Source organism: Eschrichtius robustus, chromosome 13 (assembly GCF_028021215.1).
Source record: "Eschrichtius robustus isolate mEscRob2 chromosome 13, mEscRob2.pri, whole genome shotgun sequence".
NCBI classification, from domain to species: domain Eukaryota; kingdom Metazoa; phylum Chordata; class Mammalia; order Artiodactyla; family Eschrichtiidae; genus Eschrichtius; species Eschrichtius robustus.
Genome location: NC_090836.1, coordinates 9,157,723 through 9,301,901, shown reverse-complemented (window position 1 = coordinate 9,301,901; position 144,179 = coordinate 9,157,723). Strand labels below are relative to the sequence as shown.

At 39.7% G+C, this 144,179-nt stretch overlaps 4 protein-coding genes and 1 long non-coding RNA gene across 9 annotated transcripts in view; 4 read left to right on the top strand and 1 right to left on the bottom strand.

Moving 5' to 3' along the window:
- The first annotated feature begins 44,716 nt into the window (after window positions 1-44,716).
- Window positions 44,717-67,782, top strand: YBX3 (Y-box binding protein 3). Of its 2 annotated transcripts, XM_068560138.1 has the most exons (10): window positions 44,717-45,155; window positions 48,863-48,926; window positions 49,916-49,949; window positions 52,336-52,425; window positions 54,318-54,440; window positions 57,436-57,645; window positions 62,139-62,236; window positions 64,372-64,543; window positions 65,139-65,238; window positions 67,210-67,782. In XM_068560138.1, the coding sequence occupies exons 1-9, from the start codon at window positions 44,894-44,896 to the stop codon at window positions 65,202-65,204; spliced, it is 1,119 nt and encodes a 372-aa protein (XP_068416239.1). In that variant the 5' UTR covers window positions 44,717-44,893; the 3' UTR covers window positions 65,205-65,238; window positions 67,210-67,782. The 2 variants fall into 2 exon arrangements, with proteins under 2 accessions (XP_068416239.1, XP_068416238.1); XM_068560137.1 differs by lacking the exon at window positions 57,436-57,645 and having other exon boundaries at window positions 44,803-45,155.
- Window positions 67,783-76,394: 8,612 nt separating this feature from the next.
- Window positions 76,395-125,509, top strand: STYK1 (serine/threonine/tyrosine kinase 1). 2 transcript variants are annotated; one of them, XM_068561031.1, is made up of 10 exons: window positions 76,395-76,413; window positions 106,738-106,884; window positions 107,295-107,429; window positions 110,172-110,438; window positions 111,157-111,338; window positions 113,096-113,179; window positions 117,459-117,667; window positions 119,768-119,808; window positions 120,491-120,587; window positions 122,783-125,509. In XM_068561031.1, the coding sequence occupies exons 2-10, from the start codon at window positions 106,821-106,823 to the stop codon at window positions 122,985-122,987; spliced, it is 1,284 nt and encodes a 427-aa protein (XP_068417132.1). In that variant the 5' UTR covers window positions 76,395-76,413; window positions 106,738-106,820; the 3' UTR covers window positions 122,988-125,509. The 2 variants fall into 2 exon arrangements, with proteins under 2 accessions (XP_068417132.1, XP_068417131.1); XM_068561030.1 differs by lacking the exon at window positions 76,395-76,413 and adding an exon at window positions 80,025-80,129.
- LOC137775297 (uncharacterized) lies at window positions 113,393-130,403 on the bottom strand. Of its 2 annotated transcripts, none has more exons than XR_011075999.1 (3): window positions 130,151-130,397; window positions 115,603-115,793; window positions 113,393-113,770 (listed from the first exon to the last, which is right to left on the bottom strand). It is a non-coding gene; the product is annotated as an uncharacterized lncRNA (long non-coding RNA). The 2 variants fall into 2 exon arrangements; XR_011075998.1 differs by having other exon boundaries at window positions 113,394-113,770; window positions 130,372-130,403.
- Window positions 130,229-137,761, top strand: MAGOHB (mago homolog B, exon junction complex subunit). The gene is made up of 5 exons (XM_068561032.1): window positions 130,229-130,610; window positions 132,781-132,839; window positions 133,522-133,632; window positions 135,911-135,993; window positions 137,433-137,761. The coding sequence occupies exons 1-5, from the start codon at window positions 130,517-130,519 to the stop codon at window positions 137,530-137,532; spliced, it is 447 nt and encodes a 148-aa protein (XP_068417133.1). The 5' UTR covers window positions 130,229-130,516; the 3' UTR covers window positions 137,533-137,761.
- A 5,616-nt stretch (window positions 137,762-143,377) lies between these two features.
- LOC137775031 (killer cell lectin-like receptor 2) overlaps window positions 143,378-144,179 on the top strand; it is a 15,421-nt gene continuing 14,619 nt past the window's right edge. For both annotated transcript variants that reach the window (XM_068560646.1, XM_068560645.1), the window contains exon 1: window positions 143,378-144,179. This exon is cut by the window's right edge and continues 3 nt beyond it. The gene's annotated coding sequence lies outside the window, so the exon portion shown is untranslated.

The window sequence follows — 144,179 nt, the reverse complement described above, 5'->3', positions numbered from 1 at the left end:
ATGAATGATATAAATATTCTTTTATGTTATTTATTTCTCATTGTTCATAAAGAATATTATTTCATGCATGTATAATATGGCAGAATGGATTTTTCCTCTCCACCATCCCAATGTTACACTTCTGAGTCTGAGGAAATAGAACAGCATTTTTAAAAAACTTTTAATTTTGGACTAATTTTAGATTTCAGAATAGTTGCGAAGATAGTACAGAATGTGTCTGTATGCCCTTCGTCCAGCTTCCCTTTATGTTTACATCTTACATAAGCATAGTACAATGATCAAAACTAAGAAATTCACGTTGGTATAATGCTCCTAACTAAACTACAGACTTTATTCAGATTTCGCTAGTTGCTTCACTAGTGTTCATTTTCTGTTCCAGGATCTAATGCAAGGTCACACGTTGCATTTAATTGTCCTTTCTTGGCCTCCTCTAATCTGTGAGAGTTCCTCAGGCTCTCCCTACCTTTCATGATCTAGATTCTTTAGAGGAATATGGGTCTGGTATTTTACAGACAGCCCCTCATTTTGTATTCATCTGATATTTTCTTATGATTAGACTGGAGGTCCCAGATATTTGGAAAGAATACCGCAGAGGTGAAGTGCTCTTCTGCTTGCATCACGCTGGGGGGACCTGATAGCGCTGTGTCTTGCTACTGGTGATGTTAACCTGATCATTTGGTTAAGGTGGTGTCTGCCAGGTTTATCCTCTGTAGCGCTGCTACTTTTTGTTTTCCATGCTTGAACGGAGTCTTTTTACTGTGAGTCAATATTTAGACAAAGATACTTGTCTAGCCCCAGCATATTAGCAAGGGGTATCTTTGTGTTGAAAAAGTATGACAGAGTCTCAGACCCTCCATCTGAAGGCAATAGGCAGCGAATGTCCGGGGTGCCCTGCCCTGATCCCCTTTACTGCCCAGTGTTCCCCAATACCCACTTGTTGTGAGTATTGGCTGCCAGCACCCAGAGCTGACCCTTCTCCCGATAACTGCTCTCAGCAGTGACTTTCTGACATGAGGGGACAAGAGGCTAGCCTCCCGGCCTCAGGGAGGACCCTCTGTGGAGCAATTGGTGCTCCAGAGCTTTCTCTGTGGGGTCCGACTAAGCTAGTCTCCATGTAAGACCACGTTCTTGCTTAGCTTAATTCCCTGCCCTCCCCTGCTTCCCTCACCCACCCCACCCCCAGGAGAATAAACATTTTGAAAACATTCCCATTTCAGACCTGACTTCTAAAGAATCTGACCTAAGGTAATACATCACTTTGGGTTTTTTTTCTCTTTATAGTCCCTCCCCACCTCCACATGAAGGTTCCAAGACCCTTCCTTCCCCCATCCCCCTCCCTGCCCAACAACAGAATCTAAAAGAGCAGAAAATGACTGTCCACTCACAGAGATCAGACACAAGAAGGGACAAGTGGGGGCCAGTGAGGGAGTTAAAAAGACAGAGGGCTCTGATGGGCCTGAGAAAGAAGATTCAGAGGGGGATGCCCCCTGCCATCTGTATCTTGTGCTCTCATGGATGAAAACCTTAAATCTTGGGTGGAACTTGGAGACCAAGTATTCATTCCCCAAACCCCATTATCTGATAAAAGTCAATATTGGCTGGATTGCGTTCCTTGAACTTGAGGTAAAAGATTGATAAAAACACATTCTCTGGGCTTCTGTATATAAGACTTACTAGCTGACAGAACTTTTGGTGGCGAAATTCTGAAGGCTGCAACTATGTAAGGAAGGGGCTGAGGATAAACTAGTAAAATAGATTAAATAGAAACAACCTAACAGTAAGAATAAATACAGAAGACAGTAACATCACCAAACCAGAATAGTTTCCAAAAGAAGAGAATGAACAGTAGTGTCAAATACGAACTCATTTTGAGTTTGCTCGGTGAAAGCAAGTTTGATGAGTAGTTACAAAGTGGGTTCTACAAATGAAGGATATTTGTGCATGAAACTAAGTAATGAGCTGGTGATATGTAGCTAGTTTGAGGAATAGGCAGGATTAGATTTTCTTTTTAGAAGAGGGAAGGTTTGACCAGGGGCAAAGGGCAGTTGCCAAGGGAAGGGTAAAACTAGCTATGAGTCAAGAAAAATCAAACATATACACAAAAAAGCATGATGTTTAAAGTCTGGCTTCTCTTGACAACTTTCTTGGAGGGAAGAACCTACAATAATTTGAGCTAGTTTTCGTTGTATTCTGATAACATGTCTAGAGCGAGTATTATTGTCATGCATGATGCTAGGGTGCCACCCTGTGGTCATTATAAGTATAGCTTCTATAATATCATACATCGTTATGTTTCTAGATTTCAATTGCAACAATTTTCATGGCTCTTTTATTTTAGTTTTTTCTTAGCATGGCTTCCTATCTTAAGTTTCTTTTTGAGTAATACATAACATTAAAAGAAAATATAAGGCCAAACGAACAATTCCGCACACAAAAATTTATAAAAATCAAAAAGTGGGTTACCACACCTAAATACACAATTTTAGAATTTCGTTGAAAACCTTATAATGATATCTGAGGTTAACTTGTAAAGTAGGTTAACTTGGAAATTATGTTACATTGTTTCTTTGTTAAAAAAATGATACGATTTTTTAGAATAATGGAACTCATAAGGTTAGAGAGAGGTTCAAATAATATATTACAATAGTTATTTTCAATCTTATTTCAAGCACTACTTTTTTCATATTCATCCTGATAGCACACATACTATAATAACTGCAAACCCAGCTGTGGAGGAGTCATCCAATCAAGTATACTCCATTGTTGTTCATTTCATCTAGCTCTTTTTAATCTCTTTTTATTTGATTCCCATCAACTTACTAATTGTCTTTGTACTCCAGGTCCATGGGAATGTGCATCACTTGTTTGTATCACATAGTCTAGCAGTAAAATGTTGAATTTAGTACATATTTATTTACTACCTTCCTAAGGGTATGCAAGCCTTACTCTCCCATGAAGATTGTTCCTTGAGGACAATAAACCATATCACATATTTCTTTTTTATCCTCTATATAGACACACCTTTAATTTAAAGTTAATAGGTTGAAGAAGGCTGTATTTCTAAAATTATATTTAAAAAAACTATTCGATCAAATTAATTATTTAAGATTGGAAAAATTGGTTTTTATTGGCCAAAGTGACAAGTAAATCAACAAGAAATTGTCTTTGATTGATTGATTCAGTCAACTATTGGAAATACTACTCAAAATAAACCAAATCTCTCCCTAAAATTTCAATATCATTTAACAGAAGTAGTAGGGCATGACTCTGGGGAAGGAATAAGAGAAACTTAAGAAATGTTCATCTGTATTCGTTCTTAATCTGTACTAATGATTAGAATAATTGACATTCTAACTAATTAATGGAAGGATCAATAGACTTAAAGAACAAACATGAAATGCAATCATTACTTAAAAAAATTATCTGCTGAGTAAATTGTTCCTGGTGAGTTGCTCTTTTGGAATTGGGGTTGAAATATTAATCTAATCATAAGATCTTAGATGACAAACATGATACTCTGATTAGATGAACCCCGTGATGGTCTTGGGAGGAAGAGTATATTTTGAATGTGGAGATTATTTGAATAATTGTGATCAGGGAGAGGAATACCGTATATTATTCTCCTCTCTGTACCTAAGCCCTTTGCTCTCTGTTTGCTCTAAAGAAAAGGAAAGCAAAAAAAAAAAAAAAAAAATGACTGAGAATAGACAGTCTTTTTTTTTTTTTAAGGTAAATGGAACCCACTATGCATTTATTTTGAACACTCAGCTCTCAGAACCCAGTAAGATTATTGTGTAAAATGGTTGCACAACTATTCATTCAGGTCCGTTCATTCAACAGACATTTGTCGAGTGCCTCGCACGTGGCAGGCCCGATCTAGTACTGGGAAGGAACAAACAAACAGCAGAAGAAAACACAGCACGGACCTTGGCCCTGGGGGAGCGTGCATTTTAGTGACATTTGTTTTGAGCACACCATGAGCCTTCAAGTTTTGGAGGAGATGTCAGCCACTTTTAAATGCTAGGAACATGAAGCTGACAAGGAACATTGGGGGTTCAGTTTTAAACAGGGAGGTCAGGAAGGCCTCAGAGAAGGACAGTGGAACAGAGATCAAATTTTAGGGGAGGCCTAACTTTTCCTCTGCCCTCTTAGGGTCTCCAGCTGGGCGTGAGAATTAAATCGATCTAAGGCAGATTAACAGGAGAAACCCACACAGATTGTTCCATGGACATGGGCGCCCCCAAGGAAACAAAGACCCAGTGAAGGGGCCAGGTCTGGGTGTTTAGAGGATAGTCTTAATGCTCACATGCCTGCTCATCAAAACCTTATCACACTTGTCGTCATATCGGACTTACCACTCTGGGTCTTTATCTATTTGCTGGGCTTTTTTCAGAGGCAGCAGGGTAGCTAAAGGAAGAAGGAAAGCATCTTTAAATCACAGTTATTCTTCCCTTTCTTCTAGAGAAATTTGGGATTTCTCACTTGCGTAGTTTACAAAGAACAATAAAAGCTATGCTGCTACACAAGAAGGACCTCCAGTCTTTTCTCTTGTGAGGTTGCTTGAACCAGAATATTTCTTCCATGATTTATCACTGATCTCATTGTGTCCTATGTTATTAAAGTTGTCACACGATAGTACAGCTTCTGCTGTCTTCCTCAACTGTTATGAGAATGACAAATAGAAGAAGGAATGATTAAGAAAGCACAAATGTAATTGCTTGATGACACAGGAACTACTTGGGAGAGGGTTTAGAAAGAACTTTCTGATTTGTTGGCAGAACCAGAGGAATTGCTAGGTAGTGCCAGGGGAAAGTCTACAAAGAAGAGACCCACTTTAATATACGATACCTGCTTTAGGGTTGATTTAGTTCACAGAAAATTGACAAGAAGTGAAGATAAAATTTACAACATCAGATTCCCTTAGCAGAAATACTGCAAGTGAGGAGCTAGAAGCTGTGGGAAGGATTTGGAGAGTGATTTGGTGGGAACGGCACTTGCCGCTGCAACTTGGAAGGGAATTTAAGACAAACTGGCCTCAGTGGAGGGGAATCAGGGAGTTAAGAAAGAGTTGGCTTTCTTGTACAAACATGAAAGGTCAAGTCAAATGATTTCCGGGAACTCAGGACTTGACTCTTCCTTTTATTATCTCTTTGACCTTGAACATTAAAACTGAAACAGCTGAACTAAATGTTCTCTAAAGCCATGCTTGTCTTCATGCAGGGAGTCTGAACAGAGTTTTAAGGATAGAAACTGCTATTTTATCAATTCTCTGAAAAATTACCAAAAGAAAGGCCATTTTATAGGCAGTAGGAAAATGCCTGCTTGAAAGAGTACACCTAAAAACGAAAACTTTCCGTTGGTTCTAAGCAATAAACTATAGAAGTTAAGTGTTTGTGTCCTGAAGTCAGATGTGGTTTCAAAATCTGTCTTTATCACTTATTGGTTGTGTAATTTGGGCAAACCAACCTCTCTAAGCCTCTTTATCTATAAAAGAGAAATAGTAGTAACTAACGTAACATTTTGTGGGAACTAAGTAAAATTACAAATATAAAATGCTTATCCTGCCGGGATTTCCGTGATGGCACAGTGGTTGGGAATCCACCTGACAATGCAGGGGACACGGGTTCGAACCCTGGTCCGGGAAGAGCCCACATGCCACGGAGCAACTAAGCCCGTGCGCCACAACTACTGAGCCTGCGCTCTAGAGCCCGTGAGCCACAACTACTGGGCCCACGTGCCACAACTACTGAAGCCCGTGTGCCAAAAGCCCGTGCTCTGCAACAAGAGAAGCCACGACAATGAGAAGCCCGCGCACCGCACTGAAGAGTAGCCCCTGCTCACCGCAACTAGAGAAAGCCCGCGCACAGCAACGAAGACCCAAGCAGCCAAAAATAAATAAATAAAATAAATAAATTTATTAAAAAAAAAAACCTTTGCTCTGTCTTTCATTTAAAAATGTTGTCTCCATCACAGGCCTTACGGAATTTGTGGGTACACAGAAATAATCCGTGAACTATTACCTATTTCTGGACACTGAATTGAGTCCAGCAAAGTGTCTCAAAACACGAGAAGGCTGAGATGAAGGCAAAGAGTAATCATCCTTGTACTTTTGCTGTCGTGGATCAATTATGCTAGATGGTCTCATTCTCAATGATGTGTGATGCCTCCTCATTATGAAAGTTTTCCAACTCAGGATTTAGAAAGGGTTCCTCATTCAGATTTCCTGAATGGTTGTTGAGATTGGCAGGAAAGATAAATATGTCAGGAAAGAATAAAGTACAAGAGTCAATAACACCAGGTGGAACAGAAAGACAGCCACTAACAGCCACTCTAGGCAGTCTGATATTCCTAGTTGAGAGAGGAATGTTCTAAAGAGCATAATATCTGTCAGCCTTCACTTAGTTGATGATCTGTGTTAGGCTTCTGTCCCTGCATACATGAGGTAGCTATCCAAGTTCATCTTGTATTTTCATCACTTTGTGCTTAGACCACACAGAGCTTCTGTGAGTTTCTTCAGAGCTAACCATCATATTCCTCCAACAAGCAAATAGAAAATAAAGGGACTATGGTGGAGGGGGAAGATTGGGAGTTGGGATTAGCAGATGCAAACTATTATATATAGGATGGATAAACAACAAGGTCTTACTGCATAGCACAGGGAACTATATTCAATATCCTGTGATAAACCATAATGGAAAAGAATATGAAAAAGAATATATATATGTATAACTGAATCACTTTGCTGTGCAGCAGAAATTAACACAACATTGTAAATCAACTACACTTCAATAACATTTTTTAAAAAAGAAAGTAAAGGGACTGTGATTATTTTTGCTGATTAACAAAATTTGTTGTTTAAAGGGATTAGAATTTTAAGAGCAAATGCAATTCTTTTACTGAGGCCAATATCCATTTAAATTAGATATGTATGTCTTCCCAGTTTTGTTGCTGTTGTTGTTTCAACAACTTCTTAATCTAAAGGTCTCAAGTCTTATTTCTAGGGAGTTATAGTTCCTCTTTGAATGAAGACACTTAGCATCAAAGATATAAAGGAACAATGCAATAGCTTCTTGTGGTCTGTTCCCTTGCCTTAAAATCATTATACTCCTTCATGCTGACTCAGATATATTTATTCTTATTTATGACATACAAACACATAGATTCTTCACCCTTTTGTATTCTAGAATGAACAACCTTCATTATGGCACAATTGTCAGATTCTTTTATTTATCATTAATTCTTCATGATGCCACTATGACATTTCATTTTAAAAATTATGTGCAGTGTTCCTATATTACATTTTAAGTAGAACTTTGCTTACTTTGATAGCAGAGGGATCTTGTCTCAGCTTTATTTGGTTTTGTTTCTTGTTATTTTTCACTGAGAGAACCGAATCAGCTTATCTGACATAGTAGCAGTGACCATTTACATATGTTGAGAAAGAGGGAGAGCCTGGTGTTGGAGTGAAGTCCTGGCTATTTAACAGAATGATTCAAAAATGAAGGCCAGCAAAGAAATTTAAAAGACTTTTATTTGGAACACCTTGTCTCTAAGAATCAGGTTTGTTCAAACTTTAAAAAGTAAGAAATGAGAAGAAGGAGGCAGTCTTGCTCTGACGGAGATAATGCTGTGAGTTCACCAAATCCCTTCTAGTGCTTGTCCTCCCTTGGAACAAGGAAAACTACTTCCCAGTCCCCCAAGTAGTTGGCTGGAGCCATGTGACCAATCCTGGGCAATGAATATGAGAACAAGTGACATGTGTCATTTCTGGTTTGAGGCAGCGAAAAGCCTTTTGTGAGTCTCCAGGCAAATGTGCAGGCCTCAGGGTCAGTTGGTGGGACCATAAGACCAAAGCAGCCAGGATCACTGAGCAGCTGCATGCAGAGCAGAGAAGCTTTCAGACCCACAATGAGCTTTAGGTGAGGAGGGAAAAAACAAACCAAAAAAAAAAAGAAGAAGAAAACCTATTCTCTTAAGATTTGAGGCTTGCTGCAGAATAAACCCAAGAAAACTTACTTGCAAGAAAAATTCGAGAACTTAGAAGCAAGTTGAAACAGATATACAACAGAAAAGGAGCTTTATACCTGTACCTATGGCTTTTAAAGGCTGGGCTAAAAAGGAGAGAGAGAGACTCAAGACTGACTTAACGGAGAATGAAAAGCAAGAGCCTACATAACAAAGGGGAATCATTTTCCCAGTAGTAGCTGGTTTCAGAAATTATTCAAAGTATGACAGGAAATCATAAAGCCAGCAATTGACACCAAAAGTATTAACCAAGAAACAAAAAATAAAGATATTTGCAACTCAAGTCTTTGATAAAGGCTTGTATCCAGAAGTTAGAAAAAACTCCTGCAAATCAATACAAAAAAATGAGAAAACCCATACAATAATAGGTAGAATTTGAACAGACTCTGTATGAAATAGTAAATGGCCAAAAACATAAGAAAGGATGCTCAACTTCATTAGTCATCATGGAAATGCAATGGAAACTATTACGTTAGAGAAAAAATAGAAGCACATGTGAAAAAAAAAAACAACACTAGACACCTGTCAACTGAAAAAAGGGCACAACCTAAAAGCTGAGAATTATGTTTTACTTGGCGGACAAAATCAAGGACTTAAGCCTGGGACACAGCATCTCAGATAGCTCTGAGAGGTAAGGGAGAAGCCAGGATACATAGGAGTTTTTGCAACAAAGACCAGGTAGTCGGAACATCAAAAGTTTACTGTTAATTAAAGAAAGTCAGATATCTCAAGGAATTTAGTGCTTTTTTATATATGGGAAGATACAGAAGTCTGGGCTCACTGAAATCGTTCCTTTGATATGGATCTCAGTTTTCTGGGGCTAGTATCTGATGCTTTCTCATCCTGAGTCTCCTCAGGGTGCGCTGTTGGGGGAGGGCGCCGCAGTTGACTGCTAGGTGGCGGGCATCCTGTTTCTATCCTGAGTTCCCTCAGAGCTCACAGTCAGGGCAGCTGTAACGTGATGGCTTGATGGCTGCAACATCCTTTGTTTACTGACATGGCAGGCAACATGTTTTTCATTGAGACACCTAGTCCACTTCTTCAGGATAGGATTTGGAATAGAGAGATATTTTTGCTGCTCTTGAAATAGTGCAGTTTACTTATGGCCTGAAAAATTCAGAAGCTGAAAAAAAAGGATGCTTGTGGAAAAGAGCAAGTTGATGAAAAGGGGTACACTGTTCCTTACCAGGACCTAAGGGCAGTTGCTCCCAAAACATCAAGAGCCCAACTCAAGAACAAGTTAACTGAAATGTTCTTTATCTCAATCTGGGAAGTAGATTTGTATGTACATACATACAAATATACATACAATTATATTTCTACGTAAAATTTCATTAAGCTATAGAATTAAGATCTGTGCACTATACAGTATGTATAGTTAGGCTCGAAAAAAACCCTTAATTTGTTAAAAGCATAAGGTAAGAGTAATTCTCCAGGTGAAATGATCTTGGGAGCAAGAAAGAAACCTCCTCTAGGAGACAAGATTCATAGGCATCAAGAATGTCACTACAGGAGGTCACAGTGACAGACTTTAATGTAAGGATAAAAGGTCTGAGGCTCCTGCTGGGGAAGAAAACATATATCTTCCAGAGCAGAAGACTTGAGTGAAGGTCAAGGTGTCTAGAATTGCCTATTACAAATAATGGTACCCTGCTTAAAAAGTGTTGTAGAAGAAAGACTCCATTTATTTGTGATGCTAGGAACATGGGGTTCAAAAAAAGAAAAGGAAATTTAGAGGTTTCTCATCAACCAATGGGAAGAATTCCTTAAGTAAACTTTAGACAATGTTTATAACACTTCAGACAGAGAGTTTCACGTTCCACCCTATGACAGAGAATATTTACATAAGGCATAAAATCACTATTAACTTCTTAAAGGAGATATTTCTTCTAGTTGAGTTTTTAGCTCACAATTCGTGGACTATAGACATCTGGTAGAAGTTCACTGATAGTCTAAGTTGAAAACAATAATTTTCCCCTTGTTTTTGTTTTTCTTTTTCCATTTCCCTACCTCGGTGGCTTGCAATAGTAATGCAGGCACATTGCTTTTGCTCTTTAAATGTTATTGCTCCGGGCAAATTTTCTAAACTTATGTATAGAGATATTTTTGTAATATTCTTTTATATGCAATTATCCTTTTCATTCTTTGGAGAATGGGACATATAAGACACTGTGGGTGGAAAGCAAGGGGATATTTTTTCGACTTTGGAGAGTCAAGGACCTATAATTACTCAAGTGAAAAATGGCTTAAGCTCTGTTACAGCTAAAGGCAAATAGAATCTAACGAGGTATCTGAATGGCTTAAGTAAGGTGAACAGAAGATGAAATTGGAGAGCAGAGTATTTTGGAATTTAGTTTTTTTAGGATTTTAATTTGTAAAGGATAGGAATATTTCTTTGAAAAATTAATAATAGGAGGCATTTCCTTTGGTGGTGTTTTTCATTGTAACTTTTGGGTTCATTTTGTAACTATAGGACAGTGGATTTGCAATGGGGGACTTATGGGGAGAGAGGCATCTTTACCCTTCTCCATACACTTTTGACCTCCTTCCCATGTTTCCAGTCCTTTTCCCCATCCTTTCTCCTTTCTTCCCACCTTCCTTTCTGCTTCCTCTCAGGAGAGGAGAATTTGCTAATCTGCTTGTTCAGAACCAAGGATATGAGGCTATTAACTGTGCTCTATTTTAGGGCAGGTTTGCTGTGTCAGAATCCAGGAGAGGACGCTCTTGCCCATCCGCCTCCTGGAGTAAACCCTAGCCGGGCTCGCTCTCTTGAGGCAGCTGACTGCCCCTTCTCTCCCCACCATTTGGCTAGGACACTAAGTCACTTGGTTAAGTCAGTAAGTAGGTAAGGGTCCCCTCTGTGCTCAGCCTTCTTGAGAGAGAAACAGAGAGTCAGAGGCCCCACTTCTGTACTTCCAATCCAGTTTATACCAAATAGTGCTACATAACCCTGTGCCTACCCAGATAATTTCAAATATTACAATGAAAGCTTTCCATCCATTTAACTTACTGAAATATTGTGTATACATTGGTCATCACTTATACTAAGTTTGGTTAAGCTGAAAAGAGTTGACGTGTGTAAGCAAACCTGAGGAAATAATACACAACGGATTCAAAGGATTTTTGAGATAGAAAGAAAGAGAAAAAGAAATGCACAGGGACTTCCCTGGTAGTAGTTAAGAATCCGCCTGCCAATGCAGGGGACATGGGTTCGAGCCCTGGGCCGGGAAGATCCCGCATGCCACGGTGCGCAAGCCACAACTACTGAGCCTGTGTGTCACAACTACTGAAGCCCGTGCTCCTAGAGCCCGTGCTCCATAACAAGAGAAGCCACTGCAGTGAGAAGCCCGCCCACTGCAATGAAGAGCAGCCCCTGCTCGCTGCAACTAGAGAAATCCTGTGCACAACAAAGAAGACCCAATGCAGTCAAAAATAAATAAATAAATTAAAAAAAAAAAAAAGAAATGCACAGTTCATGTGGCCAGACACGTGACTAGTGATGGATGTGTCAGCATTTTTGAAGGAGAGATGGAAGAATTAACTAAGGGCATAAAAAAGCATAGACTAACAAAGGGTTATAGGACCTGATATCTAGTTATAAAAACAAAAACAGGGGCCAAGCACTTTAACTTGGGCTGATTAGGGGATTTCCATGGGTAATTCCGGCAATACATGATTTTTCACCTTGTGTTCCGACTTTGGTTCTTAACTTGGTGTCAGATGCCACTCCACTGCAGTGTGTTTTTCTTTTTTCCACTGTTCCTTTCATGTAAACTCCTTAGTCAGGAACCCTGAGGCAAAAATCTGAGTGGCAGGATCCAGGATAACTGTTGAAGGACATCCAAAGCCACCAAATCTCACTCTGCCTTCTAAGAAGACTTCCTTTTTGTTCTGTTTTTTTTAAATTAATTTTTATTGGAGTATAGTTGATTTACAATGTTGTGTTAGTTTCTACTGCACAGCAAAATGAATCAGTTATACATATACATATATCCACTCTTTTTTACATTCTTTTCCTATATAGATCATTACAGAGTATTGAGTAGAGTTCCTTGTGCTGTACACTAGGTTCTTATCAGTTATCTATTTTATATATAATAGAGTGTATATGTCAATCCCAATCTTCCAATTTATCTTCCCCCTTTCCCCCTTGGTAACCATGTTTGTTTTCTACATCTGACTCTATTTCTGTTTTGTAAATAAGTTCATTTGTACCTTTTTTTAGATTCCACATATAAACAATATCATATGATATTTGTCTTTCTCTGTCTGACTGACTTCACTCAGTATGACAGTCTCTAGGTCCATCCATGTTGCTGCAAATAGCATTATTTAAGAAGACTTCCTTAACAATCTTTCCCTTTTCAATCTATTGTACTGGCTTCGACTCCCATTACTCTACAACATTACTCTGGATCCATCCTCTCTGCATGCCATGAATATTCCGCCTGGAAATAAAGATGACCTGTGATGCTTGGGATAGATACTGACTGCCTGAGCAAAACACCTAGCTGCAAATGAGCCCACAGCTGTAGTTGCTTGTGAGGGGTAAACTGTGAAGATACCTGGGGTCATCAAACATCATGAAGACAAGCAAGAGGAGCATCTCAGCTGTCTCTCTCCTTGACTGGAACTCAGTTAGTTTTAGTTTGCCCTCAATTCTATTGTCAGAAGAAGGGTCCTGTCCTCCTTGTCTCCTCCCACAAAGACAGGGTAGGTGGATACTTTCTATTGAATTATTTAAAGGACCCCAAGGTCAGAGATCTCTACCTGTTTTGCTCACTAATATGCCCCAAATGCCTAGAAATGTTCCTGGGACACAGTGAGCAGTCAGTATGTATCTGATAGTTTTATGTAATGTTAATCATTAGAACTTGAAGGCTATTTCTTACTGGTTCGACTGGGAATAAAACATAGATTAACGGCAAAAATAATGAAAGAATTTTTTTATTCAGTGATCTCTGATCAGTACAGAGGCAGTTTTTACTTTGGATTATTTATTTTGTCTTAGTTTGTTCAGGCTGCTCTAACAAAAAATCACAGACTGGGTAACTTACAGGCAACAGAAATTTGTTTTTCACAGTTCCGGAGGGTGGTGCCAGCATGGTTGGGCAAAGGCCCTCTTCCAGATTGCAGACTGCCAGTATCTCACTGTGTGCTCACGGGATGGAAGGGTCGAGGGATCTCTGATGGGTCTCTTTTATAACAATCCCATTCCTGAAGGCTCTACCCTCATGGCCCAAGCACCTCCCAAAGGCTCCACCTCCTAATACCATCCTCTTTGGGGTTAGAATTTTAACATATGAAATTTGGGGGAACACAAACATTCAGACCGTAGCAATTTCCTAACGTACTACTTACAATTCAATGAACCCATTGATGCTTTTTTTTTCTGTTTTAGCCACCTCCCCTGAGAACCTTGTAACAACAGAAGATCTGTCCTTCTCTTCATAATAGAGTACATGTCTCCAAAGAACTGAATTATTCTGCCTGTCAGATTCTTTGTTTCCTGCACTTGAATAGTAAAAGATGAAAATGATTAAAGTTTTGTTTTCAATTCTTTTAATAAAAGTCATGGATATTCTGCCACAACATTTTTTCAACAATTTAAAAAACAGTTATTTTTCATTCATGTCTTCAGGGAGATAAAATTCCAGTCATTGTAGTTGAACTTGAGTATTTCTAAGTCTTTTGAGCTATAGGTTGCCAAGTGATTTCTTGCTTTAAAGCCCTTAGTACAGTTGAAATGACTTTGTTTTAGTATAATCACTCCTTTAACATCTGTCTCCTCTTCTGGTTTGTAAGCTCCACGAGAGAGGATTGTATCTGTTTTGTTCAACACTATTTCCTGACACATTTTGTGTTCTCTAGAACCTAGAAAGCATCATGTGGAGTTACCACTGCAAATGGTTAGACAGTACTTATATATATGTGTGAGCATGTGTGTGTGTGTGTGTGTGTGTGTGTGTGTGTTTGCATTTTTGGAGAGTTCTCTTCTTTTTTTCTGAGCTTATCCCTAAATTCAGTAGGACTTTAAAAATTGGTCTTACATATAATGATATACTGTAGTAAAAGATGCTGGACACGAGTTCAAAATAGTAGCAATAATAATAATAACAACAACAATTACTATTTATTGAGTGCATATTATGTGACTGGAACAGTTCTAAGCTCTTTAAATGTAATCCTCACTATAATATTTTGAGAGCAGTACTGTAATTGATAACATTTGCAGATGAGAAACTAAAAGATGGGAAAATTAAAACTTTTTCAAACGTGACACAACTAGTTGGTAATTGAGGTGAAATTTGCACCCAGTGTAGATTTTGTACCTTTAACAGCTATCCCTCCCTGGGCGTTGAATCTTTCTCTGCTTCACGCTAATGGTGTGAATCTCAGTTAATCCTTGGACATAGTTTTCTCAACTTGAAATTATAATGATTATCTCAGACTTGTGGAGAGAATTTGGTGATATAATTTATAAACTTTTTGGAGATTGCAAAATGATGTCAGTTTATACAGGGTAGCCTATGATAATTATTCATGTTTACTCAGTTCAGTGCTTCACTGATCTATCTGTTGATCAGAAGTTGCTGAATACAAATATTCTTCCATTACTGGTATTGTTAATACGTGTTTTACTATCAGTCGAGCCAATAAGAAATAGCTTGAAATAACGAAAACAATTAATTAGTGGGCATTACTAACAGAATGGGCGAATGCAACAAACCTGACCTCCCAACAAATTTTTGAAAATGAATTTAGAAATAAGGAATAAATCCTTAGCCATACTGGAAAAAAAGATGTCATTAGGAAAACAGAAATGTTTACATACATCTAAAAGATAGAAATCTGACAGGATTGAATTGAGGAAGGAAAATTGGCTGAAAGGTAGACACTAGATATAATGGCTGATATGGTGAGATTAGTTCTGGAGACTCTTCTATCTCATAATCAATGAAAATAACAAGGAATAAGGAGCCAAGGATTAGGGTGACTGCTTAGAGATGGAATGTAAAACAGTCAAGCAGGTTGGTCCTGCTTCCACCCCTTCTACACAAACAAACACAAACATTCACACACCCACACACCCACACACACACAGGGCCAAGCAGTAAACAGTTCGGCATCTGCTTTCAGACTGAAGAAGTCAGTATGAATAACTGGGTCACAGAGGCAATACAGCCTTCCAGGTGGCTGGCAACACCCAAAAGGAATGGAAAAATCCTAATAGAGACAGCTGGAAGATTCTGTGCTGGCAGATTCCAACCCTCTCCACTGCAACAGTGGAAGCACTCAGGAATAAATTTAAAAAGCGTCCACAGTCAGGGAAAGAGGAATTCGCAAATGGGAAGATAAGCCTGCAACCAAGACTAGCAAAACACACAGGGAAAAAACAATTTTGTTACAGAGAGGGTCCAAATAGGACAGCAATAAGGAAAAACGAACAAATAAAAAGCACAGATATTGAAAAGAAAGCAAGGAAAGGATCATTAACTATAGGTGATATGATTGCTTTTATTGAAAATTCAAGAGCAGTTAAGCGACAGACCAGTCGAGTTAATAAACAAGTTCACCAGATAAAAGATTACTAAAGGATTTAAAATAACACCCTGTACATGGTAAGTACTATGTAAATCTTACCCTTTTATACAGCAGTGACCAATAGAAAATGCAAGTTAAAAAAACTGTTTACAAAACCTCAGTGTAAGATCTTTAAAAGAAAAGCATAAGTGTTACCGAAGGACATAATGAAGATGTAATAAATGGAATGATAAACCATGTTTAAGAATGAGAAGAATAAATATTGTAAAGATATTGTCTTCCTGAATTCTTCTATAAATTCGGTGAAATCTCAATCCAAAATCATACCAGAATTGTTTCTTGAAATTTACAAATTAATCCCAAAATGTATCTAAGAGATTAAGTGAGTGGTCATGGGGCCCATCAAGAACAGCCACCCCAGTTCAAAGAACTAAGAATTCTAGATAGGACATGAAAAAATCTATTTCAGTGCATTGCTGAGCTAGCAAAAAATCAAAGGATATGCTCAGAGATTTAACCAAATAAAGTGAAAGCAATACTCCATGGAGAGAAGTAAAGCCTGAAATTGGTGTCTGCCCTAAGGGGATCTGTCCAACCAGGAGAAACTTGAGCTTCCATTTTATAGCCCATGAGAGAAAAGGACCGACACAAAAGCAAGTACTCACTTAAATTCACTAGTGAAGAATCAGGAGTCAAGTTGGAGATGAGTTAATGGAAACCAACCCCTCCACACATACATGCATCTGAAATACAAGAAGGCTACACTCTCATTATGAGGGTGAACTGCAAAAAACAAACAAATTAAAAAACAAGCAAACAAAACAAAAACAAAAAAACCCCTCCTCAGAAAAAGAATGACTTATTATAGGAAATGAGGGGAGAGAGGGAAAATAATCTCCACTGAGAATTCATAACCATAAACCAGCTTTCAAACACATTTGCTACATTTAGTCCTCAAAACCTCAAACCGAGAATTTGTTTTAAAGCGATAACATCAGTTGCCTCTAATAAACAAAAAAGAGAACCTCTGTGGAAGAAAGTAACTTGAACACAGATGCCAGAGAAGACCCATAGATGAATTGCTCGGCACTGGAAGTCATGGGAGAAATCACATACACACACACACACACACACACACACACACACACCATGCACGCACAAATGAGGAACCTGGTTGCCACAAGTAAAACCCAGTGGAAACAAAAGGCAATAATCTGCTAGTATGTAGTGTTTTTGTTTTGTTTTTGTTTTCCTGTGCTTGGAAATATGGAAACATGATAGAAAAGGGAAATGGAAGCAGGGACACCTAGGATGGATCAAGAAATATGTATTAATTACATATCCGTTGGGAATTCAGGTGCCCTGAGTAATACAATGAAGACATCTTTGCTTTCAAAGAGATTATAGTCGAGCTAAAGAAATAATAATGCACATGTTAAAATAACATATAAGTCAGAGATATGAGCCCCAAAAAGATGTAGCATGGACCACTGTGGCCTGCAAGGCTCAGAAGAAGCAGGTTGAAGAACTTCAGTTGTGCCCAGAAGAAATAGGATTTGCATAGTATCAGAGAAGTGGAGGGATTTTTCAGGAAGTAGGAGGAAACACAAAGATGGAAATTCTACAGCGAATACAGATAGGCTCTTAAACTATCACCAGATACTTCCACAGAAAAGAATGGCAAGAAAATGCTTCTAAAGGAAGAAAATCGGCAGCACCCAGGAAACAGACTAGAAGAGAGGAAAAACACATGTATATACAGTGCTATAAAGCAAACTAATTAATTGATCAATTAAAGCCTGCTTATAAAATAAGTAAATAATGAAAAAATGACCACCAGCTCATTGTAAAAACAAGGCTCTGTTATCCAACTGTGTAAGTGGGAAGAACGGTCAGTTGGAAGTGAAGACCCAAAATTCTCTTCCTAGCTTTACCACTGCCCAGCCTTGAAATTCAAATTATTTGGGATTCAGCTTTAATATTTGAAAATTGGGGGAGGGGGTGTGTCCATGGAGGAGGGCAGGTTAATGCATGATCTTATTCATGCTGCAGCACTACCTTCAATTCTGCAAACCTACAAACGCCACAACTCTACAAATGGAATGATGAGTGTGGTATTTCCTTCAATGCCCAGAAGAGGGCACTCACACTGACAACTGAAATTTACTAAAGTAACTGTAATCCCCCTCTTTCGCTGGCTCAGACTGAGCTTCATTACCCAAGAAATCCACGGGGTGGCAATAACACTGAGTGAAAAGTAAATTCACAGTTGAATTCTAACAGGCTTCTTCAGTGGCTAATGTTGACACATTTCTCTTCCCCCGCCTTTATGATGTCACCAAGGCCAGAGAAGCTGGGAGAACAAAGGCTGTCCCAGTCCTGCGAAGGAGACTTTACCGTCCTCATCCTCATTTTACATAAGAAACTAGGAAGAGAGAAATATTATCTAAGGTAGCAGAAATAGTAAGTGACCCAGCCAGAATTCAAAATTCAAAATTTGACCATGGTCAAAGTCCATGGTGCCTTCGCCACACTTGCTGGGGGAGCTGAAGAAAACCGATTTGATTGACAAAGGGACCTTCCTTCCTAACCACTCTTCACTGATACAGAAATGAGATGTTTGCTCTTTTCTTTATAACTAAGGGGCACTTAAAATATTTGATTCCGTCTGAGCACAGGACAATACATATAACTTTCCCAGACACTATTAAATAGTGTAGTGATTGCTATAGCAATTTTCAACTTTAGGGTTTATTTGAATCACTCATATTTCTTTCCTGCCACTTAGATGGAGCAGGAATACTTTTTTTCATTGGCCGTAAATTTAATCAAGGCACTGTGAGTTACACATAACAGAATTTCATTCAAACTTGGCTAAAGGGGAAAAAAAGGATAATTTTTCAGCGGAATAAAGGTGCATTTCAAAGAATCCAAAGACGAGAAGTTTCTTTAGGTGATACAGAAGGTTTAGAGTCAAGAACCAGAAAACCATTAGGAATTATGGCAATTGCCGTCATACTCATTCTCTCTTTCTCTCCAGGTTCTCTAGCCCATGGATTTCTTGGCATGTCTGGGCTACTGCCTCTTTCTAATGACTGGCTTTGTCTTCTTCTCTAGACGCCACAGCTCCTGGGTTCACACACCCTCAGCTCCAGTGGCTAGCAGAGACTGGCCCACATCTTTCAATCCAGATTCCTAACCTCTGAGAGAAAGAATCCAACTTGGTTGGGCTATGGCTATGGCGTAAGTAATTAAGCGCAAACAAGGGTGATGATTATCTAAGAGGGATGTTCTGAGCCAAGCAGCCACCCTAGAAAATGTATGTTACCAGTGGCTAAGTAACTTTCTGGGGAATTTGAAAGAATATCAGGATGAAATTCTAAGCCATTTGGCATTTCCACACGTCCCCGTATGCTAATGGTGATAACTCTCAAACCATAATTTGGGATACAGATTTTGATAATTTTTCAGGATATTTAAAGTTAGATCAAAATTAGAAAATTTGAAAATTTTCACTTACAATATCTATACCTCAGCCTACCCATTTAAAAATGGATTGTAAAAATTAAGATGTACTTTGATGATAGATCAAGTAGCAATACACTTAAAATGACAAAAGAGTAATTTAAATTTGACATACAGAAAGACTTCTGTCTAAGGGTGGGTCACTGAAATAGGTTGTCATTTACAGCAAACACATCTTTCCTGGAGAATGACCCTCAAATAATAAAGTGGATCTAGCAAGGATATTTAATATCCTGATTAGAACCAAGTCAGTGAAAAAAAATTTTTAAGTGACACCCTTAAGTTTTAACAACCAACATTTAGTCTATTTAGCAAAAGAGAATGTAAAAGTTAATCAATACGTTACAAATGTGCGCTGTTATCAAAAGCTAAATTAAATGCTGTTTATACTCTACATCAGTGATTTTCAAAGTGTAGTGCACTTCAGAATTGCCTGGAAGTCTTGTTAAAACAAGAATTGCTGCCTGTCCCTCCTCCTCCAGTTTCCGATTGTCTAGGTCTGTCTAGGGTCTGATAATTTATAATTTGCATTTCTAAAAGTTCCCAGATGGCATTGATGCTGCTGGTTTAGGGATTGCGCTTTGAAACTTCCTGCTCTAAACTCAGGACAGAAGAACCATTTCTTCTTCCTTCCTTCCTCCCTTCTTTTCTTTCTGTTTCTTTCTTTCTTTCCTTCTTTTCTTTCCTTCTCCTTTCCTTCCTTCCTCCCTCCCTCCCTTCTTCCCTCCCTGCCTCCTTCCTTCTTTCCTTCCTTCCTTCCTTCCTTCCTTCCTTCCTTCCTTCCTTCCTTCCTTCCTTTCCTTCTCACATATTTTTTGGTGTATGTGAGAACATGTAAGTTTTCCTCCCTTAGCAAATTTCAACCATCCGATACAGGTGTTGTCACTATAGTCACCATGTTATACATTAGATCCTCAGACCTTATTCAGTTAGAGCTGAAAGCTTGCACCCTTTTACCAACCTCTCCCTATTTCCCCCATGCCCAGCCCCTGTCAACCACTTTTCTACTCTGTTTTCTCTTCCATAGGTTGCCTTTTCATTTTGATGGTTTCCTTTGCTGTGCAGAAGCTTTTTAGTTCAGTGTAGTCCCACTGATTTATTTTTGCCTTTGCTTTTGGTGTCAAATCCAAAAATTTATTGCCAAGACTGATGTCAAGAAGCTTTGAGAACTTTAAGAACTCTTGTTCTAAGCTCAGAACAGAAGACCCATCTCTAACTAATATTTTTCTGGGTTCATGCAGAGTTATACCAAACACAACCAAAGGCACCAAAAACTGTAAGCAAACAAAAAAAACCAGGAAAATATTTTACTGGCTTACTTCTCAGGGTCCTGGTTTATCCCAATTGCAGATGTAGATAACGGTGGTTGGGAGAGTTAAATCTATAGACACGTTCACAAATGACATCTCATAAGCTCTCAAAGATGAATGAAAGCTCAAAAGCTGTAGTCAAGGCTAGTGCTAGACAAAATGAAAGACAAAGAAATATGTGTTCAGATTGTCACATGTTTGTGAAGGATCATGGTATAATGGAATCATTGCAGATTTTGTTGTCAGGCTATCCAGAGTTTAAGACCTAGATCTGCCATTTACCAAGTATGCAATCTGGTATACTGGTTTTCATAATACCTATTAAAAGTGATGTTGAGAACACTATCAGGTAACATATATTAAAATGTCTAGCACATAGTAGGCATTCAAAAATAACAGCCACCATATATTAGAGTCCTATTATGTGCAAGGCACTCAACTAGGTGCATTAGCTTGTCTAATCCTCATAAGAGCCCCTTGAGTTGTCATCATCATCATCACCATCATCATTCCCACTTCGCAAACAAGAAAACAGAATCCCAAGTCACTTAGGCAAAAAGTCAAAGCAAACCCCCAACAGCTTGAGACCAAATGCTTACCTTTTTTTTTTTTAAGCTTTTTTTTTTTTTTAATATCTCCACCTTTATTTCCCAAAGATGTCTTAAACTTTTTAAATTTTATTTTATTTTTTGGCTACGTGACATGCGGGATCTTCCCTGACCAGGGATCGAACCCGGGCCCCCTGCAGTGGAAGCGTGGAGTCTTAACCATTGGACCACCAGGGAAGTCCCCAATGCTTGCCTTTCTACAAAGATGAGTTGTCTAATCCCCCTTATCATTCTCTTCCCAAGTTCCCTGGCTGCAGTTATGAACCAGATGTTCTTATGCGAGAACAATTTCCTCATTTAGTTGCTTTCCCATACCTTGCCTTTAACTTTCCTCTCTCTAAGTAATGTTCACTACTCTCATATCTTAATTCATCAAGATCTTGTTGGCAGACCTAATTAGGGAAAACTAAGATGTGAGGAAATTTTATTTTTCATAATCTAGTCTCCAGCTTCTTCCTACATTGCTTGAGTAACTCTTTAGTCTATCTGCTATTAGAGTCTGCTACCAGTCGGGAAAAATCTGACCCTGTACTTCTACACCATATAGTTGCTCATCCTCTCTGACTATGCGGTACAAAGGAGTCTGTTTTATGGCATAAACTAGTTTGTATGGTACTGTCAGTGATATAAATGATAACAACCTTTCTGGTCTATTTGATCACCTGCCTTTGAATAGCTGTTTTGATTTTTTTGTTGCATTATTCATTTGATTCTGCTTAGATACATTGTACAGTTGCTCCAGCAATTATGTCCCTAAATAATAACAGTAACTTACATCTTTACTGTCACAATGTTCACATACAATATTGCATAAAGCTCTTTATTGTCTCTGGTAGGTGGGTCTTCAGAACACCCCTTTACTCCACACTTGACATTCAGAGACTACTGTGCTGTGTGGAGCAGAGACACCCTGTCATTATTAACTTAGTTTTATGAGGTACTCCTAAGTTATTCAAGTCTTTTACACTCGTTTACAAGCTGCTCTTGGAGCAATACTGAGAAATGGGTCAGCATTGTCATGGATTTTACAGATTGAAAGAAGAGGTCTCAGTTTACAGGTTATTTTCTGAAGGACTGACAATCAATGCAAAGTCTTTCTTATAAACAGAATCTAGAATCTCTTTTGCCTTTTGGTCATGAACATTGTAATTGGCCAGCAGGCGTTAATAAAATAATGTTATTTTCTTAGTGATCTTGGAATTGCTTGGACTTTTATTAAATCTCCACAATATGTGAGTTGTTACACAGATTACAACTCTGACACATAGTAAGATGGATAAGTGACACAATATGTCAAATGTATAATGGCCCATGTATATTGTCTATAGTGTGTTGTAGATTTTAATTTGGGTGCTTAGGTGTGGTAAGATATTCACATCAGGCTCTTCTCTTCATCAATGTCATTTTGATCCCTTCCCCGCCCTGCCCCGTGACGATAATAATCATAATCAATTACAAAGATGCCACAGGGTCTGCTTCTAGGCCTTCTCCTTCTGCTCCAAGTCCACTTCAGCGGTGCCTATCTCTGTGATTTTCTTCCATAGCAGTTGATAGTTGAATAAATTTTAAAACCTGTATTTGATTTGTAATGACAGAAAAGTGTATTTGAGTGTATGGTATACATATACATATACAAACATTGTAAATGTATATAAAAAGCCAGAAAGGATAAAAAGCATGTCTTAAAAATTATTCTAACTTTTTTTAAGTAGATAATTTCAAACATTCAGAAAGGCTGCAACTATAAGAATAATGCAAAAAAAATCCACATACCTTTACTCAGGTTTGCTTAATAACATTTTACCCCATTTGCTTTGTCACTCTCTCTCTTTTTGCCTGAACCGTTTGAGGGTAAGTTACAGCCATCATGGCCTTTTACCCCTAAACTTTTCAGTGTGTCTTTCCTAAGAATCACAACACTCTCTTACATAACGACAACTCAATTATCAACTTCAGGACATCTAACACTGACACAGTACTTATCTAATCTACTGTCCGAATTCCAATGTCGTGAATTAAACCAACAGTGTGTTTTACAGCATTTTTTGCCCCCCTAGCACACATAACCAGTCTAGTGCTGTATTTCATGTCTCTTTAGACTCCTTTTTTTTTTTTTAATTAGTTTATTTATTTATTTATTTTTGGCTGTGTTGGGTCTTCATTGCTGTGCACGGGCTTTCTCTAGTTGCAACAAGCAGGGGCTACTCTTTGTTGTGGTGCACGGGCTTCTCATTATGGTGGCTTCTTTTGTTGCAGAGCACAGGCTCTAGGAGCTCGGGCTTCAGTAGTTGTGGCACGCAGGCTCAGTAGCTGTGGCTCACGGGCTCTAGAGCACTGGCTCAGTAGTTGTGGCGCATGGGCTTAGTTGCTCCACAGCACATGGGATCTTCCCGGACCAGTGCTCAAACCCATGTCCCCTGCAGGTGGATTCTTAACCACTGTGCCACCAGGGAAGTCACCAAAAGACTTTTAAAATGGCTGTGGTTCAAGATCTGATAAGAGTTCATTTGATAAGAAATTCAGTTATTTTTGTGGCATACAACAATTTAAGACAATAATTGGATAATGAGGATATTGATAAATTTCTCTGAACTTCAATTTCTGGAATACCTATATCAGAAAACTTATATCCATATATATATAACCTAAGAAGGTTTATTATCACTTCTTATTTGACAATGTTTCCCATGTAATTTAACATGCCAAATAAACTTAATTAGTTTAACATCTCCTTTATAAGGTGAGAGACAAATCTTTTGGGAATTTCCAGGGGCCCTCTGGGAAATCTCAAAGTTAGTTTGAGGTCAAAAAGACTCCATTTAGATTTGATCTGGGAAGTTGTAAAAAATGTCAAAAGGTTTGAACATTTGACTAAATAGGATCACAAGTCATTATGAAATAATGCTTATTTAGCAGGAGTGACAATAGAAGATATTAAAAGCAAATACGGAAGGTTACATTGTTGTGAACAAAATTTAGCTCTTTTAGTATTGAGAAGACTCAGTTCTCCAAGGTAATCAAAGATCTAATAAATAAAACATGAAGCACAGGAAATTATTTTGGTAAGACACAAAATCTTTGCTTTCCTGGCAGATTACCCAAAAGGCAACAAAACAAAAACAAAAACAAAAAGCTTTCCCCATCTCCTATCAAGAGCAGACTAATAGTCCAATAAAACTGTCTTTTTAACAGAAACAAAAACATATTCTAATTCTGCACCAGTGTACTTTTGATATTAAGGCTCATTCTTTAAAACTATAATTCCGATCATAGCCAGCTTGACCACACATAAAATTCATTTCCAGGATTCCTTTTCCACAAACCTTCTACAAGGTTTTTTTGTATCCCCTCAGGTTTTGTCTTATATTTGTCCTTACTCATTCTTCATCAGCCAGTCATTCCACTTCTGGACAAAATTACTTTCTTTTCCTCTTAACAGAAGTATGTTCTTTATACCTTTCCTTATCCTAAAAACATATTCTTAGAACTACCATACGACTCAGCAATCCCACTACTGGGCATATACCCTGAGAGAACCATAATTCAAAAAGAGTCATGTACCACAATGTTCATTGCAGCTCTATTTACAATAGCCAGGACATGGAAGCAACCTAAGTGTCCATTGACAGATGACTGGATAAAGAAGATGTGGCACATATATACAATGGAATATTACTCAGCCATAAAAAGAAACGAAATTGAGTTATTTGTAGTGAGGTGGATGGACCTAGAGTCTGTCCTACAGAGTGAAGTAAGTCAGAAAGAGAAAAACAAATACCGTATGCTAACACATATATATGGAATCTAAAAATAAAAAATAAAAATGGTTCTGAAGAACCTAGGGGCAGGACAGGAATAAAGATGCAGACATAGAGAATGGACTTGAGGACACGGGGAGGGGGAAGGGTAAGCTGGGACGAAGTGAGAGAGTGGCATGGACATATATACACTACCAAACATAAAATAGATAGCTAGTGGGAAGCAGCCGCATAGCACAGGGAGATCAGCTCAGTGCTTTGTGGCCACCTAGAAGGGTGGGATAGGGAGGGTGGGAGGGAGACACAAGAGGGAGGAGATATGAGATATATGTATACGTATAGCTGACTCACGCTGTTATACAGCAGAAACTAACACACCATTGTAAAGCAATTATTTTCCAATAAAGATGTTAAAAAAATAAATAATAATTAATGACAGTAATGCAATATAACTCCTTGAATAAAATAAGAATCTATAAAAAAAATTCTACTTTCCTTACCTACTTTTTATACACAGTTGTTTTCTTTCACTCTTATTACTTCTAGAGTTTTTAATTAAATGTATTGATTAGAATTCTTAACCCTTAGAAACCTTAGCTTCTAGTGAAAACCGAGAGGTAAGCAATTATGGGCTGGTTGTTACACCAGCATTCTGTGCACCGGCAAATTTATAAATGCTCAGTAATTTCTAGAAGTACACTCTTTCTCAGTCAACTTTTTAATGTGGCAGAAGACATGTTTACTATTAGACCCAAACATCTTTAATTCCTCTGTAATAAGAATCCAAAAGTAGATGAACTTATATTCAGTTATTAACACTTCAGTGTTATATTTTATTTGGAAATGATCTAGATATTCAATGACTATCCATCATTTAACTTAACTTTAAGGTTTCAAGCTAACAAAAAGATTTTGGAAACTATTTTTAAACAATTATGTTTAGATTACTCATGAAAATTTCACAAGACATTAAACAGCTAGCCATCTTCTTAAGTTATTTTTCTTGCTGACAGATTCAGGAACAGTGATAACATGGGCTTATTTGACTTTTAGTAAACCTAGGTAGAATAAAAGTTGTATGTTTGCATTATATTTAATGTGAATAGTTCTGAAGACATGTTCATTTTAACTAAACCAACAAAACTTCAAGTAGCTTTTATTTATTGAAGATTATCCTGTATCACTTGAACTTGAAACACTTTTGGGTTAGTTTCTATATTTCTGAGAGAATACTTGATTTGTATAAACACTTATTTTTCATCAAGCTAATTAAATAGAGCTCTTTTACAAATTAATTTTGGCAATACCCTCTACGGTAGAAAAATCACACATCTATCCATATGTATATAAATATACATAAACATACAGACAGGTACAGAGATCTTATAGTTTTTTTAATTAATTAATTTTATTTTATTATTTATTTTTTTCTGTATTGGGTCTTCATTGCTGCGCGCAGGCTTTCTATCATTGCGGCGAACAGTGGCTACTCTTCGTTGCGGTGCATGGGCTTCTAATTGCGGTGGCTTCTCTTGTTGCGGATCATGGGCTCTAGGCGCACGGCTTCAGTAGTTGTGGCACATGGGCTCAGTAGTTATGGCTCACGGGCTCTAGAGCGCAGGCTCAGTAGTTGTGGCACACAGGCTTAGTTGCTCCACAGCATGTGGGATCTTCCCGGACCAGGGCTCAAACCCATGTCCTCTGCACTAGCAGGTGGATTCTTAACCACTGTGCCACCAGGGAAGTCCCAGAGATCGTATAGTTTTAATTTTTAAATTACAGCCATGAGAGAGGATTGGTTCAAGATGGCAGAGTAGAAGGACGTGCGCTCACTCCCTTTTGTGAGAGCACCAGAATCACAACTGCTGAACGATCATCAACATTAAGACTCTGGAACTCACCAAAAAAAGATACCCCACATCCAAAGACAAAGGAGAAGCCGCAATGAGATGGTAGGAGAGGTGCAATCACAATAAAATCAAGTCCCATAACTGCTGGGTAGGTGACTCACAAACTGGAGAACACTTATACCACAGAAGTCCATCCACTGGAGTGAAGGTTCTGAGCCCCACATCAGGCTTCCCAACCTGGGGGTCCGGCAATGGGAGGAGGAATTCCTAGAGTATCAGACTTTGAAGGCTAGTGGGATTTGACTGCAGGACTTCGACGGGACTTGGGGAAACAGGGACTCCACTCTTGGACGGCACACACAGGGTAGTGTGCGCATCAGGACCCAGGGGAGGGAGCAGTGACCCCATAGGAGACTGAACAGGACCTACCTGCTAGTGTTGGAGGGTCTCCTGCAGGGGTGGGCGGTGGCTGTGGCTCACCATGGTGACAAGGACCATGGCAGCAGAAGTTCTGGGAAGTACTCCTTGGCGTGAGCCCTCCCAGAGACCGCCATTAGCCCCACCAAAGAGCTGGAAAGGCTCAGTGCTGGGTCACCTCAGACCAAAAAACCAACAGGGTGGTTACCCAGCCCGACCCATCAGCAGACAAGCAGATTAAAGTTTTACTGAGCTCTGCCCACCAGAGCAACACCCAGCTCTACCCACCACCAGTCCCTCCCATCAGGAAGCTTGCACAAGCCTCTTAGATAGCCTCATCCACCAGAGGGCAGACAGCAGAAGCAAGAAAAACTACAATCCTGCAGCCTGTAGAAGGAAAACCACATTCACAGAAAGACAGACAAAATGAAAAGGCAGAGGACTTTGTACCAGATGAAAGAACAACATAAAACCCCAGAAAAACAACTAAATGAAGTGGAGATAGGCAACCTTCCAGAAAAAGAATTCAGAATAATGATAATGAAGATGATCCAGGACCTCGGAAAAAGAATGGAGGCAAAGATCAAGAAGATGCAAGAAATGTTTAACAAAGACCTAGAAGAATTAAAGAACAAACAAACAGAGATGAACAATACAATAACTGAAATGAAAAATACACTAGAAGGAATCAATAGCAGAATAACTGAGGCAGAAGAATGGATAAATGACCTGGAAGACATAATGGTGGAATTCACTGCCATGGAACAGAATAAAGAAAAAAGAATGAAAAGAAATGAAGACAGCCTAAGAGACCTCTGGGACAACATTAAATACATCAACATTCGCCTTATAGGGGTCCCAGAAGGAGAAGAGAGAGAGAAAGGACCTGAGAAAATATTTGAAGAGATTATAGTCAAAAACTTTCCTAACATGGCCAAGTAAATAGCCACCCAAGTCCAGGAAGCACAGAGAATTCCAGGCAGGATAAATCCACGGAGAAACATGCTGAGACACATAGTAATCAAATTGACAAAAATTAAAGACAAAGAAAAATTATTGAAAGCAACAAGGGAAAAATGACAAATGACATAAAAGGAAACTCCCATAAGGTTAACCGCTGATTTCTCAGCAGAAACTCTACAAGCCAGAAGGGAGTGGCATGATATATTTAAAGTGATGAAAGGGAAGAAACTACAACCAAGATTACTCTACCCGGCAAGGATCTCATTCAGATTCGATGGAGAAATCAAAAGCTTTACAGACAAGCAAAAGCTAAGAGAATTCAGCACCACCAAACCAACTCTACAGTAAATGCTAAAGGAACTTCTCTAAGTGGGAGACACAAGAGAAGAAAAGGACCTAAAAAACAAACCCATAACAATTAAGAAAATGTTAATAGGAACATACATAGCAATAATTACTGTAAATGTGAATGGATTAAATGCTCCAACCAAAAGACACAGGCTTGCTGAATGGATATAAAAACAAGACCCATATATATGCTGTCTACAAGAGACCCACTTCAGACCTAGGGACACATACAGACTGAAAGTGAGGGGATGGAAAAAGATACTCCATGCAAATCAAAAGAAAGCCGGAGTAGCAATACTCATATCAGATAAAAGAATTTAAAATAAAGAATGTTATAAGAGACAAGGAAGGACACTACATAATAATCAAGGTATAATCTGAGAAGAAGATATAGTAATTATAAATATATATGCCCCAAACTTAGGAGCACCTCAATACATAAGGCAACTGCTAACAGCTATAAAAGAGGAAATCGACAGTAACACCATAATAGTGGGGGACTTTAACACCTCACTTACACTAATGGACAGATCATCCAGACAGAAAATTAATAAGGAAACACAAGTTTTAAATGACACAATAGACCAGATAGATTTAATTGATATTTATAGGACATTCCATCCAAAACAGCAGATTACACTTTCTTCTCAAGTGCACACGGAACATTCTCCAGGATTGATCACATCTTGGATCACAAATCAACCCTCGGTAAATTTAAGAAAGTTGAAATCATGTCAAGCATCTTTTCCGACCACATTGCTATGAGATTAGAAATCAATTACAAGGAAAAAAAATGTAAAAAACACAAACACATGGATGCTAAACAATATGTTACTAAGTAACCAAGAGATCACTGAAGAAATCAAAGAGGAAATCAAAAAATACCTAGAGGGACTTCCCTGCTGGCACAGTGGTTAAGAATCCGACTGCCAATGCAGGGGACACGGGTTCAAGCCCTGGTCTGGGAAGATCCCACATGCTATGGAGCAGCTAAGCCCATGCGCCACAGCTACTGAGCCCACGTGCCACAACTACTGAAGCCCACGCACCTAGAGCCCATGCTCCACGGCAGTAGAAGCCACCGCAATGAGAAACCCACGCACTGCAATGAAGAGTAGCCCCTGCTCGCTGCAAATAGAGAAAGCCCGTGCGCAGCAGCGAAGACCCAATGCAGCCAAAAATAAATAAATAAATAAATTTATATATATATATAAAAAATACCTAAAGATAGATGACAATGAAAACATGACAATCCAAAACCTATAGGATGCAGCAAAAGCAGTTCTAAGAGGGAAGTTTATAGCAATACAAGCCTACCTCAGTAAACAAGAAAAATCTCAAATAAACAATCTAACCTTACATCTAAAGGAACTAGAGAAAGAAGAACAAACAAAACCCAAAGTTAGTAGAAGGAAAGAAATCATAAAGATCAGAGTAGAAATAAATGAAATAGAAACAAAGAAAACAATAGCAAAGATCAATAAAACTAAAAGCTGCTTCTTTGAGAAGATAAACAAAATTGATAAACCTTTAGCCAGACTCATCAAGAAAAAGAGGGAGAGGACTCAAATCAATAAAATTAGAATTGAAAAAGGAGATGTTACAATGGACATCGCAGAAATACAAAGCGTCCTAAGAGACTACTACAAGCAACTCTATGCCAATAAAATGGACAACCTGGAAGAAATGGACAAACTCTTAGAAAGGTATAACCTTCCAAGACTGAATGAAGAAATAGAAAACATGATCAGACCAATCACAAGTAATGAAATTGAAACTGTGATTAAAAATCTTCCAACAAACAAAAGTCCAGGACCAGATAGCTTCACAGGTGAATTCATCAAACATTTAGAGAAGAGCTAACACCCATCCTTCTCAAACTCTTCCAAAAAATTGCAGAGGAGGGAACACTCCCAAACTCATTCTATGAAGCCACCTGATACCAAAACCAGATTGAGATACTACAAAATAAAAGAAAATTACAGACCAATATCACTGATGAACCTAGATGCAAAAATCCTCAACAAAATACTAGCAAACAGAATCCAATAACACATTAAAAGGATCATACACCATGATCAAGTGAGACTTATCCCAGGGATGCAAGGATTCTTCAATATATGCAAATCAATCAACATGATACACCATATTAACAAATTGAAGATGAAAAACCATGTGATCATCTCAATAGATGCAGAAAAAGCTTTTGACAAAATTCAACACCCATTTATGACAAAAACTTTCCAGAAAGTGGGCATAAAGGGATGCTACCTCAACATAATAAAGGCCATATATGACAAACCCACAGCAAACGTCATTCTCAATGGTGAAAAACTGAAAGCATTTCCTCTAAGATCAGGAACAAGAAAAGGATGTCCACTCTCACCACTATTATTCAACATAGTATTGGAAGTCCTAGCCACGGCAATCAGAGAAGAAAAAGAAATAAAAGGAATACAAATTGGAAAAGAAGAAGTAAAACTGTCACTGTTTGCAGATGACATGATACTATGTATAGAAATCCTAAAGATGCCACCAGAAAACTACGAGAGCTAATCAATGAATTTGATAAAGTTGCAGGGTACAAAATTAATGCACAGAAATCTCTTGCATTCTTTCATGTTTGGTAATTACAATCATTGTTGCTTCTGTTGTGGTCATCCATTTACAATGTTTGGTGTCAGTTTATTTATCTCTCGTAAAAATAAAATACAGTGTGTGTGTGTGGGAAAAAAAAATGAAATCTCTTGCATTCCTATACACTAACAACAAAAGATCAGAGAAATTAAGGAAACATTCCCATTCACCACTGCAACAAAAAGAATAAAATACCTAGGAATAAACCTACCTAAGGAGGTAAGAGACCTGTACTCAGAAAACTATAAGACACTGATGAAATAAATCAAAGATGACACAAACAGATGTAGAGATATACAATGTTCTTGGATTGGAAGAATCAATATTGTGAAAATGGCTATATACCCAAAGCAATCTACAGATTCAATGCAATCCCTATCAAATTACCAGTGGCATTTTTTACAGAACTAGAACAAAAAAATCTTAAAATTTGTGTGGAGACAAAAAAGACCCTGAATAGCCAAAGCAGTCTTGAGGGAAAAAAACGGAGCTGGAGTAATCAGACTCCCTGACTTCAGACTACACTACAAAGCTACAGTAATCAAGACAATATGGTACTGGCACAAAAACAGAAATATAGATCAGTGGAACAGGATAGAAAGCCCAGAGACAAACCCAATCACCTATGGTCAACTAATCTATGACAAAGGAGGCAAGGATATACAATGGAGAAAAGACAGTCTCTTCAGTAAATGGTGCTGGGAAAACTGGACAGCTACATGTGAAAGAGTGAAATTAGAACACTCCCTAACACCATACACAAAAATAAACTCAAAATGGATTAGAGACCTAAATGTAAGACCAGACACTATAAAACTCTTAGAGGAAAACATAGGAGGAACACTCTTTGACATAAATCACACCAAGATCCTTTTTGACCCACCTCCCAGAGAAATGGAAATAAAAACAAAAATAAACAAATGGGATCTAATGAAACTTCAAAGCTTTTGCAAAGCAGACTACAAACAAGACGAAAAGACAACCCTCAGAATGGGAGAAAATATTTGCAAACGAATCAACGGACAAAGGATTGATCTCCAAAATATATAAACAGCTCATGCTGCTCAATATTAAAAAACAAACAACCCAATCAAAAAATGGACAGAAGACCTAAATAGACATTTCTCCAAAGAAGACATACAGATGGCCAAGAGGCACGTGAAAAGCTGCTCAACATCTCTAATTATTAGAGAAATGTAAATCAAAACTACAACGAGGTATCACCTCACACCAGGTAGAATGGGCATCACCAGAAAATCTACAAACAACAAATGCTGGAGAGGGTGTGGAGCAAAGGGTACCCTCTTGCACTGTTGGTGGGAATGTAAATTGATATAACCACTATGGAGAACAGTAGTAGGTTCCTTAAAAAACAAAAAATAGAATTACTGTATGACCCAGCAATCCTGCTACTGGGCATATACCCAGAGAAAACCATAATTCAAAAATACACATGCGGCCCAATGTTCACTGCAGCACTATTTACAATAGCCAGGTCATGGAAGCACCCTAAATGCCCATCGACAGACGAATGGATAAAGAAGATGTGGTACATATATACAATGGAATATTACTCAGCCATAAAAAGGAACAAAATCGGGTCATTTGTAGAGACGTGGATGGACCTAGAGACTGTCATACAGAGTGAAGTAAGTCAGAAAGAGAAAAACAGATATCGTATATTAACGCATATATGTGGAATCTAGAAAAGTTGTACACATGCACTGGTTTGCAGGGCAGCAATAGAGATACAGATGTAGAGAACAAATGTATGGACACCAAGGGGGGAAAGTGGCAGTGGAGGTGGTGGTGGTGGGATGAATTGGGAGATTGGGATTGACATGTATACACTAATATGTATAAAATAAATAAATAATAAGAACCTGCTGTATAAAAAAATAAATAAAATTCAAAAAAATTAAAATTAAAATTAAAAAATTTCAGCCATGAGATAGGTACTTTTATTTTTCTTCTGGAAAGGATTATCTCCCTGAAGTTTGTATTTCAAAAAGATGGCCCTGGGTTCCTAGAGAAGAGAGGGTCAAAAATTTATACCTCAAAGGCACAGAGAATAGATGTTAAGTTTTTCTCCAAGAAGGAGTTTTGTTTCCAATGTCCTGATCTTTTACAATGTCTGTAAGCCTTTTGAGATGAATGTGAAAGGTTTGAGGATTGTTAAAAAGGATTGGTGGACTTTGAATGGCTTCTAGTGCTGCATTTCTATTATTGTAAAACAAAATACAGTTGTTTCTAATTCCTCAAAGAATTGAGTTGCAACCTGAAAGATATAAAGGGGCTGATGCAGCCTTTTAACTTGTTGCTTTATATTAGGGAGAAGATTTCCAATAAAGATGGAAATCAAAAGAATCCTGTGTTCTAGATGTGGAGCTGTGTGTCTTTGGACTGTTTTACTAAATCCTTCCACAATAGCTTCAGGATGTTTTCTTTCCTTCTGAGTACATTGTTCCACTTTAGCTTAGAAAAGAAGGCCTTAAGAAAAGTTTCTATCAAGCTCTGAATATCAGCTTCCATCATCTTATCATAGAGCTCATTTAAAAAAGTCTGTCAATTTATTTTTCACATTACCTTTTCATTTTTTGATGTTCAGTGTTAATAATACATATAACATCTACCATGTTTTGTGTCAGATAAGACAATACTGATATAGGTGCTGACAGATGATTCATCTTGTAAACAGATGATGTAAACTTATGGTATCAATAAATACAGTACAGTACTGTAGAAAATATAAAAAATTAAAAATGCTTTCAAATATCTTATTATCTGGTTTAACCAGGACAAACAGTAAATATTTCTGGCTGTATTGAACACCTTAAAATTTTTTTTCCTTTTTCCTTTTAAACCAAAGGCATACCTATAAAGTGACTCAGAACCAAAACCAATAAGCCTTTTATGGCTTAACCATGGACACAAGATGTGTCCCCAAAGAGGGTTTGAAAGATACCCCTCCCAAGATCCAGAACCACTCCCAAAGATAACCAAAAGGAAGAAAGGTTTAGACAATTCTCATGAGACCTGGCAACAGTCAGTAGGATGCTACTGCAAATGGAGTGCAACCCACATTCCTATCCAGCCATATTGGGGTCCCAAACCTGATGGTTGAGCTGCCTGCACACACAAGAACTGACCACCTGCATGCCCTAAAGGGAGGAAAGCCGGGACACAAAACAAGACAAATGAAAGCAATAGCGGTCCTTGGGAGGGAAAGAATTGATAATCAATAGGTACTCCAAAACTAAATTCACAAGAGTCTGAATTTGGAAAGGAAGGAACAATATGAGATTTTACGTCTCTTTCTCGACCAAGCACTACAGACAGAGATCCAGAAAGCTGACTTTGGTAAGAATTCTTGCCCTTTGTCAGCTTCCACCAGTTTTCCCAGGATCCCATCTGCAGGCTCCAGAGTGAGAAGGGTGTCCCAGCAGGTCCCATCTGGATGATCAGAAACTGTAGGGGAAGAAAAATAATTTTCCCTCTGCCCTTTTGAGTTCTTGGCCGAGACTCCTTTTCCTCTAGGGCACCTCATAAATGGGTAAGCTTATCTAGGTTAAAAGTTTTCCACTCTGGCCACTGTAATTCAAGATTATGTTTCATAAGATTAACCTACTTGTTCAAAGAAACGCAACTTCTGGGCCCGTAATTTTCATACATATAGTTAGCCAGAGTCCCAGATGGAGGAGTCCCAGATTCTCTGGACTTGAAGGAACGCTTTTTCTCCTTTTTTCCCCTTTAAATTTTTCTTATTAACCTGAGACCTAAAACTGGACCCAGTCTGGTTTAAACTAGATCCAGTTCGACCCCAGACCCAGTCTGATTTAGGAGGGATGCAGTCCAACTCTGGACCCAGTCCGGTAAAAGAAATACTCTAAGTCTGAGAGCTCATAATGCAAAAGTTGCAGAGCTCATGTATCTGAGGGACCTGCCCACAACCTCCAGATACAGCGAGAAAGGATCTGCTGTCTTCAGTAAAGGGACCCAGTCAACCCATAGGGAAAGATCTTTGGAAATAAATGTCCCAATTTATTCTCCTCCCTTTCTCTGATCTCCTGCCAGTGCCTCTCAATGGCTGGACACAATTGGAATCCAGAGGTCAAAGAAGTCTGTAGAAACCATCCAGAAATTTAACCCCCCTAGGCACAGAGCAGGGAAGAGAAAGGTGGAGACTAGCTGTAAGAGACAAACAAAAATATTCAGCCTACGTACATATTACATAGAGCAAAGTGTATTCATGCTTGCTGCTGAGATGGGCATTGTCCAAGCTTGTGAGAACGTCCAAGTCTGGTGGTCCCTTGGCTCTATGCCACAGTGTCCATGGGAATCTTTAGCAGAGTCGAAGATGCCAGGGAACATGATGCAACCCCAATGTGCCCACCATGCAGACATCCCCACATGATGAAGTCCCTACGGGGGCACCAGAGGGAGCAGGTCACGGTCCCAGTCACCCACAGTAACCTAACGTCCCTCTCCCAGGCTTCAGAATCTTCTTGTCTTGGCTTCTGCTTTTGCATATCTCCTGACAAAGACACTAGCTCTTCTGCCCTTACCATTCAGAACACTCTAGAACATTATCTTTAGTCAGTTTGGATATTCATGATAGAAAGAGAGGTCTTGGGTCAGCTTCTGCCTTCGGTCCTATAGACCTAACAGCCAAAATCTTGGCTTTCTTTTTGGAATAAGGCAAAAGAAAATCCCAGAAACAAACCCAGTTGTTCAGAATTCTTCCTAATTCTTTTATTGCGACGTAAATAAATGCAACTTAATTTGCATAAATCAAACTGGAAATTTAAACTATGTTGGGGTACTATAGAAAAGGGGAAATTGAGATTAATTCTAGCCTGTAAGAAACAAGAAAAAATATACTAAAAAAAAGAAAACTAGTGTATAAAGAGACAGAAAACAGCCATAGCCTCACCATTTATTTTACTCGTATCTCTCCTTTCCTCTTCCTCACTTTGCTTCCATGCGTCTAAGCCTTTGAGTTTGATAGAAATGGAGGGACTTGGGAGGATAAAGGTAAGCAAATAGTGATGACTTCCTCTATAATTTTCAAGCAAACTTAACTCTCTGAATGAACGGTAGATAACTTTATAGAGCTGGTAGCCTCACGTACTGTGTATGGATAAGGGTGGGAGGAAGCATCAGGGTAGAGTTGAGGAGATGTTCCTGACTTTAGACCTTGAAAGACCTGAGTTTGAATCTCTGTTCTGTGATCTACCGGCTCTATGACCTTAGACAAGTCACATAACCACTCTAAGTTTTGGTTTCTTCATCTGTAAAATTAGGGTCATGATACTAATCTTGCAGAGCTGGGGTAAGGGTTAGAAATAATAACTGTGAGGCCCCTGTTTAGTACCTAGACCATGAGAGATACCAGATAAATGATGCCTCTATTAGTATTCAGGTAGCTGTGCCACCCTCAGTACTATAGAAAACAGCAAATGAGAGAAAGATCTTAGAATCTGATGGATTCAAATGTGAACTGGACTAGAGTTAAGGACAAATGAAATTGTAACAATGGCAACTGGAAAGGGTCAAGTGAAGAGAATAAGAAGTCTTTACCTAGGAGATATTTTTGTCTCTTTTTTCCTGTTTTTATTTGAGGAATCAGGGAATCCTCTGATTACAGAACTTGCTCTCAATATGAGTTTGGTCCCCATCTGGAGGAAAAGGCATCAGTAATCCCAATCCAGCACTTTCTTGACAGACTTCTATTTCAAACACCACTATGGCCTATTTCTGTAGGTATGTACAGCTTGATTAAGAGTTTCAGCCATAAAAGAGGTCAAGAAAGTATCAACTAGTCTTGAGGGACCAGAATACATTGAGATCAGAAACTAAGGCTAAAGTGTGCCCAGTTATACCTGTTGAACAGCCATAGTAAATCTTCCTAAGCTATAAAGAAGAGTTGAGTGATGAACTGAAGTGAGTATCACCCTCCAGAGCAGACTCCTGCTCCTGTCAAATCCAGGTACTAAAATACCAATTAAGACCATCTCTCTGGTGTGGAGAAAAGGGAATTGTCCTACACTGTTGGTGGGAATGTACAATTGTACAACCATTATGGAGAATAGTATGGAAGTTCCTTAAAAAACTAAATTTAGAACTACCATATGATCCAGCAATCCCACTCTGGGCATATATCTGCAGAAAACCATAATTTGAAAAGATACATGCACCCCAATGTTCATTGCAGCACTATTTACAATAGCCAAGACTTGGAAGCAACCTAAATGTCCATCGACAGAGGAGTGGATAAAGAAGATGTTGTGCATATATACCATGGAATATTACTCAGCCATAAAAAAGAACGAAATAATGCCATTTGCAGCAACATGGATGGACCCAGAGATTGTCATACTGAGTGAAGTAAGTCAGACAGAGAAAGACGAATATCATATGATGTCGTTTATATGTGGAATCTAAAAAAAATGGTACAAATGAACTTATTTACAAAACAGGAATGGAGTCACAGATATAGAAAACAAATTTATGGTTACCAGGTGGGAAGGGGGGGAGGGATAAATTGGAAGATTGGGATTGACATATACACACTACTATATATAGATAACTAATAAGGACCTACTGTATAGCACAGGGAACTCTACTCAATACTCTATAACGACCTATAATGGGAAAAGAATCTAAAAAAGAGTGGATATATGTACATGTATAACTGATTCACTTTTCTCCACACCTGAAACTAACACAACATTGTAAATCAACTATACTCCAATAAAAATTATTAAAAAAATAAAAAGCCATCCCTCTGGGCTTTTCACAGTAAGTCAAGACTACATCCAGACACCAAACAACCTCCTGCCCGCAAAGATTGACTCTAGAACCTTTCCAGTCAGGGCTGCCTCAAAGTCATTTTTCACATGACTGAATTTCTCACCACCTCACTGTCAGATGTTATTAAACTGACATCCTTCTTGGTACAACTTAATGTGGATTCTTTTAGTTTACTCTTGTTAAAGATAAAGAAATAGCTGGCTAGCATTATTATACATTAGTGAAATTCAAAGAAAATGGCATTCTTCTATTTTCTTAGACCCTGACACACCTTTCAGGTCTTTTTAAATGTCAGGCTCCATACTTTAGCTTTAGGACAATATTTCATTTTATTATAGTTATAGATTATGGACCTTGAATCTGTATAGAAACTCATGAAATTGAGATACAGGAGAATAGGAGTAGCCACAGTGAAACAGTGTAATATATGTCTTTACTGTAAAATACTTCTTTATATGGTCCATCATCCTGAAAACAGGATTTTAGCTTAGTTGGTTTTTTTTTTACAGTGGCAAAATAATAATAATAGTAACACATACACACAAAAAAATCATCACACCTAACCACCACCAAAATAAAGTAACCTTCTCAAAAAACAAACAAAACCACTCCACTTGATTCTTGCAATCTTGTTTTTAAAAATTAGCCTATCCAAATTTAAATTTCCCTGTTGATATTTTACAACTCCTAGATTTTTTCATTTTCCATCCATGTAAGTTCTCACTGTAGGGACTCCTACTGTGGTATAGCTTAAACTCTAAAAGTTCTGCTTTCATCTTTAAAAGCTCTAAAATTGCTCCATCTTTATCAATGAAACCATTTTATTTATTACTCCTTTTCACCTGAAATGGCATAATAAGCCAAAGAGAAGAAAAAACTGGCTTGAGAGTCATGATGTTGAAAATTACTCTAAATTGCCTAAGCAAGAATACAAATAAAGGAAAGATTATTTTACTAAAACTATTTTTGAAAATGTATTTCATGGCTTAATCCAAAACAGTACTAGGTGGATGTGTTTCTGGAAATTTGCAACAAGCTTATCTGTAATTACAAATTGCAGTACAATACAACTTAGTAAGGACACAGGTGTCCTACTATTATACTTCTTTTTGCTCACACTCTGCTCTCCAGCATCCTATATGTATTAGAAGATCAAGGCCAATAGTGATGGATGCAAGGGATTCAGCAAAGGCAGAATAAAAGAAAGAGGACTAGAAAAATTTGCTCAGAGTGCAGTAAGATTTCTAGAGATCTAAGTACTTGGAAGAGGTAGATATTACTCTCCTTGTTTATATTTAGTTCGTAATATCAAAATAGGTACATACTCAGAACTACACTAGCAAATATTGCTAGTTTATGGTACTTTTTTTGCATATATATATATATATATATATATATATATATATATATATATATATATATATATATATATATATATACACACATGCTTTTTTCCCTTCAATATTATGCCCTTGTCATACAGAAGTCAAAACTCTGATGGGACTTGACTTATCCTTCTCTCTTGCAGTCTTATTAGGAGCTAGTTTCTTCCTTACCCTTCCAAATTTTCTCATTCTCAATTTCTACCCTAAAGTTCCCATGTTGGGGGGAGTATCAAAATCAAACCAAACAGATGTCTCCAAAAAATGAGTACTAAATGGATCATTATAGTGAGCAGTTAGGGATGCTAATAGAGGTAAAATGGAAGTCTGACTAAGAGGAAGATTTCAGATTAAAGAGGAGAGGAGAAAGAATTTTGAAGAGCAAAAATTGAAAAAGAGATCTTTTGGCAGCTTTTCCTTTTTCCCTTTGCTGGTTGAAGACTTATTTCCCAGAATTATCATATCCACCAAGAAACATAAGGCATTAGATTTTATAGACAAGAATTTAGATTAGATATCCCTTGAGATTTAATTCCTAAACAAGTGAGGACATATAGGGAAGTAATGAAGAAGATGAAAACAAATAGAGAAAGCAGATTAAAACAGGAAAAAAAAAAAGAGAGAGAAGTAACCTGCAGAAAGAGACAGAAGGAAGCTTTTTCAGGAAGAGGAGAATATATTTTATTCATTGTTTCAGAGAGTTAGCTCCAAAATGCTATAAAATAAAATTGCACACAGCTGCTTGTTTTCCTATCCAGGGCTCCTAATTGGGAAGATATGAATTATAGTTCGTGTAAATTCTTTGGGTATTATACATCATGAGGAAGCTCAAGTGTGTTATAGGTAGCATTACCCTGATGGGTTACCACAGACTGATGCATGGTCCAGATTGAAGGGCCAGGACGTTTTCCATGATGGGCTTCTGGAGAATTATTCATGCTAAAACTTCTAGTTGTCTAGAAGACTTGTATAACTCTTCTAGTGGCAATACGGTAGCCACTAGCCACATTGAGCACTTTAAATATGGCAAGTCCAAATTGAGACATGCTATAAGTTTAAAATACACACCAGAGTTTAAAGGTGGTACCAAAAGAAAAAAAATGAATGAAATATATTGTTAATAATTTTTATATTGATTAAATGTTGAAATGATAATATGTATTTTGGATATATTGGGTTAAGTAAAATGTATTAAAATTAATTTCATCTGTTTATTTTTATGTGTTGTGGCTGCCAGAAATTTTAAAATTACACATGTGGATCATATTTGGGGCTCAAGTTATATTTCATTTGGACAGTGCTTGTCTAGACCGTAAGCTCCTTGAATACAGGGCCAGTCTGGTCTTGATTCGTATATCCTTGGCACCTCATGTGACTAATCAATAAATGCATTGAATGCATTATTAGTGAATGACAGAGACTTGTCAGGGTACCTTCTCCCATGAACATTGCTCGAGACCATGACAAACCTTTGATCTCTTATTCCTCTACTTTTTTTATTCCAAATTCTGTGTTGTTTTAGAATCAACCAGGTGTAGATTAATATTTCGCTGTTTTCCAGTTTTAGATATGCTCATATAGCAATGCTTCCATACTTAAGCTTTAGTCTCTTGAATGGTTTAAACTCTCCTTAATCTCTTTAGTCAATTAATTGCACTGTCTTCCTTAGGGTGATATGCTGGGTAGTCTCTTGTCAACTCAGCATCATCCTTAAGCCCCCTCAAAGGCAGGCACTACATTTCCCAGAATCTCCTTTCCTGTATGGAACATGGTTCCAGGTTGGAAACTCAATGGGAGTCAACAGTTCAAGATTTAGAAGGCAGAAGAGGACAGCATTTTTTTTCCAGTCAGTTACAGGAAGATGCATGGGCAGATGGAGGTTCAAAGCTGCTTCCAGACTAAACTTATTGAGGAACTCCAGCATCTTCATTGCCGACTTGGATAGCTGGTGCGGGTGGACTCAAGGTGAAGCTAATGAAGTTTAAACTTTGGGGCTCCTTTCTTGCGTGGGCTCTTTCTAAGAGTCTGGAAGTGGCTAGCAATTTTGTTTTCACACTTTTATTTATTCTCAAAGTCAGCTCTCTAAATCGTGTAAACTTTAAGTCTCACGAAACCTGGCTCTAGCCCTGAATAGTTGGGAGACTGCCAGGGACCCTGTGACTCCGGTGGTTTCAGGAAAGCTCTTGAGAAGTACCGCCCTGATGGGGCTGGACTCTGAGATCCTCAGTGGTGCTCTCTGACTTGCTCTCCCACAGCCCTTCCAACAGTTGCGGAAGCTCTAACTTCTTTCATACTAGGAACAGAGTGCCTTTTGTTTTCATGACCAAACCAGTCGTAGCTTAAAAATGATAGCTGTCAACAATTAGATTATGATTCTTTTTCATTGTTGTTCCACCTAATCTCAAATTTAAGACATGATGCTTTCCTTCGGTGTAAATGATGTGAAAAAAGTGATTTCACAGGAAAAAAACCTTAGCGGAAGTTTCATTTTGATCAACATCGGATACTCATAATGTAGCACTTGGACACACATAGTGTGTAGTTTAGTAAATATGTGCTAATGAGTGAGCAAAGGGAAGGAAGACTTCGTGTGCATCTGTATCAAAGTTGCTCTTTGATTATGATTATTGAAACAACATAGATCATGTTTGGTCTAGTTAATTCTCTCTAGATTTATTTAGCACAGTACCAAGAACTCCCAGCTGCTCACTGCTTTTTTTTTTTGGATGAAAATGATGACTAGTTTTGGGAGCCATTCCAGCACAAAATTCTAGGAAATCCCAGGATGCATCTGTAATTATTTTAGGGTCTTCCAGAGGTTGGAGACCACACCTGTTACTTATGAATTATTTTCCAAGGGTGGATATATATATTATAACAAAGTGAATCAGCTATACATATACATATATCCCCATATCTCCTCCCTCTTGCCTCTGCCTCCCACCCTCCCTATCCCACCCCTCTAGGTGGTCACAAAGCACCGAGCTGATCTCCCTGTGCTATGTGGCTGCTTCCCACTAGCTATCTATCTTACATTTGGTAGTGTATATATGTCCATGCCACTCTCTCACTTCGTCCCAGCTTAACCTTCCCTCTCCCCGTGTCCTCTGCGTCTGCGTCTTTATTCCTGTCCTGCCCCTAGGTTCTTCAGAACCATTTTAATTTTTTTTTTAGATTCCATATATATGTGTTAGCATACGGTATTTGTTTTTCTCTTTCTGACTTACTTCACTCTGTAGGACAGACTCTAGGTCCATCCACCTCACTACAAATAACTCAATTTCATTTCTTTTTATGGCTGAGGAATATTCCATTGTATATATGTGCCACATCTTCTTTATCCAGTCATCTGTCGATGGACACTTAGGTTGCTTCCATGTTCTGGCTATTGTAAATAGAGCTGCAATGAACATTGTGGTACATGACTCCTTTGAATTATGGTTTTCTCAGGGTATATGCCCAGTAGTGGGATTTATACATATATTTTTTAAGGGCTTGGCTATTAGATTGGAGTTTGAAGAATTCAAGCCCTCTCATTTTTTCCCCTTGCAATCCAGTTCTGCATAGCAATGATAACCATTTTGTTAGGTAAGAAAGTCAGTCAATGGCCAGTCCTCACCAGAATAAATCATGCATATTATTTAATCGTAATTAAGACTACACTCTTTAAAATTAAGAAATAATTTAATCACACTTAGAACTGGACCAGCATTTTTAAATTTAAAAAAAATTTTTTTACACACCTACGTAATTTTCACTGTATGGTCCATATTGAAGTCAAACTAAAATATGAATCTAACATTTACCTCTTTGTAATTTTAAAAATATAGATGAGTTACATGGAAAAGTCAGATATTCCATATTTTGCTATTTTTTTCCTAAGAATTTTTTTTAGGTTTTATTTTTCATGGATGGAGTAAGAAAGTAATAAGTCAGGATAGTTTTTTTTTTTTTTTTAAAGAAATTCACGTTCTTTTTTGTTTATTTATTTATTTATTTATGACTGTGTTGAGTCTTCGTTTCTGTGCGAGGGCTTTCTCTAGTTGCGGCAAGCGGGGACCACTCTTCATCGCGGTGCGCGGGCCTCTCACCATCGCGGCCTCTCTTGTTGCGGAGCACAGGCTCCAGACGCGCAGGCTCAATTGTGGCTCGCGGGCCCAGTTGCTCCGGGGCATGTGGGATCTTCCCAGACCAGGGCTCGAACCCTTGTCCCCTGCATTGGCAGGCAGATTCTCAACCACTGCGCCACCAGGGAAGCCCGTTATTGATAATGAATTGTTGACAAGTAATTGAGTTTGGAAAGTGTTGGAAACATTTACTGTGTTCTAGCTCTGTGATGGATACAGTGGTAACCAGTGTAGATACAGTGAGGAAATACACTTGGTAGATAGCCTCCTGATGTAGCCACATAACACATAATTCCAGGGGGGAAAAAAAAGGGTAAATGGTTTAGGAGAATAGGGAATGAAAACAAGGAGCTTTTGTTGGATCAGACATTGGAGTTACATATGATAATCCCGTCTACTTTCCGTCGTACCTTGGAGAAACTCTCATAAAGGAGGAAACTGACGTTGGGACGTTGAACACCAAGTTGACTCCGTTAACTAAGAGCAGCGCTAGAGTGTATACCTAGGTCTGTCTGGACCCTGGCAGTGAAGAACACTTAACAGCCCTGTATCACAGTAGTTGTTGAGTGCAGGGCACAGTCCCTCTGGCCGGTGTTTAGCATAATCCAGTCCATTCTCTAAAGGCCATGTGGGCGCTTCAGACTCAGGATACCGTTTATTGGGTAATCTGTTTCTCGGTAGCTCTCCTCCCTGAGGCTCAGAGAGCTCAATTGCTTAAGTTTTCACCAGCTGGCAGAGGTAATTAGAGCAGAAGGTGGGATGTGGATTTATTCATTTTTTCCCCTAGTATTCTTATATGCATATTAACAGCTCGTTACTTGCTGCCGGTTACATTGCCGTAAACTGATATTGACATTAATTCTCGGAGGTTTGAACTTCAGTTTCCTCACCTGTGGCTCATAGACGAAATCATCCGTAACTTATCTTTCGGGAGGAAGTAGCCAAATAGCCTTAAGATTGTAGTATTCCAGCTCCTCATTGCTGTATCAGAAACGGTTTCTGGTGCTTCATAACGTTGAATGGGTAACTAGAAAGGATTTAAGAACGGGCGTTTGGGAGAGACAAGCGCCCCGTCATTTGGATGCCCTAGTTTGCCCCTCCTGGAAGATGTGGCGAGGAGGGAGAGCCCCGCTGCCTCGCTCCAACAAAGGGACGGCAGCGCGTGCTCCGCAGAAGACTCCAGAGCAGCCTGCCAAAGCTCAGATCCACCCTTGCCTTCCTTTCCCCGGCCCCTCGGCCCCGGCGCTCCCTCCCGCGCCGCTAGGCGGGCGGAAAGGGCAGCGGGCGCCTTTAAATGCTAATGAAGTCGATGCCCAACTCCGGAGCCAACTCTCCCCACCCTCTTCCCTCCCTGGCCCGTGCGCCGCCTAGAAAAACTTGAGCGGGGCCATTTTTGGGGCAGTAAGATCCAACGAGGAGCCCGAGAGCGAGCGCGCAGCCCGAGAGCTCGAGCCGCCTCCGCCGCCAGCGCCTCGAGATCCGCACCGGCCTCCCGAAGAGCGAGCCCCGGCCGCCGCGACCTCCAGCCGCGCTAACCGCCGACCAACCGCCACCGAGGCGCCCGAGGGAGAGCGGAGGAGGCGGCATGAGCGAGGCGGGCGAGGCCACCACCACCACTACCACCCTCCCGCAGGCTCCGGCGGAGGCGGCCGCCGCGGCCCCCCAGGACCCCGCGCCCAAGAGCCCGGCGGGCGGCGGCGGCGGCGCGCCCCAGGCCCCGGCCCCGGCGCCCGCCGCCCTGGTCGCGGGCAACCCCGGCGGGGACGCAGCCCCCGCGGCCCCGGGCACCGCGGCCCCCGCCTCTTCGGCCGCCGCGGGCAGTGAAGACGCGGAGAAGAAAGTTCTCGGTGAGTCAGGCCCGGGAGGGTGGGGGCTGCCCGGGGCGGGGGCGGGATCACTGACAGCACGAAGTCCCCGGGGACGTCGGGTCCCCGCCGCCGGTGGCCGCGGTCCCGCAGGCGCTGCTGAGCGAGCGCGCGGCGCCCTGCGCTCCCGGCCGCCCGAGCATGTTCCTCCTGGTCCTGGGCCCGGAGATTGGGTTCTTAACTCGGGCCCCTTAGGCGGGCCCTGTCGCATCCCGCGGCGAAGCATCCGTCGGTGTGACGGGGAGAGGAGCGGCAGTCGAGAGAGAGGACACGGGGTTGGGATGGATGTGGATGTAGGGATGGGACAGGCACCCACGTGGGACGGGGACATTGGAGTCTTCACGTAGTATCTGGGTGAGGAGAGCATTTCCTTCGGGGAGAGGAAGGCGCTCAGAGGAGACGGGGGAGGGAAAAGTGGAAAGGCTTCTTGCTGGGAAGGCTCAGGTGTCTGTCCCTGACGCCCTTCCCACGGGGGCGCGGGAACGAGGCCATGCTTCTGTCGGCCACTTGCCGGCGGAGAGGTGTTGCAATCCTCTCCGGGAAACTTGGGTCTTAGTCCTGCGTCCTCCTCCCTCTCTGTGCCCGCTGCTGCAGTGAACCACTGAAGTGTTTACCAATCACTCTCTTCTTCCTGGATTGTGGGAAAGCCTTTGGTGCAGCAGCTGAAAAAACTTCGTCGGAAGCGCGGGTATGACGTTAGTTCACAACAGCGTTATCTTGGGACTCGTAACTTAGGGAGGGAGCTCGGAAGTTGAGGTGTTCAGGTCGGGTGGGGGGCGCAGAGCATCGCAAAGGATGGCTGTGGTCGTTGTTGGTTTTGTCGAGTATTTCAGCCTTCTCTCCTTAAGTAACGCCCTGTGTGAGGCCTTAAAACAGGCTCACAGAGGGCGTGTGCTCTATCACTCCCTCTTTTTATTAAACGGGGAAGGTCAGAGATGGTGTAGGATGCTTCCGAGAAATTTTCAGTATTTTGGATGGGGCGTGTTTGATCTCTCTGAGTCTTGCCTGCCCAATTTTCTAGGAAGAAAATTGGGGGAATAACGTGAAGAAAGTTTAATACGATTCCATGTTTCCTGCCTTGAGAGGCCTGTTTTCATGGGTTTTTTTTTTTCCTCCTCCCCACAGGGCTGAATTTTACTCAGTTACTGTCAAACAACGTGCTAAATGTAACATGTGCAGGTTAAGAAACAAAATAAGCCTCATTTCCCTGGGCTAAAAGTTGCTTCAGTCCAGTCCGTGTCCCATTGTGATATTGTTTGCAACAAGTGTGTCTTGGAACACTTCCATGCAAAATGTCAGAGAGACAACCTTGGCTTATCCAAAGCAGTGTTAGGATATATTCTTAATTTGACTGATTTTCGCATAAAGGAAATTTTGCAGTTTTTCGCTTGATCCTTGTACCTTTCTGGATCTAACTAAACTCCTGAATTTTAAACTGAAGAAGATATCTTTAAAGATGAAAGAAACAGATCAATCAATTTCCTGAACCACCAACTGCTCTTAAGGCACATCCCTGGTGATGATGAGTCTGGAGGTCTTGGATCTTTCCACTGTCATTCCAACTCTCAAAAGCAAGGACAGCCTTCTGCATGACATTTCAATACTATCTCTGTCCAGTGTGTTCTGCCATCTCCTTTCCTTAGCCAAGCAAGCACATGGTGCCTAAAATGTGCCAGGCGCAGTGCTGACTGAAATGGAATTCTGGTTTGGGATTCTCACATTCTAGTTTTTACAAATGGTTCTAAACTTCAGTGCATAGCCACAGGCCAGGGAAAGTAGTTGACAGGACTGAAGGAAAACTTCCCTCCTAATGAAGCCTGATGGTCTTCCTCCGTCCCCACTTCCCGTTCTGTGTATATAAAGTGAGTTTATGGTTTTAAAGCAAGAAGAGTGCATGGATGTGTTTGGCCTTATGAAGTCATTAGCAATATTTGTGGAATTAGGAAATTTTTAAAAACTACAGTGGGAGTAGAAATAACCTTTAGCCTGGATTGAAGTTATACTTCAAAATCACTTTCATCTTTCTCGCTCTTAGTGTTGCTTTTTAAATCAAGATTATGCCTTTGACAGTGCCTATAGACATTAACTATATGAAAATGAATCAAAAAGAGTTCCTAACTTTATATTTTCCTTATATTTTTCTAGGTCATTAATTTTGGGGCAAATGAAGGGAGACACAAAAAGCATATCATTTGAAATAATGTGCGATTTAAAAGCATATGATTTATCAAAACCAGTCTTCTGTGTACATTTGGATCCAAAGCATAGAATGTTTTTTTCCTCTTTGCCCTGCTGCTCTAATTTAAATGACCTAAAACTGAAGATTTTAATAGTTTAATCTCTTCATTGGAGAGATCTTCCTTACTTAGCCTAAGAGCCGTAGATTCCTCAGTAAATGGTGGACTGAATGACTTTGAAGGCATAAAGAGTTTTTTGTTTTTCTTTTTTTTACAAAGAGCTAAAATACTTCCCCAAGCATATCAATCTAGCAAAACTCAGAACTAACCCTGCCCACAGCAAAGTAAGTCCTAATTACTGTTTTAGTCTTGAATTTAAAAGCCAAATCTTTATTGTTTATCCTTGGAAATTAAACACTCTATATCGCATAGAAAGGTAGCATGGATTAATGTTAATTGTTACTTTTATTTTCTACTAAGCTTTTTTCTTCTTTAAAGGTACTCTATTGTCACATTTCATGTTGCACTGAGTCTTGATAATTGCTTTATGCCTTTCCTAAATTTAGGCATAGGCATTTCTAGAGGTACTGGATTTGGTATTCACAGTTGATTCAGGGGAGTCATCTAAAATAATAAATGGCTGAAACAAATATGAATCTACGAAGTATAAACTCTATGACCATACTGTTTGTTTAGATTCCTTCTCTTGAGTTCTATTAAGATCTGGCATTCTACAGAAATGGTCCTACTCATGAGGGAAAGTAGAGACAATAATCAAGTTAAAGGGGAGGAGGTGATAAGAAAATGCTGAGGGTTTGATTCCCACCAAATGGAGAGAGTAGGGTAAACAATGAAACGGAATCCCAAATTCATCACTGGTTTGAAGAGGCCTGTTACATCATGTCTCAGGGTGGTAAGTACAGAACTGGGCTGAGCCGGCCTCAGTTCTATTATTACTCTCCACTTCTTTGATAGGCCCCCATCTGGCACCCAGACAAGTTTCTTCAGGTCCCTGTAGATGAGCTATTAACAAGGAGCTACTATTTCACTATGTAGTTTGCCGGCTATTTCAAAGTGTGATGAAAGTGATGTGTTAGGTGGTCGGTACTTACCTTGTTCATGTGTCTACAGTTGTTTTCGTTGTGACCCTTCTTTTGCACTTAGAACATTTTTCTGTTGTAAAGCTTTAAAGAGTGTGTTTTGCTTCGTTTTTCTTTAAGCAGTGTTTTTCAGTTTTAATTATGGCAGAATTGTATAGACTTACGACCACTCCTTATCTTAGGACTTTATTGAAAAGTTTCATGAGGAAGAAAGGTTTATTCTTTCTGCAAAGTATTTCCCTGTGATAGCTTCACTTGCTCCATTTTCTTCTCCCAGTATACTTTGGAGTTAAGCTTTTAATGGTTTCCTCGGGTATGTTTAGGCTTTAAATAATGCTATCAAGACCTTAGTGGTATGAGCTTTATCTTTTTGTAGGTCAGATACTAATTTATCTGTTTAATCCTATTTTAGCCACCAAAGTCCTTGGCACTGTCAAATGGTTCAACGTCAGAAATGGATATGGATTTATAAATCGGTAGGTGTGTGTACCTCTACATGTTTTAAATACCTACTCGTGCTGTGGCACCTGCTGTTGGTGTCTTTTCCCATACTTTATGAATGGCTTGTGTAAGTTTTCAGATTTCTGAGCACCGTAAATATTCTCATTTCTAAGCTACTGATCATTAAACATTAATTAAAATACCTTTCTAAAACATTGTTAAGTACTTATTTTATACAATCTAGTCATTAAAAGAAAAAAAAGGTGGCGGTGGGGAGGATGAATGGGAAATGGGAAGGGCCTCAGGATAATTGAGTTGGTATCCACAATTTCACAGATGGAGAAGTGGAGTCTTAGACTGGGTAAGCAACTTTCCTAAGGTCGCACAACTAGTGAGTAACCGAGCTGGATCTGTAACCCAGGTCTGGTCCAAGTCCTGTAGAAACCGTAGTGTTTTCTTTAAACCATGGTAACTTCTAACCATATAGGAATGAGAACACAGCTGTAAGCTATGGGGGTATTCTGATGTTTTTATATGATACCATCCTTTTCTCTATTCCCCCTCCCAGGCCCCCCTTTTTAAAAAAATTCCTCCAGTTTCTTCCTTGTATGTTTTGGTGGGTGGTGGCAGTTTGGGGGGGGGGTGTTTTAGGTTTCAGTGTAAGGAGAGCCTAGTTCACAGCTGTGCCCTGTCCTTTTAGCTGTCTTGCTTTGCTTTCGCTGGGAGGGAAATCTAGGGCTCTGGTTACACACCATGTGATTTAGAGAGAGATGAGAAGAAAGGGATGTTTCTGTAGGTTGAATCTGTATGCTTGGGTCCAAGCACTGTGGTCGTATGGAGGAGTGAGATGGATAGCTTTTGGGTTTAGAAGTTTTTAAGGAGGATTGATCTGAGGCATCTGAATTGAGTTTAGAGGAGAAACAAACATTTATGCTGTGTTTTGAGGTCTTAGGATCTAAACTGTTCTTTTAAGTTTTTCCACATACCTAGTCCCTTTAATTGTGAGCTTTTTGTCTTCCAACAGAAATGATACCAAAGAAGATGTATTCGTACATCAGGTAAGAGTGATGATAAGTGTGACATTTGCTCTGTGAGGAGAGGGGCGTCTGTAATGTGCTATTATCCCTTTCCCAAAGTGAAGTCCTACACATTATATTGTTCTACTCAAAACTCTTTCTGGGACTTTATTTTGGCAAGAGAGCCCAGTTCTACATTTTAAGATTTGCACATAAGCTCTTCTGTCCCAACATATTAACTGTTTCCAGACAGTTTTTATTTTTGCAGTCTCATGAAGTAATAATCAGACCACTTTCTAATTTTTAATGCCTTTGAGTCTTTAGCTAAAGCCCTTCTGTTTCCATGTTAGCATCCTATGCTCCCTGACTGTGGTTCTTCCTTGTGTTGGGCTGGACCCCATCTTCCTTGCGCCTGGCTGTGTATTGGTTAAAGCTCCTCCATCAGAGCAGCTTGAACTTGAAGTAAATAGCACAGTGAAGCAGATGGTTAGGGTGTGTGTATCTAAGACATTAGGAAACTCCCAACTCCCAGGATAGTCCTCTCTCCTGCGAGAATGAGACACGCTTAGCTCATGTCCAGGTGAGGAAGGCCCGCAGCCCCCTAGATTCAAAGGAAATGTAGAAAATGGGTAAAATATGGAAAACATGGGCTTCTCTGTACAGGAAGCTCAGTCTTTCTTTACATTCTTAGCCTAGGATGTTATTCTGTTGTTCTGTATCCTGGACTTGCTTGGAAAAATAGGTTAAAAGAAGCATTATGTGCGCTTACTGTTCTTTTTGTATATTTAGTGTTCAGTGAATTGTCTCGCGTACGTGTGCAGTTCTCAGTGTATAACAACAAAGAAGTGCAGAGGCAGGTACCAATACCAGCATGTTCACCTCCAGGGCTCTGTCAAGCGTCTGGTTTTCTGTGTTTTTGTTTCCTTCTTTTCAGGATCGTGTGCATAATGGGGTGGAGTTTGGTGACTGGCGAGAGTGATAGCTAAGAAAAAGCTCTCTGGTTGTGGTTTCTATCAGTTATATTTCAGTTGCTCCTGGGTAACTGGAGTAGATTGGTTCAGACACAAGGACTTTTAAAGTCATAACAGACCTAAGGGGAGTGTTGCTTATAACACCTAGGGGTTAATAGACCTTTTGGGGTAAGAACGCTGCCTTTTGGTGACTGCTGGAGTAAAAGGACCTCACAAGTTTCTGTGCCCGCGGCCAGCTTCACTGACCTGATTCCAGCCCCCTGTGAAGCTGGGCGGTGAGTCACCTCAGTGTGTTGAGGCTTGCCCAGTTTAACAGGAAAAAGGGAAGAGCCGGCAGGGAGGGGCTGTTTTTGGACCGGCTGAGGGTTCAAGGCCTGCGAGTATATCCTGTCCTGAGCTGCCTTTTTCCTCTCTGGGTGAGGTCTCTGCCCAATTGGCTCATTTCTTTTTTTTTTTTTTTTTCCCCTCCCTCCTACTCAGAGTAAGGGAAGGGCTGGATTACACATGCCTAATCGCTTTATAAAATAAGGTTGACCTAGTTCCATAGAAACTCAGAGCCCCTTTAACTATTTAGAGATACCAGCTAAAGAAATGGGGAATTCGTTGCAGGAATTATTGTCTTCCCTCCACTGACTGAAGAAGAGAGGCCTAGTCATAAGAAAATATTTAGGTGCAGATGTTCAATGCAGGATAACATCTTCATTAACTTTTAATGTATTATCAGGGAGTGTGTAGGGATAAGTTGACATACTAATGGTGTGATGAGAAAAATTTGAACAAATATCATAGAGTTACAGTACAAGGGGTATAAATGTCCCCCATCTCCCCTCCTCTTCCCCTGGGCTGTATTTTTATAACCTCAGATAAATCCCTTATCAGCCTCCAGTTGGTTTCCTCATCCGTAAAATGGGAGGGGAGAAGGCGATCAGCAATGTTTTGTTCTTGAGGTAATTTCGTATATTCTGACGGAAATATTTATCCCCTTGGCATTTTTAAAATTTCTTCGAGGTTAGCAGTTTCTCTTGTGTACAGAAATCTGTGTCCCCGTATTTTTGTGTTTATGTGTGTACGTAAGATTTCATGAAGGCATCCCCCCACCAGCCCCCTGCACTGATGGAGATATAGTCTGAATCTAAGACACTCAACAGAGTGAGGGAGCTCATCTATCCAGTATCACGACTAGTTCATCAGGCTGCAAATGCACATTCTGTTTAACCCAACTACCAAGATGAATTTTGAAGGCTAACATGAATCAAGACAGTAATGTGGAACATAGTTTTATACTGTTTTTTGTTTCGTTTTTGTTGTTTTGGAGATCCAGGTTAGTTGGGAGAGTAATTTTTAAAAGTAATGTTAGATCAACAATTTCTTCGGTATAGCCAGTGAACTTGAGAGCAATGAAATCTGTGGCCAGTTTTGACACATACTTCATTTAAAATTTTCTGTTCTCTTGACAGACTGCCATCAAGAAGAATAACCCACGGAAATATCTGCGCAGCGTAGGAGATGGAGAAACTGTGGAGTTTGATGTGGTTGAAGGAGAGAAGGTGAGAGGAATTGTGGCTGGGTATCCAGGGTGCTGGCACAACTCTCTTGCATAGTAAATGGTCTCTCAGCCCTTTATGAATTTGTCATTATGTACATTGTTTGATGTAGTACAAAAGAACATCTTAATTTCTATTTTAATAAACGATGAACCCTATTTAATCATGGAAGGAAAAGCTAATTTCTCAAGGTATAAGATGACATTTTATTTTGGTACCAAATGTGTATTCAAGTGTAGTTTAAAATTAAACTGTTTTATAGTATTACAAATAGATAAAAGCTGCTTTGGGGCAAAAGATATCTCTTTTTAGGGTTTTTAAAATAACAGTTATTTCTTAAAAGTTAACATGTGCATAATAGGAAACCAAAAAACACAAGAAGCAAAAAACAAGGATATCTTTTTCTAAGAGTAAAGTTTTTAGGCTGTGATTTATAAGCACTTCTGCACAAATAATACACAGTAAAGACTGTTTTAACCTCCATAAAAGAAGATTCAAATCAAATATAATCATTGTGTTTTCTCTTTGGCTTGGGTTTTGGAAAGCCAGAGGCATCTTGAGAGACTGTATAACAACCACCTTCCGACGAAGAACAGGCCAAGAAGCTAATGGATCATCTTGATGCGCATCTACAGATTTTTTTTTTTATACTGTTATGTACTTAATTCCAATGTTAGTAATGTCCTTTATGCTTTGTTTTTAATCAACAGCATATTCTAGGTATCAGTAAAACAATATAGGATAAGAATGAAAACATTTTAAAGCCATATGTGGTACTGCTGCCATGGAGGCTGATTGTGGCAGCTGAATTACAAGCTGAGTGAATGACTAGTTCACTCCCAAATGAGTGCTGTTTTCACATACACACCATTCATTCCATAGTCCGTATTCTTCGCAGCTCTCAAACTGTTTTCTGCTTTGAAAGAACAACAACTTGATTCCACCTAATGTAGAAATTTAAATGATTTCTTTACCAATGTGATCCCCAGGTTATCTTGCAAACCTCTTGGAGTTTCAAATTATCTACCTGCAGATGCTGGCCTGTAATGATCTCTAATGTCTCACCCAACTCTTAAAATTTTGTTTTGCCAGGTTAATTTTACCTCTGTATATTTTCAGAATTTGAGGTTATACAAATTGATGTAGAGTGGGAAATGCGCTCTTTTGAATCTCCTTTGTCCGAACTTTTTATACTTTTGAAGCATTACTTTATCCATTTGTCCATATGAGAATCCGAACGCTAAGTCTGTTTCAAGGGTAAGAAGAAGGTTTAGAGAGGGACTACATTTGTGGACACTGTGTATATATGCGGACGCTAAGTCAAGGACCGTTCATTCCTGCTGCTGCCAAGCTGGGAGAAGTTTCCCTCTCAGTAGCTCAGTGCTGGACAGAGCCATGTGAGCCCACGAGTGGATTCTCTTAGTACCTCGCAGAGTAACACAGGTTTCAACATTTTCTAGGAAGAGAACATTATCTCAGTTATTTTCCAGTGAGGAATATGCCTCCTGGTCTAGCATTCCTTTGTTACAGTTGCATTATATTTACCAGTTTGTGTTCCTTAAACAGATATATACTGCTCTTGAATCAAACAAGAAGGCAAAGGTTGTGGAAGCAGACAAGCTGTATACATTTATTATTACTATTTCTTTAACTTTTTATTTTATGTTAGAGTATAGTTGATTAGCAGTGTCGTGTTAGTTTCAGGTGTCAAGCTGTATACATTTAAATCAGGACGTCAAGCACCTTGCTCACCTTATTAAAACATGGGTGTGTTTTTTAGGTCACCGAAGGAATCTCTAGTATGTTCTGCCAGTCTTCAACCCTCTGGCTATCTAAGGCTGTGCTTTTGGCTTCTTTTTAACTCCGAGGCCATCTTTGCTTCTTCCCTTTCTCAGGGTGCAGAAGCAGCCAACGTGACTGGCCCGGACGGTGTTCCCGTGGAAGGGAGCCGATATGCTGCAGATCGGCGCCGCTACAGACGCGGCTACTACGGCAGACGCCGTGGACCGCCCCGTAATGTACGTTGTCTGTCTCCCTAATCAGTGATTGAAGAAATGCACACATCTAAACTCAAGTGTGTATCCTTGGAGCACATAAATGCTGTATCTTCTCCTGGAGACACACTGGTTTTTTTGGCCGGGGGGGGAGACGGGAAATTTTTCATGTCCAGAATTTATCTGTATCTACTGGTCTTATGGGAAACTTGCCATTCAGCAGTTGTATCAGTTTGTATGCATTTGGCTGCAAGGAACAGTCATTTAATTATCTTGTAACAAGAAGGCTTAATGAAGGTTGCTGTGCCAAGGTTGTCAAAAAGGTTTTCTCTTTCTTTGGCTCTTTTACCCAGCCAGAACCGCGTCATGCAGCATTCACTGGGAAAGGGGACCGGGATTCCTGTGACTGGCTTGAATCTGTTGTTCCTACCTTGTTAACGTCTAAGAAAGTCAGCCTTTGGTTGGCAAGGAGGAATGGGGAATGGCTCGGGAATAAGTGATGAACAGTGCTGGCCACAGAAATATCAAGTAATTTGCCTCAGTTACGTAGCTATTTTATTTAGCATTGCATTTCCCATCATTTCAAAGTAAAGAAGCAATAAGTAATGCTCTGGATTTTTAGGTCTTTAGATTGGTACCAATCCAGGTGGAAGGGCTTACAACCAAGTCCGGCTGGAGTTTTCTTAGGAGGCTCAGTTTAAAGTATTCTCAAGGCACCCAAAAAGACTCCCGTCCAGTTTGTGGTCATGAGGATCCTATTTTATGTGAGTCATTTTTTGATGTTTCTAGAGTTAGTACCTGGCATTGGTACTATGGAATGAAATCCGAACACTAAGTCTGTTTGAAGGATAAGAAGAAGGTTTAGCATCACAAGATGCTTTGTGAGCACAGGATTGTGGCTATGTATAACATCCAAGGGAAACTTTGGAAAAATCTCACCGGAAGAAAGTATTTGCAGATTGAGAATGATTTATCTCTACACTTTGATAGATTAATATCTTTCTGCTTACCTAAATGCTTCCTCTCTTCATTCTGTCATCTTCACACACAGCCCAAACTGATTTTTATCAGATTCCTTACGACATCTTGTTTTTCTATTTCTATATTTCTCTTACCCATGTTTTGCTTATCCTATGTGATTTTTAAAAATAAGCTGTGTAGGGGGTGGTAGAAATGAGCTACCATAGCATTTAGTCTTTCAAGTTCACCAGATTCACGGAGTTCTAGTTGTAATTATTTTGATTTCTAGGTTAATTCAGAAGTAAAAGTGGGCGAAAACCTTTAGTGAAAACTTTTCCTTTGAAGGCTTTTCTCCTCAGCTGGAAATTCTGAAGTCATGCATGTGAAAGTTATTTAGAAATAAAATTATCAAAATTCTGAAAGTAAACATAAATGAAGGTTTTCTGTTGTGATGTCTTTAAGTCCTAACAGCTTATTGAGTATGTTTGGTAGTGGTGGTGCCATTGTTCTTATTTTGTAAAACTCTTAACGAAAGATCTGGCTATAGAAGACTCAAGAGATACAGAAAACCTAAAGAGAAAACCTTACTATTTTGGTGAACATTTTCTATGCTAATATGTCTTTACATATTTGGGGATTGTACCTGATACAGGCTTTCTAAATTGTAGAATGGCTTGGTTTTTCTGAAATTAGACTAGTTGAGGCCGTAGTTGAAGCTTTTCCTCTTTGGGAATTGGGTTGCCCATGTGAGCTTTGTTCTGGAGGGCTCTAAATCTTAAATATCCTCAACCCCAATGTCAGTCATTTTATTTTGTTCATTTTAAATTTGTTCATTTTTAAAAATTATAGTTGCTTCCCTTAAGACTACCTTTGGCATAGCAATCCCCCTGTAAAGTAGGATTTGAAATAAAAAATTCTTTGAGGGATATTTAGCTGTTTGCTTATTTTTTTTTTTTATATAAAATATTAGTATGTGATAGGGTAGTTTAAATACAGGAAAAAATATAAAATGAGTCAGTACTTCCCTTTGTTAATAAGGTTTATTATATTCAGAAACTGTATTTATTACTTACTACTGTCTATTAAAGTGCAATTAAAACTTTATTCCTAAACATATAAAGAGAATCATGCCATAAGTCAGTGGTTCTCTTTTGGTTTTTGGACACATTTATATGCTTAAATATGGGATCCCAGAGTTTTTGTTCATGTGTGTTTATACCTATTAATATTTATTGTATTAGAAAGTAAAGCAGAAATTTAAAAGATTTAGTTTATTTAAAATAAGGTCATTGTTTATAAACATAAATAACATTTTTTTCATGAAAACTATATTTTTTAACTGAGAAGACTGGTGTTGCTTTATGTTTTTGTAAATCACTGATCTCCGGTTTAATAGAAGACAACTGGATTCTCACAGCTCCTTCTGCATTGGGGCTGCCAAGAAGCCACGTGTCACTGTAGTTTCTGGGTGATAACCCCTCCCCCTCCAACTCATGAGAGAATGAGAGGGGAGAAGACAGATAGCATCTTACCAGCATTATGAGAATAGTTTGATCTCAATAACCCCCTGGGAAGGGTTTCAGAGAGCCCCCCATCCCTACTTTGAGAACTGCTCCAGGAAGCAAACCACTTAGGACCAACCTGTTGATAACACCACAAAACATATTTTTCTCGCCTTTGCCCCAGTGGATGGCCAATGTTGGGGGAGACACATTTGGTGGAACTAAATATTCTAAACTTGTATATGTTTTTTGGGTGGCTGGTCAACTGGTATTCACCAATTCTAATTAGATGGGAACTAAATTCGTTAGAGATTGATTGCACTTGCCTTTCTGCTTCTTGGTATTTTATGTGCGCAGATCTACTTGAATCTAAATGTGGTTTATCCCAGGTAATCACCTGATAGTCTGGGTTAAATGCATTTTTGTCCGTCTAATAGACGGGATTGTCCCTTTGGGGGAGAGATTGTTTTCTTCAGTTGACATTCACCCTACATGGTACTCTTTGGTTCTCATCTTGCCAAAGCGTCTTCTGAACCTCTGTTTCCTTGCCTCGCTAGTGCGCTGGGGAGGAGGAGGAAGGGAGCGGCAGCGAAGGATTTGGCGCCTCCGCCGCTGACGGGCAGCTCGCTGGGGCCCTGAGTCAGCGGCGCCGCCCCCAGTACCGCCCCCAGTACCGCCCCCAGTACCCGCGGCGCTTCCCGCCTTACCACGTGGGACAGACCTCTGACCGCCGCTCCCGGGTCTTTCCCCATCCCAACGGAACGCAGGTAAACTTGCACCGGGGGCTCCTCTTCAGCAGTCCTCGCCCCTCCGTCCTTCCTCCGCCTCCTCCTCCTCCTCCTCCTCCTCCAGCACCAGTGGCCGGAAATCAAACCTTGCTTTTGCCTTCCCGATGCTTCCAAAGTAGACTAGGCGGCCTTCTCAGAGCAGTCATGCTAGTCACACTTCTACAAGCACGACCACCTGGGCCGTGCCTATAACCGGGGACGCTGGGTGGACAGGGTACAGTTCTAGTTTATGGAAGAGAGACGTAAAGTAGAGACAGCTGGTACGTGTAAGCGCTGAACTCTGAAGCCAGGCGGGCCTGGATTTGAATCTTGCCTCCGTCTGTGAGCTTTTGAGGTTAACTTGGCCATCCATTGAATGGAGATAATTGCCTCACTGTGGGGTTGTGATGATTAAATCAAAGGTAAAGACCTTAGTGTGATGCCTCAGGTTGGAGAATGTCTATATAAAGTCCTTAATTTAGATGAAATAGTGTTGATTATTAAGAAAACCTAACACAGAGTAGAGATTGTTGATTCTCGATTGGTTCTCCTTTTTACTGCAAAATATTGATACAACTATCATGAACTTGACCTGTAAGTAATAAGCCTTTTAACAGCTTTGCAGTTCCCAGGAAACTTGGAAATCTCGGGATAGGACATCACTTTTGTTAGTTACTACCAGCTACAACTTCTTCCTCTTAGTATCCTTGGTTTTTGTTTTTTTACTAAGTGTTTTGACTGAACATTATGTTCAGTCTGTTCTTTGCTGCCCTTTTCCCTTCCTATCATGCATGACTGTGTTCTTTCTACATGGCTTCTTGTTTTTTTTCCCCTTCTACTCTTTAACAGCTGTCCCTGACAAATGTGCTAAAAATAACAAGTAGCCTTACATATATGGAGAGATTGGGTACATGAGGCATAGTAGGTTTCTTTAGAGGGCAGCACCCTGGGCCTCTAGGAAATGAGGACAGGGAGAGTCAGGGAGATTGGAATACACATTTATTTTTAGGGCCTTAGTAGTACCTCCCTGAAATAATCCTTCTTAGTATTAGCATATACGTGTGTATCATACTTTTTTGAGAATATGATGATTATCTTCTAGATCGTTTGAAATAAAGTATATTTCACCTTAGGAATGGGAGGTTCAGAGCAAAGGGGCTCTTTGGTGCAATGCAGAAGAGCAAGTTGAAAACTAATTTTGAAAATGTGCATATTCTGGTAACCACATTTAGTTCTCTTAACTTGGGTTGAAATTCTTACTCATTTAATAGCTAACATGAAATCTTCAACAGTTTTTCCTTAGAACCCTTCTAATACATACCATGTTTAATGTTCAGTGACAGAAGTCGGCTTAAGCCAACCAACAGCACCAAACAAAAATTTGTAGAACTTTCTTCTGTATAGTTTAGGCTACTTCCAGGTTGTCCATGTAATGGCTTAAAACTATAGAGAGATCTCTGAGATGGTAAAGATTGTTGAGGTCAAATGGAAAAGTCTTTGCCAACATTTTCTACTATTGTATATACAAAACTGTGAAATTTATTGGACACAACAGGAAAAAAATGAAAATATGAAGGCCAATAGTTATTTCCCTTCTGTACCGAGGACGTAATATAGCATGATATATCAGTGTCCAGATGACTTCCATTTTTTTAAAGATAATAATTCTAGATATTTGAAAAATAAGTCGAATTGGTTACTGAGCTAAATCAGCTGTTTGTAGTCTGTGAGAAAAGAATTATATGACAGAGGAAAAGGAGCAACATTGTTTGGCATCCACCAAGGGACAGATGTTTGAAATCAGTTCTTAGTTTTCCCTACAGCTTTTTGGAGTTGGCAGTGGTATCCAGATTTTTGTTGTTGTTGTTACAAATGAAGGGATTTGAGTAGTTTAAAAAATTAGCAACTTTTACCTAAGGTTACATGGGCAAGAAGTGGTAGAGCTTGGTTTAAACTCAGTCTGTCTGTCCAGTCTCTTCCCATTCTGTCATTCCAGTAAAGGCTTATCCTTTATACATGTTCGTTGCTGTTTCTGTGTGTGTGTGTGCGTGTGTGTGTGTGTATCAAAGTTCCTGAGGAAGCAGCAGCTTGTTCAGAGAAGTAAGGGAGGCTCATGTGTTTGGGATGGTGTGAGTGAAGAGAGGGGTGAGGTGAGATTAAGGTGCTGTCTTAGGGCAGGTCAAGCATGCTGGGTAGACCAAGATAAGAACTATTGACCTACCCCAAATGTGCTGAAAAACCAGTTAAGGGATCTAAATAGGGGAGGAACGTATTTGAGGAATCACTGGACAGTTTAAGGAGGCTAGACCCCGGGGGGCAGCAGCAGAAGTAGGGAGACCAGCTAACGTACTTCCCCCGTGGAGAGGGGATCAGGCGGGCACAGATTAGAGTGCTAGCAGTGGAGGTGTGAGGAGTGGTCAGATTTAGGAAATGTTTTCAGCATGGAAGGGGCAACATGTGATGATGGAGTGAACGTGTGGTGTGAGGAGTGAAGGGTACCTTTGTGAAGAGAGGCCAGGTTTGGGCGGAAACACAGAAGTCATTTGGAGATCTTCTCTTGGGCAGATCAAATATGCCACACACACACACACACACACACACACATACACACATTTACGCATGTGTAACTTACAGTGTGTGTATGTGCCTATGTATTTGTGTGTGTGTGTTCCTTATTTCTGCCTACTAAAATGGCCTGAAGTCAATGACACGTTAATAGCATTGAGCATGTCTGGCCCTCGATTTTTCATTTATAAATACCATTCTCCAATAAAAAGAAGCCCCTCTGGAGAAACGGCTGATTTCAGAGCCAGGCCAGAGAGAGTACAATATGAGCCTGGAACATCTTGCTGTGCCAGAAAGCAAGGAAGTGCTCAAAGAATGCCGGAGACACGTCCAATAGGCCATGAGCCAGCTGGAAAGGGTTCCCATTGGCCACTAATGATAGTAACAGATTATAACTCATTGAATAGCATAGAAAACCATGAGTCTTTACAGATATAGACAAACAAATATATTGAATTTGATAAGGAGTGAAATATTTATAGACTTTGAAAGTACTTCTTCACAAAATCCTCATAAATTACAAAGGGGGATAGAGTAAACTTAACCCTGGAGGAGCCGTACTGCTTCTCAAAGTGAACACTGTCTGTAACGGTACGGATTGAAACCATATGCCGTCTGACAGGATGCAGTGAGAAGAATCCAGTGCCACTTTTGTGGCTTCCCTTCCAAAGGTGCATAAGCTAAATCATGAGAAGACACCAAACAGCCCCAACTGAGGGATGTTTTACAAAATAACTGCTCCTGTAACCTTTAAAAGTGTCGAGGTTGTGAAAACCAAGTAAAGATTGAAGAACTGTTCAGATAAAGAGACAACTAGATTCAAGGCATGGTTCCAAATGAGTCCCTTTGCTGTAAAGAACGTTACTGGGACAACTGGTGAAACTCGAATGGAGTCTGAGGATTAGAGTCTATACTTCCAGCTGTCCTGTAAGTTTGTGATTATTTAAAGAAAAAAGTTGGAGAAGATGGGTGCTATTTCAACATGTTTATATGCCTGGAAGGAAATGATGGAGGAGAGAAGGGGGTGGGGGATTGAGAGTTCAAGTGCCCTAGCAGGCCAGAAAGAGGGGCTGGCTTTGGCTATGAGCATGGACCACTTAATCAGTGTAATGCGAGAAGAAAAAGCAAATGCAGTAGGTTGGTAGATTTGATGGTGAAAGAATGTGGAGATTCTTCTCTAATTGCTTCTCTTTTCTTAGTGAAATACGGAGAAGGAAGGGATATTACTTTTGAGGGGGAAAAATAAAGATTGAGATGTGGCTGTATTATAAAGAATTTCAGAGATTGTTGGTGGGTTTTTTTGTTTGTTAGTTTTTAGCTCTTTCTTCCCTTGAAGTTCTGCGATATATTATTTCCCCAGCTTAAAATAAATTTCTCAAGGAAGGATATTTTATTTTTTTAATGCTATACTTCAATAAATAATGCAAACAGATGAAAGGAAAAAATTGTGAAAGGAAGAAATCAGAGGTGAAGGTGTGGTGGAAACTTTGAATGTAGAAACCATTACCGTATTGAAGGGATACCCAGTCTGTAGAATGAGTGGATCTGAGTTTGAAAAGACTGAAAAGATTCTCTTTGCTCCAGTGTAGTACATCATTCCATTTCCTTTTGTAACAGAGGTTTTCTTTCAAGAGGTGAATGGAACACTTCAAAATTTTTAGTATTGTAAAATAAATTTAGGTGTACTGGGATAAGGCAAAAGACTGTCTAAGGCAAAAGACTGTCTAGTGAGAATGAGTCTTTCTTTCTTTCCTGTCATTCACACAGATCTAATCAGTACATAGTTCACTGTTAGAATTGAGAGTTCCCAGCTCTGTAATGAAGCCTTTCACTTTCTCCTTTTAAAAAAATTTCTGAAGGCAACTGTGTGCCGTGTCTCATATCCTGTAGCCTGACGCTCATCTTCAGCTCTCCTTGCCTCCTCCTAGGCGGGTGAGATTGGAGAGATGAAGGATGGAGTCCCAGAGGGAGCACAACTTCAGGGACCAGTTCATCGAAATCCGACTTACCGCGCAAGGTACCGTAGGTAGGTAACGTTTTCTAAGAGCTAATGACCGATTGCAGAACTTGTGAGCGACAGTAGGATGGAAGAGGACGTTGCAGGTCTGTTTTGTGGATTTCTTATGTAATGAGAAGATGTGGCTGTTTGGACCGTATGTCCAAGTTGTGGGAGGGGCTCTGCGATCTGTGTTTTCACACGGCTGTGTGGCATTCCCCCTGCTTAACAATTAGGATTTTTAGTTATCCCTGTACCAGAGCAGCATTTACTTCTGAGTACTTTCCCATGATGTAAAGTCATACTGGATTTTTATTATATTGAACGAGATAAGCGGAAATGAATTGATGGGTCATTCATTCGGTGGTGGTGCTATGAATGGAGGGAGAGTTGGCTGCCAGTGAGTGTTTGGGACACTGAATATTCTGATAACCGGGGCGGTCTAATGCGGGGGTTAAATCAGCCTACAGATCATATCGTCTGTGTTTAAATCCCCACCCTACGATTAGCAGCCCCTGTGTAGCTGTATCTCCTCCGGCAAGTTTCAGGACTCCTCTTAGACTTAGTCACCAGCTTTTGCAGTGGACAGTAAGGGATATTCTACCGCTGTCGTAGGGTTAGATATACTAAGGCGTTTCAGGTAATCAGTGTGATGCCTGGTATAGTAAGCCCTCAATAAATTAATCGATTAGTACTACTACCAACATTGTTAAGGTTAGTGAAGGAGGGACTTCCCCGGTGGCGCAGTGGTTAAGAATCCGCCTGCCAATGCAGGGGACACGGGTTCGAGCCCTGGTCCGGGAAGATCCCACATGCCGTGGAGCAACTAAACCTGTGCACCACAACTACTGAGCCCGCGCTCTAGAGCCTGCGAGCCACAGCTACTGGAGCCCACGAGCCACAACTGCTGAAGCCTGTGTGCCTAAAGCCTGTGCTCTGCAGCAGGAGAACCCACCGCCATGAGAAGCCTGCACACCACAACGAAGAGTAGCCCCCGCTCTCAGCAACTAGAGAAAATCCACGTGCAGCAATGAAGACCCAACGCAGCCAAACATAAATACATAAAATAAATAAATTTATTAAAAAAAAAGAAAAGATTAGTGCAGGAGTGTTATTTTATTGCTGCTTTATCCCTTGTGAAGACTGGATTGGGCTAGACTCCCTAAGATTCTTTTCAAGCTTTTTATATTATAAGCCTTCCTGTTGCTTTACCCTGTCCTTGAGGAGCTTCATTCCCGAATGACGTTCATACCACCCTGAAGTGTGGCAATATGGGTTTGTTGGGAGGCGAGTAAGTATATTATTTGGGGAAGGATTTGTAACACTCTACGTCTTCTTTTCTCCCAAGATTCGTTTCAGAGTTAGACATAGTCATTCTAATGATTCATTACAAGGGACTTTGGAAATAAAAGAGGCTTCATAGAAATGTCTTCAGGAAAACAGAAAAAAGACAGTAGTGTATGTGAACCCCAGCTCTGTCAATCTCTAGCTGTGTGGTCAAAGTTGCATTTGACCTTTCTTGACCTATAAAAGCAGCAGTCCTTTATGGTTCAACCAAATACTTACCCTCTTTAAACCCCTTGGTTTTCTTACTGTAAATCTTAAACTCACAGAATTAGCCCTGAAATTAAGTTAGATAATTAACGTGAAAACACACCAGCACAGGCTTTGGCACACAGTGAGCGATGTTCGTTTGCCTCCCACGTCGAATCCCCTTAGACTCCACTGCATGCTGTCCATGGAGGGCAGATATGGGAGCGCTTTTCTTTTTTAATTTTTCCATCCTCAGTGCCTGTCAAAGTGCCTGGTAGGATCATAGTGTATGTTCGGTATATGTTTGTTCGCGGTGTTCAGGTGAAGGGGGAAGATGACAGAAAGATAGGGTTTCTTCACCACATCTTTGTTCCACTTGCCTGTGCATAATTCTAACAGTAAGCCTTGATCCCTTGACTTTTTAATCTTTAAAAATAAAACCTGGGAATTTCCTGGCGGTCCAGTGGTTAGGACTCCGCCCTCTCACTGCTGAGGGCCCGGGTTCAGCCCCTGGTTGGGGAACTAAGATCCCACAAGCTGCGCAGCGCAGCCAAAAAATAAATAAATAAATAAATAAAACCTGATGTTCTTGAGGGCATCTGTTCTCTTTTCTCCTGTGTTCTCTGCTCTAGGGGCCCTCCTCGCCCACGACCTGCCCCAGCGGTTGGAGAGGCTGAAGATAAAGAGAATCAACAAGCGGCCAATGGTCCAAACCAGCCACCTGCTCGCCGTGGATACCGGCGCCCCTATAACTATCGGCGTCGCCCCCGTCCTCCGAATGCTCCTGCACAAGATGGCAAAGAGGTGAGTCCAGCCAGCCGGAGGGGATGCTGCCAGATCATCCTTAATCATGTCAAGCTTTAGTATTCCCTTCTAAGAGTGGTTTTATAATCTGAAAACTGAGACTTAAAATACGTATAATATGTATCATATATTTTTGTGTATAACATTGTTCATTTATATATGTGTGCGCGCGCGTGTGTGTGTGTGTGTGTGTGTGTGTGTATAAATATATAGAGAGAGAGACAGAGAGAGAGAATGCCCTGCACATATCACGAACCAACTATTTGAATTCAACCAGTTAGCATTCTAGCTAGAATGTTTAGAGCTTTCCAAACAAAAGACAGCGTTTAGAGAGAGGAGCCTGCTTCTCAGCACATGTTGGAAGCAACTGTATCTTTTTTGTGGCTTTTTGCTATGGAGAGTGGTGGTGTTTAGCTGCCATCTGGAGGCCATTCTTCTGCGGTTCTAATTTTTTCCTCATACTTTAAGAGTAGTTAAGATTTTGCACAGTGACTTACCTTCACAGGTCCCGGCTTGTGAGACCTTTCAGTCTTCAACTTGCCGCTGCCGTATGAATCAGTTAGTTTCTGGTTTGTGGTTTTGTTGTGTGTTTCAGACCAAGGCAGCTGAAGCACCATCTGAGAACCCTGCTCAAGCCCCCGAGCAGAGCAGCGTCGAGTAACATCCGGCTCCCCAGGCACCTTCAGCATCAGCAGGTAGGAGCTCGGGCGGCTGGCACAGGAGCTGATATTCTCTTTAAATAGCACTGATTTCTCAGCAGTAGCACAGCTCAGTCTCAACTAGTTCTGTAATTCATCTGGGCCAACTTTCCGATCTCCATCAGGATTCTGGAGAAAGAGCGGCTTTGGTGGTGAAATATCTCCGAGGCTGATCTTATTTTGCTAGGCACTGGGGACGCAAATATGCAGACAGAGTTAATGAGAGTCAAATTCATTTTTCTAGATAGACAGTTGTTAACTATTATCACCACCTCAGAAAACTTTTGGAAGTTTCACTTTTGTGACACCTCGTGGCCCACTTGATAATTTTAAAGTGCCTGACAAGGCCTCATTTGAATAACAGAGACTGTGATCTGTAGAGTAAACAAGAACGTGTTTTTTTCCTTCCCTTTTCCCTTTGATAACCAACATTATTTTGAGGCAGTGTGTGTAGTACGTGAGAGCCAGTGGGTTTATATATCCAGTGCAGGAGCTAGTAGTCATTTGCTTGAATGATCTTGAGCAGTTGATTTATCCTCTGCAGCGGTACTGTCGGCTGCTGGTAAAATGAGGATACTGGCTAGATTCCCCACTAGGGTTGCTGCAAAGACTTAGTGAGATGACACATATGAGGTGCTTAAGCAGGACGCGGCAAAGAGTAACCTCTCCATAAAAGTCAGCTTGTTTTGGGCTTCCCCGGTGGCGCCGTGGTTAAGAACCCACCTGCCAGTGCAGGGGACACGGGTTTGAGCCCTGGTCCTGGAAGATCCCACATGCCGCGGAGCAACTAAGCCCGTGCGCCACAACTACTGAGCCTGCGCTCTAGAGCCCGTGAGCCACAACTACGGAGCCCGTGTGCCACAACGAGCCCACGCACCGCAACGAAGAGTAGCCCCCCCTCGCCACAACTAGAGAAAGCCCGCGTGCAGCAACAAAGACCCAACGCAGCCAGAAGAAAAAAAAAAAGTTAGCTTGTTTTTCTTCATTGTTGCTTCCTGCTTTTTTTCTGTCTTCTTGTTAAAGATCCTGGAAATTGTATTTATACAGGTAGAAATATACTAGAAAGACTGGCTCAGCGAGTCTTACAAGAATTTATAAACCATAGTTGGTTTCATTCTGGGTTTTTCATCTAGTAAGTCCTGAAAGTTTAAGTTTTTAGTATTTCTTGGTTGTTGCCCTTTTCACTACATAAATAAGGACTTCGCTTTTAGTTGAAAGATAGGTTGTAAAGCTCATAGCAGCAGTGTTATTTTTCCAAAAATTGTTCACATTTTGTAAAATTTTGAGGTCATTTTAAGTTTCTACTTTTTAAATGCCGTCTGCTTTTATATGCAGAGGTTTGGGATTTCAGTTATCCTTTCACTAGGTAGACAATTGCTATGCTGAGAATATTCTGTTTTATCTTTGGGTAGCATGGACAGTTTATTATAGAAATAAATTCCGTATTCACACTTGCTCACATTAACTGATGGAATTATATATTCATCATTTGGCCATAAACTTTTACTTGGAAACATTATTTTTAGGTATTGTTCCTAAAGAAATAATCCAAAATATAGGGGGAAAAAATTTCTATTTACAATCTAATGTTGCAGAAGTGGTTAAATACTGTGGTATATCCATATTAGGAGATATTGTACAGCCACTAAAATGATTATGAAGAATTATCAATGCTACGGTATCATTTATTTGAAAAGGCTTCATGATGATAATTTTCTAGCATTTTCTAGAATTTTTACTATTGTGTACTGACTGTTCTGGTTTATAAAAATGTTTTATTAAAAATTTTCCATTAAATTAATGTTTCAGTTTACAAATCTATAAAAGATACACGGTGTAAGATTTTGTTTAGAGCTTTTGAAAATTGATTTTTTGAACTACATAAAAAACAGATAATTTTTGCCTTTTTATTCTTTAACTCTTGGTCATCTTGTCACTCTTCATAAGTTTGATTTGAATTTTTTCCAGGTGACCTAAAGAATTAATGACCGTTCAAAAAATAAAGCAAAAAGCAGACCGCAACCTTACCAACACCAAAGAAACGTCCAAGCAATAAAGTGGAAGACTAATAACCAAGACGTGGACATTAGAATGCTCACTACTATTCTTTACGAAGCAAACAGCTATACAAGGAAAGCGTCAGCCAGTTTTTCCAGCAGCTGAGATCCTGGGAATGCCTGCACGCAACAAGAGAGCAACCTCCCTGGTTTCAGCAGCCACTAGGTTTATATTTTTTTCCTGGTTTTTACTGTTTTGGTAATATGAATTGAAAGAAGAAATATTAATACCACGTGGGGAGACCCCCCACCACCCCCCCCCCAACCAAAGAAATCTAAAATATGTAGTAAATGCTTTTTTTTCCTTTTTTGTTCATTTTGGATGCTGGTGCTAAACTTTCATGAGTTAAAAAGAAATTTTATGCCCTTCTTATTTATTTTGAGGATGAGGGGAGGATAACAGTTTGCTTTCTTATGTGACTCTCTTTGAAAATGTGCAGTATGAAATTCCTCAAAAATAAAATTTTTACCCTTGAAAGGAAAAGATGTATAGCTGAAGTATGTTTTCCTATCTCAGCTGCAGTTGTTTTGTCTTTTTTTTTTTTTTTTGGTCTTTTTTCGTCACTTCGTTCGCTGAATAGTAAGCTCAGAGCCAAAGGTACAGGTGGAATAGCGCTCTTTAGTAAATGTAGGCGTATGAGCTGAGAGCATAGGAAATGGGGTTGTTTTTGGAATGAACAAGTTCACATCTGAGTTCAGCAATAGGCATGTTTGGTTTGGTGCTCTTAGCTCTTGACTAATCCTCGTTGAGATGGTTGATGACATTTCGGTTAACAGCTTCCTTTAGGTTAATGAAGGGGTTAGTAGTTCTAATACCCTTGAACTTCTAACCGCAGAGGTTTTCAGCACCAACTGCTGTGTCGTGCTTATATATGTGTGTCTTTCAGAAAAGAGGAAGGGGGCCTCTTTGCAACCGCACTACAAATTTCTTCCCCCAGGGAGTAGATGGTGCCCCTAGGTTGAGAGACACTACAGTATATGTCAGTTCTGTTGAGTTACTTCTCAGATCCACTGCACCTTTCAAATTATTTATTCCCTAAATCAAGTACATACTTGAGCCTAGGCTTGCGCAAAGCACTGTTCGAGTGGCACAAACCCACAAAAGACCCGAGTCCCGCTGAGTTTGCGTTTTAGTGAGTGAATATAGAGAATCAACAAATATGTAAACAAATGTGAAATTTAATATCAGATGGCAATATATGTTATAAAGAAAAATAAAACATGGTAAGGGGCAGAGATTGGCATAATTGTGGGAGGTATGTTTATTTTAAAGGGGGGTGTCTTTCCTATAAGATGAGAGGGTATGTAAATGGAGTCCTGTGGTGAGAGATGGATAACCATTTGACTATCTGGAGAGAAGAACATTCCAGGCAGAGGGAGCAGATGCAGAGACTCTAAGCAGGGAGCATATGTGGCTTGTTTGAGAAATCACAAGCTGGAGAAAGTGGATTGTTCAAGAACCTTGTATTGCTTTGCAAGTTTAAAAAAATCAAAATTGGTAATATGCACAAGGCAAAAATGTTCAAAGGTATAAAAAAGTATTTTATGAAGTAAGTCTCCCATCTCAGTCCTGGTTCCCTCAAGGCAACCGGTTAGCATGTTTTTAAAACATACATCTATTTCAGATATATTTTGTGCGTGAGTCTGTGTGCATGTGTATGTCTGACCAACTAATGTGAATTCGGGGAGATGGGGTCTTAATTGTCTCTAACGAGACTTATACATCTGTTGTTATAATTCTGTAGGTAACTTTACTGCCCAGCTGTTTGCTCTCTTTTCTAACTTTCCCCTTTCCCCTGCTCATTTTAAAGCAATTTTATTATTATGGAGTATTTCCAACATACTTTTTTTTTTTTTATAGAATGATCTCGTGGATTATTACATAGGCATATGGGAGTCCACGGATTTTTTTTTTTTTTTAATTTTTATTTATTTATTTATTTATGGCTGTGTTGGGTCATCGTTTCTGTGCGAGGGCTTTCTCTAGTTGCGGCGAGCGGGGGCCACTCTTCATCGCGGCGCGCGGGCCTCTCACTATCGCGGCCTCTCCTGCTGCGGAGCACAGGCTCCAGACGCGCAGGCTCAGTAGTTGTGGCTCACGGGCCCAGTTGCTCCGCGGCATGTGGGATCTTCCCAGAGCAGGGCTCGAACCCGTGTCCTCTGCATTGGCAGGCAGATTCTCAACCACTGCGCCACCAGGGAAGCCCTCCAACATACTTTTTAAGATGTTTTTTTAAAAATGTACCATATACATTTGGGCCCTGAGATTTTTTTCCACCTAATATCTTTCCTCTTCTTCCATCATCAGTGTATGTAGAGTCCTCTTATCCTTTGTACTGGCTCCATAACTTTGCACTGCATAGCTTTCCATACCTTTGTCAGTCTTCTATTAGTGGGTATTGAAGGTTTTTCAACATTGCAATTATAAACACTTTGTCATTCCAACACCCTTACCTCTAAATACCACCATCCATCAGGGTTACAGCTATTCTATTTCTAGAGGAAAAAAATGTAGCAATGAGTGCATAGAGTTGGGGAAAAAAAGTCTTAACTTTGGTAGTGTATATAATTACAACCCTAAAACACAGTGGTTGGAGCTACAGGAGAAAATACAAATTGGACGTGATATGAGGATGGGCCTGAAGTAAGTTCTTTTACAGCACAAAATCAGGGACTTGAATTACTTTACCAAGAGACACACGGTCCCTGGGTGGGAGCACAGCTATAGAGATTAACTAGAGCCTGTTATACCGTGATTACACATTAGCAGTGATCAGTATTCGTTTGAAGCTCTGGAGTTTTGCATATTTGCAACAGCACCTATTGGGAAAGTAGCCCTATGCAACTCAAAATGATAGAGTGCCTGCCTGCTATGTGCCAAGTAATGCTGGGTGTTTTCACGTCACAAATATATCAGTTGCAACAGCATTATCGGGATTCCTGCGTTTATTGCACAGAGGCAGTTTTCGAACGTACTTTTGCCCTTAGTGGATTGAAGAAATGTATTTATAAAGACTAATACTTCGAAATTTTGAAGTAATAAAGTTCTTTGAATCTTAGAACTGACACATTAAATCCAAGAGCTCGTACTTGGTTTCAGCTGAAAAGAGGGAAAAAATCTCTTGACTTTATAGAGGAATAATTGTATATATTATGGCATGAATGTCTGGTTTAATAGGAAAAGTCTAGAAAGGAAGCAGGTGCTGATAGAAATCTCTGAAAATTAGGTGATCTTGTCAGTGGCAGTGGTAAAGACTTCATCAGCTTTGTGACTTTCTCAGGGTGAAAGCATTTCATTTTAACTGATAAGCTAGTTCCAGAGCCACCCAGGTTCTCAGAATGGGGATGGGAAGCTGTAATGGAATTGAAACCCATGCTGATAATGTAATATTTCCCCCAGCCCCTGTAGTTTGGGCAGTGTTCCGTTAAGAAGGGTATAGAGTGGAAGCATGTGAGGAATGAGAAATTGCTACTTTGTTACTGCCATAGTATCATCCTTTCATGCACTGATCTTCTCACTTTAATTCATGGAGGATTTCACCTGTGGAGTTCTGGGTGACTCCTATACCTGCTACATTGACATGGCATCACTGGGAACAGGATTTACCAAGCAATAAAAACTTTGGGAATTGCATGCGTGCGTGTGTATTTTATTTAAGAAATTCCTAAACTATTTGCCAGAATGGTTGTTAGGGGCTGAATTATGTTCCAGATTCTTACGTTGAAGCCCTAACTCCCAGTGCCTCAGAATATAACCATATCTGGAGATAGGTTAATGAGGCCAGTAGGGTGGGGCCCAATTCCATAGGATTGGTGCCCTTATAAGACCAGGAAGAGACACCAGGGGCTCGCATGTGCTGAAGGATGACCATGTGAAGGGGCCGGCAATAGGGCAGCTATCTGCAAGCCGAGATGCCTCAGGAGAAACCAAACCAGCCAGCACCTTGATCTTGGACTTCCAGCTCCAGGACTCTGAGAAAATAAATTGTTTAAACCATCTAGTCTGTGGTGTGTTTTTGTGGCAGCCCTAGCAATCTAATACAGTGGCTGTATCATTTTACATTCATAGCGGCCATGTATGAGAGTTCTTATCTGCATTTGGTATTGTCACTTTTTAAAATTTAGCTCTTCTGTAAATAATGTGTGTGGTGACATTTATTGTGATTTTAATTTGCATTTCCCTAGTGGCTAATAATGTTGAATATATTTTCATATGCTCATCTGTTGTGTGTATATTCTCTGGTGAAACATCTATTCATGTCTTTTACAATTTTTTTTTTTTTTTTAAGCTGGCTATGAGTGGCTGAGTCCTTGGGCTCAGCCAATCTTTTCAGCCTCTGGATCTAGAAGGGACCGTTGGAGGAACAGACCCTGGTCCCTGCTTCTTTGTCCTGGTGGCTGGGCCGAACAGGGCCCTTGCTCTTGAAGTCTGAGACTGGGCATTGACCTTGTGGGAACACCCTGAATTTAAAGTGCTGGGAAGATTTTTAAGGGCCAGGGATGGATCTTTTCTAAATGTTATTACTTGTAAATAAAGTCTATTTTTCTCCCTTGGTGGGAAAATTTATTAAAAGAAACCAAAACAGTTCTTTATGTATTATAATTTAGATATGAGTCCTTTGTCAAATATGTGGTTTGTAAATATTTTCTTCCAGTTAGTGGCTTATCTTTTCACCCTCTTAACGGTGTCTTTTGTTAGAGCAAAAGTTTTTGATTTCGATAAAGTCCAATTTATTGATTATTTTTCCTGTATGAATTGTGCTTTTGGTGTCGTGTCTAAGAACTTTTCATCTAGCCTAGGTCTTGAAGATTTTCTTCTGTGTTTTCCTCTGAGATAATTTTTGTATAGGATGTGAGGTATAGGTTGAGGTTCATTTTTTTGCCTACGAATATCCGATTATCCCAGCACCATTTCTTGAAAAGACTATCCTTCCTTGGCTGCACTGCTTATGCCTTTGCCAAAATCCAGTTGGCCCTGCTCATGTGGGTTTATTTATGGGGTCTCTATTCTGTTCCATTGGTCTAGCTTGTCTGTCCCTCTGCCAACAACGCATTGTCTTGATTACCGTAAATCTTAAAATATAGAAATACAATAGATTTTTATATGTTGACCATGTATTCTATAAATTCACTGAATTCATTTATCAGTTCTAGGAATTTTTTTTTTTTTTTGGTAAATTGGAATTTTCCGTAGTTACAAAACAGGATTTTTAATCATATTATCTGAATATAGGGACAGTTTTATCCTTTTTTTCCAGTCTGTGTGCCTTTTATTTCCTCTCCTTGCCTCATTGTGCTGGTTGGCTAAGACTTCTGTTTTTATTTCATTGATTTCTGCACATTATTATTTCCTTTGGGTTTATTTTGCTCTTCAGTTTCTGGTTTTTTTAAGATGGGAGCTTAGATTATTGACTTGAGACTTTTCTCCTATTCTAAGATAAGCATTTTAATGCTATAAATGTCCCTCTCAGCACTGCTTTACCTGTGCCCCACAAATTTCAAATGTTGTAGTTACATTTTCATACAGTTTAATGTATTTTAAAATTTGAGACTTTCTCGTTCACCCATTTAGAAGTGTGGTGCTTAATTTCCAAGTGTTTAGTGCTTTTTTCTGTTATCTTTCTGATGTTAATTTCTAATTTTATTCCCTTGTTGTCAGAGAACATGCTGAATAATTTTACTTCCTTAAAATTTGTTGAGTATTATTTTGGTTTTACGGCTCATGATATGGTCTATCATATAGCATGTTCTATGAGCTCTTACAAATATTTCTGCTCTTGTTGGGTGGACTGTTCTATAAATGTCAACAAGATTCTGTTGATTGATGTTGTTGTCAAGTTTTCCTATTGCACCAACAGACCATCTGTCCATCTAGACCCACTGGTTTCTCCTCCATCAACATGTAGTGCTGAGTTTTGGGGGAGACAAAGGAAATCTTCAAAGCTATATACTGACTGAGTTTATCAAAAGATGTGGTTTCAAACTGGGAGATTGGGATTGACATATATACACTAATATGTATAAAATAGATAACTAATAAGAACCTGTTGTATAAAAAAATAAAGTAAAATTCAGAAATTCAAAAAAAAAAAAAAGATGTGGTTTCAGCCAGACTGAGTGAAGAAGGGGCAAGATCTTAGCACCTTCCCCACTTGGAAACTTGTCTTGTGAACTCATGTAGACCTAAGCTAAACCTATCTTAACTCCTTCAAAAGTTTAAGAAACTGGGTTAGGCAAATTAAAGATGATAAAAATTGTATGGAAAAAAAGTAAAGAAATATGGTATTATTAACTTAGGGACTTTTTAATCTTTAAGGTTTCTTGCATAAATGAAAAATACATTAAGTGCCAATGTTCTCAGCATTGTTTTAAACCTTCACACCAATCCTGGCTAGTAGCTTTTGTTGCCATTTAGGAAATGAGAAAGTTGTGGATCCAGGTCACACAGATTTCACTAGGAGGCTCAAACCCACGGAAATGGAGGAGACAGAGTCTGGGAATCAGAAGATCTGGGTTCAGATCCAAAGTTCTCATCGTCTTTAATCTCAAGCCACTCACTCAGCAGCGGGGTTTTCATGTCTGGCTGAAAGGAAAAACGTTGTGTGGATCAGTGGTTTTCAGCTGGGGGTCAGGGTGAAGTCATTGCAGCGTTTTCCCCAGCTCTCCCTCAACTTTAGTATGCCATTGTCCTTTCGTAAGTGCCTCTGTCAAGATCACTTCTAGGGATGGCACCAAAGAACTATATTTCGCTGGCTGATATTCGTAATCTGGGTCTGCACATAATTGTAGGGGAAATGATAGCAGAGGCAACAGCCAATGTAGAGTGTTCCAAGCGTGTTCCAAGCCAATGTAGAGTGTTCCAAGAGTGTTCCAAACAGGAACAGGCAACGGAGAAGCTTAATGAGGATTGGACAATTTGCTCACTTAGTGTCAGTTTAGAAGTGTGTTTAGGAACTTCCCTGGTGGCACAGTGGTTAAAAATCTGCCTGCCAATGCAGGGGACACAGGTTTGAGCCCTGGTCCGGGAAGATCCCACATGCCCCGGAGCAACTAAGCCCGTGCACCACAACTACTGAGCCTGCGTTCTAGAGCCCGTGAGCTACAACTACTGAGCCCACGTGCCACAACTACTGAAGCCCACGCACATAGAGCCCATGCTCCGCAACAAGAGAAGACACCACAATGAGAAGCCCGCATACCGAAACGAAGGGTAGCCCCTGCTCGCCACTACTAGAGGGAGCCCGCGCACAGCAACGAAGACCCAACACAGCCAAAATAAATAAATAAATAAATAAATTCATTTTTTAAAAAAAGGAAAAAAAGAAGTGTGTTTAAACTGTGATATGAGACCATTTTTGACAAGTATAGTTTGAGATAACTCTAAAGTTGCTGAAGTTAAAACGTACTAGTGATGGTTAAGAACTACTGAAGTCATTTTCTTGACAGACTCTGAACTTTTCTTTTTTCCTCCACTTTTCCTTAGCTTAGTCCTTCCTCTCCTCTTCCTTCTTTTAAGACATTCATTTTAAGGTTCAATTACTGCTGGTGTCACATCCTTTACAAATATGACTGTAGTTGCGAGGTTGCAGATGAACCATGGGAAGAGTTTTCCAATGCTTTCAATATGGATTCCCTTTCCAATCTTATTCATCACAATGTCCCAGTTTGTGTACTTATAACTTAGAGTGGTCAGAGGTTTGTTTGTTTTTTTCCCTACCACAACCCTCAGGGATAAATTTCCTGATGTTAATAAAGAAATAAGAAAAAACTCAGTTGTACAGTTTTTCCCATGATACTACGCTAGTGGTTTCAAATGAAGTTATTTAAATTTCAGATACTATAGGTACCATTGAGAATAGTTGTCTCTGTTCTTTTAGTCATTCATTCTAATTTAAAAAATTGATTTAAGTCAGTTTTTAATAATGAGTATGCAAGTCACTTTACAGTACATCTGAAACTAACACATTGTAAATCAACTGAACTTCAATTAAAAATAAATAAATAAATTAAAAAGTGAGTATGTATCCCAATGCATGCGTTTTTTAATACAAAAACTCTGTGTATGTATTTGTATGTACTTACAGTACCTGTTATAAAACATAAAAAAGAAATTAAAAATGAAAGACAAGATATCATGCAGAAAATGTTTATCAATGTAACAAACTTCTTACTATGATATTTTAATAATAACTAGTAAAGTGATTTAAATTGTTTTATTATTTGTAAAAGTATTGGCTTAATATTTTGTGATACGTGATTTGAAAATATGTTTTATATGTTCGCTTTGATCTGATAGTCGATTTCAGTGGCTGTAATAGCTGAAAAAAATGTATGGGTCCAAATGGAAGAAAAGCATTTTGCTTCTATCATGATATATTTCAATTCCATCTACCAACTATTTAAATGTTTTGTTGGAATTTGCATAGAAAATTATCTATCTGGTATCAAAACAGTTATGTAAACTAGTTAGAAATTGTTACATAATAATTGCTTTCAAAGTAAGTGGAAACTATTCATTTATATAATTTTTAGAGAGGTTAGAAATTTTAAAAAGTTTTAGAAATATGTAAATATGAGAGAATTCAGAGGTGAAAAATATATCATTTCAGCAACAAAAAAATACAAGATAATGAATAATAACATCTCCAAAAACCCATTTTCAAACCCCATAGCAAGGGTTCTTTTCAAGAAAGTTCAGTTTTTACACATTGTGAAAATATCACTTTTACCTTGAAGGTGTTCATCTTTTCTACAACTATCTGCTCGCATACTCCTGTCAGTCACTGAACACAGAAAAAATAGCAAATTTAGGAGACCTGCCTTCATATAAAAGAAAAGTGGATAATATTTTAAATGTGACAATTCTCTTAAGTATACAGGTGCATCTATATAGGACAATTTATTACTTCTCATTTCAAGGTATTGCCAGGATTATACTATTTAATGGTTTTGATTTTACAAAATAAACCACATTGATATCGTTATAGATTGCATTATGTTAAACATGTATAAACAAATGTAAGTTATCAACCCCTTTTTTCATGTAATTGCATTTCTTTTCTCAGGATACCTCATCTTCCATACGTGACATGTGACCCTCTGACATGCAGATTCAGTGAGTATTCCATTGTCACTCTTTTATATAAAAATACAGTGAATTTTAGTGAGAAAGCTTACTTTCATATACTTCAAGATAAAAACATAAGCAAACCTTCGTATTTTCCTCACAATTTACATATATCTCACTAATGTATCCTATGTACCGAGCACTATATAGATTATCTTTTACCTTTACTGCAAGACTTTTTACTTCCCTTTTATTTATGTGGAGAACAGTGGCTCTGAAAAAGTGGTATGCCTGCATTTCTCAGGGTAATTAATTCTAGCTGCTGTAACAAACCATCGCAAATTTCAGTGGCTTACTATAATACACTTTTTTCTTATGGACGCTTTTGGTTGAGTGGCTCCCATGGGCAATTTTCCTCCCAGTGGCTTCTTAGGAATAAAATCTCTTTCCTTGCTATGGGTCTGTTGTCTTTAATACATGGTTTCAGCTTGTCCTGCTGTCATCCAGCCAGTAGATAGGGAAACGAGAAGATGTCTCCTGGGCTATGGTCCTCACTGCTCTGAAGAGGTAGGGGGAAATGTCGGTATATATAAGATATTAGAGAAGGGGGTATGTGCAGTCAAGCTCACATTTTGGCAGAGGGTCACTGCTGGTCACCAGGAGCAGATGCCTCCATGAGTGATTTTAGTGCTTTTCCACATATCAGAAGATGCAAGAAATTGGGCTCATAAACTCTCCTCCTGAAAATATCTAACTATCTGAAGGCCTGTTCTGCCAGCTTTTCCCAGAGCACAGAGACCCTCATTCCTGATCTCCACCCTGAACCCCTTTTAAGGTGTGTTGCAGGTCAGGGATTGCTGTGGCTAGTGACTTCATCCTTGTAGAACCAGATGGCGAGTGACAATTTTTAGTTGGCAATATCTACTGTTCTTTCAATTCCTGAGACGCCCCATTTAGGTGGGGGGCATTGCTGCAGCGAGTCTATTGCTGACTCTGTTTACAGCTTGCATCATTGTTCTGTTTCCATGTGCCATGCAAACCTTTGTAAGCCTCTGGGCCTGTGAAGCTGTGTATGGTCCCCTGCTGCCCTCCTATGGTGAAGTTGGATTGTTTTCAGATAAAGTTGGAAGAATCCATTTGCCTCGCTTTTGTGTTAACTTCCTTTGAAACAGTTCCAAAGCAATGCTACCCAAAGTCTATCATAGTTTTTTGGCTTTGTTTTGTTTTTCTGTTTTGTGAAATAACTCTCCCAGTTGTACTTATGGTCACCTTTCCTGAGGCTCAGTTATGTTATGAGGTCTAGGCCAAAGGACTTTAAGAGACAGACACAACGCTGAACATCATTCTATTCTTGTCATTGGGCAAAGCCTTCTTGCTCTGACTCTTCCCTTATAATTAACAATTTTCTAGGGCTTTCTCCATGCCTCACATAAACAGATTTCAGGAGGGTCCACCCCACCAGTCTTCAAGCTGGAATTCCTCCTCACATTTGTAGAATCCGACAGAATACACTAAATAACACAGGAACGAGGGTTGTTGTAGGAATTTAGAGGATCTGGTAGAGGTGTGTATGGACTAAACAGCAGAATGAAGAGGTCCCCAGTATATATTTCAGTGTGACCTCTTGCTGTTCAGTACTTAATATGGGCAGAGCGGAAAATGGGCATTCAATAAATGCTGATTGAACGAATGGCAAGGCCGAAATAGCCATCTGGCAGGGAAGGATGGACTGAAGCATTGCTGAAAATGAGTAAGAGGGACAGAAATTTGAGACAGAGGTAATAATTGAAATTATAAGGGAATGAACACTTGGAGAGAAAAGAGAAATAAGGGATATCTCGACACCTTATTCATGCATATATGTGTGGGACCAGTGATACATATATGCCTCCTGTTTATATCTTCTGTTTAAGATTTTCTATCTAGCGTGTATGTAGGTGTTTCTGTGTCTGTGCAGTTATTTCCAGAGTTTTCTCTATCTCAGAAATTTTAAAAATTCATCATTTATTTGAATTGTTTATTAAAATTGGAGAATAAACTTTTGAATCCCCCTTTGTTCTATCTGTATATATTTAAAAAAATTTCTAGGTCCTAGAGGTTATTACTTCTATGACTGTAGTGGGTCCTTTACAAAAACTAGATTTTTAAACACAATTCTGTGTATCAGAATGGGTATCTAGCAGTATGTTGGATGCTGCAGGAATTACAAAAATGAGTAAGCCATGGTCTCTGCCTTCAAGGAGATCAGGGTTTTTGGGGAAGTAGAGTAGGAGATTACATAATATAAAGCTCAGATCCGTTCATGTGTCTTTTATTCATCAATTATGACATAAAGGATGGGAAGAAAATTTGACTGATGAGACTTCATCCATTCTTTTTTTAAAATTGAGGTAAAATTCCCATAACAGAATTAACCATCAACCATTCTTAAATGTACAATTCAGTGGCATTCAGTACAGTTCATCCTATTTTAAAAGAGATCTGAAGGAAATAAAACAGTCAGTAGCAAAGACTAGAGAACTGAAGTACCTCAGTCTCTAAATGTGCCACATCACATTGCACCCAAATTCTTCCTGTTCTAATGATGCCCAATTTCTGCTTAGTTTGTTAACAATACTGAGCAAACTGGTCATCTATTCAATCTATGACCTATATTTCTTGAATAGAACATGTATTAGGTGTTAGTATCTAATTTGGAATTCTCCCAGCTGTGTATTTTCTTCAGTGTCTCCTATGATTGTAAAATCCACGTGGGGAGGACTTCCCTGGTGGCGCAATGGTTAAGAATCCGCCTGCCAATGCAGGGGACACGGGTTCGAGACCTGGAAAGATCCCACATGCCGCAGAGCAACTAAGCCCATGCGCCACAACTACTGAGCCCACATTCCACAAATAATACTGGAGCCCGTGTGCCTAGAGCCCGTGATCCGCAACAAGAGAGGCCACCGCAATGAGAAGCCCGTGCACGGAATCGAAGAACAGCCCCCACTCGCTGCAACTAGAGAAAGCCCAGGCGCAGCAACAAAGACCCAATACAGCCATAAATAAATAAATAGATAGATAGATACATAAATAAATAAATAAAATTTTAAAAAAGTTAACATAAATTCCATATGGGCCAGTAACCTAACTACTTGTTCATCACTATATCCCTAGAGGAGAACCGAGCACACGGATTATGTAAAAAGCATTTGTGAATGATTGATTACCTACCCCTGGGATTTTTATTTTCACTTGTCCCATATCTATTGCCTCATGTCATAGCAGTGGTCAACATAATCTGGTGCACCCAGTAAAGACTTGGGGTTGCGATTGTCCCTGGAGCTAAAGTCAAATCCTGACCATTCTGAGCACCAATGAAGGCAGCTGTTATTGGGTCGCACAGGAGGTGGCGCTGTTGCGCTTTATCATGACTATAATTTCACCTGGACAGGCGTCTCCTTTATACCTGTCTAGCAATCGCTAGTGAAGGAAATGAATAAGTTGATCAGCAACAAGTCCACCTTTTACAGTTTCGGCAGAGGTTTCCTGCTGGTTCATGTGTGGTGAGTCCCGGAAACCTCAGTGCCCGCAGACTTTCCTTTGTGGGGAACCCGCCCAAACTCCATCCTTTGCGGGCAGCCACGCCCCACAGTGGGAAGGAGGGACTGAAAAGCATTTCCTTGAGGACGGCACAGCTTGCCCTACCCAAAACAGTCTTTTTTTTTTTTTTCCTGGCTGGGCCAGTTTCATCTGAAATACAGAGTGACCAGAGGAAGGACACGGTAGTAAAAAGGGTTTGGGGGTACTAAGGGTGGGAGGGGGATGGCAGTGATGCAGGTCTGGGTGGACTTTGATGTTTGGGAAGAAAAAAAGGGAGGCGGCCGAAAGTGGGATGGTTGGGAGTGGCTGTTTCTATTTTATGTGAACAGCGATCACCAGGTGAATGAATCTGTATTTCTTTGGAACAAGCATCTCGTGGGTTTTGGCTTCCGTCTTTTTTTAAGGAGAGGCTAAACTTGCCTCAGCAATTTTGGCAAGGACAGAGGCAGCCAGAAAGCGAAGTGATGAGGGGGTCTCTGTGTATTACTGGAGAGGAGGCCGTCAGGAGAGGGGAGATATATAGAAACAAGCATGTACAGGAATTACAGGACTTGTCACAGGACAATACAGCCGTTCAGAAGTGCCGCCTTGGGCTCCCTGCTCTCAGCTTCAGTTCCTCATCTCTTATGCATAATTAAGAACGTAATTACCTCACGGGGTTGTTGTGATATTTAAATGAGACGAGATAATATCTGTAATCACGCTTAAAAATTGTGCAGTCTGATAATGCTGTTCTTCGTTTACCGAATTTCGGTTTCCTTCTTAATTTGTCTTCTCTTTTTCTTTTTTATTGAAGTATAGTTGATTTACAATATTATCTTAGTTTCAGGTGTACAGCATAGTGATTTAGTATTTTTATAGATTTTACTCTGTTAAAAGTTATTACAGGGCTTCCCTGGTGGCGCAGTGGTTGAGAATCTGCCCGCTAATGCAGGGGACACGGGTTCGAGCCCTGGTCTGGGAAGATCCCACATGCCACGGAGCAACTAGGCCCGTGAGCCACAATTACTGAGCCTGCGCGTCTGGAGCCTGTGCTCCGCAACAAGAAAGGCCGCGATAGAGAGAGGCCCGCGCACCGCGATGAAGAGTGGCCCCCGCTTGCCACAACTAGAGAAAGCCCTAGCACAGAAACAAAGACCCAACACAGCCAAAATTAAATAAATAAATAAAAAAGCTTCTTTCCTTCTGCCCCATTAAAAAAAAAAAAAAATGCTATCCTATTTAAAAAAAAAAAAAATTATTACAAAATAATGGTTATTATTCCCTGTGCTGTGCAATATATCCTTGTTGCTTATGTGTTTTATACAAAGTAGTTTGTATCTCTTAATCCCATACCCCTATCTTGCTCCTTCCCCCTTCCCTCTCCCCACTGGTAACTACTAATTTGTTTTCTATATCTGTGGGTCTGTTCTGTTTTGCTATATACATTCATTTGTTTTATTTTTTATATTCCACAAGTAAGTGTGAATACAGTATTTGTCTTTCTCTGTCTGACTTATTCTACTATGCATGCTGTTCTCTAGGTCCATCCATGTTGCTGCAAATGGCAGAATTTCATTCTTTTTTTATGGCTGAGTAATATTCCATTATATATACACATATAATGTATATACGTCTTTTTTTATCCATTTGTCTGTTGATGGCCACTTGGGTTGCTTCCATATTTTGGCTATTATAAATAATGCTGCTTTGAACATTGGTGTGCATGTATCTTTTCAAATAAGTGTTTTCATGTTTCCGGATATACACCCAGGAGTGGATTTGCTGGGTCATATGGTAATCCTATGTTTAATTTTCTGAGGAACAGCCATACTGTTTTCCATAGCAACTGCACCAATTTACATTCCCACAATTAGAGTACGAGAGTTCCCTTATCTCTACATCCCTTCCAAAATGTGTTATTTAAAGCTATTCTGACAGGTGTGAGATGATATCTCATTGTGCTTTTGATTTGCATTTCCTTGCTGATTAGGGATGTTGAGCATCTTTTCATTTGCCTGTTAGCCATCTGTATGTCTTCTTTGGAAAAATGTCTATTCAGGTCTTCTGGCCATTTTTTTTGATTGGGTTGTTTGGGTTTTTTTAATATTGAATTGGATGAACTGTTTGTGTATTTTGTGTATTAAGCCCCTGTTGGTTGTGTCATTTGCAAACACTTTCTCCCATTCCATAGGTTGTCTTTCTGTTTTGTTGGTGGTTTCCTTTGCTGTGCAAAAGCATTTAAGTTTAATTAGGTCCCATTTGGTTATTTTTACTTTTATTTCTTTTGCCTTAGGAGACTGATCCAAGAAAATATTGCTATGATTTATGTCAAAGAGTGTTCTGCCTATGTTCTTTTTTAGGAATTTTATGGTTTTAGGTCTTACATTTAGGTCCTTTAACCATTTTGAGTTTATTCTTGTATATGGTGTAAAGAAATGTTCTAATCTCATTGTTTTATGTAGCTGTCCAGTTTTCCCAGCACCACTTGTTGAAGAGACTGTCTTTTCTCTGTTGCATATTCTCGCTTCCTTTGTTGTAGATTAATTGACCATAAATGCATGGATTTATTTCTGCTTTCTATTCTGTTCTATTGATCTGTGTGTATGTTTTTGTGCCAGTACTGTGCTATTTTGATTACTGTAGCTTTGTAGTCTAGTCTGAAGTCAGGGAGAGTGATTCCTCCAGCTCTGCTCATCTTTCTCAAGATTGTTTTGGTTATTTGGAGTCTTTTGTGTTTCCATACAACTTTCTTAAGTATTTGTTCTAGTTCTGTGAAAAATACCATTGATATTTTAATAGAAGTTACATTGAATCTGTAGATTGCCTTGGGTAGCCTGGTAATTTTAACAATATTAATTCTTCCAATCCAGGAACAGGATATATCTTTCCATCTGTTTGTGTCATCTTCAATTTCTTTCATCAGTGTCTTATAGTTTTCAGAGTACAGTTCTTCTGCCTCCTTAGGTAGGTTTATTCCTAGGTATTTTATTCTTTTTGAAGTGATTATAAATGAGTTTTGATCCCCTTCCCTCTGTCTCCTCCTTTGATAACCCCTTTGATGCAAATATTGGTGCACTTAATGTTATCCCAGAGATCTCTTAGATTGACTTCATTTATTAAAATTTGCTTTTCTTTTTGCTGTTATGATTGGTGGTTTCCATTATTCTATCTTCCAGATTGCGTATGTGTTCTTCTGTATCACTTAGTCTGCTATTCATTCTTTCTAGTGTGTTTTTTATTTGTTATTGAGTTCGTCATTTTTGGTTGAGTTTTTAAAAATATATTCTAGTTCTTTGTTAAAACTCCCACGGTGTTCATCTATTCTTTTCCTTAATTTAGTTAACATCCTTCTTACTAATGCTTTGAATTCTTTACCTGGTAATTGTTTATTTCTGTTTGTTATTTATTTTTTCAGGGTTTTTTTTTTTTTTGGCTTAACTTTCTCTGACTGTATGGGCTCTATGAACAGTTACCTCTTGCAGTCTTTTTTTTTTTTTTAAATTATTTATTTATTTATGGCTGTGTTGGGTCTTTGTTTCTGTGCGAGGGCTTTCTCTAGTTGCAGTAAGCGGGGGCCACTCTTTATCGCGGTGTGCGGGCCTCTCACTATCGCGGCCTCTCCTGTTGTGGAGCACAGGCTCCAGATGCGCAGGCTCAGTAGTTGTGGCTCACGGGCCTAGTTGCTCCACGGCATGTGGGATCTTCCCAGACCAGGGCTACGAACCCGTGTCCCCTGCATTGGCAGGCAGATTCTCAACCACTGCGCCACCAAGGAAGCCCCCTATATATATATATATATATATATATATATATATACATACATACATATATTATATATGTATATATAATATACATATGTATATATGTATATTATATATACATATATTAGGTTGGTTATATATCCTGATCTTGGAGAAGTGGCTTATACAGGAGACATCCTATAGGGCCCATCATCACACTCTCCTTTGGCCACCAGAGCCATATGCTCTAAGGGTACCCCGTATATGGGCTGCGTGGACCCTTCTGTTGTGGTGAGCTGACTACTGTAGGTGTGCTGGTAGGCAGGGCTTGCCCCCAGCCAGTGGCTCTCAGGGCCTGCCTCATGTGGAGGATGCTGGCCCACTGGAGGGTGGAACTGGGTCCTTGGGTGACTGCTTGTGGGGCTTGAGGTGGGGGGGTTCCCAGGGCTGGTTCCCCCCATATGGCTGGTTTCTTGGCCTGTGGGGTCCTAGGACTGGTGTCTACTGGCTGGTGGGCAGGTGCTAATAGGCTAGAGGGAGGATTCCAAAACGGTGCTTGCCAGTGTTACCGAAAGTTCGGCCTCTCTGTACGCTGGTGCTGAATCAAATCCTGGAGACAGAGTGTTGGGTGAAATAGAAAAGGATGGCTTTATTGTTCAATACTCTGCCAGGCAAAGGGAGACACACTGGGCTTCTGCCTCAAAAAACTGTGTGTCTCAACCCCAGAGGATTTGATGAAGGGTTTTACAGCAGTGGTTCAAAGGTGGGGTCTCTGACAAGATTAGGGTGTGAGCAGGGCTTGCCCTCCCTTAATCTCATCTCAGGTGGTCGTCTCTTAATCTTGATGGGCTTCTCTGGTCCCCTTAATCTTTCCTCAGGTGGTTTCCTGGCTGCTCCTCCCTAGATTAGCAACTGTTCAAATCCGCCCTTTGGAACTCAGGGAAGGTCATGAAGGCTGGAGTCTTGCCTATAAGAAGTGGTGGACAAAAGGAGGCCTCCGTGCTCAGGCCCCACTCAGTTTCACCAGCACCAGTGTTCTTGTAGTAGAATGAGTTCCCAAAATGGCTTCTGTCAGCATCTATGTCCCCAGAGGGAATCCCAGTTTCTTCCTGCCTCTCTGGGAGGCTCTCCAAGATCAGCACATGAGTTTAACCCAAGCTCCTTTAAAACTACTGACTCTTCACTGGGTCTTGCAGCATGTGAGATTTTGTGTGAGCCCTTTAAGAGTGAGTCTCTTTTTCCAAGGCAGCTCTCCCTATGCAACTCGCCCTATGCAAGCCCTCCAACTCTCCCTATGCAAGCCCTACTGACCTTCAGAGCCAGGCATTCTAGGGGCTCAACTTCCTGGTGCAGGAACCCCAGGCTTGGGAGCCCAGTGTGGGACTCAGAACCTCACTCCTTGATGAGAACCTCTGCAATTGTTATTATCCTCCAGTTTGTGGGTCACCCAGCTGCGGGTGTGGGTCTTGATTAGACCATTCTCTGCTCCTCCTACTCATCTCATTGTGATTCCTTCTTTGTATCTTTAATCGTGAAAAATCTTTTCTGCTAGTCTTCAGGTCATTCTCATCTCTAGTTGCTCTGTAAACAGTTGTAATTTTGGTGTGCTGGTGGGCAGAGGTGAGCTCAGGGTCTTTTACTCCACCCTCTTGGCCACTCCACCTCAATAAAACCAATTCTTGACAATTGCATGATCATAGCAACTTGAAGATAGTGACTGAATTTTTTGGACCTACACTTTTATACTTTCATGGACTAAATTACTGGCAAGAATGATAAATGAAAGGGAAACCTGCTTCAATTTTTTTCTTGTACAGCTGTTAACATCTTATACCTTCAGTCATAGTAAACTGCCCCATCTTTGTATACTTAACAGTGGTTCTTAAAGTTGTCAGGTGACAAAATACATAGATATATGGTGCTGTTTCTAGAACATTGATCTAAATTAAAATTATTATATGTATATAATTCTAGGCTATGTTGGAATTCTACTAAGAACAAATTGTAGCACATGCTAAAGTTTAAGAAAAAAATGTGTTTCAAAGTGTATGTTGTAGCCATAGAAAAATCTCAATAATACATATATAATACTCGTATGTTAAGCCAGTTAGCTTCCTGGAGAAGACTTCAAAATTATTAGTTTTCATCTGATCATCGTTTTGAATGACTTAACCAAATGTACTGTTTTGTTGGATAAATGTGGGGTGTTGGGTTGAACAACTCCGGGAGATACCATTTATGTTATACTCATATTATGCTGTCACCTGAATGATGAAAAATATTTGCCAAAGATGATAATTTGGAGCTTAGAGAAGATGATCTTAGGCATTATTTTTTTCTGAGAATAATCAGTTTTCAAGACCAATTGTAGACCCAGCCACCCCTAGTTTGTGTCATTAGGATCAACTTCTCCGAAGTCCCTTTTAAGTCAGATGGGGTTAGCTTAACCCAGACAAGGAAATCGCCTGCTGACCCTTGCCTACGTGCTGTACAATGCCCCTCCAGCTAAGAGTCAAAGTCAGTGCTGCCTCTGGCTAGTTAGAGGCTACAGCAGCAGGAAAGGACTTGTTAATCTGAGTAGAAGTGACAAGCTTGGCTTGTGGTTCAAGGAAGGGGGAGGGGAGCTTGGGAATGCTGCAAATCTGTCTTGACTGCCTTGTTTTCTACCGGATTTATAAGCAGATTCCACAAATCCAACCAGTGTGGTCTAAAGCTGCCCTGCCTCCTACCTGCGTGGTCTCTCCCCATAGGTTCCAGTGCCTCCCCCCTTGAGTGTTCCTTGGGGCTGATATCTTAGTGTGAATCAAAATGAGTTTTGGGGGAGGGATAAATAAGCAGAATATTCACAAGAGTATTCTTAAAGCCCTGCAGTGCCAGCAAGGAAAATACAACTGGAATGTAAAGTCTCTAAAACCTTGGAAACGTATGGGGTAGATTTCCAGAGGTTAATCCAGACACATATACAACCCAAAGGCCTGGCAGGCAGAAGAAACTATGAAACTATAGGCACATTATGAATTCTAAGAACTAGGATCTTCCTCCTTATCCTCATCTGTACAAAACTTAACGTAAAGAAGAGATCAAATATCCAGTCAGCCTTTTGAAGGGTGGAAAATTACAGTAAAAGAGCACCAGATGGACATTCAAGGCACACGAGGCTAGTCTTAGCTTAAGTTCTAATTAGCTGTTGGGAGACACCAAAATCCTGTGCCTCAGTTTCCTCACCTGCTACTTATGGAGGTTAGGGCTTTTTTGGTTGCTTTCAAAGGGCTCTTCTGGTTGTACATGTTTAGAATGCATTTGTGGAGTTCATGTTGCATCTCACAGTGTACCTGTAAAGCAGAATAAGAAATGGAAGGCAGCGTTGCTGTTTTTATAGTTTCTTTAGCAGGGAGCTGTGTCTGTAGTGGCACAGGAGATACAGTGGTGGTTTATGGTGTGGGAGTAGAATGGCTTTTTGGCACTGAAAGGTGAAACTGCTGCGTTTGCGTCCCTTCTTGAAGCCCAAATAGCTCCCTTAACACCAAGTGACCTCGATTTCATGCCCTTGTCTTTCTTGTCCTCACCCATGTTCCACTCTTAAGATGGTCTAATAATGGATTCATGATCAGAAGGTCCCACATCTGATTAGATCTCTGATTTATTTTCTGACCCTAGGCGAGTCACCTTTTCACTTAGATCTTAGTTTCCACATGCAGTAGGAAGTTCTTAAAACAGCCATGGATTATTCTGAATGACTTGCTACCATAAAAATGCAGATAACTTAAGGGACTTCCCTGGCGGTCCAGTGGTTAAAACTCCACGCTTCCACTGCAGGGGGCGCGGGTTCAATCCCTGGTCGGGGAACTAAGATCCTACATGCTGCATGGCCAAAAATAAATAAATAAATAACTCTGAAGAACACTCCAAGTTTTTAGGATTGGGAAAAAAAGAAATGTAGATTAACTAAACACTATTTTGTAATTATCTGTAAAGCACCTCCCCTTCATCACCACCACCTTTATCTTTCTAGGTCTGCTTTTCTTGGGCTGATATTAAAATTGATTATTTTTAATTCACTGAGTTAATGCACTGGGAACTAGAGGCAAGCTGACTTACAAATAAAAGTATGAGCTTAGGTTATCTACAAACAGATGGGCAATAAAGACTTGATAGTATCAGCAAGGCCACAGGTTGTGGGCTTATAGAGAGCTAGATAGTGTGTGAGATCAATCACTCTGAATAAGTTCACTGAACCTTGGGATAGAACTCTGTGCTAGATGGAAATCCCCATATCTTCGTATCTGAGTTTAACAGCTGTATTGGAGGCTGCACCTCTGTGGCTTTTATTTCAACCTTAATCAAACAAATTTTGGGTGCCCAGGGAACAGATTTTTTTGTAGGTTAGGTTTATAGAAACATTTATGTTGCTAGCAATTTAGAGATGTGACTCTTTTGTTACATTCTCTAGTCCCGCCAGTTCATGGCAACCTAAGAAACTGAGACCAACTCAGGAGGTCAAAGAAAATAAACTGGTTTCTGACACTGAGAGCTACAGAATGTGGTGCTGTATAGTCTGTGTACTTATCCAGATATGAGAGAGATCAGTAGTGGGCTTCTATTATCTTATATAAGGCATGTCTGGCCAGCTTCTAGGAGACATGTACTGTGCAACCTGTTCTAGAACTGATTTTCTCAGACACAGAACATTCTGTGGTATCACCAAACCATACACAAATTCTGATTTAACCTTTAGAGGCCATAGACCTGCAAATGCTAACAATAAATGAGACTTGTACACTGAAAACTACAAAATATCATTGAAAGAAATGAAAGAACTGAATCAATAGAAAGACATCCTGTAGGAAGTAGGAAGACTTAATATTGTTAAGACGGCAGTCCTCCCAAGTTGATGGGCACAGTCAATGCAGTCTCTGCTGAAATTCCAGATTTTTTTTTCAGAAATGGTCAAGCTGATTCTAAAATTCATATAAGAGGGAACACAAGGGACTTTAGAGTATCCAAAAAAATCTTCAAAAAGAGAACAAAGTTGTAGGACTCAGACTTAATAATTTTAATTTTTTTTTTTTTTTTTTTTTTTTTTTTTTTTTTTTGGCCATGCTACACGGCTTGTGGGATCTTAGTTCCTCGACCGGGGATTGAATTGAACCCAGGTCCTCAGAAGTGAAAGCGCTGAGTCCTAACCACTGGACCGCCAGGGAAATTCCCCAGACTTAATAATTTTAAAACGTACTACACAGCTGCAGTAATTAAGACCATGCATTATTGGCATAAGGAGAAATGGGCATTGGGGAGTGACTGCTACCGGCACAGGGTTTTTTTTGTGGAGGGGGATTAAAATAGTCTAGCAGTGTGGTTGCACAACCTTCTGAAAATGCTAAAAAGCACTGAATTGTATACTTTAAAAGGGTGAATTTTATGGTATGCGAATTATATCTCAATTTAAAAAAAACCCGAAAGCAATATTAAAGGTAATTTTTAAAAATATAAACTTATTTATTTATTTATTTATTTTTGGCTGCGTTGGGTCTTCGTTGCTGCACGCAGGCTTTCTCTACTTGCGGCAAGCGGGGGCTTCTCTTCGTTGCGGTGCGCGGGCTTCTCATTGCGGTGGCTTCTCTTGTTGTGAAGCATGGGCTCTAGGCACGCGAGCTTCAGTAGTTGTAGCACGCGGGCTCAGTAGTTGTGGCTCGAGGGCTCTACAGCACAGGCTCAGTAGTTGTGGCACAGGCTTAGTTGCTCCGCGGCATGTGGGATCTTCCCGGACCAGGGCTCGAACCCGTGTCCCCTGCATTGGCAGGCGGATTCTTAACCACTGCACCACCAGGGAAGTCCCTAAAGGTAATTTTAATTTTCAACAAAGAAAAAAAGTTTTTGAGAATCTGCTATGGAAGCAGTATATAGTATAATGTAGAAACACAGATTCTAAAGCCACACAACCTGGGTTGAAGTTCCAAATCCCTGCTTACTAGCTGTGTGATCTAGAGCAAGTTACTTAACCTCTCTGTGACACAGTTTCTTTATCTATATATAAAGTGCTTAGAACAGTGCCGAACACATGGTGAGCGCTGTATAAGTGTTTGTCATTTTAACTATATGCCATAAAATGTACTAGGCAGTAGCGGGAAGCAAAAACCAGTATCAAGGAAGCTGTGCCGAGCATAAATATCAGTTAAGGGTGGAGTCCAAAGCAGATTGCTTCATTTGCTTTATTGTCTGAACTCTGCTCCATGCTCACTCGTGAAAAGAGCCTGGGTTTAGTGGAAAAGGAGGGAACGATAATGTGGGTCCAAGGATACAATACCTGAATTTAATCTTGCTACCTGGGTCCTGGAAAAAGGTCCAAAATATGTTAGGAGAGATATATAGAGAAAAAACCAGAGCAAGGGATGGTGAACAGTACTTAATATAGTTTTGTTGTTCAGTTGAATGTGTTAGGCAACAACTCTGAGGGTTTTCCTCTGGAATTTAGACACTAACCTCATGATCGTTGTTCTCTTGTCCTATCTTTGTTGGGATATTTTTTGCTCTTTCATTTCAAAATGTAAGATCAAGCAAACCTTTAGAGTTCATGTCCCTGCCACATTTTTATTCCCAGGACAAATCAAGAACCCAGGAGGGTGGCGGGAGTTTCAGGTAATCTTTGCATCCCTTTGCTTTAAACTGCTTTCTGCATCTTTGTAGGGGTGCATTTACAGTTATTGATTTTTCTGTAGATCTCAGTCTGTTGACAGACACCAAATAGAGATTCTAGTAGAAGGACAGGATTGCATACCCCTTTTGAGGGAATGATATAAGGTATTAAATTCCCTACTTAGAAGGATAGAGAAAAACCCTGTTGTCCATCTTTCTCTGGTTTTACACTTCTGAATTCTCTTCTACTATGTAAATATATTTTGTACATACTTGGTTTCATCATAGTTCTGCTTTCTTGAATATTCTCCATTGGATATCAGTAAATAATTATAATGCCTTGTATTCTTACTCTTTACATATTATTTCTTGGTGCTTTACATACAACCCTTTGCCAAAGAGATGTTAATTGACTTGTTTAAGGTCACACACAAGAACTTGCTGACCCAGAATCATTACTTAGATCTCGTGACTCCTTTGCCTGTATTAGGAGAGGTTTCTTCCCTTTTACTGTACATTTCTCCTAGAACTTTCTATTGAGAAATAATCTGGGTGAGGAAAATATGGCGAATTCCAGGGCAGAAGGCAGCCGAAGCCTGAAGATTAATGCCAGGGCCTCATTATACTGGCATCCACGCTGGTACAGGTATAGCGTTATTTAAAATTCATTCGATATCAGATTTTTCTCCTAGGTGAATCTCATATCATCTTTTTTAAGATGCATTGAACTTTGTCTCCCCAAAGATTATTAGTAGTGATATATGAGAAAAAGTATGACTAATAAATGATAGGGCAATGAGCAGAGTTGGCTTGAAGTTCTCTGGAATACCTTAACAAAGCTTAACAGATCCCCAAGTTATTACTATAGAAAGGCTTTACCTGTGTGGGAAGCAAGGGAACTTCAGAAGAGATGGCAGTGGGCGTGTGTGGGTGTGTGTGTGTGTGTGTGTTGGGTGCGGGAGGGTGGAACATGATTCTGAAATCCTTTTATTCTAGAACTGTAAATGTTTTATGTCATTTGTCAGAATGTCTCTGGTTAGGTAGTGTAAGGATGACAGTACATTATGTTATAGATTAGGAATTAAAACACAGGGGAATGATAATATTTGGCCAAAGAGAGCGAAAGAGAGAGTACTAAAACATAGCTGCCAATTTAGAGCCTTATCTATTCAGCATGATCAGCTCGGTGCTCTGTGATGACCTAGAGTGGTTGGATAGGGAAAGTGGAAGGGAGGTTCAAGAGGGAAGGGATATCGGGATATATGTATACGTATAGCTGATTCACTGTGTTGTACAGCAGAAGCTAATACAACATTGTAAAGCAATTATACTCCAATAAAGATGAAAAAATAAAAATAACCTTATGTATTTTTAAAAATAAATATGTATTTTTCATTTTTGGCTGCGTTGGGTCTTCGTTGCTGCACACGAGCTTTCTCTAGTTGCGGTGCGCGGGCTACTCATTGCGGTGGCTTCTCTTGTTGTGGAGCACGGGCTCTAAGCACGCAGTCTTCAGTAGTTGTGGCTCGCGGGCTCTAGAGCACAGGCTCAGTAGTTGTGGCTTGTGGGCTTAGTTGCTTCACGGCATGTGGGATCTTCCCGGACCAGGGCTCAAACCCGTGTCCCCTGCATTGGCAGGCGGATTCTTAACCACTGTGCCACCAGGGAAGTCCCAGAACCTTATCTATTAAATTAGAGCCTGGTGAATTTCCTCTGTATTAAGTAAGAAAGGAAGATAATGCGGGTTTAAGGCAGAGTTCCCAAACTTGGTTACATACTGGAATTAACCTTCAGAGCTTTAGCAGATCCCAGTACTTTGTTCCCATTCCCAGAGACTCTGATTCGGACTTAATTGATGCATCTTGGGCGCTGAAACTTTCAAAAAGCTCCTTCAGCCACACTGGTTTAAATCTGGGAGGGGGTTAGAGTTGGGGAAAGGAAATCTACAATCAGTTTTATCTACTTTTATTGTAAGTACATGATGTTTTAAATTTTAAAACTATGAAGCAATTTATAAAAAAGAACACAAAAGTTGAAAATTTAAGATTTAAAAAAATCAGATACTTCACAGAAGGAAGGTGAGAAAATTGTAGTAGAAGCCTGGTAATATTTACTATAAGGATACATTAAATTTAGATTTCAGGAAATAATTTTCTTATTCCTGTGATACACAGATGTATGAGTATTCTAATTGTGCTATTATGTCATGAAATCTTATCCAAAAGGAGAGGTCATTTGAAGATATCATAATTTGAATAATAATAATAATAGTTATTATTATAGGAATATTTTTATTTCTATAATTATTATAGGAATAATTAATAATAGCTACTGTTTGCTATGTGCTAGGTATTGTTCTAAGGATCATTTAATTCTTACAGAGACTCTTGGAGTTAGATAGTACTGTAAACCCAATTTAACAGGTGAAAAAAAATGAGGTTTAAGAGAAATTAAGTAATTTGCTCAAGAGTACACAGCTAAATCGTAGCAGAAATGGGTATATTGGGTTTCAGAAATGCGTTGGGCTATACTTCTGAGACTTGTAATAAAAACTGAAAGGTAGCTGAAGCTTGGGAGTATGCCTTTTTGGCCTTTGTTGTGGAAGATATAAAAGACCTCAAGGAAAGAAGCATCTAAAAACAAAGCATCTTCCTCATGCATATAAGTTCAGAGCAGGGAAGAAAGGGACAAAGGCAGATGGCTGAGATGGGGCCAGCTGTTGGGCTGCACTGGGGCTATATTAAGATAACAGGCCAGCTATAGGAGAATCGCTCACTTCTATTTAAGAAAATACACGCCTACGCACCCTACTCACCCACACCCACATTCGCCATATTTGCGTGCGCACACGCGGTGGTTCTGCGTTTTTTTGCTCACTGAATTTATTTTCCAACTATTCTCCTTTAACATTTAGCAAGTCTTTTGGCACTTTCATTATGTTGTGCCTGTGTTAAGAAGAAAGGGATTTTATCCACATTTATGCCAGTGCTCTGAAGGAAAGCCACACTCTCTTGAGATCATCATGGTGGGCCAGTAGTAATCAGAGTTAGAGACCGTCAAGTAGAGTATATTATTCAGGAATGGTACGTTGGACCCCTTGGTCTGAAAAGTAATTATGCTACACACGTGAATTCTTGTTAGAAGAGGAACTTGTAACTACTACCATTGAAGAACACTTTTACAATCTTATTAATTCTCACTAGAATCCTCTGAGCTAAGTGGTCATGATGATCTCAGTTGTAAAAATTAGAAAACCAAGGCTTTACAAGGTTGAGATAAATCCATTCTGCATCTCCACCTCTGGTGCCTGTGTTCTTTCTACTATACCACAGTTTGATGAAGATGATATATTAACTTTGTTCCCGAAAGTTCCAACTTGTCTGTTTCCCAGATAGGAAAGATAATGCCTCCAGCAAGCAATAAGAAAGGACTTGATAAACGTCAGAGCTTCACCTTGACTTTAGGCCAAGAGAGCCCTCTTTGAAGCCATAAATCTTGACTTAGTGATTCTACCTTATCTTTAATTCTGATCACTAGTTAAGAAGAAGATTTTAAAGAAGAGTTTTTCTTCTGTCTTTTCTGTCACCCTCAGCCAGTTTTCTTTTGATGTCTCTGCTTTCAAATTTTTCTGCCTTCCAGACTTTCTTCCTTTTCATTTTTTTATTATAAAATAATGAAGGCTTAATTCAGACTATCTGAAAAATAAAAAATGGAGGAAAAAAATCAATCTTACTGTCACCATTGTTGCTGTAACATTCTGATATATTTCTCTTTTGGGTTCCCCTGCACAGGTGTTTCCCCCTAACCAGTACCGGTGTGGTCTTCGCTTATATATGTATATTTTAAAAATCTGCTTTTATCATTTAATGTGCTACCATTAAAATTCCCCATTTATTAAAAATTTTCATGAACATAAAGTTAATGTATTTATAGTATTCCACTCTATAGCTATAGAAAAATTTAACATCCCTCTTTGTATTAGTTAAGGTTCTCCAGAGAAATAGAATCAGCAAGAAGTGTGTGTGTGTGTGTGTGTGTGTGTGTATTTATCTAGCTATCTATTAGTCATCAATATATCTACCTATCCAATCTATGAAGATATATGAAATCCATGGATACTTGGCAAGTTCAAAATCTTCAGGGTAGGTGAAAACCCAGGGAAGAGTTGCCGTTTGAATCCAAAGGTAGTCTGCTGGCAGAATTCCCTCTTCTTCTGGGCAGGTCAGTCTTTTTCTATGAAGACTTTCAGCTGATTTGATGAAGCCCACCCACATTATGGAGGGTAATCTGTTTTACTCAAAGTTCACTGAGTTAAATGTTAATCTCATTTAAAAAATTCCTTCACAGAAACATTTAGAATAATGTTTGACCAAATATCCTGGTAGCATGGCCTAGCCAAATTGACACAAAAATTAACCATTACACTCTTTTTGATGACAATTTGTTTAAATTTTTATCTTTTTTATAGAAAAAAGATATCTTTTTTTGTAGAAAATTTCAAATCTATACAAAAACAGAAAAAAGTAGGTAGGATGGGAAGATGGCTACCGATGTATTAATCACCCTAATTCAACACTTTTCAACACATGGTCAATCTTGTTTTTTTTACATCTCCACCCACTCTCCTTCAAGTCCTGGGATTATTTTGAAGTAAATGTATATTTTTGCTTTCAAGAGAAATAGATGACAGTACAATAAAAATGTTTGTCTGTGTTCAGAAACATCTTCCATTTAAAAAAGATCTTCTTATAATTGACTCCTAGGATGGAAGTTATCGGGTCAAAATTATAAATGTCCTTAAGGCTCTTCATTTACATATTGCCAAATTTGTTTCTGTAAATGTTGAAATTTTGATAACGTGTCAAAAAAAAGAGTGAGCTTTTGTTGTTGTTTTTTTTTAAACCCTCTTGCACTGTTGGTGGGAATGTAAATTGATACAGCCACTATGGAGAACAGTATTGATACAGCCACTATGGAGAACAGTATGGAGGTTCCTTAAAAAACTAAAAAAGAATGAGCTTTTTAATAAAGCTTCTCAGTGCATCAAAGTTCTTTCTTTCATTTTTTTCTTAAGTGGATAAGCAAAAAAAAAAATTGCATCTTGTTTTTCTTTTAATGTGTATTATTTAATTACTAGTTAAATTGAATATCTTTAATCTTACTCCCCCATGGTTCCGTATTTGTTAAACATTTTGGTTTGATGAATTTGTTTTCTTCAGTTTTTCATTTTCCATGGCCATTTATTTATTGGCACCTTAATAATTTTATTTATTGCTATAAAATTTCTATGCTTTTATTTGTTCATTGGTTGATCTCTTTTTATTTTCTATTGGAAAGAATCTTTTCTTTAAAATTTAGCAAGTCCTTGCCAATCCAATAAACTTATACTGTTATTTTTTATGTTTCTTAAAACATACAGTCATTTTTCCAACTAAAATTTATTTTTACATAGGGGTGAAGCAAGGACCTAAAGTATTTTTGCCAAATGAGTAACCCATAATATGCATATTATGCATAATTCATATAATGCGTAATCTATCTCAGTACTTCTCAATACCAGGTATAGTTTAGTATCTCCTGGGAAACATGGAGATACTCTTCCTTTTTTCAATGCTGATAGGTGAAATCATAATCTATTGGATTCATAATCATCATAATCTCTTCCAGGGTTGGGAGGTGGTGAGCTCCAGTACTAGTACTAGTATTTTTTTTAAAAAGCTCACTAAAAGATTCTAGTGTACAGCCCAAGTTTGAGAATCTGCTTGTTTTTTTCATGCTGACTTCTTTATATTAAATTTCTAAATATGTGTTTTATTTATAGGATATTTACATGTTCTATTAATCTTTCTCTCTATTTTTCAGTGTCATTGTGTGTGAGTGTGTCTATGGGTAGGTGTGTGTGTGTGTATGTGTGTGTTAAGCTTTGTCATATATTCAGGTTTAGAACATGCCTCTCGGGCTCAAAGTTTGATATGTTTTGTTTTTAGAATAAAAGATTACCTCATGCTGGGATGTTGCTAGTTCCCTTCCTCATCTTGCTGGAGCCCTAAGTTTCCAAACAAACCACCTATAAGAGCTCTCCCTGAACTCCTTATCTTAGTCTTCTCATTCATAGCTAAACATCTTTAAAAAGCTGCCTAAACACATTTTCTCCACATCCTCACTTTCTATTTATTCCCTGAACCACACCACTCTCTGGCTCTGCTGCTGCCCTGACACTACTCTTTCTATGGCCAAGAGTGATCTCCATGTTGCCTGTATCCACTGGTGACTTTTTTCTCTAACTTTTCATCAGCTTTACGACCAAACGCCTGAGCAAGAGATGTGAGATAAACTAACTAGGTTGCCGAGGTAGACGGTAGGTAAAGATGGACAGTTCAGTTATAGAGTCAAATGCAGGCAAGAATAAGCAACTTGGGTTTTTGGTGGCGTGAACAGAACACAGGGGCCAGAGGTCCCGGGGTGTGTGGGTAGACATGAAATAGAGCAGGGATGGGGTGATGGCCATGATTCAGGCTCTAGGCCGGCAGGGGTGTTTATCTGGGGGGAGATGTCTTCCCATTCGTAGCAGAACCTCAGTAACCAGAGTATAGAGCAAAGTTCTGATCTCATGAAGGAGGATTCATTTAGGCAGAGAGGACAGTAAGACCCTATCCACCCATGAGGATGGATTCAGGATGGGACCCCAGATTGGACAGTGCTTGGATCCAAAGCACGGGTGACCAGACATGCCTTGTGAAAATGGATCGAGGTTTTGTCCTCTCAAACTGGGGAGGATGGTGAGAGGAAGGGGAGAAGGGAACTGAGACTATTGATCACTATTGATCTCCTTACTGCCTCTGTCAAGATGGGTTCAGGACCTGGGTGAAGATTGAGCCAGCAGATAGATGGTATCAATGGAACCAGCTAGAAGGAGTTGAGGAATCTAGAGACAGAGGTTAATTAATTAACTAATTAATTATATCACTATTTATTAGAGCATTCTGTCTGTTTTTGTACCTTTGTTCACAGCATGATGCTCTTTGATCCACCATGTTTAAATCTCCCTTCCTCAACATGATTGTGTTTTCTTTTTTTAAAATTTATTTTATGTATTTATTTATTTATTTATTTATTTTTGGCTGTGTTGGGTCTTTGTTGCTGCACACGGGCTTTCTCTGGTTGTGGTGAGCGGGGGCTACTCTTCCGTCTGGTGCGTGGGCTTTCTCTGGTTGTGGTGCGCAGGCTTCCCACTGCGGTGGTTTCTCTTGTTGTGGCTCACGGGCTCTAGGCGTGTGGGCTTCAGTAGTTGTGGCTTCTGGGCTCTAGAGTGCAGGCTCAGTAGTTGTGGCGCACGGGCTTAGTTGCTCCGCAGCATGTGGGATCTTCCCAGACCAGGGCTCAAACCTGTGTCTCCTGCATTGGCAGGCGGATTCATAACCACTGTGCCACCAGGGAAGCCCAACATGACTGTTAAATTCAGACACCTCCTAGCAGGTATAATACTTAGGCTTTCAAATCACACCTTGTTGGTGTATGCAGATTTTTAAAAAATATTTATTTATTTATTTGGTTGCAGTGGGTCTTAGTTGCGGCAGGTGGGCTCCTTAGTTGTGGCTCACAGGTTACTTAGTTGTGGCATGGGAACTCTTAGTTGAGGCATACATGTAGGATCTAGTTCCCTGAGCAGGGATCGAACCCGGGCTCCCTGCATTGGGAGCGTGGAGTCTTATCCACTTCGCCACCAGGGAAGTCCCTGTATGCAGATTTTTAAAACCCACATTAATTTGTGATTACTTTAACTCACTCTTCAAACACAGGACTACATACACTTAGATCCACAAATATTATAAGTATTTTGATAATGGTTTTTTTGTTTTGGTTTTTTATTTGTAGTTGTATATGCTTACCTGATTGGTGCAGCTGTGTGACTACCTCCCAACCTGGAAAACAGGTGAAGAAGGGAGAGACTAATATACTGTATATGGATTGCCTGTAATGGACCTGGCACGACACCAGGTATTTTACATAAATTATCCCATATAATTTTCAACAGCCTTGGAAGGTAGATATTATCGTCTCCACTTTACAGGTGGAAAAACAGAGGCTCAGAAAGTTAGGATAACTTATACACAGTCGTGGTGAATAGTAGAACTGAGATTCAAATAGAAGCCCTACTCCAGAGCTCCTTCTCTTACTATTACCCCAAAGGAAATTACAGGCAGGGGAGGGATAGGAATGAAAACTTGTGAGGTTCTGGGGCTGCCATGATGTGGGTAGGAAGATGCAGGTCCAAGGGAGCCTTCAGAATTTGAGAGAGGCGAGGGGGAATTCCTGGTTGTGGGGACTTCTTGGCCGGCCTGCCCCTTTTCTGGTGTCATTCATTTCCTTTACTACCCTCAGGAGAGAAGCAGGTGTCTTGGTCCCGAAATTAGGAAGAGAAGGAATGACAAGGTCAAGTGATATGCTCAGTGAATCACCTACTAACCCAGACTTAGAACTTCAAACCTCTGCTCTGTAATCCGAGCACCAGGTCAGCGCTGATCCTACTTCCCCAGACTCCAGACGGCTCAGCTCAGAAGCACGCTGGCCCACTCCTGAGGCAGGGAATCCACTGTTTGCTCCTGAAGGTGCAGAATGAGGTGGCGATGTGTTCCCACAGGTGCCATTTCATCAAATGCCAGGCATTTGCTATTGTTTGCCTGGAATTACCTTCTGTGTATAGAGCCCTGACAAGGACACACCCTGTATGACAAAGCACTGAGGTGAACGGAGGCTGAGCTGATTTCCTGATTGTGGAGTCTCCTGTCTATTTGTCTCTCTGCCTGCCTGCATCTGGGACTCATTTATCAGAGAACGAGAAAGTGTGCTTCTGTGTGTGTGTGTGTGTGTGTGTGTGTGTGTGTGTGTGTGTGTTCCCGCAATCTTTTGCAGACTGTCTTCCTTCTTTCTTTTTTTTTTTTTAACGGTGAACTGTTTGTCATATTAGCATTTCCTGATTGGCAAGCTTATAAACATATTCCACAACCTCTACAAATACACATTTTCTCATTGCATAATTTCTTTCAACGTGGTATAAGGTGTTTGTCCAGTGAACAGAAACATCTTCAGGTTTTCTCTAATAAGAAGATACAGTAGTTAAATGTAGACATGTTCAGCAATTAATCAGACTGTCTTCTTTCCGCCCTCCTCTCTGCAGAGGGCTGTGTGTTAGAAAAGGCTGGAGGCATGGCAGGACAACAAAATAGATCTCCTCGCTTATAGGGGAAATGGTCAAAAGATTTTTAAAGTACCAGAAGCTCCCCCTTAGAAGGAAAAGCCAAGCGGGGTGAATCATAAAGATGGGGACTGATCCCTGGAAATGCAGTGTGACTGACAAAGTATTTGAAACAAGCCCCAAGCAGCACATACAGACATCTTTGGTGTGTCCATCAGGTAGGAGAGAATAAATGGATCAGAGGCAACTCTGTTTTCAGAGCAGGTGGTGGTTGTATGTTCTTGGCCTTTCCTTTTTTTTTTTTTTTTTTTTGTAATAACCCACAGTGTCCAGCGTATCACTGATATTCAATGAATGAATAAAGGAGTGGACAGCACTTTGCAGGGAGTTGATGTTGGGAGGCAGCAAAGGAGCTAAAAAGCCATTGGCCTTTCCTTCCTATCAATAATCTTTATTATGGGCTTGGGAAATTGCTGTTGGTTAGTAATCCCAGGAAGAGAAAATAGCCAGCAAGAGAGAATATAATTATATATATATTATTTCCGGGCTTTGGAGATTTGCACGTGGTGGATGGAGGGTTATGGAATCGGGAACGTGGTAAGTAAAATGATCATTATAATAAAAATAAAATGTCTCGAATTTGTATAACACCTCAGAGAACATAAAATGTGTTCATGTCTATAATGATATTTAAAATCTGATGCTGTTTGTGATGTGAGCACTGCATCTCGTGCCTGGGAATCCTGGGGCTGCCTATCTTGCATTCCATGTCCTCCCCTACGGAGCAAGCTTTTCAGGAGAAGCCAGGATACAATTTAGGCTTCCTCATCTCTACTGTGTATCACGTATATTTCAGGAATTCTCAAAGAGGTAAAAATTCCTGACAGGTAAAAATAAGCAAGAAGAGCTGGTAACACTCTGTCTTGTTGTCAAAAGATTTTGTTTCAACGTGGCCAGGACTCCCAGGCAGCATGGCAGGGCCTCTTTTTTTATGGTTCAAAGTGCATTTCAAGCCTTAGGTCTCTGGGAAGGTGGAAGAGGGTGGAGAGCAGCACAGTCACAATCGTTCCATATCTGAGAAGAACGGGAGGATGAGGGATTCTCTCTGGCTACCTCCTCTCCTGTCCGCCTTATCTGCACCAGGAGATATCACTGGGCATAAGGTGAGTTATCTGTGCAAGTCTGACTCTCTGGGTTTAAAGAGCAAGGCCTTTCATCTACTTGTCCTCTCATGAGTGCACCTGCAGGAGAAGGGTAGAGCCTGAGGCGCTCTGAGACCCGGCAGGGCAGCTCTAAGGCTTAGGCCAGGGCTCTGTCCCCTGGGGGGTTCTGGCCCCTTCCTGACCCTCGGTCTCACAGTGGAAGATTGCTAGTCCTGGAAACCAGGCCCTTTTCCCCAAAATGGAAGATAGAAATAGGCTTGGGCTCAGATCCAGGAAAATGAACAGATAAAGAAAATGATCCTGGATTCCATCATCTGGTGAGTACTGGAAACCACTTCTGATTCGACACTCATATTCAGAATGCATTTTGAAGACAGACATGCAGACATGCCCCTAGGTGACCTTGGAGAACACACAGACAGATTCTACTCACCTGTTCTTTCCAATTTATGGTATATTTTCTGGTGAAATTTAGTTTCAGCATTGTGGTTTCCATGATTGTTTTGGATTCTGACATAATTCCTTCTTGACACTATGTGTCTTGTCCATTTGAAAGGCAAGGACATACATGTAACGAAGTAGTTTATTATTTATTTATTTATTTATTTATTTGGCTGCATTGGGTTTTCATTGCTGCGCGCGGGCTTTCTCTAGTTGCAGCCAGCAGAGGCTACACTTCATTGCGGTGCACGGGCTTCTCATTGCAGTGGTTTCTCTTGTTGCATGGGCTCTAGGCGCGCAGGCTTCAGTAGTTGTGGCTCGTGGGCTCAGTAGTTGTGGCTCGCAGGCTCTAGAGTGCAGGCTCAGTAGTTGTGGCGCATGAGCTTAGTTGCTCCACGGCATGTGGGATCTTCCCGGACCAGGGCTCGAATCCGTGTCCCCTGCATTGGCAGGCGGATTCTTGACCACTGCGTCACCAGGGAAGTCCCAATGAAGTAATTTAAAGAACATTGGGTTTGTAGTTAAAAGACTGAGGTATGGGAAATTACCTGGTGCTCCAGTGGTTAAGACTCTGCGCTTTCACTGCTGAGGGTGCGGGTTCAATCCCTGGTCGGGAAATTAAGATCCCGCAAACTGCATGGCCAAAAGAAAACAAAAAGACTGGGGTATGAAACCTTTCTCTGACATTTATTTACTTGCCTTTTTTTTTTTTTAAACCCTAATTCAGAACTTAATCTCTCTGAGCCTCAGTTTCCTCCTGTGTGTGAAAGTGGCTAGCCTAGCCTGATACATGCACACTGTAGTTCATCAATATATGTTTATTGGATCTGAAAACAGGAAGGACAGCTCGGTTTTCAGAATGTTGGAGATAAGTAATTCTGGAATCCTCTAGATCTGAGCAGTTCTTTTCTATCTTGCTTCCAACTTAACATTGTCACTCCATTAAGTGAATTTTTTGGCTAGACAGCTCAGGGGTAAGGATGATGGGGGAAGAGAAGGGAAGGCTGAGTGACAGAGCCAGAAGGCAGACGGTCTCCGTCTCGGGGTGCCATCTCCATATATTTTATCTTCCTCACTTTGGGTCTTTGTGTCCTCTGCCCCATAGCCCACAGCTATTAATAACCCCCTCGACCCAGTGTCGTGCCCAGCTAGGCAGCGGGGCACTTGTCTGTATGAAGAGAACATGGCTGGCAGATCCACTTGTGCAGAGATGCAGGTGGTAAGATTGAGGGTGAGGCAGGCATAGCGGATTTAATCACACCTTATGGGAGCGGGACCATGTGTCATACAGTCTTTCGAGGAATTTCTCACAACACATAGGCAGACAGAGTACAGGAGAATGCATCTAAATTTTTTTTTTTTTTTTTGGCCTCACCCTGTGGCATGCGGGATCTTAGTTCCCCGACCAGGGATGGAACCCCTGTCCCCTGCAGTGGAAGCTTGGAGTCTTAACCACTGGACCACCAGGGAAGTCCCTGCATCTAATTTTTAAAGTTTTATTTGTAGATGAAATTTGGTAAGAAGAGTTTCTTCTGGACACTCACGAGTAAATCGCTGTTTATGTCTGGGACATTATTATGCTAACTGAACAGAAATGTCACTCATCAGAGTTGTGTTATTATTGCAAACAGAACTATCTTTCTTTGTGTGTAATAAAACAGATGCAAAGATGCAGTGTGCATTGCACTTACATTGTAAATATGTGTAAGATTTTGGAGAGCTAATATGAATACTTAGTTCAATTCCACTTGTGATCATTCACTTCTATGGTTTCTAGACTGCAGTCTTGCAAAAATCTGGGGTGAATTTCTCTTCCCATTTTACTCTCATTCTCTTCCTATTTGTATCTCCTTCACAGTGCTCTGTGTCCCTCTAGATTCTCGATTCGGGGGGCGGGGGAACTAAATCTTTTAATATGCTAACAGAAAGTCAGGAGCAAATGAAAAGAGAAAAAATAAGGAAGGATAACCACAAATGAGGCAATAATATTGTTTTAATCAGAACCCTGCCTGAGAGATTTGGCACCATACGTATGTGTAAACTTTAGGCAAGCTATGTACATATTTTCCACTGTCAAATATAGTTATCAGAATTAACAATTTCACAACCTCACTGGACCCTTGATTCCAGTGCCCTGCGTGTAGCAATACATGGCACTAAAGAGAGAACTTGAAATCTGCCAACTCTTTATTCGCTGTCTGAATTAGCTTTGTATAAAAATGAAATTAAATGTTTTGTTTAGAAAATAAGTGAGACACAAAGAAAATTAGACCTGCTTAAGGACCATAGGGGAGGTGGACTTTTCCCACATAACACACGGACCACAATTGTTCAGACAGGTGCTGTGAACATTTACTTTGGCCCTGGAGCAGGAGTCTTGGGTGGGAGGGGAGCCTTTAAAAATAATCTGAGAAACAATGGCATGAAAGGATAAGGCATCTAGGGTTGTGTTTTGCATACTTAAGGATTTTACAGTCCAATTAAGAGACGAAGCGGTAGCAAACATATTTTTTTCTTTTAACCCAGTGAGATATAGTTGAAGCGGACAGAGTATTGGTCATATTGTACAGAAATGCTGGTCAGGTACATTCTTCTAATAATCAGATGGGTTAGAATCAAACCCATAAGAACGGTCAGCCCAGAAGGTTTTTTCATCTAGCCATGGCTTTTCTTAGCTTGACACAGAGTGGGCAGGCCAAGTCATGTGGTCATTGAATGTTAATATTCAACTAATTGCAGAGAGAAAAATGATGTGGAGAGAAATATTGTTCTTACAAGTGATTATAAGAATTTTGTGACCTAAGTGCTTTGGAGGGCTCTGTGTGGTAAGTTTCCCGTGTAGGCGTTCATGGATATAGGGGTATACCTGGCGCGTATTCCTTAAAAATTCTACATTCATTTGGTATATTATAGATTCCTCTAGCCTAAGTGTAATCATCGGAAAGGGCTTATCATACAAACATCTGGAAAGCAATTTATTGAGTGGGCCTCGCCACATTCTAGGTTTATTTCCTTGCTTCAGCATCCAGTTTCGTCGGGCTGCTACGTGTTGTTAAGCCCAGTCTCTTTAAACTGTCTAAGCACAATTAAAACTGATGGTGAGAACCTTGCTCAGGAAACGCAATAGAAGGTCATGTTGTATCCCAAGGTGGGTGCTCCGTAGTAAGTGTGTTACCCAGGTGAAAGGGTATAGGCATGGACTTGGGTCCTTGGCCACAGGTATGTTTGGCCATGTGCTGTCATTGTGGGAGGCCACCTGAGCAGCTCTACGTGGGGACATGTGCACAGGGCTTTACATTTCGTGCTCAGGTATGTGTCAGCACGTGTGTGGCTTGGTTTCTGCGCAGAGCTCACTAGTTGGCGCTGGCTGCTGGCTGACGCTTTTCTCCTCTTGTACTGTGGTGAGAGAGATTATGCTCACAGAACCGACTCCCTGGAGAGCCAAACTCGTTTAACTGGCTGCTCCCTGAACGAAAATAATTACATCTGATAATGCACCGAAAAGGAAGTAAGAGGAAAGGAAAATAAGAATCAGAATGACATTTGCAAATTATGTTTGAATGCTCCTGGCTGAGCTAATGTTTTATTTTTAGGACCTTCTTCGCTCCACACTCTCAAGGCTCTCTGTTTCTTGCCCTTTTACAAGGGTTTTCCCTTTCATGCAGTCTTGTGGAGTTGTGGGAACTTTCACCTTGCCTTTTTGGCTTACAAACTCGATGAGATGGACTTTGCTATCTTACCATTCATTGCTTTCATAGATCCCTCCCTATGCGCAAGCCCACAGATAAGAATTTCCCTTTCTCTCTGCAATGTTCCTTCTCCTGGCTACTCCTCTATTTACTTAGCTTTCTGTCAACCAGCCACACACCTGTCTCTCTTCTGAGTTGTAAGGGGATTGTTTAACTCTCATCCCCTCAGACAAACTCATGGAACTCCAGGAATAGTGAAAAGAAGACTCAGCTGGCTGGGAGGTTTCTTTACATATGTGTTTCCGGCACTGAGACACTCTGCCTCAATAAGGTATTAGTGGTTATTAGTATCAATAATAAAACACAACATGTAATGTAACAGACGGGACCATAATATGGCTAATGTCACGTGTACAATATAGTATAATATCATATAAGCTACAATTATGATTTTCTAAAATTTACCTTGTTATTAAATCACTACAGAACTAGATCACATATTCAGAGTTACCTAGGCAGTGAAAAATCACCATATTTGTTTCAGATCAATCAGAATTAAAGAAGTTGGCTTTGCTGGCCATGGAATCAAGTTAACCAAGGGCAAAATAAAGTTTTTATATACATGGAAGTGTGGTGACCACCAGTTCTCTTCAGAAAGAAAGAATTGGCTTTTTGGAAATATATGCTGATTATATAGAATTCTATAGAAATATAAGCTGATTATATAGAATTCTATAGAAATATATGCTGATTATATAGAAGTATAGAGAAATATATGCTGATGATATAGAATATAATCCTGTAAAGAATCTCTGGCCAGGTAAGCAAGAAACTAGCAACTATAGTCTACTTGGAGGAGAATTGGGAACTGGACAGATGGAGAAGGATGGGGTGGGGAAAAGATTTTCATGGTATACTATTTTATATTTTTATTTTTGGATCATATGAACATATTTCATTTTTGTTAAAAAAAAAGAGAGGAAGAGAAGACGGCTTAGTGCTGACACTTGCTTTCATCCAAATATTGGTAAGAATGAGTGTCTGTGTCTATCTGTATATGATGGGCAGGGAAAGCTCCAAGAGTTGCAGAATTAAATAGTTTTATTGATAACTGCTATCTGCTCATTGGTAGTGAGAATGCGGTAGAGGGATGTTTCAGAGAAGGAAAGCAAATACATAACTCATCTCTCTTGAAATCTGCCAACTATTGATTCATTGTCTGAATTAGTTTTGTATAAAAATGAAATGAAGTGTTTTGTTTAAAAATTAGGGGATACACAGAAAAAGAAAATTAGACCTTCTTAAGGACTGTAAGAGAGATAGATCTTTCTTACGTAGCTCATGGACCACAATTGTGCACCATTCGTGAACTTGACCAGTGGAGCAGGAGTCTAGGGTAGGAGGGGAGCCTTTAAAATAATTTGAGAAACAAACAATGGCATGAAAAGATAAGACCAGATCAGGGCTGGATTAGCCATATAAGAAAAACGGCAGGAAAAAAAAGTTCTTCCAGTCTGAATGTCAGATAGTTGGATAGAGATGAATTGGTGGCTTGGAGCGTTCCAGGTACCTGTGTACTTAATAACTAGTTATTTGGAGAGGTGTCTTAAAATTCTCTGTGTGCTCCATTTTATCTTTTTTTTTTTTTAATTTACTTATTTATGGCTGTGTTGGGTCTTCGTTTCTGTGCGAGGGCTTTCTCTAGTTGCGGCGAGCGGGGGCCACTCTTCATCGCGGTGCGCGGGCCTCTCACTATCGCGGACTCTCTTGTTGCGGAGCACAGGCTCCAGACGCGCAGGCTCAGTAGTTGTGGCTCACGGGCCTAGTTGCTCCGCGGCATGTGGGATCTTCCCAGACCAGGGCTCGAACCCGTGTCCCCTGCATTAGCAGGCAGATTCTCAACCACTGCGCCACCAGGGAAGCCCATTTTATCTTATTTTTTTCAGAACAACTCAACCCTTGGGGATTATTCTCTAGTGTTCTGTGCATCCTCTGGCGGTCAAGCGCTGAAGTGAACTACCGTGTGGCAATGGGGGATGAGAGGCGCATGACGCGGATGCTGTTGGAATGCAGTCTCAGTGACAAGTTGTGTAGTAAGTACAGATGATATAGAGATCTGCCCTCTGAGTTTAGGATGATGGAGATTAAGATCTGAATAGATTCTGGAAGGAAGATCATTTGATTTCTAATAGAAATGAAGACAATGGTGATAACTGAATTGGCACTAGTGGCTTTGGGCGGAGGAGGGAGGGGGCAGTCATAGATCCAGATGTGCTGCATCCTCCATCGCAGTAGGAAAAATGAGAGACGAGGCACAGAGCATGCTTCATGGGCTAAGAGACAGGGACACTGGGATTTCAGAGTAGGGAGTTGATGCCAGTTGTGGTAGAGGGACCAGGAGGAAGAGATGATCGTGTGTGGTGAGCTGAAGACTGATGGGTAGGGGAAGTCAGGTGAGGCTGCTTCTTCAGTCTCTTCTCTACTTGCTTGATTTCCTACCTAGTTGTCCGGGAGCAGCAGTATGAAATCATCATCATCCCAACCCTTCTGGTTGGGATCTTCCTCATTCTCCTCGGGGTCATCCTGTGGCTTTTCATCCGAGAACAAAGAGAGCACCAGCAGTCTCCTGGACTACAAGGTAAAGTTCAAACTGGGGCTGGGCCGTGGCTCGGGGAAGATGGAGAGTGTAGAAAATAAGGCACAAGCCTCAGTGAGCCCAAGTCTCGAGGACCCTGCAATGAGATGGTGGGTATGGGCCCCCTCCTGTGTAGTTGAGCGGGGGGTGAGCTCTTCTCAAGGAAATGTAATATATGCTTGTTAGCTGAAAGAAGAGTAGGCAAGAGAGGCCTCCTGTAACCTGTTTCTGTCTTCTTCGTCCTATTGCACTATCAAATCTTTGGCCATGTGAGTGTCTAAGGACTGGGGAGCAAGGCTTGGGTAAAGCCCAAGGCTTTGTAACCAGCTTTGAAGGATGACATTTTACTCTACAATGCATTACAGCCCTACCCTGTGCTTCTAGAATTTACGATGTAAAGGGGTAGCCTTCATAATAGTCTTTGAAGCATTAGGTAGGAGGCGCTATTCTGGAGTACCACTGAGGATATAATGGAAGAGAATCAGCTCATACAGGAAACTCAGAGAAAAAAGAAGGAAAAAAATATCCTGACAGCAAATGAAACTCTACAGTGGCTGACCCCTAATCCTTCTCAAAATTGTATCCCAATTCTCTTATAATTCACTCTTACAAAAAACTTCTCAAAGAACTTGTCTAAACTCACTCTCACTACTTCTACTTGTCACATTCTCTTTTGAACATACTAAAACAAGGCTTCCCCCCCCCCCACCCCCGACAATCCACCAAAAGAACTCTTTCCAAGATCACCAGTGTCAGCTCTGTTGGGTCTTCATCCTACTTGACCTGTCAAAAGCATTTGACACTATTTTGCACTTCCTCCTTCTTGAAACACTTTTTTCTTTCCTTTTAAATCTACAGTCACTTCGTAAATGATCTCATTTTCAGTCTTATGGATTCAATTACTTTCTCTATTCTGACTATAGTCCCCTTGAACTCAGATTTTTATACTAAACCACCTACTTTGCAGTTTGGACCTAGTACACATCTAATACGTAATGTGTGTAAAACAAAGGTCCTGAAATTCCCTCACAATGTCCTCTCCCAACAGCCTTCCCTATCTTAGTAAATGGCAAGCCCAGCTCCCTATATGTTCAGTCTAAAATCTTGAAGATGTCCTTGACCCCTCTTTCTGTCACACTGTGTCTCTAATCCATTAGCAAATCCTGTTAACTATGTCTTCAAAATAGACTCAAGCCACCCTCACCTCTCATAGATAACTGTAATACACTCTTAAATGGTTTCCCTGCTTCTGCCTGTATCCTTTTATGCTCTATTCTCCTCAGAGCAGCAGAATGATTCTTTTAAGGCGTAAGTCAGTCCTGTCAATTCTCTGCATGAAACCCCCAGTTGCTTCTCAACTTAGAATGAAAAAAGACAAAATTCTTTTTTAAGAACATTAATTAATTAATTTTTTTGGCTGTGTCGGGTCTTCGTTGCTGCACGTGGGCTTTCTCTAGTTGCAGTGAGCAGGGGCTACTTTTTGTTGCAGTGTGCGGGCTTCTCATTGCGGTGGCTTCTCTTGTTGCGGAGCACGGGTTCTAGGCGCGCGGGCTTCAGTAGTCATGGCACGCAGGCTCTAGAGCGCAGGCTCAGTAGTTGTGGCGCACGGGGTTAGTTGCTCCGCGGCATATGGGATCATCTTGGACCAGGGATCGAACCTGTGTCCCCTGCATGGGCAGGCGGATTCTTAACCACTGCGCCACCAGGGAAGTCCAAGACAAATTTCTTTTAATGGCCTTACATGATCTGGGCCCTCTCTGGCCTCATCTCCTGTAACCCTCCAGTTATCCCCTTGGTTCCAGGGGCACTGATTTCATTACTCTTCCTCAAATATGTCAAGAATGCTCCTTCCTCAACCTCTGCACTTCTTCCTGATACCAGTATGGTTTGCTCTCAAATTGCTTCCAGGTATTTCTCAAAAGTCATCTTCTCAGAAAGACCTTTCCTGACCTTCAAACATAAAATTGCATAACTGATGCTTCTTATTCCCCTCTTTTCCTCCATAACACTCCTTACCTAGTATATTATTATCTGCTTCCTCTCTCCTACCACTAGATGGTAATCTTCATAAGAATCTGGACTTTGCCTATTCCTATCACCTAGAACAGTGCCTGGCATGGAGGAGGTGATATTTGGTGAATAAATGGATGAATTAATGAATGAATAAAGATTTAATAAAAAGAATGAATCTCTCTTCTCTAATGGAGAAAATCTGGTTTGGAAAGGGGAAAAGTACCAAAAGAATTTTTTGATTGAGACTCTTGGAAATATGGAATAATTTGACTTTGGGGACAACTTGAGGGAGGAATAACTTTAGCTTAGAGTTGAGTAGTTATCCATACCTACCCTCCACCTTGGGAAGCCGTTTGATTGACTTTAATGATAGTCTCCACTGGCAGTTACCACCACCTTTAGATGTCTGTGGTTTGAATACCTATTCAGTAACTTCCTTAATTATCTTCATACTATACTCATACTGAACTGTAATTCTGAGGAAGACTGAAATGAAATGTCATTACCCATTTTCAGAGGTCCATCTTCAGTTGTCTTAGAAGTAATGGGATTATTACATAAATTCTACAAGGTTTGTATTGATGCTGGTTCATAGAGAAGCATCAGAAGGTATCGTCACATTGGCCAGAGAGAAAATTGCTGAAGGGACTCCTTGCTGGTTTGTCCCAGGGTCTGCTTTCTTGGAGTCCCTAGGCTAGAAAAAAGCTTGTTGGTGCCACCTCTTTGTTTTAGGTGTTGCCCACGTGCCTCCATCTAGGGACCTAAGCTGGGAAGCAGCAAGACCTGAAGGAAGTGTGTTTGTACCACTTAAGGAGACATCGGTGGAAAGCCTTCTACGAACTTCCACACACGCCCTGGCTAAGCTGCAGGTGCCCCGGCAGCACCTCTCTGAAGTTCTGGAGCAAATCCACAATGGTAGTTTTGGGACCATCTACCGAACCAAGATATATACTGGGGACCCTGATAAGCCCAAGAGTGTGGTCCTCAAGGCTTTAAAAGGTAAAAGGAGAAGTGTTGGACTTCCTTTCCTCTTTTAACTTTTTTACTGTGAGCCCTCAACAGTGAATGCTAACAGGCTTTGCAGACATTAAGATGTTAATCAACAGATAGTTGTGGTCACAATTGGGCACAGAATAAGAAGGGAATAGAAAGTAAAAACTCGCAACAGAAAGGTTCTTCTTTGGGTCTTTCCCTAGCTCAACCTTGCCTATCAAGGCTGTTAAAACCGATTTTTCCATATTAGATATTACTTGAGTGAGGATTTTGAGGTTGTTTCTTCATTTTTCTTCACTGTTTTGATATCTTTTCCACTTACTGCATTTTTCTTCTTTTTGCTGATACTCATGATATGGACCAGTAATGATGGATACATAAAACAGAACAAGGATAGGATTAGCAAGAATATTAATCAAAAGGTCTAGAAGTGATAATATTTTAATGTGTGATAATATTTTAATGTGAAAAGAACACTTGTCTATTAGGCAGAGGAAAGCCCATCCAGTTCTAAAGACCTACGGTTCTATGTTACCTTTGACAAAAGATCAGTGACATTGAAGATCATCTTCTAATTGATTCTCTTTCTTTTTACTTGTTGTCTACACTCACTCCCCTTTGGAGCCTTGAAATTTATCATCTGAGGTTGCTTCCTGACTTGAACCCCCATTTTATTGGTGACACTCTGACTGCTCACTCCCCATGGTTCTTCTGTCCTCCACAGAACCAGCTGGGCTCCAAGAGGTGCAGAAGTTCTTAGGGCAAATCCGGTTCTATCAGTACCTGGGGAAGCACAAGAACCTGGTACAGCTGGAAGGCTGCTGCACAGAAGGGCTGCCGCTCTATATGGTGTTGGAGGATGTGGCCCAGGGGGACCTGCTCAGCTTTCTCTGGACCTGTCGCCGGGTAAGTGGTAGGGTAGAGGTGTTGGGAAGGAAAGGCTTGACCTGGCTTATTAGCTGTTCACATGTCAATTAGCCTGATAAATGACAAATTAGAAAGACATTATAATAGCATAACAGAGTGATTATCACCAACCAATAGAATTTTTAGTGATGATGGAATATCTGCTCTGTCCAATATGGTAGCCACTAATCACATGTGGCTACAGAACCCTTGAAATGAGGCTGATATGATTAAGAAACTGAATTTTCAAATTTATTTAATTTTAAATAATATATGTTTAAATAGGCATATGTGGGTGATGGCTACCATATTGGGCAGTGCAGATTTAGAGAATGGACTTTGGGCTCCATCTCCTACAAGCTATGTGACTTTGGGCAAATCACCTCTCTGAGCCTGAGTTTTTGGAATTTGTAAAGTGGGAGTAATGATAAATACTTATTAAAATTCAAGGAAATTACGTCTGGAAAAACATAGTGATTGGTACATATTAAGCACTCAAAATGGTAGCTGCTTTAATGATAATTGCATAACAACCTAACTACTGTTAGTAATAATTTGGTTGTTAGTGTCAAGTATATTTTCCATTCCGTAACACCACCCTAGTGTGCCGAGGCTGAGTTAAGGAGAAATTCAGCCTGCAAGTTTGTATATCTCCAATTCATATTTAAAAAAATTTTAATGTTCAGAAATTTCCAGGCTAAAGTGCAAGTCCTATTCCTTACAATTTCACCACTTCTGTATCTACTCGTCTTTTTGAAGTGCTCCATGTTTTCCTAGTTAGCTCGTCACTTGCTGATGAACAAAGTTCAATATTAATCAAGCCTCCTAGGTAGGCTGATCATCGTATTACTAAATGTGTATGAAAAAGAGACCTTGTTGACCTCTTCCATCCAGTGATGCAAATAGGACAATGTGCACATAATGAGATTTTAAACCTTTTTAAGAGGTTATCCATCTGTCACTTGGTCTGTGCCCTAACCTCACTTGTTTCTTTTTATTCTTCAGACTGCATGCCTCTCTATTTCAGATTGTTTTCGCGTGCTTTTCTCATTACACCAGACTTCTCCCTTTCCCTTCTTTGTAGGGTCAATGGCCACTCACTCTTCGGATCTCGTCAAGAGCTTTCCTTTCTTCTCCAACTGAATGAGCTCTCTTTCCTCCACCATCATATGATCTCTTTTACATTTCTTTCATGGCACTTATAGATATGTAACCATGTATTTATGTATGATTATTTTATTTTGATTCACATGTTTGCCACAGTATAAGCTCCAGAAGGCAGTAGACATATTTATTTTGCTCACTTTTGTATTCTGAGTTCCTAAGATGGAATCTGGCACATAGTAGGCATTCAGTCAAGATGTGTTGAGTTAATGTGCTTAATTAATCTCTCTCTCTCTCTCTCTCTCTCACACACACACACACACACACACACACATATTCTGCCCTAGGAAAATTGCTGCTTTATCCAATGGATAGTCTTATATATACTTGTCTTTCTTACCTGCTATTCTGTTCTTCCTTCATTCTGCTATTTATCTACATTCTTTACTGTTTTCCTGGTCCGATAAATCATGGTACTTCTCTGCGTATCTGAGAATCTCTCATTACATCTGTCCTTGAATCTTATAGTCCTTATATTTTTGTGTATTTTCTTTAGCTTTGATAACTGCATTTAAGAATATCTCTGCCCCTATTTTTTCTTTCAGATCTGTTCATGTCATTTTGATATACTTCTTTTTTCTCTATCTATTTAGGATGTGATGACCATGGATGGCCTTCCCTATGACCTCACAGAAAAACAAATATATCACATTGGGAAGCAGGTCCTTTTGGCTGTGGTAAGGCTTGGAGAAATGACAACAGATGACAGTGATTTTTCTTGTTAGCTTGGTATTTAATGTCATATTTCTCAGTTATGCTCTCAAATGGGGTATATATTATAAAGGAAATCAGATGGAAGCTAGGGGACGGAAACTCAAGCACCAATAAATTGTTTTCAATTCTTTCATGAAATTATTTAGATAATATAATTCAGGGTAATTCTAGGAAAAAAGTAGTCAGTTTAAAGTGTTTTTTTTTTTTTTAATAAATTTATTTATTTATTTTTTGCTGCGTTGGGTCTTCGTTGCTGCGCGCAGGCTTTCTCTAGTTGCAGTGAGCGGGGGCTACTCTTCGTTGTGGTGCGTGGGCTTCTCATTGCGGTGGCTTCTCTTGTTGTGGAGCATGGGCTCTAGGCCCCCGGGCTTCAGTAGTTGTGGCACGCAGGTTTCAGTAGTTGTGGCTCGTGGGCTCTAGAGCGCAGGCTCAGTAGTTGTGGCACACGGGCTTAGTTGCTCCGCAGAATGTGGGATCTTCCTGGACCAGGGCTCGAACCTGTGTCCCCCTGCATTGGCAGGCAGATTCTTAGCCACTGCGCCACCAGGGAAGCCCTAAAGTGTTTTTTAAAAAAATATTTATTTATTTGGTTGCATCGGGTCTTAGTTGTGGCAGGCGGGCTCCTTAGTTGTAGCTCACTGGCTTCTTAGTTGCGTTACGTGGGCTTCTTCATTGCAGCAAGCGGGCTCCTTAGTTGCAGCTCGCCAGCTCCTTAGTTGTGGCATGCGAAATCTTAGTTGCGGCATGCGAACTCTTACTTGCAGCATGCATGTGGGATCTAGTTCCCTGACCAGGGATCAAACCCAGGCCCCCTGCATTGGGAGCACAGAGTCTCAACCACTGTGCCAACAGGGAAGTCCCAATTTAGGGTTTTTAGAAGGAACAGGGGGGCTTCCCTGGTGGCACAGTGGTTGGGAATCTGCTTCCCAATGCAGGGGACACAGGTTCGAGCCCTGGGAAGATCCCACATGCCACGGAGCAACTAAGCCTGTGCGCCACAATTGCTGAGCCTGTGCTTTAGAGCCCATGAGCCACATCTACTGAGCCTGCATGCCACAACTACTGAAGCCCGTGCGCCTCAAGCCTGTGCTCCCCAACCGGAGGCGCCACTGCGATGAGAGGCCTGTGCACCACAATGAAGAGTAGCCCCCGCTTGCAGCAACTAGGGAAAGCCCAGGCGCAACAATGAAGACCCAAAGCAGCCAAAAATAAATAAATAAAATAAATAAATTTATATTTTTTTTAAAAAGAAGGAACAGGGAGGGTTTTAAAAGGTTTCTCAGTCTTAAGGGTAAAAAACCAGGGCCAACAGCTGTATGTCCACATACTTCCAGATATATACTAATGTTAACAGATGTAAAAGGGGAAAGGGGAAGCAAGTTGGGAGAAGAAATGGGAATAGAAACTGAATGGGTGAAAGGCTACAGAACCAGAAGGAAGCTTATAATTTATACCTGTAAAACAAGAAATACTAGTTCAGAACATGTTAGGTTGTAGATTTGCTTTGATACTGAATGTGATAGGAATTACAGATACTTTAAAAAGAACAAGGAACAAGTGGAAGAGGAGGAATAAGAAGGGGCAAAGGTGAGAGCATTTCTTTATTTTAAACTAACCTAAATAAACAGGGAAGAGAAAGAACTCAAGGTTTAAGAGAAAAAAAAAAGTTACCTTTACCAGAATTACTCAGGAAATTTAGATGACTATTCCTATGAAATTATTTAGATAATTGTGTTTAAAATTAGCTACGGAAAATTAGGGCTCTGTGAAGCTACTATTTTAGTATTTGATATATCTTGCCACCTTGAGGTATGAAATATACAAGGGATCTAAATGCAATCAGAGAAAGCTTAGGAAAAAAGAGGTGATGAAGTGAGAAAAAGTTAGTTGAAGTTCTCATGGAGCAAGGGAGAGAGCACATCATACAAATAAATGTTAACTATGGTGTTTGGATGGCCTAGTTGGTATATTTCCTTGATAAAGTTAGGGTATCAGGACAAATGAACTATTTAAAAAACAGAAATAGACTCACAACATTGAAAACAAACTTATGATTACCAGAGGGGAAAGGGGAGAGGAGGGATAAGTGAGGAGTCTGGGATTAACAGATACACACTACTATATATAAAACAGATAAACAACAAGGACCTACTGTATAGCACAGGAAACTATATTCAATATCTTGTAATAACCTATAATGGAAAAGAAACTGAAAAAGAATATATATATACATATATGTGTATATGTATATATATATATATATATATATATATATATATATACACACATATATATCGGAATCACTTTGCTGTACATCTGAAACTAACACAACACTGTAAATCAACTATACTTCAATAAAAAGTTAGGGTATCAGGACAGAGCTTACCTTGTATTCTGAACCATAATTGCAGGGGTGCCATAGAGATGCAGTCATCACACTGAAGCATTCCTCAGAGCCCTAGTTTACCACTTATGAGGCAATATCATAGTATTTTTTCTAACTCTTAACAACCTCAAGATCAGTACATTCTTCAATTCTTCTCATTAGAGTATAATATCTTTGTTCTGAGACCTCACCTGAGACAAAAAAACAAAAAACAAAAAAACCAATAAAATCCCTGCTAGTCACTGTTTGCTTCACCATCAATGACTGGAAGTTACCACCTTCACCTTTTATTTTTTCACACCATTCTTGTTTAGTAATCATAGACCTCAGTCTCTAGCGCTTCAGTCACGTATAGTTTTTCAGCATCTCTGTATGCCTTGATGTTGGGGGAAATGATTTCAACACATCAGTGTCATTCAGGTGCAGTGGTTCTCAAATGTCTTCTTGGCTGTGCTATAATCATTTTGATACTTCTTAAAAATATAGATTATCAGGTCCCTCTTCCTAGATTTTGGTTAAGTAAATCCGGAGAGAAAACCTTATGAATTTATAAATCTCTCAGGCAATTCTGATTTGCAGCCTGGCCTGAAAAGTATTAGTAGAATTTGTAGTACTTCCTATGAATTAGAATACTGGGTTCTGGTCACTACTACTTAGTACCAGTGTGACCTTATATAATCATTTAGATTTATCTGAAAGTTACTTCCCTAATTCACCTCATCTAGTTATTTTAGGGACAAAATGAGATGATGTAAAACTGTATATAAATTTATTATTATGACACTCAATTTTGCTATGTATATATTACCCTGTTTGGGAGACTGCTGCTAGAAACTTGAAACCTACTCTCCTTCCCCTTGTCTAGCTGGGTCCTATCTGAGAGGAAAATCAGGCCAGGGTCAGGGTCAGAGTAGCAGATTATAATTTCCAAACACAGTACAAATGTTATTTGGATTATTTGGTCAGTTTGCTAAGCTTTATTTGTTTGTTTTAAAGCAAAGCTAGTGTATTTACTAATAAATGTGTCTTCAAAAATATAAAAGGTATATCAATGTATGCAAAATGTGTAAATCATTTGTCAAACCCCAGAGAATGTACAACGCAAAAAGTGAACCCTGATGTAAACTCTGGACTTTAGTTGAAAATAGTGTATCAGTATCAGTTCATCAGTTGTAACAAATGTATCACACTGATGCTAGTTGTTAATAATAGAGGAAACTATGAAATGGGAGGGAAGGGATGTGGGAGTGCTCTGGATTTTCCACTCAATTTTGCTGTCAACCTAAAACAACTCTTAAAAAACTAAAGTCTTTTAATTTTTTAAAAAAAGGAATGAAGTATTGGTATCAGTTTGCTAATCTTAAACACAATGCAAACATGTCTGATTCATTATAAATACTTGGAAACGGGACTTCCCTGGTGACGCAGTGGTTAGGAATCTGCCTGCCAGTGCAGGAAACATGGGTTCGATCCCTGGTCCAGGAAGATCCCACATGCTGTGGAGCAACTAAGCCCACAAGCCGCAAGAGCCACAACTACTGAGCCTGCGTGCCACAACTACTGAAGCCCGCGCGCCTAGATCCTGTGCTTTGCAACAAGAGAAGCCACCACAATAAACCCCTGCTCGCTGCAGCTAGAGAAAGTCTGCGTGCAGCAACGAAGACCCAACACAGCCAAAAATAAATAAATAAAAATTAATTAAAAAATTAATAAATACTTGGAAGCAATATGTCATTATTAATGAGGCGTGTTCAGAGTAGAAAATCTCCTTGTCTTTTCAAGGATTTGTTTCTCTTTATCTGTGGCCTAAGCCATGACCTCAGAGAGCTGATCCATCTTTGATCTCATGTTGACAGGAATTTCTCCAGGATAAGCATCTGTTCCATGGGGATGTGGCAGCCAGGAATATCCTGATCCAGTGTGATCTCACTGCTAAGCTCTGCGGACTGGGCCTGGCTTATGAAGTCCACTCCCGAGGGGCCATCTCGTCTACTCGCATCGTACCTCTCAAGTGGCTCGCCCCAGAACGGCTTCTGCTGAGACCGGCTGGCATCAAAGGAGACATGTATGGTTTGTTCCTGCCCTGTGGATTTCTTCCTTTCTTGACCCAGGTGTCCTCCAGCTCGTGAACATGACTGGGTCTATTGTCAATTATGTCTCCACATGAAATCTCTACTGAGAAGTCGGACTCTCAAGCAAAAATGTGTGTTATGTGGCAGAGCTCATATTTGACATCTGCCTGCAATCCTTTGTAGTGCCTTTTGAAGTATTCCCTCTGTGTTAGATTAGAAACCTTAATTAGGAGCGAAAAAAAAGTGAGTAGATTATTCATGCTAGTATCTGAGGACTTAATCTTGTGGAGTTTTATCTGTCTATCTAGTTTTATCTGAAAGAGGTAGGTCCGCTTAATCAAAAGTTTAGTTGAACTAGGACTTATTAAAATAAATACATATGTGTGTGTGTATACTCAATTTATTTTAACTTAAAACATATAAGTAGATATTTAATTATCAATCTTTTGGAGGAGGGCCAAGGGGATAGACCTTCTATGCTAAATGAAGTTACGTGTTGTGTTTCTTGTATAAATAGCACCCATAATGAATTATTTTTGAGTTTCAGTTTGGGATGACTCTAAATAGAGAAAGAAACTTGAAAACAATTGTGATGCAATTTGACTAGAGACATTTATTGTTAATTTTTTCCCAGTTTTCTACAGTTGTCTCACCCACACAATTTGACAATATTTTCTTTTTAGCAGCTTGGTTTTATAGAATATTTTCAAAGCATTCAATCTAGTTTTCAGGGAGCTAATGCTTTTGGCATGTATATTTAATCAGCTTACATAATATTTAATTGATGACATAATTACAGTTACATATAGGATTGGCATAAACAGGATTGTAAAGAACTGCGATTGACTTTTGGTAGCCATATAACTCAACTGCTCGGAGGAGCACATAAACATAATATAGAATATCTTACTAGCCATGAATGTTATGAGTTGTGGGGGAAATTTAGAACATCAGTTGATGTGGTGAGTCAATTAAGAGACTGCTTTTTTATTTTATTTATTTATTTTTTGGCTGCACCGCGTGGCATGGGGGGGCTTAGTTCCCTGACCAGGGATTGAACCCATGCCCCCCTGCAGTGGAAGTGCAGAGTCTTAACCACTGGACCTCCAGGGAAGTCCCCAGAAGACTGCTTTTTTATTTCATTGCTGCTTCGCTGACATCTGCTTTTGAATAGAGGTCTGGGAATAATAAGCTTAACTGGGAAATATTGCTCATTTAATGATGATATTATAGAATAGTGAAATATACATCTCTTGAATCATATTGCTTAGGCAAATGCCTACCCCAATTATGTATAAAACTTGTTCTGTTAATATTTTTCCTAGGTTTGGGCAATTAGATCTACTGAGGAAATAGTAGATAAATGATAAAACTTGCTTGGCCTTGAGCTAAGAATAAAGGCTAGAATTTCAGCAGGGAGAAATGGAAAGGATGAAAAAGATGCAGAGGGGAATTTCTGTATGTTTGGGTGAATATCTTTGCACGTTTGCACAAACACTCACAATTTAGCAAATAATGGTAAATATCTATTAATGTGTAATATAGAAAAAAGGAGACATAAATTCAGTACTCAAATAGTTTAGATTCTAAGGGGATTGGACAGAAATGCTTTCTTTTTTTTTTTTAAATTAATTAATTAATTAATTAATTATTTTATTTTTGGCTGTGTTGGCTCTCGGTTTCTGTGCGAGGGCTTTCTCTAGTTGCGGCGAGCGGGGGCCACTCCTCATCGCGGTGCGCGGGCCTCTCACTATCGCGGCCTCCCTTGTTGCGGAGCACAGGCTCCAGACGCGCAGGCTCTGTAGTTGTGGCTCACGGGCCCAGTTGCTCCGCGGCATGTGGGATCTTCCCAGACCAGGGCTTGAACCCGCGTCCCCTGCATGGGCAGGCAGATTCTCAACCACTGCGCCACTAGGGAAGCCCAGAAATGCTTTCTAATGGCACTACCTCATTGCTTATTGTATCAGTCACCCTTGATTCCCTTTCATTGCCTTTGTAATGGGGTTCTTACTGAAGGCCTCTGGTATTTAAGTGAGCTGTCTTTACGAAAGGCAGAAATAGAAATTAAATCCATGGCCTTGTTTCTTTTACAGCTGGTCTTTTGGGATACTGCTCTACGAGATGGTGACGCTAGGTAAGGAGGATCCCCAAAGTAGTGTGCGCCTATACAAAGATATACAAGGATGTTTATTTGGGTGGTGGATGACATTTGCTATGGGAAGGGGTTTCGGTACAATCTCTGAAGGTTGAACTGAGTTGACATAGAATCCTGATTTTTGAGATAGTCGTGTAATGTCTTGATTCCCTCCCTCTCTCTCTCCTTCCCTCTTTCTGTTTTTAACTTTCTTTTGCTTTCTTTCCCTTTCTTTCCCTCAAGACTTTACCAATTCCATGGGATGTTTTAAAATCCAAGGATGATTCCAAGGATGATTCCAAGGATGATCTTGCATAAACATAAAAGTATTGTCTTTAGATTTATTAATCCACTTGATGGAGAAACTATAGCACCTTCTCATGTTTGGGAAGTAGAGGGCAGATCTCATTTCTCACTTTGCTTTATTTTGTTATTTTCCTAAAGACTCAACGTTCTGCTAAGTTATCAGTACCCACCCCCCCCGTCTCTTTTTTTCCAAAATTCTCTAAGCTATATCCTTACTTGATCACCAGGGAGCAATTATTTTATATCTATTATTTTTCCTATGGCTATACTTTTGCAGGCAATTAGCCCAGGTGGATGGAGAGTAGTGTTAGTTATACTTTATATTCCAGAGGACCCTTAAGTTCTCTTACTACTCTCATTCTTTCCATACCAACAGGGGCACCTCCATATCCTGAAGTCCCTCCTACCAGCATCCTACAGTATCTCCAAAGAAGGAAAATCATGAAGAGACCCAGTAGCTGCACACACACCATGTAAATGGTTTTTAAAATCTTTTTTTGCTCTTCATCAGTCGTGCCCCTTTCAAAGTGGCTCAGATGACCCTCAGCTGTCCTTTATGTGCTAATGTACAACCCTAAACCAAACCTATGCAGTAAAACACATCTGCTCACATATACGATGTACATGTATATGTATATCATATGTATGTATGTGTGTATACATACACACACACACAAAATATTGAGGCAACCACTGAGTACCATATTAGAAATTTAAGTTTGCTAACGTTGTTAAAGCTTAGTTCTTCTGGAAGCTTTTAAAATAGACCAAATCCAATGCAAATACAGTAGTGTTTTATCTATTTAAATGTCAGTCTCAGTTAGAGACTACTAGCTTCAGTTCTAATATAGTTGTCATAAAATCCATTGCACTACGGTTACTCACTGGTTCCTATTTAATATTTAACTTAAAAAAATATTGATTATCTGTTTTCCCAGTTCTAAGCATGTTGGAAGCCAACCAAAAGGGGGGGGGTGAGAAGAAATTAGACAGGAGAAGGAGGATATCAAATTGTCAGCAGAAAGGGACAGTTGGTGAACTAACGTAGAGGCAGAAAATGGAAAAATTAAAAATTACCCTCAGAATTTTATAACCAATAAAGTACAAAAAAAGGTTGTTATAGAACATAAGAAAAGGTTAAATTATTTTTAAGAAGACAGGAGTTAATATATTAATATACATTTCTATTAAAGTTGTTGCTATTTTGTAAATTTTTCAGCACTGAAAAGGTAAATTTCCAGCACCTGGGTTTCCCAACATTAAACAGTTACAGCATCAAGCATGTTAAAAAATGTTAAATATCAAAACTGTTGATATATATTTTTATGTGTATATACACACACATACACACAGTATAGTGATACTGGCTGGGTATACTAGAATGAAGTTGCTGACAAATATTTCTCATAGGCTTTATGTGTATAAAAGGCTGTCCTTGATAGTGGGGAGAGACATTTAACTGATAAAGTACCTGGTCTTGAAGAAGGATATCAGAAACAACATGAAAATCAACATAAAGTTTGAGGCAATAAGTAGAATGGTTAAAAGCTCAGATTCATCTCATGGAGTCAAAAAGACACACGTTCAGCCCTAGTCCTACTACTTTACTGTGCGTTGTTTACTTATCTTCAAATAGGTATAATGATAATCCTACCTCAAAATTATTGTGAGGCTACAATGAAATAATGCATGTTAAGTTTCCCTACCATGCCTTTTATAATAAGTAAGTTCTTGGTAAAACGTTAGCAGTATTATTAAAGTAGCATCTTATACAAAGTCTCATCGTACAACATTAATGAGTGTGGGAAACACAGTGCATGCTGAGGTTTATAAGGAAAGGAATTGAGACTTAAACCTGTGGGAAAGGATAACCATGGAGAGGATATTCAAGGAATTGGGCACAGCACGAGCAAAGACAGAGTTGGGTGTTACTAACCACATCTAGGGCATAGCAAGACACTGACTTGTCAGGAGGAGAGGGCTTCAGTTAGGCAAGAACTATGTGGTAAGAAGCTAGGGGGTGGGATGTTGACTTTATATGGTGAGCAGTGGGAAATCACTGTAGGTTCTTGGGCAGGAATGAGACTTGATGAAGACTGTTTGAAAACAGGCTATGTTGTAAATTCTCTAGAAACTGGATTGAAGCAAAGACAGATTAAAGGTGGTAAGTACTTCTATCTCGATTAAGGCAATTTCCTGGAGAAGCTAAGTAATAAAGGGGGGAAATGACCTGGATTAAAGGAAGGAACCATCTAATTACATTATCTGAAATTAGTATGAATCGTATTATTCCATACCTTCTTATTTTCCTTGCTGTAATGTAGCTCATACTGGTAGATAAGTTATAGCAATGGTCTGGAATGATGCAAATTAATAACATGTAAGATGAAAACACTTAAGAGTTTTTGGTAATCTAATGGAAAAAAAAAACTGTTCTGTCATACTGATTGTAGTTTAAGAAATATTTAGTCATTCCTTTTATAAAAAGGGTCCTGTTGAGAAGATGATATTAAGAGACTTAGCATTAGGAGGATGAGAAGGAACAGTATTCTCTGGGAAGCATATGGGACACAGCAATGAGAAGTAGATTAAAGACTCGTAGGTTTCTTTTGTTAAGGTTTGTTAGGAGGGGAGACAGTTTCTCTTGTTTCTCTTGTTTCCCTTTCAGGTACAGTCTCATGAAGTCCTGCTGGCGTTGGAGTGAGGACAGCCGCCCCTCACTTAGAGAGCTACACTCACGCCTGGAAACTGCCGCTCGAACTGCAAATGACAAGGCTGTGTTGCAAGTACCAGAATTGGTGGTGCCTGAATTGTACGCAGCTGTGGCAGGCGTCAGCGTGGAGAGTCTCTCCTATAGCTATAGCGTCCTTTGAAGATCCTGGGCAACACACATTTTTGGGAGATCATATACTCTTGGAACCAATTCCTCCAAGAACAGAGAAAAGACTTTCTACTGGGACATAAAGGGAGGTACGGGACATGGATCCTGCATCTTCCCCTACACATTTCCCTAGAAACCTGAAATGATGCTAGATGAGGCTGCACACACCATACACCCTCGAGACTGAGAAGTACAGTTTCATTTCTGTTATCCCAGTCCTGAAGATGCAGGGTAGATGGATGGACCGTGTCAATGCAAGGGAGGTTTTACAAGCCTGCAGTGTTTGTCGCAGCATGGCACAGATAAGCTGGTCCCTCCTACCACAGGCTGGTTTCCTTTGAAACACGCTTTTATCTAGACTATTATAAGGTCCAGAAAATTGGAATCAAATGAGGGAAGAGAAAGCTGATAAAGAAGTTGATGAGAAGAAAATTGAAGGTTCTACTTGCTCAGGAGTATAGATGAGGACCAAGGTCATCCTTCAGAGAGAAGGGGGAGGAAGGACATACAGGACTTCATTCCTGGTCCGTTCATGCAGGGCTGAAGGAGAACCATTAAGGAAGACTTCTGAGCTCCCCCTAAGGTGTATATAGGAGAAATATGGTCCCTTTTGATCTAATTCTGAGGTAGGTGAACCCTGTTGGTACCATTTTAACTAGAAGCTGGAGGGCTCATTTCATGATTAAGAACATTCAACTTGTACTTTTCAACAGTCTGGCTTCCTGGCCCCTATGAGACTAGGGAGACTGAGCCCAGAGGGTCAATTGGGTCGATGATGAATACACTGTGTATTTAATAAATGGGAAATATGGAAATCAAGCAAAAGTGCTTAGTAGGCAAGGACGTCATTAACAAGGGCTAGAAGAGGATGTAACCTGAGATGGAAGGATGATGGGTTCCCATTTTCAATCATCCAATGATCTACTGTGAAAGTTATTTCACTAAATTCATATTTATTGAGTGCAAGTAGGCTTTTCAGGTTATACAGTTGCCAAAATCTCTCCAATAGGGAGGATAACAGTAGATAAATGAAAGCTAATGTCAACAGAAAAATTCAAGAGGCAATCTATGTTGTCAGAAAAGGGATTCCTCATGCGTGAAAAGGGGATACTACCTACCTCACAGGGTTGTCATGAGGATTGAATGACAGTATATATTTGTACCATATCTGGCACATACTATGTGCTCAATAAATGTTAATTTCCTTACTCTCATCCTTACTAGCCTAGAATCTTTCATATCTTTTTCATTTAACACCTACGGTGGCCAAGAAGAGAACCTCGGTCTGTCAGTCACACTGCAAGGGAGGACATGCTTAAAGATGATGGTATGGTGCAAATACCACTTGACTAAAATGAGGAAGTCATAATTTTTGTGTGAGCGTCTGGATGATGACAGTCATCTCCTACTAGTTCAAAATACTGGAAATACCATGATAATGACAGTTCGGTTGAACATGCGGTCTGTGATTTTAAACAATACCTTGGATACTCTAGAAGGGACATCCAAGGCTGCTATAGGAAAATGACTGGCAGTTGAAAAACTTGCAGAAGTTAGAATCCTGATGGAGTCATGATGAGTCGCCCAACTGAATAATGATTCTTGCACCTCTAGGAATACCGCAATGACTAGACAGAATTTAAATGCGTGGTAAGCAGCAATAGGGAGAAGGGAGGAAGAATGGCTCAGCACATTCAGAGTGTTAAGGCCAACTGTGCCAGACGCCATGCTAGGTGTTGGATAATAAGAAAAGGAGAGCTTTGGCTTACAGTCTAGAAAGCAAGAGACACTATATACACATTTATGTGGGTATTTGTTAATTACAGCTGTGATAAGTGCTGTGAAGAGAAAGTATAGGGTAGTAGAAGGGAGTATAAAATGGGGACCTCCCTGAAAAAACGGCATTTAGACTGAGACCTTAGGGATGCGTGAGTAAGCCTGACAGTGAGAAGAGCCTTCCAGTTGAAGGATTATGTATGTGAAAACTCTGAGGCAAGAAAAAACTCAGCTTGAGCAACTGCAAGGAGGCTAGTGGGAGGGAGGTATAGTGAAGTGGGAGGAGAGTGGTGCATGATGAAATGCAGCATTGCTCTTTCACGCTGTATTTTTTTTTTGCAAGGGAAATAATGAATTCACCTTTACCAATGATATTCAAAGTAGCACTCGACACTCATCCATCAGGGGTAAATTAGGAATAATAAAAATCAACTCTACCAACAGTCTGGGAATAGATCAGATGATCCAAGAGGGAATACTTCTCAAAATCCCCACCATGTACAAAAAGAGACTCAATGGAAAAGAGTAGCTTTTAAAATATGGAAGAGAAAAAAATATTAATTCTACAAATAGTTATTCATTGTATACCACATACAAAGCTCAAAGTTAGCTTCTATGGAAGAAATAAAGACAAATCCTGAATGACTCAAGCCCTCAAGTCACTTATTTGGTAGTAAATTGGTGCCCCTCATTTTTTTTTTATTACATATCTTTATTAGGAAAAATATTTTGAGCACTCAACCCTAATAAAATTATATAATTTATATGTAGATATAAAATATACACAGTATAAAATAAATGCAATATAAATTAAAATTGGTAAAATAAAGAAATATTTTTAAATTTTTATTGGAGTATAGTTGCTTCAAATAAATCTTATTTTTAAAATATTTTCTAATTGTTTCACATTGTATGTTAATGTTTGTTTTGGTAGGAGGTAAAGAAGCAGACAATTGCTATTTTAAACTTTGTTTTTCTGGATATAGGTCTGGAACATTGGATACAGTAATTGTTTATTCAGAGGAAACTGGGTCTTTCCCTCACTTGGCCAGGCTTTCTCTAAAGGAGAATTATATTTCTGGCATCTTTGACTTATCAGCCATACCAGGTATTCCCAAGCTAATGAATGGAAAAAAGAATGAAAATATTTACCATTTAATCAAGTTGAATCCAGGTTAGGGTTTGTTTTACTGTTTTCATTCCCTCCTCTCCCAGTCTTGCTTTTCCAATGTATGCTTTATGGTTAAAAAAAATTGCAAAATAGCTAGGAACTGAGCAAATGCCCACCTGGAAACCACGTCTCATTGAAACTTGACAATGTAATTCAACTTAGAATAGTCTGAACCAGTAGTTCTCAAATCATGTTCGTGCACAACACTAGTTTTAGGTATTTTCTATTAAAATTGAATAATAATATTTTTCACCATGCTAAAGAAAAAGTTTAGCGAATAGAATCTTCTAAATCTTAACCTTGCTGTAACAACTGTTGTTAAATTTTTGCTCTACCATGACTCATTTAAACAAATAAATGTGTATCAAATACAAGACTGGGAGAATCACCTATTATGCTTAATTTAGCAGACTGGTTTTACTTGTATGGAAATAAGAATTAGTGGTTATGCTATGTGTTAGAAGCATATAATATTGTCATATGCTCGATAAATTATTAGTTTGAATAATGGAATTGAATATATCATGTTGTAATAATCTAGCAATAGCTTCAAGTGCTCACCATATATGAACCTATTTGAGAAACAATGGTGTGGAAGTTTTGGTGTTTCTGCATGATGGTGGTTTTCTCATTAAAAAAAGTAACTCCACTGAGTGGTTTAAAACAGGGGTCCCCAACCCCTGGTTGGGGGCGCTCCTGTTAAGAACCAGGCCGCACAGCAGGAGGTGAGCAGCGGGAGAGCGAGCAAAGCTTCATATGCCGCTCCCCACCGCTCCCCACTGCGCGCATTACCGCCTGACCATCCCCCTAACCCCACATCCGTGCAAAAGCTGTCTTCCACAAAACCGGTCCCTGGTGCCAGAAAGGTTGGGGACCCCTGGTTTAAAAGACATATATGGTTAAAACAGATAAGTCTACTACAGAAGGGAAGAGAGAAAGGTGGATGGATGGAATGAAGACTGAAATAGACCATAGTCATTCTGACATTTAAAAACATTTCAATTACCTTAGAATATTGTGTTAGACCATATAATATTCTTGATTTACTACTCTGATCCGTTTAATGTAATGAGCTAGCCCTAACAGTTTTTGTCTGTAAATACAAAATCAAAACTATTCAAAAGCTACTGATAACATAATGAAAACAACAACTATCTTTGGGCTTGCCTGGTGGCGCAGTGGTTAAGAATCCGCCTGCCAATGCAGGGGACACGGGTTCGAACCCTGGTCCGGGAAGATCCCACATGCCGAGGAGCAACTAAGCCCGTGCGCCACAACTACTGAGGCTGCGCTCTAGAGCCCGCGAGCCACAACTACTGAGCCGACATGCCACAACAACTGAAGCCCGTGCGCCTAGAGCCTGTGCTCCACAACAAGAGAAGTCACCACAATGAAAAGCCCGCGCACTGCAACAAAGAGTAGCCCCTGCTCGCTGCAACTAGAGAAAGCCTGCGCACAGCAACGAAGACCCAATGCAACCAAATAAATAAATAAATGAAAATTAAAAAACAAAACAAAACTATCTTCTCTAGTTATCACAAGAAAATCATAACATATTTCTGGAAATTGTAAGTAGGAATGATTTGATACTTTTAAATAGTGGGGCAAAAGGCAAAAGAGGTGTAAGGACAGAGCAGACATGAGAGATCAAAGGAAGAGAGAATTTTAGACACAGGAAACATCAGAATATTTTAAAAGACGAAATTAACACTTAGAAGAAATAATCATCTCTGACCCTAGCCCTCTGACTTGATTCGTCATCATGAAGTTGAAAGCAATAAACTTAAAAACTTGAATGGGAAATCATTATTTTATCAATGAATAATGTGTATTTGATTAAATCATTAAGCCTTCATTTCAGCTGGAGTTGGAAAATAAAATGTTTATTTCTTAATTACTTCACAAGGGTTTTTGAAGCTAACCACAGAGACTGCATTAGCAAAGGCAGAAATAGTTCTTCATTTGGCTTCATTTAAGCAGCCCAAACATTTATTTTTACAAATAAACTATGCTGTTGCCAGTAAGTATGTCCTAATTTGAAGCTTACAGCCATTGAGATTGAGATTTCTCAATGTTCCAAAAATATTTTCTGTTTCCAGCCCATGTAAAAGCATATAAAATGGTTCTTATATAACTTTATTGTCCAAAATGATAGCCACTAGACATGTCTGGCTATTTAAATATTAAGTTCACACAAATTAAATAATATTTAAAAATAAAAATTCAGTTCCTCAGTCTCGCTAGCCACATTTCAAGTGCTCAGTAGCCATTCAGAAAGTTTCCATAGCTCTGGTGTATAACATCCAAGAAGACCACAATACACAAATGCTTTATCACTTTCCAATCTTTACGGTGACACAAGAGACGTACAGTTGGCCTTTTTTTTTTTTTTCTGCTAATTATAGGAAAGATTAAGTAAGTATATTTTCACATTTCATCTTAAAAACAGATAGGGTTAGAGAGAATTAGTCTTGAGCTCAGATGTTTTTTTAGGGGATAAAGACAGTAATTGGTTACAGATAAAAATCTTAACCCTGTGCATTCCATAAGCTCTATTTACACAGTCACAGATCTGGTACCTATAGCTCTACTTAGGTAAGCGTGAACACTTGGCACATTTGCCAAAAATGGGAAGGAAATGCATTAGGAAATTCAAAGATTGCATGAGGCTCCCTACCAAAAAACAAATGGATTACTGCCTATATTTTCAGAGATACTATGGAATGTTACGATCAAGTTTCTGTGGATTATTTGTGTGGCAAGTACAGTGACTGACGTATCCCAGTTTGCCTGGGAAGTTCCAGGTTTTAAGACTGAAAGTCCCACATCCTAGGAAACTCCTTGGTCCTGGGCAAACTGGAATGGTTCATCACCCTAGTGATGAGGGATGGTGCTTTATGTTTCTTTTATATTTTCCATAATGGCAGCCTATATTGGAACTGAATAATTTTTCTATATTAACATTTATACAATGGTTAAATATAGTTTTCTATATTGACAGTTATACAATTGCTAATACAGACTCAACATAACCTGCCCAGTCTGCTTTTCTGGTTATTCCACTTCCATGAACTTTGTGTTCTAATTATACTGAAATTCTTGGCTTTCCCAAGGCATGCATTGTAACACGACTGCACGTTTGCTCAGGCTATTTGCTTTTCCATCCCTCTGAACATATACTGAATTTATCCAACAAGGTCCAATTCAAATAGCACGTCTTGTCACAAGCCTTCCCTGGTACTTCCCCTTTCTTCAACTTCCCCAGTGAAGTGATTTGTGTCCTCTGCTGTATTACCAGCATTAAAAAAATTTTTTTTTCTTATAGCATTTGCTCCCTTGGGCTAATATGTGTCTACATGTTTGTTTTCTAGACTACAAGTGCAAAGGGCTCTTTTTAAATTACCAGTGCCCAACAATTTCTGGCATGTAGGAAATGCCCGTTATAACTCATTATATAATGTTTTATAAATTCTAAATCTTATTTTACATGCATTATCTCATCTGATCTTTTCAACAGTTCTTTGAGCTTGACAAAGTTGATCGTAGTCTATTCATTTGGCTGACGAATAAACAGGCTTAGAGATAGCGTCTTAACCACGGTTAGGTAGAGATACGTGATGGGAACGAATCCCAGGTCTTCTGACTGCCACTCTTTCTACCAAATCCCACTGAAGGTTAAATATCATCCAACAGGCAGTATTATTCTGTGTGTTGGTAAAAGAAAGGTAATGAATAATATCTGAACAATAGGCTTTGTGTAAAGCTCACCTTGCCTTTCTCCATCCTTCAAAACCTATCCTAGCTGAGCACTCCTTCCCTTCCCCCGTGTAATTCTATCTGGTGAGAAACGCGGGCTAAACCATTTGATCTTAAGTCAAGTTGCCAAAACTCCACAGGCCACTAGAGAGTAACCCTTACTGAATAAATTTTACTATTAAAAGGAATTCTTTTATATCATGACTGCCAGAGATTTTTCAGTTTCAACGTGCCTTTCAAAATTTCAGACCTCATGTCTGATGAATTCTTTTTACTTTGCCTCTACTATTACCGGCTTCTAGGTGTCGGATAACTAGCCATCATTATCCGAGGGGGAAAGGCCCATGCTAGGAATCTAGCGGAAAAAGGGTTTTGTTTTTCCGATGTGCCATTCTGATTCTGGGCTTTGTCTTTACTCACTCCACGAATCAGGGGAATAAGGCCACACCCACCTCACGGATGCCGCGAGAATTGGAGACCCGAAAAGTCAGAGCGACTGGCAAACCTTAGTTCCAAGCCCATAACAAATGCTTTCATATTTCTACACTTCTTTGCTTTCCTAATAGAATATGATCTACTGAATTTTGAAAATAATATGCTTCCAACCCTAGTAAAGCAAAGTTCAGGTCGCTGCCGCCCGTCCCGCCCCCCCGCGCGCCTCCGGGTCTCTCACTCGAGTCTCCGCCCGGCCGCTTTCCTCTGGGGGTCGCGGGAGGCGGAAGGGCCGGAGTGACGCGTTTATCCTGGGCGACTGACGTCACCGCCAGGCGCCCGGCGGCACGTCTGCTGGGCCTTCGGCGGGCTTTTCGGGGACAAAGATGGCTATGGCCAGCGATTTCTACCTGCGCTACTATGTAGGGCACAAGGGCAAGTTTGGACACGAGTTTCTGGAATTTGAGTTTCGGCCGGACGGTGAGCAGAAAAGCGGCCGCGGCAACGAAGCGCGGTGCTGAGCAGGGGGAAGCGAAGTGGAGAGGCCGCGGAGGAGTTGGGGTGGGTGGGCGAGCCTCCGCCGGCTGGCGAGTGTGCAGTAGGGCCGAGGAGCTTAAGGAAAATAGGAAGCGTACGTTGGCTTTGTGAATAAACGAGTAAATTGGTGTCAGTTAATTAAGAAAAGCCGATCCTGTCAGATAGTAAAGTTCAGAATCCTAGCATCAGTTCACCGGAAGGGACCTTAAAGGCCGTCTAGTTTATCGACCTAATACTTGAACGTTTGTGAGAACATCTCCACCACGCGGTGGACGCATGGATGCTTCAAATCTTCCGGTGAACAGTAAATTTCGGACTGCCCATTCATCTTTTTTATTCATTCAGGCGCTGTATGGAAGGCAAAATGTCGAGAAAAACGAATGAGGCCTGCTCTGAAGCGGGGAGCCCCACGTGTAGAAAAATGAGTGTAATGACGTGTTTGGGGTGCCTAAATACAGTTGTTCCCTGTAGGATGCATTAAGACTATAAAGAAGGGGCGTGGTTAGTTCTACATGAAAGAGTCGCAGTCTTTTTAGAGAAGGTGACAGTTGAGGTGAGTCTTGAAACGAGAGTAGTTTTTTTCTTGGTCTCTGAGGGGAAAAAAGGAGTCAGACTGCTGAGAGCCCTATGAGGTGAAAGTGCCTGCTGCCCAAGGAAAGTGCAGCAAATTCTGTCTTTTGACAGCTCTGATTCTCTTTAGATGGTTGTACTGTATATTGAATTCTAATTGTAACAACGACAGTCCAACTGCATAGACTTTTCTTTTTTGAATGCATATTATGTGCTGGGCAACATGTAAAAACAAAAATTGAAGGGACAGTAGTGCATAAGACTCTTTAATTCCCCTCAAGGAGTTATACCTTGGTGGGTGACATAGACATGAAACTAACCGTAAGGCAGTATAGATATTAAGTGCTCTGTTCATGCTTTGGACAAAATTCTGTGAAGGCATGAAAGAAAAATTAAGGGAGGATCACATATTAGGAAGGGGGAAGAACATCGCACATTTCATGTAGAAGCCAGGGTAACTTCGGCTCTGCAATTATTTAGAAACCTTAATCACCTTACTCTCCCTGGTTCTCCCCAAGTCTTTTCTAAATTTAGCTAAGGAGCCAAATTTACCTGAATTCTCCATCTGTTCTTTCTTCGTGTGATACTGTTTTCAGGGCCTTGGCCTGTGAACAACTTTTAGCTTGTCCGTATCACTTTTAGCCAGTCACGTAAATTAAGTAGTCTAAGATTATCAGGGAAATTTCGTTCCAGAACACTGGTTCTCATCTGCCACCACACCATTCCACAACCTTTCCATAAGTAATGATGAGTCCCAAAGACAGTGATTCCTAAGGGGTTCTCCTCATTAGGATAACCTGTCATTTTAGAGGCTCAGGATCGCATTACGTCTGTATCTGGGCAACTGACTAGCCGTGAGGAGAAGCATACATTAGGGAATACATCAAAATTAAATGTAGATCAGGTAACAAACTGGTCAATTTTTATTCAGAAGATATAGTTTGTGTGCTTCTTAACTACAATTCTAAAACAGTAGCATTGCCATAGTACATTAATTTGAAGGAAAATAATTAAAAGAACATTTTGGAGTAGTGGGGAAAGCATGTGTATTGGAAGAAGGTAGATCTAGGTCTGAATCTTGTGTGACCCTGGGCAAGTTACTTAACTCTCTGTTTTCTCAACTATGAATAGGTGAGAGAATAAAACATACTTTTTAGGGTTGTTTTACAGATTAGATTAAATGTTCTGGGTAACTCAGCACCAATAAGACATGTAATGTAAACTTTAGAAGAAATGTTAGTTCCTTTTTCAGATTCCCTGTCTAGATCATGACATAGCTTAAGAAAATGGGCCTTGAAAATGGCCCTCCCATTATATGGAATTGTATTGAAGGCATGGAGTTTAAAAAGTTGACTGGCTTCAACTTCAGCCAACTTAACAGCAAATACATGTTCAGCATTGATCTTATGGCCAGGAGGGAGGAAATATTAATAAAAGTAGTAGTATAAAATGGTTTTTACCTTCAGAATTGCTTATGATGTCATTTCTTTATATTTTAGCAGTTTTTGCTGTTATAGATTGAATTTTTTTCCACTTCCCACAGGAAAACTTAGATATGCTAACAACAGCAATTATAAAAATGATGTCATGATCAGAAAAGAGGTAAGTTTTTTACAGATGTGTAATTTTTTATATTAAGCCTGTTTACCTCATGTCTATGGTTTTATTTACATATTTAAAGTACATTTGAGGCTGTAAAGAAGAAGCCGATGTATAGATTGAAAAAGGCTTCTGATTGTAGCATCTATAACAACAAAAGAAGCAATCTGAATATATTAAGTTGTAGTCCCACATTCGAGTGTATCATTTAATTCATTTTATAATTAACTTTGTGTTTTTACTCTATTCATTACTTAAAACTAATTGATAATTATGTTTTAAACACAGTATGAATTTTAAATGAAAGTCTCAAAAGTTAGGTATAAGAAAAAGTTCAAAGCACTAACTGTGATGTGTATTTGTATTTGTCACTGTTCACCTCATAGATGTTGTGTTGACCACCCACAGGTATTTGAGTCCTGTGTTACAAAGGCAGAATACAAGGTTTCAAGATGGGGCTGGTGTTGAGAAGAGGGAAAAATATGTTTTAAAGGAAAGGGCAAGAGAGTGAAGAAACATCATAAGGAAGAATGATTCTCTCCCATCTTGTACTTTTAGAATCAGAATTAAATTTTTCTTTAATGTTCTATTTGAATACTCAGGGTTTGTAACTCTGTTTTACTATTTGCTTCTGAGTTGTGTCGAGAAATAGAGAGACACTGAAATTTTTATAACTTGTTTTCAGGCTTATGTACACAAGAGTGTAATGGAGGAACTGAAGAGAATTATTGATGACAGTGAAATTACAAAAGAAGATGATGCTTTGTGGCCTCCCCCTGACAGGGTTGGCCGGCAGGTTCGTATTTAATAATTCTTGAAATGCGTAAATACTAAAAGTTGTTAATATAATTGTTATGTTTCTCCTTGTTTATTTAGAATAGCTCCTCATTGGGTCTTGGGTTTTCCATTTAGTAGGCACCTGGTAAATACTTTATAATTTTATTTCACTTTGCGTCATTTTCTGTGCTACCGCCTAGTAGTGAAGGCGTCAGTTTAGACATCTTTCTGAACGGTCTTCTCTGCAGCCACCCCAGCTAAAGTTAAGATGTTTTCACAATGTTATGAATAATTGCTATTATTGGTTAATTTTATTAGGAAATAAAAATAGATGGAAAAAACACAAGTGTTTGTTAAATTTGAGAATTAGCATTCTCATTGACTACGTAAAATTCACTTTCGCCAGATTTATAACTTTGAAAGTTCTTACTTGCATCTTTATGCCCCAGAGAGTGATTTGATTGGTTTCTTTGTTCCAACTGACCATTGCCTTTGCCTCTCATATTCCCTTCAGAAAAATCGATGGGCTGCTGAAGAGCTCTGAAGGCCTAATTTCACTCTGTAGAAAGCCAGTTTGATTTCTGAATTGGGTCTTTTCACCTGTTGGAGAAATGAGATATGACCCCAGGAGGAAGAAACATTTAATTTCGCTTTTGTATATTCCCGAGGATTATACTGTATAACAACTTCTTTGACTAGAAGAAAATGTGGCGAAATCTAATAGATGCTGACTCTCTGTAGCAGTAACTTAACACTTCTCTTTAAAGAAATGTTATTTAGGAAAGCAAAGGTAATAGTTAACAGTATTTATTTTATGCACTGCAAACACTTTTAAGAAGTAAATTTAGATCTGTTTGTTTTATACATATATACGTTTGCATTAAAAACAGCAACAAGCCTTTTGTTATCTCTTTTAGACTCAGGGAGAGGGCAGTGTTTTCATCTACCCACTTGGTGATGTGTTCGTGTGTTTTGGTTAGTGGGGAGGATTACTCATGCTCCAGAAATTGTCTGTTGGATCTTTAAGTCAAAGATTTTGTGATTGTTTGAGAGTCTTATTTAATTCTCCATTTTGTGTGTGCCATAAACTGTGCATAATTAGATTTTCTGCTCAAATACATAGCTAGGAGTGTCTTTAAGGTCATCTGTTAAACTGAAAAATCACTACAGACGTAGCCTCCTACTTCTTCATTTTAGATTTGCAGATAAAATATGGAGAAAAATTTATACTTAATTTTGGCACACCAGAAATGCCTATATTATGTTATGTTTGTTTTACTAGTTCTTAATTTTAATTGTTTTGTGAAGTCAAAAGAGTATGAATCTTTCAGTATTATAGTCCAGGATTCAAATATTAGTACCATCACTTACTAGTGGTTCTACATCAACAGTTTTTTTCCTCTGCTTTATGAGTCTTGGATTTCACATTTGTAAAATTAGGCAAATAAAGCTGGCCTGAGAAGGGTAGGCTTTATTAGCCCAATTTTAGGGATTACAGAGAATGTTTGTAAAGTCCCTAGCACCGGGCCTGACACATAGTGGGTGCTAAGTAGTGCTATTATTAATACCATGCAGTTTATTTGTAGAGCCTGGTAGAAAGGGTAAATGTGTTTGTATTTATTATATTAAAAATAGGCTTATACCCATATTACTAGTTTTACTCACACTATAAGAAACATTTCTGTGTCACTCATAAGTATATCATTCATTTGATAGCATCATCTTTTTGAGATCTCTGGAAAGCAATTCTTTTTTTTTTTCTATTTTTTTCGTGATTTCCCTTTTTTTTTTAACATCTACATTTCTTTCTATTTATTTATTTATGGCTGCGCTGGGTCTTCGTTGCTGCGCATGGGCTTTCTCTAGTTGCGGCGAGCAGGGGCTACTTTTCGTTGTGGTTCGCGGGCTTCACGTTGCTGTGGCTTCTCTTGTTGCGGAGCATGGGCTTCAGTAGTTGTGGCTCATGGGCTTAGTTACTCCGTGGCATGTGGGATCTTCCCGGACCAGGGCTCGAACCTGTGTCCCCTGCACTGGCAGGCGGATTCTTAACCCCTGCGCTGCCAGAGAAGCCCCTGGAAAGCAATTCCTGATTCATCCTGATACTGGGGACACCTGAGGAGCTGGTGAGGTTTTGTTTTACATAGTTCATAGCTAACAGGTCGCTTCGTTTTTTTTTCCTCCTCTATGATGGCTAGAAAACTTGCAGCAAAAATTGGGACTTCTTGGTAGCAAGAATACATATATCTTGTGGGATGGATTTTTATATTAACTAAATTTCTCTGCTTTATTTTTTTCAGGAGCTTGAAATTGTAATTGGAGATGAACACATTTCTTTTACCACATCAAAAATAGGTTCTCTTATTGATGTTAATCAGTCAAAGTGAGTATGTTAAAGCGTTTTGACTAAATTGACATAATTTATTAGAGGGGCTCATTTTAGAACTATAGCCAGTTTGGGAAGATTATTTTAATTGCAACCTGTATCAGTTTATTATGTATACGTAATCCTCATTTTTATAGTAGTGAAAACTTGTTATCAAAGAAGTTAGCGGTATATTTTACTGATTGCCAAAAAAAATCTTAATCTGGACACAGCGTCACAAAATTTAAAAGAAATCCGTATTGGATTTATCAGCCTTATTAGTCCCATATAACATCATTCTCCTCCTTGGATTTAATACTTGAAAGAAATGGAAAAAGCCCCAGTATAGCTTAAGTATGGCTTTAGCTACCTGTGTCTTCCCAAGCTCTGTAAGTGCGGTACCATATACCACTGTCTGAAAAATCTCTCTGCCTCCAATTATTTCTTTCCACTCTTTCCCCTCAAAATGTTCTTATAGTGTCTTTTTCCTATCCCCCTAAATTGTAATAACTTATTTGTTTGCTTAACTGGCTTCAGTGTAAGCTCCCTGAGAACCTTGCCGTATCTCAAAGTTAGTGCAATGCCTGGCACACAATAGGTGCTTTATAATTTATAGAGGAAAGGAGAAAGGAATGAATGCATAACTACTGGATACAAATGGGCTATGTTCATAAAGACCGGCGCGATACTTTTAAACTATCACATCTATTTTCCTATAGTTGGTGAGGATGTGGCATTTGTTTCCTACTGGGATTGTAAATTGATAACAGTGTTTTTTGGAAAGCAATTTGATAATATGCATCAAAAGCTGTTAGTATTTTTCTTTTATCTTTGTCCAGCTAATTTCATTCCTGAACATCCATCTATCCTAGGAAATACTCTGAAATAATGAAAAAACTTTATTATTCATAGAGATGTTCATTAAAACCTTATTCATAATTGGAAAACAATCCAAATGCTAACAAGGAGAGAATTGCTAAATTAATTAAAAATTATTTGTGAATTTTTTTTAATGTAATGGAAAAAGTAATGTTTAAAAGGCCACAGTGAATGATTTTAATTATGAAAAAAATTAGAGAAATACCAAAATATTTATAATTATTCCATGAGGAATGACATTATATAATATTGAGTTTCTTTTTTCTATCTTTATAATTTTATTTGCCTTAAACATTTTTGTGATGCATAAATATTTTTTATAAGGAAATAAACACTTTAAATATGAAATGAATACTGATGAAGAAATTTATGTATTTTTTTCTTACAGAAAAGATAGAGATGGGAATTGTTCAGGATATCCATTTTAGTTATCAGAAAATGCTTCCTTTCTCCTCAGAATTCCTTTAACTTAATTGTTTTAGGTTTTTGGTCTTTGTTTTGTTTTAGGAATTAATTTGTACTATTATGTTGTTTCATTTTAGGAAGAAAAAAGTAACTTTTATCTTTTTAAATTTTAGGGATCCTGAAGGCCTTCGAGTATTTTACTATTTGGTACAGGACCTGAAATGTTTAGTTTTTAGTCTTATTGGATTACATTTCAAGATTAAACCAATCTAAATTGTGTGTTTTTTGAAACTTGTTTATATTTAATTAAGGGATGGGTGAGGGAGGGTTTGTCATTTATGATGTTGGGGTTTTTATGAATGTGAAGCAAGCTTCTTTTGTATGCAAATTGAAAATAAGAAAATACATAAACAGGCTTAATGGTTATCTTCACTTGGGTCCAAGTGGATTGGATAGTCCCCACACACATTAAATTCTCTAAATAAAAGCCACCTTTATTGAAGTTTTGCTCCAATAAAATATATCAAAGCCTGGATGGAGAGTGCATTTTTTCCTTCAGGAGGCTGTATCTCTGATTCATTTTAAAGATGAAAATTGTTCTAGTAGGTGCATTCTATGGCAGAGGGTCTTTCACGTAGAAACATGTAGCCAGATTCCCATCCATTTAAAGGCAATTGTAGATCTTCCCTTGTTTGTACCATACCTGATGGGATTTAATTTTTTGGTGCTTATAGAAGTTGTTTATAGAAGGTTTTGGATTTTTTACATTTGTCACAAACCCCTCAGGGGTCATTCACATTTAAATGTTTTTGTATAAGCAGTGATTTCCTCAAGGTTACGAAGATAAAAGTCAGTACCCCAAATTAGGCATATCTTTTATTATGCTCCTTTTTCCATTATTTCACAATGTATATATTTTGTATATCTGTGGGAAGTAAGTGAGTTCTCAGCTCTAAACATTACTTAAAATTTAGACTTACGTATATATGTGTGTGTGTGTGTGTGTGTGTATTTATATCCTAACTCCTAATGAACACAGGTCCCAGTCATATTTCTCAGTTCCCTTCAACCTCTTCCTGGTAGACTGGATTACTTCTCCTCTTAGTAGCTAATGCCCTGATATTCTGTGACTTTTCCATCTGAACCTTCACTCAAAGTATGCAGTCCTGTTAGTCATCATCTACTTTGCCCAGGGACCTTAGGGTGGAAGAATTGGTGTCTGAAGGCTCACCGGGGCTCCTGAGCAGCTCTGTCCAGTAAACTTCTGTGCGGTAATAGAGATGTTCTGTATCTGAGCAGTCCGATAGGGTAGCCACTGGATACTACATGTGGCTACTGAGTACTTGAGATGTGGCTAATATAACTGAATTTATAGTCCTATTTAATTAAAAATAGTATTTTCCACCATTTTATTATGAAGAATTTCAAATGTAGAAAACTTGAAAGAATTGTAAAATGAACACCCATATGCCAATCTAGATTCTATAATTAACATTTTTCATTTACTGTAATAATTCTATTATAAGTCATATCATGTTGATTTCTCACTTATGGGTGGAAAAACTGGTATAATTGGTGCCAATAGACTTATTTTTATTTTTTTATAAATTTATTTATCTATTATTTTTGGCTGCGCTGGGTCTTTGTTGCTGCACGCAGGCTTTCTCTAGTTGCGGCGAGCGGGGGCTACTCTTCGTTGTGGTGCGAGGGCTTCTCATTGCGGTGGCTTCTCTTGTTGCGGAGCACTGGCTCTAGGTGCGTGGGCTTCAGTAGTTGTGGCTCGTGGGCTCTAGAGCGCAGGCTCAGTAGTTGTGGTGCACGGGATTAGTTGCTCCGCGGCATGTGAGATCTTCCTGGACCAGGGCTCGAACTCATGTCCCCTGCATTGGCAGGCGGATTCTTAACCACTGCACCACCAGGGAAGCCCTAAATTTACTTCTCAAGTGTTGATTTTGTGCCTCATCCCTTCATTTGCCCCTTCATGGGATGGAGTGTCACTACCCATCATCTAACACAGTCTTTTCTATATAGTAGGTGCTTTGTAAAAATTTTTTCAGCATTTTATTGTCTTTTATATTTACTGCCTTCAGATTATTTGTCTTTGTAACTTAGTCTGAGGTATAAGAGATTCATTTCTGTCGCTATGGATACCTTTCATTACCATGCATTTTTCAAATGCACATACCACAGAGTTGTATGTTCCAACACAGTGGATAAGGATGTGTCTTTTGGATGTGGCCCAACTGTGATCCTAAGTTCTGTGTACAGTCTGAGTTCCTCAGTCAAAGCAACCAATACAGCACAGCAAAGAGGACGGGTGAAAAGCGGGATGATCCGCCAGGCTCTACTGTTCTATTTTATTTATATATATATATATATATATATATATATATATATATATATTTGTTTGTTTGTTTATAAAATATACTTTATTTTGTAAATTATAGATTTACAAAAAATTGAAAAGGTAGCACAAAGAATTCCCATATGCCCCCCACCCCGTTTCCCACATGTCCCTCTTTTACATGAATGTAATAAAAACTATGCATTATTATATTTCTCTTTTCCTATTGTGCCTACATGTGCCTATTCCTACTGTGCCCCAATAATTATTGTAGATAGAGAAATAGATATTTAATATTATAAATTGGGGAGTGGAAATCTGTAGTATTGCCCTAGTAACACCATCTTAACTTGGCTTGAGGTCAAGAAAGCCTTTGAGTGACATAACCCACGGAAAGCTGAAAGCTGACCAACCTCTGGTGGAATTTGACCTTCTGGGGAGGACTACCAGTCGGGTAAATGGTGGTATCTCTGCCATGAAACCAATGCTAAATCTGGAACTTTTTCTAAGGGTCAAGGATAGCGGGGCATGGTGGAAAGAGTTGCTTAATGCTGTCAAATGTTTAAACCTCTGGTCTTTGAAGTCAAGGGTTGGGCTAAATAATCTTTAATGTTTCCTCTTAGCCATAGGAACGTATGAGGCAGAGATTTAAAAAAAAAAAGTGCTTTATATGAAAGAAAAACCAGGTTTTGTGCCTCTTCTTACTGTTAAAAGTACAGGTAGATATTTCATTGATATCAGGCTGAGTCTATTCATGTGGGCATTTAAAATATGAATATACATGAGATCATTTTATATATCCTATTGTTAGACTACTTTGTTTTCATTTGAAATGTGTGAAACCTGTGAACATGGGTTGTGCTGTAAGTTCAATGACTGATCCATATGATTTTTTTTTTAAAACTATTTTTTAAGAGCAGTTTTAGGTTCACAGCAAAATTGAGAGGGAAGTACAGAGATTTCCTGTATATTCCCTGCCCCCCAACTCATGCATAGCTTCCCCCATTATCAACATCTCCCACCAGAGTGGTACATTTGTTACAACTGATGAACCTACATTATTAGGTTTCACTCTTGGCCGTGTACATTCTGTAGGTTTGGAAAAAATGTATAATGATGTATCCATTATTATGGTATCATAGAGTGTATTTTCACTACCCTAAAAATCCTCTGTCTATTCGTTTCTCTCTACCCCTAACCGCCAGCAACTTCTAATCTATTTACTGTCTCCATAGTTTTGCCTTTTCAATAAAGTCATATAGTTGGAATCATACAGTCTGTAGCCTTTTCAGACTGCCTTCTTTCACTCAGCAATACACATTTAAGATTCCTCCATGTCTTTTCATGGCTTGATAGCTCATTTCTTTTTAAGGCTGAATAATATTCCATTGTCTGGATGTACCACAGTTTGTTTATCCATTCACTTACTGAAGGACATCTTGGTTGCTTCCAAGTTTTGGCCATTCTAAATAAAGCTGCTATAAACATGTGTGTTCAGGTTTTTGTGTGGACCTTAAGTTTTTTGATTATCTTCATAATTGGTTTCCTAGCATTATATGGCAATGAGCTAGATTGAAAATCCAAAAAAATTAATAAAAATAACAAAGGTAAATGAATGATTTGAGGAGGAGCTTAGAGTCCAAATCATGTGATACAGTGGCAAGAACACTGAAGAACTGAAATTCTTCATTATGGCACTACTTCACAGAACTATTTTCCCTTTCAACCTGTGAATAGGCTTTATCCCTTGGTGGCACAGAGTCTGAATAGTTATCCAAAATCCTTTTTTTTGCCATTATTTTTTCATGCTTTCTTATTTCCTCAGGTGTTCCTCTCATTTAGTTAGAAGTTGGAGGAAGGATGCTTCCTGTTTGATTGACTGCTGGAGACCAGCTGGGACAATAGAGAAATTCTCTAGAGCATTAGAATAGCTTTTATGGTCAAGAGAAGGACAAATAAAGTAGCTAATTAGGGAAACAGGAAACCTCAAACAAGGTGTTCTTTCGAGTTTTTACTGTAAGAGCCAGGAAATTTCATATAGCTCAGTGGCATAAAGGTGAGGCATTAGGACAAATAGCCATGGAGGGGGGAACCTGGCCAGGTGAGGTTACTCCTCCCAATAAGAGGAGTAAAGACCATCTTTCCCTGGGAACTGGTGGTTATTCTCGAAGCCTTCACTTTAGGCTGCGACAGGAAGAACAGCCTGCTGCTGTGAAATGATAAGCCATTGAGGTTTGAAGGTGTGACTAGAAGCTGTGTGCTAAGCTTCTGGCTGACGAAGTTAATATCATCAGGAAGGGACGGGTAAAAGGTGTGGTTTCCTAAATGAAGAACACCTTTAAGCAGCCAGGAAGTAAATGAATGCTTTATGTATTCATGTTGTGTATGTGTTATCTGTGTTTTGCACAAAGGTGAATTCGGAAGACAATGTACAAGAACATTCAAAACATTCTTCAAATTATTCATCTTTCTGTTTTCTTAAGGAGTGGGTGTGATAGATGAAGTTTAGTGCTTCCATTTTGTGCTTTGACCAAACGACAATGCTAAGAGTTTCAGTTAGTCCTGTCTGAAGTTAATGCTGTTATCTTCTGATGCTGGTTTGTCTTCTCATTTAAGAAGAAATTTGCCTTTCCCAGAAATCAGAGCTTAGTAATAAAAAGAAACTAGAGCTTAGAGGGAGCAGCTACATAATTTGGCTTTCCCGTTATTAATCTCATGATGTCTCTCTACGAAACTATGAAAACTCTAGATTTTGTAGTCAGTTCTTACCTTTAACCACCTCGTTCATCAAGGGCACATGTAGGCCTCATATCTCTTCCATGTGCTACAGTTAGAATAACGAATGGGACCGATGTTCTCATGGTATGGAGTTTATACAGAGGAAACAGACGACTATGTAAGTGTAAAAATATGTTCTGCCCCTGTCTTAGCCTCCATCATGAGAGCTATCCACCCTCTTTCCAGCTATGAGCATGTAAAACAAAAGAGAAAAAAAGCTCAACATCACCAATATCTCCATGGGGCGTAAGATATAAAATAACCAGATCTGAGGTCATGGAATGCCTTTTTCTATAGAGGCAGTGGGATGCTGCCATGTTTCCCAGCTCCTAAATTGTGTTAATACGCACCGCCTCCACCCCCCACCCCCCCCCGGTCCCCCCGCCCACCCCCGCTTCCTTCTAAGCATCTGCACTCCTAGCTCAGTGTGTCAGCATTTCTGGATTGCAGTCCCGGCTCTTTCACTCTTTATAGACCCCTTGAAGAAAGAGAAAAAAATGAATATTTACTTATTTTTGAAGTCTAAGAAATCCTAGCTGCAGTGCTAATCTAATTGAATTCTTCCAGATACATAAAGTGAGTGACATTCTTATTGAACGTGTGAAGAAACAGGCTTGAAGATTTGGAGTGACGAGTTCAAATTTTTACAGCTAGAAAGGATTTGAATCTTGGACTTCAAATAATAGTATTTAACGTTTAATGAACGTTAGCATTAGGTCTGGTTAGCGCTTTATATACCCTACAATCTTGGGAAGCAAAAGCAATATTTTACTTTTGTCGAATCTGAGGTTTAAAGAAGTGAAGTGACTTGCCTCAAGTATTTCTGGTATTTCAAGCCAGATCTGCCCGGTTCCAGAATTCATGCTTGGTGGCAAGAGATTAGTTGAAAATCCAGGCTCTTCTGAATCCAAAGCCCATCTGTGCTCTATGTATTCAATCAGGCCTGATTTTAAACATGGGTCAAGAATTAGCAATAATGTGTTCTTTGGTAAGTCAATTACCTTCTTAACATTAGCTTCTTCATTTGTAAGAGGGGGTGACAATAAATAGCTGTCAGCGTTGGGAGGTTTCAATATGGTTATATACACAGCAGTCCTCCAGCAAATGATGGCATCTCTCTCTGCCACCTTTTGACAACCATTACTATTTCTCCCACCCCTACTCCCTACGTTCTCTCAGCAGACTTCATTCATTCATTTCTGGCATTGGGATTGAGGGCTCGGGATCTTTCTGTTTTGAGATTGACAAAGTCAATCCAGGATGAGGGTAAAGAGAGAAGAAAATGCACAGCAGTCAGTGTTCCTGAAGTGTCCAGACTCCACTCATGAAACTTTGTGCGACTGAATTAAATTAGTCTCTGGGAGGTAATTCAGCTGACTGCCTGCCTGTGATGACAAGTGGCAGACTCAATGGTGATTCTGAGATTAAGAATTGCATCGGAGGATAGGAGTGGGTCAGCTGACAGCCAGACAACAGGCAGCATAACCTAGGGGGGTCCTAGTGGTCAGAACATTCAGTAGACTGTGTTTGTAAAGTAGTTTGGAAGAGACGTGGGAGGTGAAGAATGGGGATGCCTTCCAAAGGGTGATGGTTAGTTGTGGCTGGAGGTTGGTAAGGGAAGAAAAGAATAAGCAAGGAATGTGGTTAGAACCTGGTGAAATAGGGCTGGGTTTGTCTCTGCATAATCAATTTCACCTATGTTTCCCACCTCACTCCTCTTCCCCCACAGGGTCTGGCTCATAGAAACAGACTTATAGAAATGAATTTCTTTTCACTGGAAGGTTATAGGTCTTCATGT

Bases quoted from the DNA above. Each gene is read 5' to 3' on its own strand.
- YBX3 (XM_068560138.1), top strand. From the start codon at position 44,894: ATGAGCGAGGCGGGCGAGGCCACCACCACCACTACCACCCTCCCGCAG. The intron at 49,950-52,335 runs GTAAGAGTGATG...TTCTCTTGACAG, and splicing joins AAGATGTATTCGTACATCAG to ACTGCCATCAAGAAGAATAA. The intron at 64,544-65,138 runs GTGAGTCCAGCC...TGTGTGTTTCAG, and splicing joins CTGCACAAGATGGCAAAGAG to ACCAAGGCAGCTGAAGCACC.
- STYK1 (XM_068561031.1), top strand. From the start codon at position 106,821: ATGGGGGATGAGAGGCGCATGACGCGGATGCTGTTGGAATGCAGTCTC. The intron at 107,430-110,171 runs GTAAAGTTCAAA...TCTTTGTTTTAG, and splicing joins GCAGTCTCCTGGACTACAAG to GTGTTGCCCACGTGCCTCCA. The intron at 111,339-113,095 runs GTAAGTGGTAGG...CTATCTATTTAG, and splicing joins TTCTCTGGACCTGTCGCCGG to GATGTGATGACCATGGATGG.
- MAGOHB (XM_068561032.1), top strand. From the start codon at position 130,517: ATGGCTATGGCCAGCGATTTCTACCTGCGCTACTATGTAGGGCACAAG. The intron at 130,611-132,780 runs GTGAGCAGAAAA...CACTTCCCACAG, and splicing joins ATTTGAGTTTCGGCCGGACG to GAAAACTTAGATATGCTAAC. The intron at 135,994-137,432 runs GTGAGTATGTTA...TTTAAATTTTAG, and splicing joins ATTGATGTTAATCAGTCAAA to GGATCCTGAAGGCCTTCGAG.